This window comes from Pongo abelii, chromosome 3 (genome assembly GCF_028885655.2).
Source record: "Pongo abelii isolate AG06213 chromosome 3, NHGRI_mPonAbe1-v2.0_pri, whole genome shotgun sequence".
Lineage (NCBI taxonomy): Eukaryota > Metazoa > Chordata > Mammalia > Primates > Hominidae > Pongo > Pongo abelii.
In genome coordinates, this window is record NC_071988.2 from 212,222,993 (window position 1) to 212,356,920 (window position 133,928).

The 133,928-nt window shown below is 40.7% G+C and overlaps 2 long non-coding RNA genes across 3 annotated transcripts; one reads left to right on the forward strand and one right to left on the reverse strand.

Annotated features, from left to right (window-relative positions):
- Positions 1-4,315: 4,315 nt before the first annotated feature.
- On the reverse strand, positions 4,316-106,334 carry LOC129059213 (uncharacterized). Its single transcript, XR_008524938.1, has 3 exons — positions 105,804-106,334; positions 52,338-52,531; positions 4,316-5,118 (listed from the first exon to the last, which is right to left on the reverse strand). It is a non-coding gene; the product is annotated as an uncharacterized LOC129059213 (long non-coding RNA).
- Positions 68,984-81,821, forward strand: LOC112131618 (uncharacterized). 2 transcript variants are annotated; one of them, XR_008524937.2, is made up of 3 exons: positions 68,984-70,670; positions 73,412-73,545; positions 81,449-81,821. It is a non-coding gene; the product is annotated as an uncharacterized LOC112131618 (long non-coding RNA). The 2 variants fall into 2 exon arrangements; XR_008524936.2 differs by having other exon boundaries at positions 68,986-70,670; positions 81,410-81,818.
- Positions 106,335-133,928: the final 27,594 nt, after the last annotated feature.

Sequence of the window (133,928 nt, forward strand, 5' to 3'; positions counted from 1 at the left end):
ACTAGGTAGGGTTACAAGATCTAATAATGTTGTTGACATAGAGTCAGCCCTCAATAAATATTTGCTGAGGGCCAACTAAATAGCTGCTAAATAAATATTTGTTTATTCATACTGGCTATTTGAATAAACCAATTGATTGAGTAGAATTAGTTCAACCACACAAAAAAGAGTGTTACCATCCCCTCTGACATGGAAAATGTTCTGAGCTCCATTTTCATTCTGTTTATGTGAACTTTAAGTGTCTTACTGTGGGACTGCTGAAGTTCTGTGAAAAAAATACATCTTACAGATCATATTCAACTACAAAAGAAACTTGTCAGTTAGAGAATTTTATTCTTAAAATGCCAAAACACCTGTCTGTTTTGAAAGCTAACCTATAAACCTTTTCCTTTGTAGATTATATTTCATTATGCTGTTTTGATTAGAACTCTGTTTTACTACACCCCAGGGTGTCAGCATGAAGAGTGAGGCTGAAATAAAATTCTGATTCATGGACTAATGAAAGTCTTGATACTTCACTTCCAACATGACTTTTATCTTCACTCTGGAGCTCTCACTCAAAGAGCTAAAAGGTCTTTCTGGGCTCAGGCATTCTATATTGTCTCTTTCTTCCACAGTCTAGATGCCAACGTTTGTAATTGTGCAGCAGATGGATATCAAAAACATACAAATTAGATACAAATGGGGTCATCTTTGGCCTCTCCAACTTGGCCCATTCTTTTTTCATCAACAGCAAAGGTGCCCCGTTTCAGCACACACTTCCCATTTGTCAGTCACTGGCTTCTCTTGTTTTAGGTGTCCTCTTTGATAAGGGGGGACAAGCAATCAAATCCAACAAGAAAGGTTTTGGCCCTTATTTTCTCCTGATGAAATTTGCACAAATATTAAAAGAAATATTTTGGCTGTGTGGACACAGTACACAAATGCAGACTTCTTTTTTTTTTGAAGGACTGTATCTGGTCAAAGTCCACAGGATGGTTTTAACCTAGTCCTTGGATTAGAGAAATCCTAAAACTCATACAGGACTCTTAGGTGTTTACTTCATAGTATCATGTAAAGTCAGTAAGCATTAAGTCAGAAACAATGGGTGAGGTAAGGTATTATATTAAATTAAGTGGTAAAAACAGCACAGAATGTGGAATTCGAAGTTCTGTTCTCGATTTTCAAGCACTGTCCATCAGTTAAAATTAATTAGATGTGTGACTTTTTCAGAAATTTGACCTCTTCATCCTTAAAACTGAGAATATGTATTTATACCTAATAATATCAAGAACAACATAATTACTATATTTACTTCACAAGATTATTTAGAAACTCAAAGAAGATAACAGTTGTGCAATAATTTATGACCACAAAGTACTATTATTATGGCAGCACTAACTCATAAACAAGAAGCCATCACATTTGTTGACCCTACAAAAGCACTGTACCTTCCAATAATTCTAGATACCTGGGAATGTGGCATGATTTCAGTATCCATGCTGCAGGATCATACGCCAGGGAATGCACACGATCCAAGACAATCTCTTCAGTAGCAAATTCATCATGGTCAGAGGTAAAGGCACGGTTAGAAGCTAACGTAGTCATGTGTAACACCATAATTAGATTGCTTGAAATTGACCTATGTCCAGTGCCAATATTTCCTAGGTTCTTTTAGGATTGTCCATAGTTTATTGCAAATTTGAGAAAATGGAATGAAGATAATATGTACCGTACACAACTTATGGGAAATGTAAACCCACAACATGGTACATTTGCTGTGAAGTCGGTCTGGATCACTTTCAAGGACTCAGAGGTGGGTAAGCCTACACAAGACTATTCTACATAAGTGAAAACTAACTTCAAGGAGCACCTGGTGAAGTGAGGAAGGCCTAGGGCTTGGGAGTGTTTAAACAGAAACTAAATAACCCTTGGTAAGAAATGTTACAGGAGGGGCTTAATCTTTTGGTAGGACGTTGGGCCACCTTTGAGGGTTTTGAGTCAGTCTCTGTGACTCAGTGACGTTGCTTGTTTGATCAGTTTGTGTAACTAGACACTGCAACTAATGAAGTAAATAACACATACACATTAACTGAAAATTTTTCCAAGATTCAGATGTCAAATTTTATACCGTGTAACTTCTCTTAGACCACTTCTTTTGACATTTCTATAATCTAAAGACAGTATCTGCCTAAATCTTCCCCAAAAACAATAATTTTAAAGTTTGATATCCAAAATTTAAAAAGATACAGCAATTATTCTCACACACTCTTAATATTGGAGGGAAATTAGGAGGCTTGAAAAATGCTTATCCCTTTTTGGTTCGGTACCTCTGGTAATTCTTCTAGGAACTTATTCTAAAAATGGTCAAAACATACACAAAGTTTATATATAAAGATACTCAATTGGGAGTTATTTATACTGGTTAAAATGTTTTGTCCTGTTTTGAGATGGAGTTTCACTCTTGTTGCCCAGACTGGAGTGCAATGGCATGATCTTTTTTCACTGCAACCTCCACCTCTGCCTCCTGGGTTCAAGCTATTCTCCCGCCTCAGCCTCCCAAGTAGCTGGGATTACAGGCACCTGCCATCACACCTGGCTAATTTTTGTATTTTTAGTAGAGACGGAGTTTCACCATGTTAGTCAGGCTGGTCTCAAACTCCTGACCTCAGGTGATCCACCCACCTCGGCCTCCTAAAGTGCTGGGATTACAGGCAGGAGCCACTGCACCCAGCCTAAAATTTTAAAATAAACTTAATGACCAAAAATAAGGGATTAGTTAAATTATGCACATTTATATAATGAAATAATCTGCAGCCTATTAAAAGTCATGTTTTATAAAACTTTATTAAAAGAAATGCTCATGATATAATAAATTTTAAGAATATGTCTAAAAGCAATGTATATTGTGTGATCTCATTTTTATTTTATATTTGTATAAAAAATGACATTTCCTCTGGTTTTTTCTTTGTGCACACACACACATACACACAGATACACACACACACAGACACACACACACAGGCTAGAGAAAATATGCCAAAATATTAGTAGTAATTGCTATCTCTGAATGATAGAATTAGGCATGATTGTTCTTTTATTCCTCATGTTTTACAGAATTTTCCAACTTTCTACTATGAACAAATACTTTTGTAATAGGGAAAATCATAAATGTTATTTCCCTTTTAAAGTTCTTCAAATAAGTTCTTCTGAATTCTACGGCTACCATTTAATTCAATAAACACATTCTGAGGATTAAGTTGGGCCAGTGTTTCATCATTACTATCAAAATAAGAGAGAATGATGGAGACAAAAAACTTCATATGATACACTTTGATGTGTTACATAATACAATGTTTAAATATAATTATATTATTAAACATAATACTTAGAATAATTAAATATATAATTATTGCTGAGTTGCTCTGTTTTATTTATTTACTTATTATTTTTTTTGAGACAGGGTCTCACTCTGTTGCCCAGGCTGGAGTGCAGTGGCACAGTCATGGCTCACTGCAGCCTCAATCTCCAGGGTTCAAGTGATCCTCCTTCCTCAGCCTCCCAGGTAGCTGGGACTGCAGCCGTGAGCCACCATGCCTGGCTAATTTTTGTACATTTTGTAGAGACAGGGTTTTGCCATGTTGCCCAGGCTAGTCTTGAATTCCTGGGCTCAAGTGATCCACCTGCCTTGGCCTCCCAAAGTGCTGGGATTACAGGCATGAGCCATGACCCCGAGGGGCTCTGTTTAATTTATATTCACAATTTAAAGATTTATACTATATGACACGTAATAAGGTACTTGTATTGTTTCCCATCATATTCTATTCTTTGTACATAATCAACACTCAGTATTTCTTAAGGAAAGAACAAAGGAAGGGAAAGAGTAACGATTAAATATGTTCCTTATAAAAATGAGTATAGTTCCCTACTATGCTATTTCTATGAAAAACTTAAATTTGACATCACTATTTTAGCATTTGTCCTATTTTTTCAGAATATATTCCACAGAACGAGACCAAAAAAAAAATGGTGATTCTCCAAAGGCCACCAGTGAAGCAGGGACGGAAGTTTGTAGATATCACCCCAAACACACTTCGGCTCCAGGAGGCCACCTCAACAAATCCTGTGTTCAGTTTGGAGATGGAGACTTTCTTCACCATTTGACTCGCTCAGTGCGACCTTGGGAAAAGGGAAGGCTGCAGCTGAGCTGCTGGTCCTGAGGTCCCTCGCCTGCCTGGCCACTGCATTCCTCCCACTGCCTCCCTTGTCGCTGTGGACCTGTCAGACTGCTGCCTCTGCTGATTAGTTACGCAAGACCAACAGTGGTTCTGGAGAGACAAACTAACAATTACACAGATTTAGCACATAAGTGTGGAAAACAAAAAATTCAGGGCAGAGCTTGATTTAGGCAGCCTTTTGGTAAACAAATACAGTCAAATCTGTTTCGGATGATTATCTACAGAGTTGGACGCCATGGGAAAGTCAATCCTTTCATAAAAAACATGACTCAAAAGCTCATTAACTATTTTGGAAACGAAAGACTCAGTAAACTCATAAACTTTAATGAAAAAATTAACATATTAGGTTTTTTTAATTTAATAATATAATGTCCCTAAAGTTCCATGATATTTCTGAAGAAATTGCTTTGTATGAAGTCACACTGTTGGGGCTCAAGCTAAAAGCCATCAGCCAACCTCCATGGAAATCAAACACTGGTTTGAGTGGTGGCTTGGGAGAAATACACACCAACAATCAATATGTCCTGTCTCAGTATGATGTACCTGAGCGTCCTGTCTCAGTATGATGTACCTGAGCGTCCTGTCTCAGTATGATGTACCTGAGTGACCCGAATCTTTAAGAGGCAAGAAGCAACTTGGTATGTGGTTCATGTTTTTAAGGAGAAGGGATGGTTTCTCTCCAGGGCTGATAACAGTTAACAGGCTGAAGATAACACAGAAAATAGGAAAAGCTGCCCTTCTCCTAAATGTTCCATTAAAAGTGAAAAGCTTCGCTGCTATATGCAATTGGTTTTGAAATCTCCATGACTGGAAGTCAGAAATGTTAGAAGTTAATACACCATTCAGGGACCAAGTGGATTTCTGATGTTCAGAGAGGATGTTTTCAAGGTGAATCCAAAGCCTATAAACAAACAAAAAACACTCCATCAGCTATATCAGAAACCTTATCCATTATCAGAAAACTTACCCGTATAAATTCTTCATTGCTTAAAATGACAGACTGAAAGCAAAGCCACATGTTGCTTGCTTCATTGCCTGTTGTGGCAGCTTTTAAATCCCTGCCTTCCTAGGAACTGACCTCATAAGAAAATCTTATAAGACTGTCCTGTGGGGAAATCCTCATAACATTTGGGTTAATGCGCTTACACTGCAGGAGAGGTCACCAGGAACATCCAATCATCAGAAAGTCCTACAGGGACGTAATGTTAGCTGGGTCATGGAAGGATCTCTCTCAACACACATCTGGGGTGTTTTGTGGCATATTCTATAGCAGGCCATGTGGCTTAACAGTTAAAATATAGGGCTGAAAGTTACAAGGGTTGGGGGATCATATAGCAGCTGAGCTATTGCCTGACGCGCTGACCCTACACAACTCATGAGTTCGTGGTACTTCAGTCAGTTTAGCTGTAAAATTGGGCACAAAGGCCAGCTTTTACCAAAACCAGATGTTGGACTCCAGCTCTGTTCCTCAACTAATATCTTTTTTTAACGTGGCTGTCAAGTCTCAATGTGTGTGTGTGTGTGTGTGAGTGTGTGTGTGTAGCAATATATATAGAAAGGCAAAGGCAAACTGGAGCCTACTCTCCGAGTAAGACTGGGAGGGATGAGCAAGGTCCAAGAATGCTGGCCCTGACCCATTCCATATCCTAGCCTCTCCCACCTGGCCAGGCTCATGTCTGTCACAGAAGTTGCAGCAGCTTGTGCACATTCAGAGCCTACTGTTTGGAATAAGGTAATTATAACTAGAATCATTTTTACATATCCCTAAGAGAGGCCCTTAATGGGTATAAGTCATGGAAGAGCCACAAATCCCAGCATATAGATTCATACTGACCCTCCTTAGCCCACTACTTTTCTAGGTTGTGGGTCTCTACCACAGAAATAGTTGGTAGACATCAGTTTCCTCCTCTTGAGAACAGTAGAAACTCTTTTAGCTGACTTTCTCTGAAGTCAACTCCCCCAGTTAGCCAAGCTCCCACTTCCTCTGCAAAGCATGTTGAATAATGCTGTTTCTGGATCCCAAGCACCCCAGGATACGTGCTCCCCTCTCCCCTCCCAGTTGCTGTTTGGGTACCACGAGTCAGTTTACTGTACCATGTACCATGCGTCAGTTTACCAAGCCCATTTACGACAGTTGCCATCATAATTATCTAAAGAACTATTACTGAAACTCAAGTAAGAGTGCACAAAGAAATTTATTGTTTCCTATTCATTAAAAAACTGAAGTGATTATTTTGAAATAGCTCAGTAGGGGTGAGTTCCTATTAAAAACAGTTATAAAATTACATAAAACTCCATAAGGGTTTTGCCTTCAGGATGCTCTACAAGTATCTTTAAATTCTCACTCCATTTGAAAGAAATGGATAATGCATTAGAGTTGTGCTTTCTGGAAGGAAGACAATTAGGATTACAATCAGCCAACCCACCATGACAGAAAAGGCCTTGGATCCATGTGAAAAGTTAGCAACAATCTATTGTATGTTTCTAAAGAGCTGGAAGAGAGGACTTGAGATGTTCCCAACACATGGAAATGATAAATATTCAAGGTGGTGGACGCTCTAAATACCCAGACTTGACCATCGCACATTCCATGCATGTAGCAAAATGTCCCAGGTGCCCCATAAATACGTACAAATGTTACATATTAATTTAAAAGATTGACAAACCGATATATGTGTACACTTTTAAAGTTCAAATAATAGATGCGTATAATAGGTATTTACATGCATAAATAGGTATGCCTATATTTTTATATATATATACATACACACACTAGCACCTACACTTTACATATCAAGTGACTGTTGATTAATCAACAAATAATCCTAATCTTGTCAATCAAGATAACTTTTGTACTATTTCATTATTTTCCTAATTAGTATTCTCCAATTACTAGTGAAGAAGCAAGTCTATGGTTTCTGACTTTCTTTCTTTCAAGTGTCTCTAACCGTCATTGGCCCATGCAGATTTCACTTGAGCTGTGAACTGAGGTTTTCAGCCCTCACTGGAGCCAGATGGCAGAAAGATTGTTGGTGGGGCTCTAAGCCAGGCAGAAGGCACCCTGCTCTGGGGCACAGCTTTGTTTAATACAACAGCTCCCCTGTGCCCAACATTCATACTGCCCCAGGAAGTCATGCCAAAGCCCAATCCTGCCAACATTCATGATGCAGAGAAAGAAGCCACAGCCTAATCCAACTGGACCAAGCACCCATAGTCTCTCCTTCACTGACTACAGCAAAGCAAGGGCCAACTGGAACATTCAAAACCAGACGGTCGACAATCCTGTCAACTGGAACAGCATATTTTAATAGAAAATATAGTTGATTCCAAAATCCAAGAGCTACCCATCTGTACTCTCAACCAGAAATATAAATAAACAAAAGGATCATGCATTTTATTAATCTTTTTGAAAACTACTGACTCTTGGCTGATAGTAGGTAAGGACTCATATTTTGTCAGTAGTGGCCAAAAAATGACAATATTTTAATAGTAAAAAACTCAGCCTGAGATGTTGTTAGGGAAAGAAAAAGATTGTCTCCCAGTTCTAGTGATCTGTAGGAACCCAGATCTAGTGATCCTATAGGAACGTTTAAGACAGTGAAACATGAAGAGTTAATGGTCACTCATCATAAGAGGACACACAAGGAAGAAATTCTACAGACAACAGCAAAAAGAAATGCTCTTGTGGGGTGAAACTACACTGTCCATGGACTTTTACCACTGCTTTGTGGAGAATTGTTGTGAAAATATAGAATAAGTAGCTGCAGGAATTCTCTCATCAGACACTATTATGCCAGCTCCCAAGTGACATTAGTGTACAGTGCCAAATTTGGAACTAAGGGAAAAAAACCACTTATTTGAGAAAACATTGACATTTACAGGTAGTTACATTACATTTAGCAGCTTGTTGTGCCTTTGATCATCTATGAGCTGCCTTAAGCAGTTTGCTGCTGTATGGAAAAATCTAGACCCAGAGAACCAAAGATATTGTAACATGAGCCAGAATGACATTATCACTGAGAACGCAGCAACATGCGGTGAGAGGAGTCGGCCTGCCTGAGAAACTCAAGATCTCCTTGGAAATGCCTTCTTTTTCTTTAGACATAGTCACTGACTCTTTCTAGCTTGTCTCAAGGTGAGACTTCATCCCAGGTATTTCTTGTGAAGTAAGATTGTTTCACCAGAACCTGAAACATTTTTCCATCACACATTGCCTCACAGTATGTGACAATAAAATGGACTTCAGTCATGTTATTTACATGGAAGAACTGGGCTTGGCAAATTTGCTATGTTCTGTATGAAACCAAGTATACCTTTTAAACTGCCTAAGAGTTTGATCTATTACAAATATAACAGGACAAACTCTTTTGACCCATGGTTAAACAAAGTTCTCCAAGACTGGAATTTAAAAGGACACTGCATAAATTCTGTGGTGAGTTGAGACCTTTAGATATCAAGTCTCAGCAAAGTCAAGTCTCCTTCTCACTGTCTCCCAGGTGGAAATTCAAGAATGAACGTGTTGGCTGGGCACGGTGGCTCATGCCTGTAATCCCAGCACTCTGGGAGGCTGAGGCGGGTAGATGACCTGAGGTCAGGAGTTCCAGACCAGCCTGGTCAACATGGTGAAACCCCATCTCTACTAAAAATACAAAAATTCACTGAGTGTGGTGGGGGCACCTGTAATCCCAGCTACCCAGGAGGCTGAGTCAGGAGAATCACTTGAAACTGGGAGGTGGAGGTTGCAGTGAACCAAGATTGTGCCATTGCACTCCAGCCTGGGCAACAAGAGTGAAACTCTGTCTCAAAAAAAAAAAAAAAAAAAAAAAGAAAGAATGAGCATGTTGAGGTGACACATTCTAGCATGGACCTCCCATTATGGTAGATTATTCAATCCAGCTTAGCAACTCATTTTATCCCAGGAACAAGGGACTGAATTCTATGTGGGTCACATTTGTACAGCTAAAAACCCCCGTGATCACCAGATAATAATGCATCCTTATGTTCTGCACAGTCTAGTTGTATATAGTGGGGACACGTGATCACCTTCTCAGCCTTGGTTTTTTTTCTCTCTAGCCAATGGACTTCAGACTGTCAGAGAATCTTCACTTTAGACTGAATACAAATCACCTGCAGAGTTTCGTATACATACAGATGCAGTAGGTCTAGGATGGAGACCAGATCTCCTGTGTTAAAGAACCTTCCAGGTGGTTTGGACACCAATGGGGTGTAAACGACACTGCTGAACCAGAGAGAGACAATGACTTTGAACTCTGAAGGACCATCTCAGTTCTAAAGCATCTAGCACCAGAGTCAGCCCCCAGCAAATTGAGAAACTAGACTTTGGGCTCAGGAAATACCTCCCTGGGTCAAAGTAAACCAAGTTAAGGTGGCAAATTTCCCCCCAAAGTTCTTGTTATTGTCAGCAGCATCAATAGGAATAGGGTATTTGTTCAGCAGCCCTGTTACATTCCCAAAGGCAGATTGCAAAAGTCACATGGCTGTGTCATTTAAATTTCAGAAATACAAGAGACTTGGAGCCATTTATATTAGAGTCAGTTTTGTCAAAACAATTTATGGTACATCTCACACCCTGCATGTTTTATAAAATCCTTTCTATAGAAACGGAGATTATTGTGGACCAACCTACCACAGCATTGCCTACTACCAGTGACTGCATTTTGTGATATATTAAGTTATCCTGGTTGGAATTCTACTGTTGATTGTCTAGTGCTATATCCAGTAACAAATCACATGTATGTTATAGGACATCCAGACTGATGTGGGCTCAGAAGGCACCTGCATAAAGTTTTTCAAAGGAACAGTCATAAGTTTTACTAGATGTGACAAAACTTATAAAAGTTAAATAATGTCACGCTTTATAAGCATTTCATTTAATACAACTGAACACATGGAGGGCATTGAGGATAATATTTAATTTTTTCCATATGTGGATTTAATACCACAGAGAAGTTCTAGTCCCAGATTGCTAATTTTCCACCATGTGGTAGCCATTTAGTTGTATTTTTTAAAACACTTACCAAATTACAGAGTCGAGTTTCAGAGGCAGCAGCTATGAGGAGGTTTAGGGTGCATGGTATCCCTTTGGCTTAGCCCTGGGTCTCATGAGGAGGCAGTAAATCATGACAGTATTTTTATGACAGCACTCACTGCTTTTCATAAGAATGAATGTGAGTTTGCAAAGCCACATGCTAATGCACTTCTAAAAATAGATTTGATGAATGGGACTCCTTCGAATTCTGACCAGTTTTAGCCACCTATTGGAATGCAGACCAGCACAGAAGATTCAGCTTTTTCAGACATGTCTATGAATTATAAGGCTTTCAAAAAAATTTTTACTCTGGAAAAGTGAGCTGGATCCAGAGTTTTAATTGCTGATTCTTCAAAGTGAGACTCCAGATACGTCATTTAGCCTCTTCTTTGCTTGTGTATATTCATATCTTTAATTGGGACAATATTTTCCTTCATTTTCATAGCAAAGAAAAGAACAGTCTTAGATAGTCAGGTTAGAGGAACAACACCTCCCAATACCAGCTACAGTTTATCTTCTATGACCATAAACAGGGAATTGAATCTTCTAGACAAGAAAGACCAAACGTCTCTCTATTTATTCATTTTCTGTCTTATTCTAAAATAGCTTTGAGTAGCTGAATCAGTGTCTTGAAGAAATTCTTAGAAAGAGACAAAACCCTATTGGCAGGGTGTTTGGGTCGGCAGGTGAAGGCACATATTCACGCCCAGCACCACCATCTAATGTGATAAATTCACAAGAAGGTGCTGTGAAACTTTTAACGCTCCATCCAAATGTTAGTGATCATTATTAACCCAGTGAGACTGACCAGAAACCTGGAACCACTGGTCAGAGCCAACATCTGGATTCGATGGTCAGAAATAAGGATACCACGCTGTATACCTATTTGATGATTCATGTCTATCTGGTCCAGGATAAGAGATACCCTTTCAAAATCATCAACCCCTGGGCAGATATGTTTTATCTCCCTGAACCAATTACAGTTAATTCTCCCGGGTTCACATAGTTTGGGACCAAGTCTATTTCACACAAAACTGAATACTCCAGACAACGTACCTAGGAAAACTTAAAAATGCATACATGGGACTCTCCACGGAGCCTCGTAACACAGTGTGGGTGATGGGCACAACTGTCTGACTTTCAGGTTTGCAAAACTAGTGGGCGCAGCCATCAGAGCCCCAGAGTGGGAGACTGTCCAGTGAGAGAGACTGCCTGCCAGAATTCTGGAGTGATCTCTCGGCCAAAGAGTATTTAATGGAATCAAAAGTCATACACACTTTTACTCAGGCAAAGAAAAAGTGGCATCTCGTTTTCTATGACTAATTGACACTCTCACCCAGTCTCATGGGGCTGGCTACCAGAGGGAGTTGGAGTGAAACCCTTTCAACTTTCCATTTAATGGTGTCTCATTCTCTTACACTTCAAAAAGTCTCCTAGCAACTGACTGTGTCTCTTGGGGTAAAAATTCTGACTTTCAGGTATCCACAGCAGTGGCCCAGGCAACAGGCATATGCGATGTGAGGAAGAGGCTTTGAGTCTGCATGGGTCCTTTGAGTCTCCGCTAATTTCTGCTATAGAGCCACCAGCTGGCCACGTTTCCTGGGGCCTGGTAGATTCTGCTAAGGCATACCTGGTGAGGTTGTCTTTACTTTATTTTCTGGGACAGTGCCTTGTGCGGCTGTGGGCCCTTTCCCCATCACCTCACCCCAAATCTCTTCCGTGGCCATGTCTGTCTCCTGGAGGGCTGTTTGTGCTGTGACCTTTGCAGCAGGGTCACACCCATTTACCATGGTGGCCCCTGCAAGAAAGGCCTCAGCTCCCAGCAGAGCTGGTGACCGGGGACCTCCCCTGTGCCCTCACGGCCCCAGCAGGCTAACCAGGCTCCCTCTGCCCTGCCATAGCATGTTCCCTCTGTGATCACAGCCCTATCCCACCAAAGTTCAAAACAGCGAACAGGAGAACAGGCCTCCTGCCATGGGCTGTCCCTCAGCCTCGACTCCTCTGTGAGATTTCAGCCGGGAGTGGGACCCACGATGCTCATTCGCCGTCTACCTGCCTCTCTGTCCCTTACCCGGCTGCGATGCCTGGCTGCATCTACCTGCCTCTCTCTCCCTTACCTGCTGCGATGCCTGGCTGCATCTACCTGCCTCTCTCTCCTTTACCTGCTGCGATGCCTGGCTGCATCTACCTGCCTCTCTCTCCTTTACCTGCTGCGATGCCTGGCTGCATCTACCTGCCTCTCTCTCCCTTACCTGCTGCAATGCCTGGCCGAGTCTACCTGCTTCTCTCTCCTTTACCTGCTGCGATGCCTGGCTGCATCTACCTGCCTCTCTCTCCCTTACCTGCTGCGATGCCTGGCTGCATCTACCTGCCTCTCTCTCCTTTACCTGCTGCGATGCCTGGCCGTGTCTACCTGCCTCTCTCTCCTTTACCTGCTGCAATGCCTGGCTGCATCTACCTGCCTCTCTCCTTTACCTGCTGCGATGCCTGGCTGCATCTACCTGCCTCTCTCTCCTTTACCTGCTGCGATGCCTGGCCGTGTCTACCTGCCTCTCTCTCCTTTACCTGCTGCAATGCCTGGCTGCATCTACCTGCCTCTCTCCTTTACCTGCTGCAATGCCTGGCCGAGTCTACCTGCTTCTCTCTCCCTTACCTGCTGCGATGCCTGGCTGCATCTACCTGCCTCTCTCTCCCTTACCTGCTGCGATGCCTGGCTGCATCTACCTGCCTCTCTCTCCTTTACCTGCTGCGATGCCTGGCTGCATCTACCTGCCTCTCTGTCCTTTACCTGCTGCGATGCCTGGCTGCATCTACCTGCCTCTCTCTCCTTTACCTGCTGCGATGCCTGGCTGCATCTACCTGCCTCTCTCTCCTTTACCTGCTGCGATGCCTGGCCGTGTCTACCTGCCTCTCTCTCCTTTACCTGCTGTGATGCCTGGCTGCATCTACCTGCCTCTCTCCTTTACCTGCTGCAATGCCTGGCCGTGTCTACCTGCCTCTCTCTCCTTTACCTGCTGTGATGCCTGGCTGCATCTACCTGCCTCTCTGTCCTTTACCTGCTGCAATGCCTGGCTGCATCTACCTGCCTCTCTCTCCTTTACCTGCTGCGATGCCTGGCTGCATCTACCTGCCTCTTTCTCCTTTACCTGCTGCGATGCCTGGCTGCATCTACCTGCCTCTCTCCTTTACCTGCTGCAATGCCTGGCCGTGTCTACCTGCCTCTCTCTCCTTTACCTGCTGTGATGCCTGGCTGCATCTACCTGCCTCTCTGTCGTTTACCTGCTGCGATGCCTGGCTGCATCTACCTGCCTCTCTCTCCCTTACCTGCTGCGATGCTTGTCTGTGTCTACCTGCCTCTCTCTCCTTTACCTGCTGCGATGCTTGTCTGTGTCTACCTGCCTCTCTGTCCCTTACCTGCTGCAATGCCTGGCCGAGTCTACCTGCCTCTCTCTCCTTTACCTGCTGCGATGCCTGGCCGAGTCTACCTGCCTCTCTCCCTTACCTGCTGCAATGCCTGGCTGCATCTACCTGCCTCTCTCCTTTACCTGCTGCGATGCCTGGCTGCATCTACCTGCCTCTCTGTCCTTTACCTGCTGCGATGCCTGGCTGCGTCTACCTGCCTCTCTCTCCTTTACCTGCTGCGATGCCTGGCCGTGTCTACCTGCCTCTCTCTCCTTTACCTGCTGCAATGCCTGGCCGTGTCTACCTGCCTCTCTGTCCCTTACCTGCTGCGATGCCTGGCTGCATCTACCTGCGTCTCTCTCCCTTACCTGCTGCGATGCCTGGCCGTGTCTACCTGCCTCTCTCTCCCTTACCTGCTGCGATGCCTGGCTGCCTCTACCTGCCTCTCTCTCCCTTACCTGCTGCGATGCCTGGCTGCCTCTACCTGCCTCTCTCCTTTACCTGCTGCAATGCCTGGCCGTGTCTACCTGCCTCTCTCTCCCTTACCTGCTGCGATGCCTGGCTGCATCTACCTGCCTCTCTCTCCTTTACCTGCTGCGATGCCTGGCCGTGTCTACCTGCCTCTCTCTCCCTTACCTGCTGCGATGCCTGGCTGCATCTACCTGCGTCTCTCTCCCTTACCTGCTGCAATGCCTGGCCGTGTCTACCTGCCTCTCTCTCCCTTACCTGCTGCGATGCCTGGCTGCCTCTACCTGCCTCTCTCCTTTACCTGCTGCAATGCCTGGCTGCATCTACCTGCCTCTCTCTCCTTTACCTGCTGCGATGCCTGGCTGCATCTACCTGCCTCTCTCTCCCTTACCTGCTGCGATGCCTGGCCGTGTCTACCTGCCTCTCTCTCCCTTACCTGCTGCGATGCCTGGCTGCATCTACCTGCGTCTCTCTCCCTTACCTGCTGCAATGCCTGGCCGTGTCTACCTGCCTCTCTCCCTTACCTGCTGCGATGCCTGGCTGCCTCTACCTGCCTCTCTCCTTTACCTGCTGCAATGCCTGGCCGTGTCTACCTGCCTCTCTCTCCCTTACCTGCTGCGATGCCTGGCTGCATCTACCTGCCTCTCTCTCCTTTACCTGCTGCGATGCCTGGCCGTGTCTACCTGCCTCTCTCCCTTACCTGCTGCGATGCCTGGCTGCATCTACCTGCGTCTCTCTCCCTTACCTGCTGCAATGCCTGGCCGTGTCTACCTGCCTCTCTGTCCTTTACCTGCTGCGATGCCTGGCTGCATCTACCTGCCTCTCTCTCCTTTACCTGCTGCGATGCCTGGCTGCATCTACCTGCCTCTCTCCTTTACCTGCTGCGATGCCTGGCCGTGTCTACCTGCCTCTCTCTCCCTTACCTGCTGCGATGCCTGGCCGTGTCTACCTGCCTCTCTCTCCCTTACCTGCTGCAATGCCTGGCCGCGTCTACCTGCCTCTCTCTCCCTTACCTGCTGCAATGCCTGGCCGCGTCTACCTGCCTCTCTCTCCCTTACCTGCTGCGATGCCTGGCCGTGTCTACCTGCCTCTCTCCTTTACCTGCTGCGATGCCTGGCCGTGTCTACCTGCCTCTCTCTCCCTTACCTGCTGCGATGCCTGGCCGTGTCTACCTGCCTCTCTCTCCCTTACCTGCTGCAATGCCTGGCCGCGTCTACCTGCCTCTCTCTCCCTTACCTGCTGCAATGCCTGGCCGCGTCTACCTGCCTCTCTCTCCCTTACCTGCTGCGATGCCTGGCCGTGTCTACCTGCCTCTCTCCTTTACCTGCTGCAATGCCTGGCCGTGTCTACCTGCCTCTCTCTCCGTTACCTGCTGCGATGCCTGGCTGCATCTACCTGCCTCTCTCTCCCTTACCTGCTGCGATGCCTGGCCATGCTGTAAGGATTCTCCACCTCCTCTGCAGCAGGGAAAGGACTTCCCTAAGGTTGGACTCTGGTTCCCTCCATCCTATTGCTCACAATACACCTCTGTGATCCAGGCTGGTCACGGATATGCTAATAAAGTGAAAGAAATTTAGAAAACTCATTTCCACCTCTCTAGCCCCTGGCTTTTCAGCTTGAGGCAGACTCCACAGCAGGGGCATGTCACACAGACTCAGGAGGCAGCTGAGAGGTGCTCCTGTAGGCCCAATAGGGGAAAATTTGAACACCAAAATAATTAAGGACAGTAACAAATTACAGGCCATTTATAAGGTCTTGTTAATGAGTCCAAGCCAATAATCAATAGGTAAACAAATCAGTGCAGGGAAAAGAAGGATCTCACAGTAGAATGCTAAGCGTCGACTGGGAAACGTGAAGAAGCAACCGTCACTTCGCAGCCACCGCGGTAAACTTCAGTTCAGGCACCAACAGAGGCCAAATCTAGGGGGAGATTTTCATGTGATTTGCATAGTCTCCCAGAGATTAAAGTGATTCAAGTTACCATCAACATTGAAGAACAGATGAACATCGCGTGCCCCTAGAGAAAAACACACATCACTTCTGGCCCGGAATGAGGAACCAGAATCTAACCACGCAGAGCCGTCGGACAAACACAAACCACACGGAGCCGTCGGACAAACACAAGCCACGCGGAGCCGTCGGACAAACACAAGCCACGTGGAGAAACACAAGCCACGCGGAGCCGTCGGAGAAACACAAACCATGCGGAGCCGTCGGACAAACACAAACCACGCGGAGCCGTCGGACAAACACAAGCCATGCGGAGCCGTCGGACAAACACAAACCACGCGGAGCCATCAGACAAATTCAAAATGAGACACCATCTCTCCTTCTGAATCGGACTGTATTCTTCAAAATGTCCATGTCATAAAAGGCAAAAATAGGCTTCTGAAATGTTCCAGGAGGCTAGAAAAATGCATGACAATCTCTTCCTAGACTGGATCATGTACAGGAGGCAGAAAAAAGGCTGGGAAGGACTTTATGGGGTCAGTTGACAAAAATGGAACTCCGATGGTAGTTGGATAGGATCACTGTAGCAACATTAACTGTTCTAAAGAGATATCCTTATTCTTCAAAAATAGACACTGAAGTTTTAGGGCCATGATGAATGCAATTTACTCTGAAATAGTACAGGACAAAAATACCAAGAAAAAATTAAAATATGCATAAAACATACATAAGTAAAAATAGAGAGGGCAAAAGTAAAAAGAGAGAGAAAAAAAGCAAATAAGAGAGAAAAAGGAAAATAATGCTAAAAGTAGATTAATCTGGGTAATCAAGTGTCCTATGTACTATTCTTACTTTAGTAATTTTTCTGTAAATGTGAAACTATTTCCAAATCAAAGTTGTTGTTGTTGTTGTTAATTTCTGTCTTTCCCTTACATGTATTGTATAACTTGGTGGTTTTATTGCAACCTGTAATTTCTGAAAATATTAGACTGGTCGATGAATAAATAAAATAAGTTTTATGATGCTTTCAAATAATCTTTAACAAGAAAAAAGTATAGGTAAGGAGCAAAGTAAACATTTGAAAAATAAACTACAGATTTACATATAAAAGCATGATCACTGATTTGATCAGGAAAAAAGTTAAATAAAACTGTGAAAAATGCAAAATTTTTGTCAGTTTAAAAATATAAAGGAATATTTTCTTTAGCTAAAATTAGGTACCAAGTGAGATTATAAAACATATTTTCACATCATATTTTTTCAAAATTGTGTTTTTAATTCACAGATATTTCTAGACGGTCAAAATAGAACAAAATTTATTTCTATAGGGGATAAAGTTGTTAGTGTAAACACAATACATGATTTTTTTTTTTTAGGCAGTGGGAATGCTATTGTTTTCTCTGAATTCGTAGGCAAGTTATAATAACCTCCTCTTTTCGATTCTATGAAGTTTTAGAGTTTTGTTTCAGGAACTTAAAACTTCTTTTCAGATTTTTGGTGAACCTTTTATTTTCTCTCTTCAGATGCCTGGTATCTTTATGTATTTTCAAAAGAGAAGCTGAAGATGTACTGAATTTAATGTTTAAATAAAGAAAATGTCTTACTATTCTAAATCTTGTGTTCTAGCAGGATAAACACTTTAAAGAAATGCAATGGAACTCTTTCAACAGAATTTCCGGGTCCAAAAGGTAGGTGGTGATTATTTTGGGGAGAGGTTTTTTGCAACCGGAAATTATGCCAGGTAAAGCCTACTCCCAATTTCTTAAGGGCTATCCTGTGGTTATTGCCTGTAAGACAGCTGACAAATGAACTGGCTTAAAAGAAAAAAGCTAAAATAAAATATGTCAAAAAGCTAAAATATAACATAAACACATAAAATGTAAAACTAACACAAAGCACAAGTTTGTAAGTAGCCTTTGGACAAAGCCTGCATTTCTTTGCCACATGAAATAGAACATGAAAGCACGATAATTCCTGCTTAAACAAAGATCGAGGTTCCTTTAGATCTCTGTGACAAAATCTCACCCACTCTCACTTCCACAAGTAGCACCGTTTTCTGTGGAACTGAGGAGATGCCTCCATCTGAGCAACAACGTCTACCTTCTGACCTTCCCCACTTGAACCTCCCTGGCGCCATGTCTCCCTGAGCTGTCAACAGTACAACACACTCCCAGTCACCCACCGAAAATGCAAAAATCTCTTTTAAAGAAAAATAGGAAGGCACAAGCTCACTGTGAGCTGGTAAACTTTAGATACATAGAATCCTTATCTGGTGACATAACTTGTAACCTGATTCGCTTGAACACCGAGAGCCATGAACAGTCTACAAGGGCCCTTCAGGGAATGAGAAAAGGTTCTCTTTAGACAGAAGCAACCCTCCAGCACCTTCTCCAATTCTGTGGGTTTGCTCCGTGTGATAGCAACTGGAGCTGTGGTTGTCTGGGGTTCAACTGGGCTGAAATACGCGAAATGCTTCACTCATGTGATTGGCATTGGTGCTGGCCATCAGCTGTGAGCTCATCCAGGGCATCTAAGGGAGCATTTCCATTCCCTTCTACATGGCCTCTCCCCGCGTCTTGGACTTCTTACAGTATGGAGACAGGTTCCCAAGACTGAGGATCTCAAGAGCAAGCATTCCAAGAGAAATGAAGTGGCTGTCACTTAAGGCTTGGGCTTGGGAGTTCCAAATGCCATCTCTGTCACATTCCATCCTAAAGCAGTCACAAGGCCAGCTTGGATTCTAGTGACGGGAAATCTGTTCTTTTGACAGGATAGGCAGGAAGCATATGCGGAGAGAGGTGGAATGTTGTGGACCGTCTCAGGAGACCAGCTACGACACTGCACAGCTGACATCGGGCAGCCCTGCCCAAGCCCAGCGGCCTTGCTGATACCCATGTCCTCGGATGATCTGTTTTTGGTTTTGCTTTTGTTATTTTTGCTAGGTTCACAGTCAAATCAGGATAAGTCCGAACTCTCCCAAATCACCCGATCCTCAACCTCATTGTTCTGGCAATCTAAAAAGGAATCATGGTCTACCTACTCACATTTAAATACACATTTTAAAAATAATTCTTTCCTTAAAGCCGATCTTTAAATCAATCATCCTTCTGCATTTTAGCTGTCTGGATGCCAGTCTTATCTTTCCCCTATGGTCTTCTCATTTCCCAGTCATTATAAATTAGCGTGTCAAAAATTCACGTTGCTGTAGCACAACATCACATCCATAATGTAATTCGTGCCCTCAGTGAACGAGTTATGCTTCAAAGGCAGATGTCATTAGTAAGTAGTGGAATTTCACATGTGGTTAAAACTTCTTTTTGCCGGTAAAAATAAAACACTCACGAGTAATACTTTAGAGCCATTTTTAACCTCTTATAAAATACAAAAGGTAAGGCAGAAAAGGAGGAAACGATGTTTCTAATCTCTGTTTAATCTATTCCCACTGTGGGCAAATCAGTTTTCCTTAGATTTACAAGTTTTCCTATAAATGTGTGACACTGCCTCTGAGTAATTGCTACCTAATAAATAGCTCTAGCTTCCTCCATGTTTTATTACTGAGAGACAAAACCTTCACCAAATAGACTCATTTCTAGTTGGGAGTCATCCTCAGGGTGTCTGTGAGGACTTTGCTGGGTGCCAGGTCAGAAATGAATGAGCTTTGGCAGAGACTCTGCAGGTGGCCTAATCTAGTCCACATGATGCTCCAGGGAAAGACAAAACCCTCTTACAAAGCAACCTTCTCTTCCAGAAAGGGGGACTATCCCCCAGGGTGGCCATGCCAGACACCTAGTGGGCTCGGATGCTCAGAGAGTAATTGGATGTCAACTACCTGTTTAAGTACCATCTGCCTCTGACCACCAGATATGACAAGCTGTAATATATTATTTAAAAATTGTAGAGTTAAGAGGGTGATAAGTAGAGAAACAACTACAAAAGGAATATTCTTATAGATAGACCAAGTGCTAACAAGAGTTACATGGGAAAAAAAGACATGGTTGAAGTTAGAAGGTGTCAGTAGAAGTGTAATTAACACAGCCCTATAATAATTTTTAACATCAGAACTGGACTATATATGTTGTCATGTTCCTTGTCTTACATAATCCTCATATACTTCACTCTCTTTAAAATAAGTCTCAATTTTTGTATTAATTTCATTTTTAAAGCATTTTCATATTTTTTTCATGCAGCCTTGAGGAGACATGAGGACAGGAATTATTATTCCCATTTTACAATGAAGAAAGCTGAAACCAAAAGTCTTCTTAGATTCTGACCTTTAACATTAGCTCTCCAAACATTCCCTTAAAGGACCAAGTCTAAGCAATTTCAGCAAGAAAATGAGTTTGCACAGATACTAAATTTGCTTTTTTACTCTTTTATTATATACTCAAAACAGAATGGAAAAAGACATCTTGAAACAAATTAAAATACAGTCAGCCCTCCCTATGCATGGGTTTCTCTCATCCTTGGATAGAAACTCACAGATATGGAGGGTCAACTGTGCTATTTTCCATCTGGCTTCAACCACCTACAGATGGGGAGCCTGGGGACACAGAGAGCTGCCTGTATATTTGCCTCATGTGGACACTGGGAATCAGACCTCCTCCCATGTTGAAAGGAAATTATTCCATTTAAGAAGAAAACAGTGTCTTTTAAAATAAATGTAACTATGGAAAAGCACAAGGTGTCATAATTACCAGTAACATCCTTTTATGAGATAAAATATCTTAATAGGCATCAAGAAAGTAGATCAATGTCCACTTCTCAGTGACTGCAATTATATTCAGTGACAAGATTAAGTGAAGTAACTAATTATTTATTGTATTTAAAATGCTGGTATCACAACTTGGATAATGTATTTTTAAAGGGGGATAATGCACTTTTAAGTTCTAAATTAATATTTGCAAAGAACTTAGAGACCCCTGTGATCTGCAAGTTGGATTTATACAAATGATCTGAAGGACAACGCACACCCAGCCAAATGAGGGTAACCCTAGGGAAGGAAAGGGGTGCAAGATCATCCTATGATACATGGCACCGAACTGATTACTTTTGCTTGATTTTCAGGCAATCTGAATATACCAGCAGGATCCAAGCTGCTCTGAAATATGGTCTCCAAGGTGGAAATCAATTTATCAAGTCTGTGTTACAAGCAGCCACACAGTGTGAAAACAGCCAACACTTCTCCTGTTGACTGACATCACTTCACGGGTTTAACTTCTGTGCTTCCAAGCCCAACCTCTATATCCTCTCTCCAGGCATTTTACATTTTACTTGCCACTCTCTACTCTCTAAAAGCAGAGAAGCAGCTTTGCGAGAAGTAGTAAAATTATGAGAATAAGCTGGAAGAAATGTTTTGGATAAAGAGCTGGTAACATTTAAAGCAAATTGCTCTGGTATAAATTCAGTCCTGTACTAGCACCATCTCATAGATCACAGAGCAGCCGGTCATTGAAATTGATGGGATATTGATTCCAGCAGGAAAATAAAGGGCTATAAAACAAAAGATGATTAACATGAAATCATTGAGTAAAGCAAAGTCTTAATAGACTGGGAGTTGTTAAATGAAAGAGTGGGTGAGAGGACTGGGCTCTCAGATCACTTACAACTGAATTCTTTTCATTGTGTATTAAAATTCTCCTGTGTGTTTTTACTCTCATGTATATTACCAATCCATATTCCCCCAGTGAAAAACATCTGAAATTGCATGTGGGGAAAAGTAACCAAATCCAGGACACATCATCAATCAGAGACAAGGCAACTCAGAAAGCAATGGCAATCAGGGCCTTAAAAACCTATAAAAACTGTCAGAAAATGAATATTTTTTGATTACTTTCATGTCATAAAGTGCCACTAATGTTTCTCTACATACCATGTGCACCTCTTTTTTAATAAATGCTGCTGCAATGCACATTACAGGTTGATTTGTTGCTTAAAATATGCAGTACTCAATGAACAGATATACTTCTAAAATATTCTTGTAGCAAATTTCCAGAGCCAAGTAGTTTTTTGGTCAAAATTACTCTACAAAGGAAACGCACCCCTGATTCCCTCCACCCTGTATGAACACGCACACACACCACCACCACCACATCACCAATACCACTAGCACACACATCACCACCACCATCACATCACCACTGCACTAGTACACACACCACCATCATATCACCACTGCACTAGTACACACACCACCACCACATCACCACTGCACTAGTACACACACCACCATCACATCACCACTGCACTAGTACACACACCACCACCACATCACCACTGCACTAGTACACACACCACCATCACATCACCACTGCACTAGTACACACACCACCACCACATCACCACTGCACTAGTACACACACCACCATCACCACTGCACTAGTACACACACCACCACCACCATATCACCACTGCACTAGTACACACACCACCACAACCATCGCATCACCACTGCACTAGTACACACACCACCACCACCACCACCACTGCTGCTAGTACTGCCACAACCTCAGTTCCCACTAAATATTATTACTCCAGAATCTCCTCTGCCCAGGAAATCAGGCATTCTTCACTTCATGGTTTCATTACACAAGGAAAGAGGCAGCTTTTGTGAAATAGAGTCAGAGCTATTAGGGAAGTAACTACAGAGCTTACTGTGTCCAGTCAGCCACGCAGAACCGAGAGTTAAAGGGACAGCCTTAGGAGTCCCTGTGCCCGCGTTCCAGAGCAGAAACGCTCATCACACCTGAAAATTTCAAGTTCCTGCTGATGGAAGAACTTTTTACCAGAAGACCTCAAAGGCCCCGCAGTACACTCAGATAAAAATTAAACATTTGGAAATGTTAAAACAAGGTTTGCATTGAGTCTTATCTTGGGGGAGCTTCAGTGGAACTATTGATAAAGACAAAATAATCCTTGCGATTGTTCTAATCGTTACCATTCTACACAAAATATCAATGACTGAAAACACCGTTTGACACGGGCAAGATTTTATGAAAAGACTAATTATACAAAGCAAGTCGATTCAACTATTTACTTTCCCAATGTTTCTCTTCTCCCCATTTCACGGGAGTTTTCCCTTGACCTCAGCGGAATATCATGAAACGCCAAATCCAAGTTTCGTTCTTTGGACATACACTTCTCTAATTTAATGCAGGGCTGCCCGACACAGCAAATAAAATCATAGACACCTCATTAAATTCTAATTTCAAAAAACAATGAAAAATATTTCAGCGTAAGTATGTCCCATGCAGTATTTAGTAAATACTTACAACTTTTAAAATTATGTGTTGTTTACCTGAAAATCAATTTATCTGATGTTTTGGGTTTTACCTGGTAACTTTAATTTTACTCGCTGATGATTTACATTGTATTTTAGAACTTGCTCCATCATTAAAGAAAATAAAACAGCTGTCAGGGATACAACAGCTGGAGAAATCACAATTTGTGAATGAGAAAAAGTACATGAAGGCCCTTTATAGCTTTATATGTGTAATACCAGTAATTCCCAGTGGGTCATGGCAACAAAGAGGGAGGGGAGAATTAGAATCATTGAGGAACGTTTACCTGAGACTGAAACCACTGCACTGTACAAATATTATGCAGTTCTTTCCCGTTTTTATTTTCATCCTGGAGGGCAGTGGTTATAGGCGCAAGCTTTGGAGTGAGACCGACCTGTTGAAACATGGGTCTGCCTCTTCCTAGCTGTTCGATCCTAGACCAGGCATTTAACCTCCCTAAGCCTCCACTTTTTCATATTTAAGATGAAAGCACTGATACCTATCTCATGTGGTAAGCGAAAGCACTGATGGCGGTAGTCCTCTTTCTAAAGCACTGGAACATGACCCGGCTTAAGGTGAGCCCTCTCAAATCTAATGCTGTTATTCTTGTCATATTGTGCAAATGTTTTCACCATGCCCGTTAGCAACAGATAGAGCTCCCTGGCAATAATCTTCACCTAAAATGTTCCCCCTACTTTCTCCAGGAGTCAGCAAGTGAGAAGGGTAAGCAGCCACTTGTAACTTGCAGAATATCAGGCTCTACAGGAGCATTTATTCTGAAAAGTCAGGACTCCAGGGAAAGTCAAGCTCCATTCACAGCCATTTCTCCCCTCATTTGTCCTCGTGCTGACTCTCTTTAGAATCTCCCTGGATGGAATTCCTTCCCAACTCCAATGGACAGAAGCAGTGAGTCCGTCCAGTCTGTAAGTCGAACAGTCCTTCGATGATTCCACTCCAGGGTGTGCTCTGCGCGATCAGAACAAGTGCTTCAGCATAACACGTCTAGACATTCGAAAAGGTTTCGCACAGCCTTGTTCTGCTCTTAGACGCCAACACTCCCCACACCCAATCTACCACATAATAGAACAACAGAATCAGCCAAACCCCCTCTTCACGGAGGCAAAGGAGCTGCTGCAACTGACGGAGGGACCGTCCAATTGCTTGGAGGGTCCGTTCAGCCTGTGTGGGCAAAACCTCTCTAATCATTGACCCTGGAGGCTTACATTGCATTTTCAGGCATATTACCTTATTAGAGGAAACAGGGCAGCTGCTTCCCTGAAAGAAATGCTGGCAAAGCCCAATTTGTGAAATGTGTTTCATTTCAAAGGCTGTAGCTTACAGGCAACATGGATTTTGCAGGACCAACTTGTAATGCAGTTTCAAACCCACCCAAAATCTGGAGTTTCTCTTGCAGATTTTTACCTCTCTAACATACTTAAGGAAGTGAAGAATTACTCATAATATTCTTTGCTACCTACAGTGCCGGCAGGTGCCAGCACTGTTAAAACTGCTGTAGGTGGCGGGCGCTTTGCCCCCTGTGTCCTAACACCACACGAATATTTTCCACCTGATCACTTTTAAACTTTTAACAGACACCTAGAATTATGCCACTGAAGAGCAAATAGATAAGTACATAACCTCTTGAGGTTTCTTACAGAAAGAGAAAATGTTTTCCTAGGACTTAATAGTGAAAACACTTTTGCAAAAATTTTGACAATGAGAAAACTCTGACATTGAAACATTATGATGCGAAACAAATCTGACCTAATCAGGTCCATCTTGCCTCTAACCTCCAAGCTGCCCTTGCTCATCCTTGAGTGTAAGCCATGCTATGGGATCAAGTCCATCTTGCCTCTAGCCTCCAAGCTGCCCTTGCTCATCCTTGAATGTAAGCCACCCTAACTATGGGATCGAGTCCATCTTGCCTGTAGCCTCCAAGCTGCCCTTGCTCATCCTTGAGTGTAAGCCACGCTAACTTTGGGAGGAATTTAGGTAATAGTTTAACTTTGAAACAAAGATGATAACAGCCCTTCCCTGAAACAACCCCCTCCTTGCCTGGGGACCAGATGACCTTTGGAAAATTAACAAATTAGCCACAAGATTAGAAATTATGGCTCAGGAATCATGCAGCCAGAGGCCACAAAATCACTGGCCTCTCCAATTGTTCCTGTGGATAACATTACTATTGTAAACCTAAGATTGGTGTTCAAGGTATTTTTCTGACCCTGAATTTTGATGGACCAGCTGGCACCACGCAGAAGGGTAAACTGGCTCATCTTGTATTATGGCCTCCATCCAGGAACCAACTCAGCACAAGAGGGCAGCTTCAACTCCCTGTCATTTCATCTTCAACCCAGCCAATCAGCACTCCCCATTCCCTAGCCCCCACCCCACCAAACCAGCTTTCAAAAATCCTAGCCTCTGAATTTTCAGGGAAGTTGATTTGAGTCATAAGAAAGCTCCAGTCTCCCTTTTAGCTGGCTCTATGTGTATTAGACTCTTTCCCAGTTGCAATCCCCCAGTCTTGACAAATGGGCTCTATCTTGGCAGCAGGCAAAAAGAACCCCTTGGGTGGTTACAGTGGTCTGTTTATTTCAAAGTCACTCTCATTTCCAAACTCACTAGCAGAGAACACCCGCACATGGACAGAGGCACACCGTTTGTTTTCATGGCATTCCTAAGATGCTCTTTCAGAAACCATCCTTTCCCCTGGTGTTTATGCAGAGAAGGAGATGACTAGATGGTAGACATATTACACCTGCACCTCAGTGGTACCCATCCTTCCATCCTCCACATTCCCCTCCAAAGCTCTTCCTTCCTAGTCCTCTCACTAGCCCTATATTCAATAGAGAAACAGGGAGAACTAAGGGTGATGGCAATTCTTGTCCCGTGAATTCTGCCCTCTAGCCCTCTGTCAATGTATCCAGCAGCACTGCTCAGAATGTCTAGGGGATTAATCTATCACCCCTTCAAGTGCACAGGTTAGGAGGTGGATAATAATACTTGTATCCCTTAAAAATTATCAATAATTTTGATTATCTTCAAAATTTAAGGTCAAGAATGCTAAGATCAGAAGGATCTCCCAGGCCCACCACTAGGCAGTGGTGCAGGGCTTTAAATAACATGATCAAGATCCTTGCTCATGAGGCGCAGGAGCTCCATGTATAAAGTGTCTGAATTTTAGATTTTCAAGGTGTGTAAACATGTTAAACCACATACAAGTATTTTTTGGTGTGATGCAATTGAGACTGTAAAATGCCTAATATTTGCTGATTACTTCTTTATATTTAGTGTATCATGCCTTTTAGATCAATGCTGAAATTTAAAAGAATACTTTTGACCAGAGATGGGCAGTGGTGCATCTTAAGTAGCATAGAATATCCCTGAAGTTAGAAACAAGTAGAAGTGGCTGTAGCAAGGTCACGTTTTAAAAACAGTGAGGAGCAACAGTCCTTAACCTCTCTGATCAGAAATACAGGTCTTATGTGAAAAGAAAAAAGGAAAACAAAAGGTAAAATCTCCAGAAAGAAGGAAAACGCCGAGAGCATCTGGGACTACCTTGTTAAAACAGCCTTGGGAATGCTGTGATGCACTTTGTTGCAGGGATGGCACAGATATCTAATATATGTAACTATAATCACATAGCTACTGGTTCCTTGAGTTCTATAGTGGGTGATATTAAAAAGAAAAAACACTCTTCCAAGGAGGTCATTGACTACAAAGTAGATATTTTATATCCTCCTCAAAAATCAATTCTCCTTCAAAGCAAATTTTTCCTCCTAACCCTCTACTCAAGTAGTTGGCTGTCTTGGCAACCAGCCCCATTCTGAAGCTATCTAGGGACCCACCAAGGGTCATTACCATAAACTCAGGCACAGTTGTAAGTGGTTTATTATGAACAGCAAAAGATGGTCCTCTCACCCCATCTCACAGAAAATTACAAGGGCTGTGGGAACTCTGTGCAAAGAAGCTGGGACAAAGGTCAAATATATATTTCTTAGGATGTTGCAAATCACACCGCCGTTTAGCACTAAGCAACTCGAAGCAAGAAGTTTTCGTCTGAGTCTACTAGGAATGAACACACCTTGTCACGATATTGAGATTCAGGCACCATGTTTAGCCTACAGTGGGAAATGAGAAACTTGGGACCTAAAAGATTGAGTTTCTTTTTATCCCATCCTAACAACTTCCAATCACAGAGTCAGTATGCTGGGCACTGCGATGGCGTAACCTCAAACAAAACTCACCTGCTCAAGGACCCTGTTCTACTCTGTGGATCAACAATTGTGGTAAGGAGAAGTACAACAAATTGTAACTTTTTTTTTTTTTACATGGAGTCTCGTTCTTGTTGCCCAGGCTGGAGTGCAGCGGTGAAATCTCAGCTCACTGCAGCCTCTGCCTCCCCATTTCAATAGTGCTCCCACCTCAGCCTCTCGAGTAGCATACACGTCACCACACCTGGCTAATTTTTGTATTTTTAGTAGAGACAGGGTTTCACCATGTCGGCCAGGCTGGTCTCAAACTCCTGGCCTCAAGTGATCCGCCTACCTGAGCCTCCCAAAGTGCTGAGATTACAGGCATGAGCCACCGCACCCAGCCCAAATTTTCTTGATAGATCTAATCCGTCAGTCAGAAAAAGAATTGTTGAATGCTGAACCCACCTTAAACACTAGCAGGGTGGACGACTGTGAGATTCATGTGTTCATTGCTCACATACTCTGAAGTGTCTACTCTGTGTCGCCTACTAGGTGATGTGTTCTAAAGGGCGGCAACAAAGTCTCCCTGGCAGCCTGGCAACAGCTTGTAAATCCTATGCCCAGCCCCAGCTGCAGGAAGCTGTTAAATCCCAGGCCCAGCCACAGCTGCTGGAAGGTGTCTCACTGCATTTCCCAACATTTGGGCTGCGTCAGCCACCTCCAGCCACACACCCACCAGCACTCACATGTGCAAATCAGAGGGCAAATCAGAAAAATGTTCTCACTCCGTCCCTGAAACAATTTAAAACTGCATGACTTGTCTCCAGCATCGGCCATAATCAAACGGCTAAGCTGGCAGCGTGGTTGTACTCTGTCATGTTTTCTCTTGTCCTCCAGCCTGACCCCCTCCTACCCCACATCACTCCTCCCAAGCTGACCACCAGGGGCCCTGCCAGGTGCAGCTATGCCCCCGCCTTTTAATATTGTTTTTTGAGACAGGATCTCACTCTGTCGCTTGTGCTGACTTTACATTTTTTAAACCTCTTTCCCTGGCTCATTTCCCTTCTTGCCTCCACTGCATCTGAAACCTGCCCAAGGTAACAGCTAGTTAATTTTAGATGAGATTGAGGAATTCTGCTTGACTTCTTCAGGTCATATATTTGCATTTGCTGAATGCATTCTCAGCAAACAAACCTTATGCAGTTTGCTTTAGGTGGTGCCTGTTCCAGCACACACAAGCCATGAGAAGTTCAGAAAGCAAGTGGGGCGGAGGCGGCAAGGTCAGCAGTTCGGAACACCAGCTCCAGAAGCAGGTGATTTGGGTTGGAATCTGCCCCACAGCTTACTAGTTTAGCAATTTCCCCTCTCTGTGCTCAGTCTCTCATCTGCAATTGAGAGCCATAACACCTAACTCAGAGGATTGCTACAAATATTAGATGAACTGATACAGGCAATAAGCTTAAAACAGTTCCTGTTAAGAACCCAATCAATGTCACTTATTATGTTACTATCAGCAAGACGGACGACATAATTTGTGAGGCCCAGCACAAAATGAAAATGCAAGGCCCCTTGTTCAAACATCGTTAAGAATTTCAAGACCATAGCCACAAACCATTAAATCAGATACCGGGCCCTGCTAAGCACAGAGCACTTGTGAGCGCACGGCCACACATTCACAGCACCAATCCTGCATCCCAGCTTTAGCACAAAAACACGTTATTGCCCTAAAATCCAGGGACTCTTCTGGGTGATCACTGAGAAAAAAATCCTGGAAACCCATCTTTTGTTTGCCTCTGGGAGAGTGGGGACTGGCAGGAAAACATAGGTAGCACTTTCCAAAAATACAAATAAAATTGGCCCAGTGCGGTGGCTTAGGTCTGTAATCCCAGCACTTTGGGAGGCCAAGGTGGGTGGATCACCTGAGGTCAGGAGTTCAAGACCAGCCTGGCCAACATGGCGAAACCCCGTCTCTACTAAAAATACAAAAATTAGCCGGGTGTGGTGGTGGGTGCCTGTAATCCCAGCTACTCAGGAGGCTGAGGCAGGAGAATGGCATGAACCCGGGAGGCAGAGCTTGCAGTGAGCCGAGATCACACCACTGCACTCCAGCCTGGGCAGCAGAGCAAGACTCCATCTCAAAATTAATTAATTAATTAATTAAATCAAATGTAATACCCCCACCCCCCAAAAAATCCTAAAGCAGGTTCTGCAAGTGGCCATCTCTTGCACAGCTTTTTGATAGAAGATCAGGAACAAAAATCACTTTGCATATTTCACTAAAGCTGCTCTTCAGTGACAAAATCTTACAAGAAATCCATGTTGGTCATTCACCATAAGCTCCTGCAAACAAAAGCTTTTACTACATAAAAGGAATGTTGGGACAAGAAAGTAGATTTGTAATAAGTTTGCATTCCATCTGAGATTTAAAAAAAAAGATGGCTCTTTAGATTAATTTATTGTTAAAGGCATATCCTTTACTGTTTAATGTTGTGTTTCAATTGCCTGTCAAACCATAAGAAAATAGAGCCTGAGTCCAGAGCTACATAAACCAGTTTTACTTTCACCAGCAATTATAGTTTTTTAATCTTTTTTACCAGTTCATTTTCAACCTCTTTTTATTTTATCAGTTGCAATCGAATCTCAGCAATTTACTCTACAAACGTGATCAAATCCCTTCCATTCATCTTAAGATCTAAACTCTGATGAAATAAGACTATGTGATCAATACAAATAGCATCCTGTATTCAGTCCCAGATCCTTGGTTGTAAATCATGATAGGACAGTGTCTATCCAGAGGCTGAATCACCGGAACCAGTTCACATTGCTTAGTACCAGATCACAAAATCTTCATGAGTCATATTACTGATAGGACAGTACCTACTTAGAGGCTGAATCACGGGAACCAGTTCACGTTGCTTAGTACCAGATCACAAAATCTTCATAAGTCATATTACTTTTTCCTTTTTTCTTCACTTCACATCTTAGTAAAAACACATTCATTTTCCAAACTCATCATTTCCAGCAGCATTCATTTCAACCATAATTTCCTGGTCAATCTATTCATTCAGGTCCCTTTTCTGGAGTTTGTATTTGAATACGCTGCACTACAGCCTGTCATTTTTTTAGAACTGTTCTCATCTGCTACATAACCCCTGACAAAAGGTTAATATATCCCCTTAAACATTCTTAAGTTCCAAATCTCTCCTACTCCATGAGCTTAAAACCATACCATGTAATTTCAGATCACTTGAACTATGGTTCCGGGCTGTGTCCCTCAGCTCTCTCCTGTTCTCCATGCTGCGTCCCTCAGTTCTCTCCTATGCTCCGTGCTGCGTCCCTCAGTTCTCTCCTATTCTCCGTGCTGTGTCCCTCAGTTCTCTCCTATTCTCCGTGCTGTGTCCCTCAGTTCTCTCCTATTCTCCGTGCTGTGTCCCTCAGTTCTCTCCTATTCTCCGTGCTGTGTCCCTCAGTTCTCTCCTATTCTCCGTGCTGTGTCCCTCAGTTCTCTCCTATTCTCCGTGCTGTGTCCCTCAGTTCTCTCCTATTCTCCATGCTCTGTCCCTCAGTTCTCTCCTATTCTCCGTGCCGTGTCCCTCAGCTCTCTCCTATTTTCATATTCTCCATTCTGTGTCCCTCAGCTCTCTCATATTTTCCATGCTGTGTCCCTCAGCTCTCTCCTATTTTGGTTGACAAGAATAGCATTAGATTAATTTTCAGCTTTCAAAAAAAAAAGAGAAACTTAAAATTTTTAATATACCTTTTATAATTCTCAAAAACTACATTTTCTTAAAAAACTGCCTCTAGAATCAAATGATTTAAAAGTCTAACTTTTACACTTTTAGTAAATAAAACTAGTACAGAAATGTACTGTTCTATGGTCTTTGAAAATCCTCTTAGCAAGCTATTTTTATAAATAGGCTGTCCTGACTAATGATTCTTGGGCTATAAGGTGACATGCCCACCCACCTCCCTTTCAATTCTTGGGCACTTTGTCTCTGACAATAAGACAAATAATAATTAGGAGATGATTTTTAAGTTCACCCAAGTGCACTGCAATTCCTCTGGTTTCTTTACATAACTGTGAATGATGGTGACCCTGAGACAGGACCCTGGGGTTCATTAGGAGAAGTGACACCTGCCATATAGTCACACATTCCTGCCCTACCCCAGTTTCATGCAGTGCTATCACAGTGGCTGTGAGAGGGTGTATATCCTTAATTCCAGACCACAACTACTAGCAAAGTGAATGGGGGTCCACAGTCATGCAGGGGAAAGCACAGCACTTGGAGAAGTGGTGGCCAAATGACTAACTCAAGGCTGGTGGCCCACAAATCTCTCTTCGAATCTATGACAGGGACCCTTAAGGGGAAGAGAAAAGACAATTGTCGATGAGAGTTGTATGCATATCCCCCAGCACCCTGTGGACTTGCTGAGAACAAGGGCCTTGTTTTCCTCACCCTTTGTGCCTGACACAGTGCTGGACACAATGGTTGCAGCCTATAACTTAGGGTGATTCAATCAATGATCTTGTCTAGAGTGGGAGATAGCTAGGAGCAGTGGTGAAATAAGACCCTGAAAAGGAAGGTTTTGTCAGCAGAGAAAGGTATGGAAGACAGGCCTTAATGGGAATAACAACAGGAGACTGCTGATATCCGAGGGATTGATGGGAGTGACAAGAAAAAAGGAGTAAACAAGCAGAGTCATGGGAAAGGCACCAAGGACAGGTTGCTTAAAAAGAGCTCTGATTGTTCACCAGTAGCAACAAAATGGTGGCATATTAAAAGTTGAGACAGTTTCAACCATGGGGATGTTTAATCATCATATATAGGAAGTGCTAGAATAGTTTCTGGTGGGGAATCTATTTTTTAGTTCAAAATTGACCTTGACCTCTGAACATCTAGTCCCAATCAACAACCCTTGAAGCTTCAGCAGACACTATGTCAAAGGCTGCTCAGAGAAGACACCCAACAGACACTATGTCAGAGGCTTCTCAGAGAAGGGACCCAGCAGACACTATGTCAAAGGCTGCTCAGAGAAGACACCAAGCAGACACTATGTCAAAGGCTGCTCAGAGGAGACACCCAGCAGACACTATGTCAGAGGCTGCTCAGACAAGACACCCAGCAGACACTATGTCAGAGGCTGCTCAGAGAAGGGACCCAGCAGACACTATGTCAGAGGCTGCTTAGAGAAGAGACCCAGCAGACACTATGTCAGAGGCTGCTTAGAGAAGAGACCCAGAAGACACTATATCAGAGGCTGCTCAGAGAAGACACCCAGCAGACACTATGTCAGAGGCTGCTTAGAGAAGAGACCCAGAAGACACTATGTCAGAGTCTCCTCAGAGAAGACACCCAGAAGACGCTATGTCAGAGGCTGCTCAGAGAAGACACCTAGAAGACACTATGTCAGAGGCTGCTCAGAGTAGACACCCAGCAGACACTATGTCAGAGGCTGCTCAGAGAAGGGACCCAGCAGACACTATGTCAGAGGCTGCTCAGAGTAGACACCCAGCAGACACTATGTCAGAGGCTGCTCAGAGAAGGGACCCAGCAGACACTATGTCAGAGGCTGCTCAGAGAAGGGACCCAGCAGACACTATGTCAGAGGCTGCTCAGAGTAGACACCCAGCAGACGCTATGTCAGAGGCTGCTCAGAGAAGGGACCCAGCAGACACTATGTCAGAGGCTGCTCAGAAAAGGGACCCAGCAGACACTATGTCAGAGGCTGCTCAGAGAAGACACCCAACAGACACTATGTCAGAGGCTGCTCAGAGTAGACACCCAGCAGACACTATGTCAGAGGCTGCTCAGAGAAGGGACCCAGCAGACACTATGTCAGAGGCTGCTCAGAGAAGGGACCCAGCAGACACTATGTCAGAGGCTGCTCAGAGTAGACACCCAGCAGACGCTATGTCAGAGGCTGCTCAGAGAAGGGACCCAGCAGACACTATGTCAGAGGACCCTCAGAGGAGACAACGAGCAGACGCTATGTCAGCGGCTGCTCAGAAAAGGGACCCAGCAGACACTATGTCAGAGGCTGCTCAGAGAAGGGACCCAGCAGACACTATGTCAGAGGCTGCTCAGAGAAGGGACCCAGCAGACACTATGTCAGAGGCTGCTCAGAGAAGACACCCAGCAGACACTATGTCAGAGGCTGCTCAGACAAGACACCCAGCAGACACTATGTCAGAGGTTGCTCAGAGAAGACACCCAGCAGATGCTATGTCAGAGGCTGTTCAGAGAAGGGACCCAGCAGACACTATGTCAGAGGCTGCTCACAGAGGACACCCAGAGGACACTATGTCAGAGGCTGCTCAGAGAAGGGACCCAGCAGACACTATGTCAGAGGCTACTCAGAGAAGACACCCAGCAGACACTATGTCAGAGGCTGCTCAGAGAAGACACCCAGCAGACACTATGTCAGAGGCTGCTCAGAGAAGACACCCAGCAGGAAGGGTTTGGTTATTGAAAAGATAAAATGGCCAAGCTGTATTTTTAGGATGCATTGTATGAAATCACCTTCCTTAGAAGTGTTTGATAAAATATGCCATCTTTTATGCTGAGCAAAAGATATCAGACACAAATGAATACATATTGTGTCATTCTACTTATATGAAGTTTGAAAACCAGCAAAACCAATCTATAGGGACACAAAGCAACTGTTGATTTTCTGGGACTGAAAAATTACTGAGGAAGACTGACTGACAAGGGGCAAGAGGGAACTTCTAGAGTTACACAAATGTTCTACACCTTGGGTACACCAGCACATACATTTGTGAAAACACACTAAACTTGATCTTTAAAATGTAGGCCTTTTATTGTATATAAATTATATACCTCTTAAGTTGATTTAAAAAGAAGCTGTCTTTACTTAAATTTAGACTTTGAAACCCTTCAGAAAGTCCTAAAAATTCTGTACAATTAGTATTGAACACTAGGATACACATGGGCAACCAATCCTACACAGCTCAGCACAGGACAAACAGAAAGGTCATCCTGCAACATGCAATCTAGATGACGAAGAAAGAGAACTCAAATGAGACACCTCAGAGACTTCTCTTCTCCAGTTCTGGCTCTGATTTTCATGAATTACAAAGTAAGGAAGATTCAGAGTTAATACCATAGCCACAATGTAAAATATATTTAGTTTGTTGAATATTAACGTTTTACTATAACTATAATGTACATTTAGTTTTTTTTTTGTTTTTTTTTCTTTTTCTTTTTTTTATTATTATTATACTTTAAGTTTTAAGGTACATGTGCACAATGTGCAGGTTAGTTACATATGTATACATGTGCGATGCTGGTGTGCTGCACCCATTAACTCGTCATTTACATTAGGTATATCTCCTAATGCTATCCCTCCCCGCTCCCCTCACCCCACAACAGTCCCCAGAGTGTGATGTTCCCCTTCCTGTGTCCATGTGTTCTCATTGTTCAATTCCCACCTATGAGTGAGAACACGCGGTGTTTGGTTTTTTGTCCTTGCGATAGTTTACTGAGAATGATGATTTCCAATTTCATGCATGTCCCCACGAAGGACATGAACTCATCATTTTTTATGGCTGCATAGTATTCCATGGTGTATATGTGCCACATTTTCTTAATCCAGTCTATCATTGTTGGAAATTTGGGTTGGTTCCAAGTCTTTGCTATTGTGAATAGTTTGTTGATCATTAATGTTTGTTTCCTGTATGAAAAAAATGTACGCATATATAATTCTCGTTCTACATCTAGGTTCATTCATTCTGTCTACTAATCCTTTTATTGCCTTTTAAAATCTGATGAAGGAATTTATAAGATGACTGTCTAGACCAGAGGAACTCAACTGACAATGGAAGTGATGATTCTGGCAGCTAAGCTAGGTAGATCTTACCCTCTACAGACTGGTGTTTCAAAAGGTCTTGCTCCTGTTGACGGGTGAGTTATTTCACCTCTAGTACAAGCCCAAGGTATCCTAAACCAAACAGCACTAACAGGGCCCACCTGTCTCTGGGCAGCAAAATGTTTTTGTTTGTTGGTGCTGCTATTTTTGTTTATAAATGTGTCGATTTTGTCTAATCTATAGACCATTCTTTACTGAACATCAGGAACAAGGCATCTTTCAGATGTAGCAGAGTTCAGTGCAAAAGCACTGAGCTGACTAATAACTTGGAGACTTGGGTTCCAATACTGGTTCATCATTAACCAGAGGCATTGCTTCAGGCAAGTCAAGGGACCTCTTTAGATCTCATCTATAAACTAGGGGAAAAAGAATAAATGAAATATAAGAAAAGATTCCTTCCACTATAAAAGCTTATGATTCTATATGTCAAAACCACCAGAAAATCTTAGACCTCACTTGGAACTTTAAAGACCAGACTTCCCTACAAAGGGATTCAGGACCCTTTAGGACACATATAAACTCACAACAATGGACCTCATATGCCTGGAGGCTTAACTGACCCATGTTGTTGCAAATGACCAAGCTTCTTTCTCTTATAAGCTGAAGAGTATTTCATTGTATGTGTATAGACCAGGTTTTATTTATCCAATCATCTGCTGATGGTCACTTAAGTTGATACCGTAACTTGGCTATTGTGAATAGAGCTGCAATGAACACGGGAGTGCAGACATCTCTTTGGCGTAGATATGGGTTTTGTGTCAATACACAGAAGCAGGATTGCCAGGTCATACAGTAATTCTACTTTTAGTTTTTTGAGGAACCTCCATACAGTTTTCCATAAAAGTTGTACTAATTTACATGCCCACGAACAGAGTACAAAAGTTCTCTTTTCTCCACATTCTCACCAAAATTTTTTAATCCCTTCTTTTTTTAAATAGCCATGTTGAGAGGTATGAGGTGCCGTCTTATTGTGGTTTTTTTTTTGTTTGTTTTTTTTTGTGGTTTTAACTTGCATTTCCCTAATGATTAGTGATATTGAGTTTTTTTTCTTTTTACATATATTTGTAGGATATTTGTATATCTTCTCCTGAAAAATGTTTATTCAGGTCCTATGCCCATTTTTTAAATTAGTGTTATTTGTTTTCTAGAGTTGCTTGAGTTCCGTATGCATTTTGGATATTAGCTTCTTATCAGATATATGGCTTGCAAATATTTTCTTCTAATTTGTATGTTGTTTCTGTTGTTCCCTTTGTTACACAGAAGCTTTTATATTTCATGAAATCCCATTCATCTCTTTTTGCTTTTGTTGCCTGTGGTTGTGGAGTAAAATTGAAAACATAATTGCCCAAACCAATGTCATGTAGTTTTCTCCCTATGTTTTTTTCTAGTAGTTTTACAGTTTCAGATTTTATGCTTAAGTCTTCGACCCATTTTGAGTTAATTTTTTCACATGATACAAGAAAAGGGTTCAATTTAATTCTTCTATATATAGATATCCAATTTTCTCAAAAACATTAAAGATATTATCCATTTTATATTGTGTATTCTTGGCACACTTACGATCTTTTGTATTTATTTAGTTTTATAATTGATCCTTTGGAACCTGGAGAGGTGCTTGTGGTTTTGACTTGGCTGATTGCGTATTTAGAGTACAATTCAGTATGTTCTTCCAAACTCTGCTTCTGCTGCAAATTGTTAACTGAATCCAGAGGTTTATTTGACAAGACTATACCTGGTAGTGTGTTCTCCCATCAGGAATCACATACTATCTGGTTGACCCTCTATCTCTTTCATGTTGGCAGTCTTTAATGCTCAATGCCTAGATCAGGGGTCAGTAAACTCCAGCCACTGGCCAAATTCTGACAAGCATCTGTTTTATTTGGCCTATGAATGCAGCCAGACTCATTTATTTAATAATTATCTATGGATGCCTTATTGAAAATCAATTGATCATACATGTGTTGGTTCCTTTCTTGGCTCTCTATCCTAATCCATTCATTGATATGTCTATTTTTCTTTTTTTGTTTGTTTTTTGATGTGTTTATTTTTATGGCAGTACTAAGCTGATGTGGTAGTATAGTTTGAAATGAGTAGTGTGATGCTTACAGCTTTGCTCTTTTTGCTCATGATTGCCTTGGCTATTCAAGGTTTTTTGCAATTCCATGTGAATTTTAGTTGTCTTTTTATTTCTGTGAATATGGCACTGAAATTTTGACAGGGATTGTATTGAATTTGCGTGTTGCTTTTGGTAGTATGTACATTTTAGCAATATTAATTCTTCCAATTCACAAGCATGGGATATCTTTTTCCATCTCTTCACTTTTAGTCTATATGTGTTTATATATATATATATATATATATATATATACTTTAAGTTCTAGAGTACATGTGCACAACGTGCAGGTTTGTTACATATGTCTATATGTGTTTTTAAAAGTAAGATGAGTATCTTGTAAGTAGCATGTAACTGGGTCTTGTTTTTAATCCATTCAGCCACTCTGTCTTTTTATTGCAGCATTTAATACATTTACATTCAAGGTAATTAAGAATGTTAAGGACTTACTACTTCCATTTTGTGAATCGGTTTCTGATTGTTTTGTAGATACTTTGTTTCCTCTTCCTTTCTTTCTGTCTTCTTTTGTGGCTTGATGATTTTCTTTAGTGGTATACTTTGAATTCTTTCTATTTTTGTTTTGTGTGTCTACTGTAGATTTTTGCTTTGTGATTAGTATGAAGCTTACATAAAACATTTTACAAGTGTAACAGTCTATTTTGACAGTTCATATAATTGTTATGCTATAACAGTTGTACATAGTCAAAGTCACACAACTCTCCACTTTTATCTCCCTGATATTTTATGTTTTTGATGTACGAATTTACATTTTATAATATCTATCCCTTGAAAATGTATTTTAGCTAAGTTTTATTAATAATTTTATCTTTTAACCCCCATACTAGGAATAAAGTTGCTTTACACATCATCATTACAGTCCTAGAGCATTCCACGTATGATTCTTTATTATGCCATTGAGTTTTGTACATTTGTACATTTTCTGTTAATAATTACTGGCCTTTTATTTCAGCTTAAGAAACTCCCTTTAGCAATTCCTGTAAGGCAGGCCCAGTGGTGATGACCTCCTTTGGCTTTGGTTTGTCTGGGAAAATTTTTATTTCTCCCTCATTTCAGAAAGACAGATTTTCTGAGTAAAATATTCTTGGTTGGCTATTTTTATTTTCCTTCAACATTTTGAATCTATCATCCCATTATCTCCTGGCCTTCAGGGTTTCCACTGAGAAATCTGGTGAGAGTCTATTGAGACTATTCTAGGTGCTGTGTTGCTTTTTATCTCTTGCCACTCTCAGAATTTTTTCTTTGTCTTTTATTTGTGATAGTTTATTATGTGTCTTGGTAAACTCCTCTTTGGGTTGAATTTGACTGGAGACCTCTGTGCTTGCTATACTTTGATATTGGGATATATCCTCATATTAGGAAAACTCTCAGCCATTATTTCTTTAAATATGCTTTCTTACCCTTTTGTGTCTTTCTTCTCTTTCTGGAATTTATATTATGTGTATATTCAGTCTCTTGAGGGTGGCACATATTTCTGCAGGCTTTCTTCATTCTTTATTTTTTTGGCTGCAAAAATGTCTTCTTTTGAGAAGTGTCTGTTCATATCCCTTGCCCACTTGTTGATGGGGTTGTTTGTTTTTTTCTTGTAAATTTGTTTGAGTTCATTGTAGATTCTGGATATTAGCCCTTTGTCAGATGAGTAGGTTGCGAAAATTTTCTCCCATTTTGTAGGTTGCCTGTTCACTCTGATGGTAGTTTCTTTTGCTGTGCAGAAGCTCTTTAGTTTAATTAAATCCCATTTGTCAATTTTGGCTTTTGTTGCCATTGCTTTTGGTGTTTTAGACATGAAGTCCTTGCCCATGCCTATGTCCTGAATGGTAATGCCTAGGTTTTCTTCTAGGGTTTTTATGGTTTTAGGTCTAACATTTAAGTCTTTAATGCATCTTGAATTAATTTTTGTATAAGGTGTAAGGAAGGGATCCAGTTTCAGCTTTCTACATATGGCTAGCCAGTTTTCCCAGCACCATTTATTAAATAGGGAATCTTTTCCCCATTTCTTGTTTTTCTCAGGTTTGTCAAAGATCAGATGGTTGTAGATATGCAGCGTTATTTCTGAGGGCTCTGTTCTGTTCCATTGATCTATATCTCTGTTTTGGTACCAGTACCATGCTGTTTTTGTTACTGTAGCCTTGTAGTATAGTTTGAAGTCAGGTAGGGTGATGCCTCCAGCTTTGTTCTTTTGGCTTAGGATTGACTTGGCGATGCGGGCTCTTTTTTGGTGCCATATGAACTTTAAAGTAGTTTTTTCCAATTCTGTGAAGAAAGTCATTGGTAGCTTGATGGGGATGGCATTGAATCTATAAATTACCTTGGGCAGTATGGCCATTTTCACGATATTGATTCTTCCTACCCATGAGCATGGAATGTTCTTCCATTTCTTTGTATCCTCTTTTATTTCATTGAGCTGTGGTTTGTAGTTCTCCTTGAAGAGGTCCTTCACATCCCTAGTAAGTTGGATTCCTAGGTATTTTATTCTCTTTGAAGCAATTGTGAATGGGAGTTCACTCATGATTTGGCTCTCTGTCTGTTATTGGTGTATAAGAATGCTTGTGATTTTTGTACATTGATTTTGTATCCTGAGACTTTGCTGAAGTTGCTTATCAGCTTAAGGAGATTTTGGGCTGAGACAATGGGGTTTTCTAGATATACAATCATGTCATCTGCAAACAGGGACAATTTGACTTCCTCTTTTCCTAATCTAATAGTCTTTATTTCCTTCTCCTGCCTAATTGGCCTGGCCAGAACTTCCAACACTATGTTGAATAGGAGTGGTGAGAGAGGGCATGCCTGTCTTGTGCCAGTTTTCAAAGGGAATGCTTCCAGTTTTTGCCCATTCAGTATGATATTGGCTGTGGGTTTGTCATAGATAGCTCTTATTATTTTGAGATACATCCCATCAATACCTAATTTATTGAGAGTTTTTAGCATGAAGGGTTGTTGAATTTTGTCAAAGGCCTTTTCTGCATCTATTGAGATAATCATGTGGTGTTTGTCTTTGGTTCTGTTTATATGCTGGATTACATTTATTGATTTGCATATATTGAACCAGCCTTGCATCTCAGGGATGAAGCCCACTTGATCATGGTGGATAAGCTTTTTGATGTGCTGCTGGATTTGGTTTGCCAGTATTTTATTGAGGATTTTTGCATCAATGTTCATCAAGGATATTGGTCTAAAATTCTCTTTTTTTGTTGTGTCTCTGCCCGGCTTTGGTATCAGGATGATGCTGGCCTCATAACATGAGTTAGGGAGGATTCCCTCTTTTTCTATTGATTGGAATAGTTTCAGAAGGAATGGTACCACTTCCTCCTTTTACCTCTGGTAGAATTCAGCTGTGAATCCATCTGGTCCTAGACATTTATGCAGCCAAAAAACACATGAAAAAATGCTCACCATCACTTGCTATCAGAGAAATGCAAACAAAACCACAATGAGATACCATCTCACATCAGTTAGAATGGCAATCATTAAAAAGTCAGGAAACAACAGGTGCTGGAGAGGATGTGGAGAAACAGGAACACTTTTACACTGTTGGTGGGACTGTAAACTAGTTCAACCATTGTGGAAGTCAGTGTGGCGATTCCTCAGGGATCTAGAACTAGAAATACCATTTGACCCAGCCATCCCATTACTGGATATATACCCAAAGGACTATAAATCATGCTGCTATAAAGACACATGCACACGTATGTTTATTGCGGCACTATTCACAATAGCAAAGACTTGGAACCAACCCAAATGTCCAACAATGATAGACTGGATTAAGAAAATGTGGCACATATACACCATGGAATACTATGCAGCCATAAAAAATGATGAGTTCATGTCCTTTGTAGGGACATGGATGAAATTGGAAATCATCATTCTCAGTAAACTATCGTAAGAACAAAAAACCAAACACTGCATATTCTCACTCATAGGTGGGAATTGAACAATGAGAACACATGGACACAGGAAGGGGAACATCACACTCTGGGGACTGTTGTGGGGTGGGGGGAGTGGGGAGGGATAGCATTAGAAGATATACCTAATGCTAAATGATGAGTTAATGGGTGCAGCACACCAGCATGGCACATGTATACATATGTAACTAACCTGCACATTGTGTACATGTACCCTAAAACTTAAAGTATAATAATAATAAAAAAAAAATTATTTTTTTAAATTTTTGCTACTCTGATTGGATAATATCAAATGTTCTCTCTTCCATCTCACTGATTCTTCTTTTAGCTTGATCAAACCTGCTGTGGGAGCTTTCAGTTGCATCTTTTCAGTTCAGTCATTGTATTCTTCAACTCTTGAATTTCTGTTGGTTTTCAAGAATTATTTCTATTTCATTGAAGTTCTCATTTTGTTCATGTATTGTTTTCCAAATTTCATTTAATTTTCTGTCCCTATATTATTGTAGTTCATGATCTTCTTTAAGAGGATTTTTCTAAACTCATTGTCTGTCATTTTATAAATTGTCCTTTCCTTGGGGTTCATTGTTAAATCTATTTTAGTCGATTTTTCTTTTTAGAGGTGTCATGATTTCCTGAGTCTTTGTTATCCTTGTAAGGATGTTATCCTTCTATCCTTATATTAGTGTCTGCATATTTGAGGTGACAGCCACCTTTTCCAGTTTTTGCAGGTATTCTTTGGTAGGAATAATCTTCACAGTTTAGTGTAGCCTGTGGTTCTGAATGGGTCCGCTCATAACAACCCTGAATATGCAGAGCTTATTTGGGGGTTCTTTCATTGGTGGCATGCTGCCTTTTCTGTGAGTTTGAGTGGTGCAGCTGGCTGGGATCCAAGCTCAGCAAGACCACTAAGCTGAACTGCAGTGAGGATGGACTGCTGGATGGGCACTGCAATTTGCCTCTGATTAGACTGGGCCATGAAGTGTAGTATTCTCTGGCCAGTTGGTACCTCAATTTAAAGTCAGCAGTTAAACACGGTTGCAGAAAGCACTCTGAGGTTAGGTGGAGTCACTGACTAGGATGGATGGGACCAGCTACTATGCTCGGTAGAAATGCACAGTTGAGGTTTGCCTACCTGCTTAAGTGAGGTCTTGGGGTGGGCTTTGAGACTAGGCTGAGCATTATTTAAACTCCTGGGTGTGCTAGGTCAAGTCCCAGCTCTTTGCTGAAATTTGCTGCGGTGGTTGTCCCCTTCCTTGGGTGGGATATGGGTGTGGAATTTGAGGCCATGCAAAGTACTATTTAAACACTCCTCGGTGTGGCCAGGCATGGCGGCTCACCCCTATAATCCCAGTACTTTGGAAAGCTGGGACAGCAAGATTGCTTGAGCCCAAGAGTTAAAGACCAGCCTGGGCAACATAGTGGGACCCCGTGTTTACAAAAAGTTAAAAAATTAGCTAGGTGTGGTGGCATGCACCTGTAGTCCAAGCTGCTTGGGAGGCTGAGGCTGGAGGATCACTTGAGCCCAGGAAGTCAAAGCTACAGTGAGCTGTGATCACACCACTGCACTCCAGCTGAGGTGACAGAGTGAGACCCTATCTCAAATGAAAGTGATAATAGTAATAAACTCCTGAGTGTGACAACACTAGCCCTGGGTCTTTGCCAAAATTTGCTGTAGTTGTTATCTCCCTCCCTGGACATGTTCTCAGGGTAGGGTCTAAGGCTGGTCCTCTAAGGATTCAAGCCAGGTAGAACCTCCCACCACTTCTGAGGGTGACCAGCTCAGATTTGCAGGTGGGTATGGTGTTAGCTGGTACTACTGATTGGGTGCTACTGCTGGCAGGTGCGCAGAGCTACAGCCAGAATCTGTCTGCTTGTCACTGTGGACTCTGCCTCCTCGCTTTGCTTCTATCTCTCCCAAGGTGGTCTAGCCGTGCCGTTTCCCCTCTGCTCCCCCTGAGGTGAGACCAGAGTGGGCTTCCTGGGAAGCATCTCAGAATGCTAGGGAAGCTTCATGTCTGCCTCTGATTCTCCTTTTGCTCTGTAGGAACCATAGTTTCTGGGGAATTCCATCTGCGAGGTGCTGTGCTGACTTAGGGGAGGAGGAGGAGTGACATGGTCAACATGGGATTGTTTTTCTTACCCTTTAATGTAATGTTTATTCCTTTCTGAAACACACAGCTGACTCTGGCTTATTCCCACATGTTAGGGTTTTCACCAAGGTATTCTTGTCTGTGGGTGATTGCTAGCTGAACTTTCTGTGTGTGGCAGGGGGCAGGAGATGGTAGTGAAGCCCGGGTCCTCTTATTCTGCCATCTTGCTGACGTCACTCCAAATCACAATTTTCAATTTTGCTGAATGCAAGTTACAACTGTAAAAACATTTCCAGAATTTTGAGAGCATGAAACATTATTAGACCATAAGTCTCTAACAGATTTAAGGACCATCCACAGTATTCCATAAGGAGTAGATCAAAATGTCATTTTAGCAAAGTGGCATTTCCACGTGGGGTTGCCTATGTGTTTTCTTACTTTCTTCAACACTGTTGCAAAGTTTACCTACTAAATGAGGTTAGCTAGAATGAGTTCTTTTTTTAATGGAGTGGCAAACATAGTAGCTGTTTCTTCCATTATATTCTCTCATAACTCTTTGGGCCCTGGGGCCACAATTATTTGTGACATATTTGGATTTATAGAATTGTACTCTTCATAATTTAACTGTCTCAGGGCACAAGTACAGAGAACACAGTCAGGAAATAAACATAGTCTAAAAGATGAATTTGCGATCTGCTCTGAGGGTCAGTAAGCTAGCCCTCTGCCAAACCAAAGCAGGTAGAGAATTCCGTGATGAGGCCTGAAGAACCACATACTAGAAGAAATTGTGTACATTGTTACATAGAAGATCCCAAATGACCCTAAATATTGCCTGTAATTCAGCACAAAATGACAAGTTTATGCTAATTTTTTAAAGAAAGCACATGCTTTAGAATACGTTTAGTGAATGTTTCTGCTCTCTTGGTATAAACAGAGTACTGAGTTTGAACATTGAACCAACCTAGTCATTAAGTATTTCAGCAGTACCTGCTATAAGTAATTGGTGAAATAATACTGATTGCACTAACATATGACACTTCAAATGTGTTTCAAGGTGTGACTCTGTTTGAATGAAGGGTGGTTGCTCTTTTAATACTGTGGCATTTATCATTAACCATCAGAACAGCTCCTTAAATAAGAATGATTGGAGCAGCATGTCTAACACTCCAGTCTTAATATAAAAACAACTTGAAAATAGGCATTTCTCTTTTTGTATCCATCCTTCTAATTACAAGCCTAAAAAGGTGTTTCCGTTTTTCAAAAATATTTATTGCATACCCACCTCTGTGCTGGTAGTTGGGAAACAGAGAAGAGCAAAACAGGCACCTCACTAACTAATGGGGTTATAGTCTGGCAGAGAAGACAGACATTTCAAAATCATCTTACAAACAAGTCATAATCTGTGATAAATGCTATGAAGGCAAAGAAAGTGCAGAAACAAAAATAAGGGGCGTAATTTAGAGACGGATGGGGGAAACTGTTATGAAAGAGATCTTCGAGGAAGTGAGATCTGGTAAGCAGTAGTTATTCAAGCAAAACTCAGGTGAGTCTCTTAGGCAGAGGGATCAGCATATACAATACTCCTGGGTCAGACAAGAGCTTGTTCAAGAAATTGAAAAAAGGCCAGTGAAAGCAATGACAGCAACCTGAAGCTCGAAAGTAAAAAGTGGAAAGATGAAACAGACACCACCGGCAATGCTAATGATCTTTTACTTTATACTAATTATAAGGGGAGGTGTATTTGCTCTGCAACGTCAATCGTCTCGCTTCCAGGCCTCCCTATGAAAGCACTTGCGTTTCCGTTCCCTCTGGTCTGCTGTACTAGTTTTCTTCACTAGCTCATTCATTTACCAGTGGGCAACCATAGCAAAACTATCACAAACTGGGTGACTTAAACAACGGGAATTCATTCTGTCTCGGTTCTGGACGTCAGAAGTCTGGAAGCAAGATGACAGCATGGTCGATTCCTACTTGGAGACTCAGGGAGAGGAGCCGTCTCATGCTTTCCTCCCAGCTTCTGGTGGTTGCCATCAGTCCCTGGCGTCCACTGGCTTGTGGCATTGTCAATCCAACCTCTGCCTTCACGGTCGCATGGCTTCTCCTGGAATGCCTCTGTCTCTGTGTACACATTTCCCTCATGGAATACCGCTGTGGGCTAGGGCTCACCCTAAGCCAGTATGAGCTCATGTTACCTTGATGATATCTGCAAAAATCCTATTTCCAAACAACGCCATAGTCAAGGTACCAGGGGTTAGGATTTAAACAAGTCTTGTTGAGGGATGCAATTTAATCAATAACAGAAAGCTATTGAAGGATTTTTACCAAGGGAGTGATATTGAGGCAGGAAAACAGGGTCTGGAACTTAAGGCCAATTTGTGCTGAATCGAGGAAAAACACCAGGGTCTGGGGGCCAATTGGTGCTGATTTCTCAATGCTGGATCAAAAGGAGGACACCTGGGTCTGGGGGCAGGGACCCTAAGGCCAATTAACACGAACTTCCTAAAGCTAAACCAGAAGGGGAAATCCCATCTCCCCACGCTGAGCAGCAAAGGATCAAATCTCCCCACAGCCCTCCCGCTTCCAGCACATCTCAGATGGAAAGAGACAGGGCCTTGATTGGCCAAGCACAGGCCACCCCTTCCTCTGCATAGGGCACCAATTCACCTCAGCCTTTAATTAGCCAGGGACCAAACCCTTCATCCAGACAAGAGGTAACTGATAGGAGCCTCAAAAGGGTGCTTAAAACCCAGAAAACTGGCTCCAGCCCCCACCCGTGGAGTGCTGTCTTGCTTCAGTGAATCCAGCTTTCACACCTTGTGGAGGGCCGTCTTGCTTCAGTGAATTCAGCTTTCGCTGCTTTGTTCTTGTGTCCCGTTCCTTTGTTGCTTTGTGGGTTTTGTCCAATTCTCTGTTCAAAACACCAAAGAACCTGGACAACTGACACTCAAGGCCCTCCTTCCAGTAACAATATGATCCTATTTTCACTTAACATCACTTTGGCTACTTGACGGAAAATGGATCAGAAAGAGTCAAACAAGAAGGGTGAGATGGATTGAGAGACTATTTTGGATTCCATTTTGGTAGAAGTGTTCTGAAAAATTTTCATCATATTTATAAATATTATATAAATAAATGTTTCTAAATATTTAAAACATTTAGCTAGGCAAGAAATAATATAATTAACTTTAAAGGGCATAAAAATATTCACAGGCCAAAAAATAAAAAGACGACTTAAATTCCGAAGGGTGAGCTATTACTGCAGCTGTGGAGTGATCAGGCAGCAGCCTCTGGGCCTGAAGGCTTGCATTTCGCATGATACACAGGACAGGAGGAGAGGCATGATCTCAGCCCAAAGAGGAAGTTACAAATAAGGTCTCCAAATAAAGCCAGCACCCACAACATTGACGTAGATGTTTATATACTTTATATAGATTATATGGAAAGACATAAAAATATATCTCTATATATAGCCATCCACTGGTTTAAAAAGATGACAAAAGGTGACCAAAAAATGTCATCCTTAGTTTGGACTCAAAGTGACAAAAATAGATGTTTTTCATGACAACATCTATACAGTTGTTATACTCTGGAGTTGGGTTTAAAATCATACTACCCAGTAATTCCAGGAAAGTTCAAACCGAGAAACTATTTTACACAAACTTAAGTCAGGAATGCCCAAGAAACAAGAACACAAACTCTCTGTAGAAGGTGCACCCTCAACATAAACCTTGATAGATTCTTGAACATAAAGTCCAAACACTTAAATGTCAGCTTAATCCAAAATATGTTTTTAAAAAAGCAAAATACAAGAGTTAACAGAAACAACCGACAGCAGAAAAAACCACCAAGGACTTTCAAGTATAAAAATATAGGATACAAATTATAAAATAAGTATTTTTAAATTATTCAAAAAAGAAATTGAAATTATGAACTAGAAACAAAATGCTATACCAAGGAAAACAGGCTATTTGAAAAAAGAACCAAAAAGAACCTCTCAAACAGAAAATGTAATCACTCAAATTAAAAATTCAGTAGGTAAGATAAACAAAAGATTAATGTAGCTAAGAAAATAATGACTTACAGAGAAACTACTAGAATGAAGCTCAGAGACATAATGGAGATAATGAAATGCAAAATATGAAAGAAGGTTAAGATACAAAAAGATCAGCCCTCAAAGACACAACAGGTTCTGAAGAGTGGCCAGAAGGTGAGGATTGGCCAGGCGTGGTGGCTCGCACCTGTAATTCCAGCACTTTGGGAGGCCAAGGCAGGTGGATTGCTTGAGCCCAGGAGTTCAAGACCAGCTCAGGCAACATAGCAAAACCCCATCTCTATAAAATTAAAAATGAAAAATTAAAAAAATAGGAGGTGAAGATAGAGAAATAAGAGAAACCAAACATTTCTAAGCAGATTAGATGAAAAGAAACCCACATCTGGGCACAAACTTCAACTTCAGGCCACCAAAATTAGAAAAAAAAAAGACCTCAAAAATAGCCAGAGTAAAAAGTTTACCTTCAATGAAATAACAGTTATATGAAAAACAATTTTTTCCAACAGTATCAGTGGATCCAGAACAAAGCACTAGCCTAAAATTCTGACAGAAGATAGCATCCATCTCAAGATGTTTGTTCAGCAAACTATTGTGTCATAATTAGGACAAAACAAACGCATTTTAGGCAAACAGAATCTATGTTTAATATAATCAGACTCTTGCTAAAAGAATTGCTAAAGGAAGGCCGGGAGCGGTGGCTCACGCCTGTAATCCCAGCACTTTGGGAGGCCGAGGTGGGAGGATCATGAGGTCAGGAGATGGAGACCATCCTGGCTAACACGGTGAAACCACGTCTCTACCAAAAATACAAAAAATTAGCCGGGCGTGGTGGCGGGTGTCTGTAGTCCCAGCTACTCGGGAGGCTGAGGCGGGAGAATGGCGGGAACCCGGGAGGCGGAGCTTGCAGTGAGCTGAGATCGCGCCACCGCACTCCAGCCTGGGCGACAGAGAGACTCCGTCTCAAAAAAAAAAAAAAAAAAAAAAAAATTGCTAATGGAAATACTTCAGATAGAGTAAAATGATTCCATAAAAAGGGTCTGGGATGAAAAAACGAACAATAAACCAAGAAACTGGTATAAATGAAATAATAAAAACACTGTAAATATGTGGAGGCGGAATCTAAATAACACACAAAAATACAATGTAAAGCAGGGGCAATTGATGAGAATTAAGATACAGCATTGCTAGGAAGGAGAACAGATTCATTTTGGATTTTATTAAGATTAAGAGCAACCATAGAATGATTTAAAAAAGGGTTTATGGCTTCCAAACCAGTAGAGAGGGTAAAAATAATTTTAAAATCAAAATTCAGTCAAAAAGGAGAGAAAGAAAGAGAGAGAGAGAGAGAAAGAAAGAAGGAAGGAAGGAAGGAAGGAAAGAAGGCAGGCAGGCAGGAAGGAAGGGAGAGAAACAGGGAGAAAGAAGGAAGGAGGGAGAGGGAGGAGAGAAAGAAAGAGGGAAAGAGAAAGAAAAAAGGAAAGAAAAGGACAACATAGTAACAGGAGGAAAATGTAAAGCACAAAACTAGATGATGAGAATAAATCCGACTCTAAAAGAAATCACACAAAATATGTGGATCAAAATCATCAATTTAAAAACAAAATTTTAGACCTAGTCTTTAATTCAGTAGTAAATTATTTATAAGTGACATATTTGAAACACACAAGCTCCCTCTCTCCTCCAAAAAAACTAGATTAGATGATAAAAGGCAGGAAAGAGAATGAACCTTTGCTTATAACCTACTGTAATGTACCCTCTCGTAATTTAAATTATGTCTCAGAGTTAGATTTTATTATTTCCATATTACAGACAGGGGATTTGGGGTGCAGTGCTTAACGGCTATACCCAGTCACACCTGGTAGTAATTTGCAGAGCAAAGATCTGCCAAGACTGGCTCTTGCTGACATCAACACACTGCCATGTGAAACAAAGTGGCTTTCAGACCAGGACGGTGGTACTGAGATAGTCTTATGAAGACCCAGTAACAGGTAAAAAGGAAACAGAGCTAATCTCTGCTGATTGTCCCATTAAGGGGTTCTCAATGTTTTCCGTTTTCATTTCTTTGGGGCAGTGAACACACAGACCACTGAATTCAGAAATCTTTATATTGTAAACCACTTTGTTCATTCTCTACTAAATTCACCTGGTCTGTATAATTTGAAAAGCTGCATATTTTATTCGTTTTGATCAATTGTTTTTATTCAAAATGTTTTTTATTCTTTTTGATCAATTGTTTTTATTCGAAATGTTTTACGTAAGGAGTTCAACGTTTTCGTAAGAATGGGCTACCCATGCAGGCATCTACCTGCTCACTGGTGGGACAGTAAACATAAATATTGTCCAGGAAAATTGAGAAGAAGGCAGCTGACATGTTTCTGCTAAGAAGCCATCTCTTTCTTTCCATCTCTCTCTCCCTAAGAAAGGCAGATCAGGCCTAAAGCCCTAGCAGCTTAGCCGTGTTTCTTCTAGAAGTCAGGCCTGCGATGGAGCGGTAGAAGCCAAAGGCAAGAGGAAAGAACTGGAACAGAGCTGGGCGCAGGGTGGCTCAGTCCACAACGTAAAAAGCTGAGGTCGCGTGATGTTTTTATTTCAATAGCTGACACCCTGCATTTTAAATAAGGCTTAACTTTTTAGGTACAAATTGTTAACCTAATACATTTTAATCTTTTTAAGATGATGCATAGTTTGATCTTGTACATATAAAATTTCACTTTTTGCCTGTCTGTAGCTGGCTGACTAGCGGTCCTTCACCCTCTCCATACGTGTATGTCCGCGCACCTGTCTGTGAGTAGATACACGGAGAGAAACAATAAGATGTTTGACATGACCTTCACCTCATTTCATAATGAGAATTTCTAAGTAGTAGATTTTAGATAGTATCTGTTTTCACTTTCACTTTGTTTTTTTATTTTGATACGGAGTCTCGCTGTCGCCCAGGCTGGAGTGCGGTGGCGCGATCTCGGCTCCCTGCAAGCTCCGCCTCCCGGGTTCGCGCCATTCTCCTGCCTCAGCCTCCCGAGCAGCTGGGACTACAGGCGCCCCCCACTGCCCCGGGCTAATTTTTTGTATTTTTAGTAGAGACGGGGTTTCACCGTGTTAGCCAGGATGGTCTCGATCTCCTGACCTTGTGATCCGCCCACCTCGGCCTCCCAAAGTGCTGGGATTACAGGCGTGAGCCACTGCGCCCAAATGAGAATGCACCTTAATAAAATTTTTATAAATAATTCATGCTTATTGTAGAACACTTAGAAAATATAAAAAAGTATAAAAGAGCAAAATAAGTATCACGGCTAATTCTATCACCGTTAACATTTTAGTGAGTTTTCATTACAATCAACTTGCATGTTCAATTTGGACTTCTACTTTTTTTACATAATGTGCTTTTCTGTGTCATTAATTATTTGGAAGCATGGAGAATGGGACTATATTCCAGGAGTCCGGAGAGTGAGGAATGATGGTGATCTGGACTCTGGTTGTGGGAGTAGAAATGAAAGTAAATGAAGAAACCTGAGCAATATTTAGAGATAAGATTGACAGAACACAGTGATGTGTATTTGGAAACAACTTTACGTGTTTCATTTCCACAAATGTAAAGGTCTCATCATTTTGTCATAAATCACGCACAAAGAACGCAAGGGCAACAATATCTTCCTTGGAGATGCATGCAAATTTCTTACAAACTCAGAGTTTTAAATTGTGAATTCATGTGCCAGCATATTTACTTAAAGGGTATAAAGAATCATGTTATGGGTATTATATTTTCTAATAATTTTACTCAACGCTCTGAATGTACATAGTCTATCCTAAAGATCAGGTAGAAATGATGGGATCTGAAATGATACAGGAGAAAAAGTCTTGGCTCTTAACCAGAGACTTCTATGGCATATTTCTGTCTTCACTACATAACAGTGACATAACAGTGAAGTCTATTAAAAATCCAAAACTGAAGCAAATTCAGCTTTTTATACTGCTTCAATAGTTGTGTTTTGAGGGTCTTTGCTACTTACTTGAAATATATTATATTTTCAAAGCTATCTGACTGATTTATGAAGAAACACACGTGTTTTGTGCTTCACAAAAGCACATTTGGATATTATTAAACAGAAAAGATAAAATATTACATAGGTCCTGAAGAATTAATTTTAAAATGTTTCTTTAAGATAAACGGTGTATCAACTATATCTTAAATGTCATCGCTTTGGATGACCAACTAAGCAGATTTACAGACAACCACATGGCTAAATAGGAATTATTTTGGTCTCTTTGTCATAAACTATTATGTCCAAAGACAGCACCGGCATCTCCATCGACCCTGCAGTCGGAAATCTGACCTGTCACAGTGGAATCTCCACGGGCAACAAGGGAAAGAATATACTTCACACTATGCATAATTCCTCAAAAATTTTCTCATTTTGAGATTGGCTCAAAAACGATCTGATAAATAGAATTCCAGCAATCACAGTTAAGGAAGAAGGAACTGTCAGCATTCCATCCTTCGGGCTGTAATTCAGAGCTGCTGTACAAGTCACATGCTGTTCTTATCAGAAATCTGCTTTCTTAGCTTTTCTTTACACATTCCAACCTATCTTCACATATGCTGAGATTTCTGTGAGGAAGTGAGCACTCTAACATATAATTATTGGTTGCTATTTTATGACTTGCCAGGTCTATGGCATTCAGAATTAAATCATGTAGGAATGCATGCTGTGTGTCTTACCTGGCCAAGGCCCAAGTCAGCCAGCCCTGTGTCCCTGGGAATGGCCCCTCTGCTGATTGGCATTTGTCTTCAGGACGGATGCAGCCACCCCAAGACCTTCTGAATTCTCAAGTTTCCTTGAAGAACTGCAGGGAACTTTGCTTCTTTGATTACTGAAACTGGAAGATGCAGCAAACTCTTCCCAGGACAAAGAGCTGGAATAGAAAGGCAACCATGAAACTCCCTGGCAACACTGTCTCCCCATGTGAAGGTCATTGGAGGTCAAGCTCCAGTAAACCCATCCAATAAACCTATTTCATGGAGGATTCATTCATTCATTCCATAAATATTTCCTGAGGGTCTACTGTGTGCCAAGCACTATTCCCCACATCAGGACAGAATAGCCAACAAAAGAGGCAAAAACACCTTCGCTCGGAGCCTACATTTCACATTTTGGAAGGCTTCTTAGGCCAAAAGAACCCAGAGAGAAGGACTCCATCCCTTCTCCTGCAGCACCAGAGAAGGCTCTGCCTCACTCCCCAGTGGACAGGTCCAGGAAAGAAAAGTCGAGCTCCTGGTTACAAATGATAACTAACAACAAAGACTACAACAACTGAGATGTTATGTTCCTTCTGCGAAGCTGAATTTCTCTAGTCTTAGTAAACATAAAGCTGTGCTTTTCTTAGAAAAGCCAAGAGGAAATCAGAGGACGAATAATCGGAACCCTTGGAGTGAAGTGTAAGCTATCTGATATTCGGCTTATGCTTCACTGTCTGTTTCTTACGAGGAGTTACCTTGTGTTCATTACCTTACAGAAAATAAAGACAGAAAAAGAAAACTGTGTCACAGATGCTTGGAAAGTAAGTACTTGTATTAGTAACAGAAAACCACAGTAACATGAGGAGTCACTCTCAGAAAGACTTTAAATCCTCTCTCACTCTCCAGCACATGGGAGGCCTAGGGATCTTTAGAGAAATTGGGGAGAAGGATAGATAATATCTCAGCACCATGACTCTCCCAGGAACACAAGATAGAAGTGTGAGGCAGAGGCCCTATCTTTCAGCAGTTTCTACTCATTTGCAAGAAAACAAGGCTTGCTTTCTTATTTAAAGAACAAATCCTGTATCTACCATCGGAATTATTCTTGGCATCTGATGAGGGATGGAGACTACAGAGGCAAATTTGAAAGAAGAAATATTTTATTTTACAAGCTTGATTTGAATATAAGCCTTAAATTTATGTTGACTAAATCCAAGAATAATATTATACAACCAAAACATAGCAAGGGGCGGGGGAAGTTTTGAGTTTTTTTCTTATTTACAAACCCTACTAGGAGACTAATAACGGGGAAAACTTTCTCATGGAGCTGAATCCTGCAAAACCTAGTGATAAAGAAACAAGAAAATAAGAATTGCAGTTTATTTCCATTCTCTTTTTCTTTCATTATTTTATCTTTCTTAACCTATAATATATATGATTTTGCTTGCTCTAAAAGTGAGCTCACTAAAAGTGAGCCTTCCTTTTGTGACAATTGTAACCCAGTATATCTATTAGGAAATTTTTTATATGAATGCAGTGTCTATATCTATATAATATTCATTTTTGTAGTCTGTAGATCTGAATAGGTGATTAAATTAATTTTATGAACAGCTCACTTGAAACAACAAAGAGACCATTCCTTAATATATAAGCACAAAAATTAAAATCAATTTGCAATCTTGATCAAAGATATCAATACTCACAAACAAGGCTGATTAAGAAAGCAACGTGAACATTCTGTAACTTGATCACAACCCATAATGAGTGTTGTCCAGAGGAGAGCCTTTTAGCAGTTCACAAGGCCCTGAGTGCCTAACAGTTAATTCCTGCTTACCCAGAGTGTACAGATTCATTCTCAGGCACAACATATAAAATGCTGGGAAATGCCCTGATTTTTCACTGTGCTGCAGAACTGCAGTTGAGCCATGAGGAGGACAGCCTCAGAAGAGACATAGGAGAGCACAGCTTTCCCATGAGGAAGACGGCCTCAGAAGAGACATAGGAGAGCACAGCTCTCCCATGAGGAAGACGGCCTCGGAGGAGACATAGGAGAGCACAGCTCTCCCATGAGGAAGACGGCCTCGGAGGAGACATAGGAGAGCACAGCTCTCCCATGAGGAAGACGGCCTCGGAGGAGACATAGGAGAGCACAGCTCTCCCATGAGGAAGACGGCCTCGGAAGAGACATAGGAGGGCACAGCTCTCCCATGAGGAAGACGGCCTCGGAAGAGACATAGGAGGGCACAGCTTTCCCATGAGGAGGACGGCCTCAGAGGAGACATAGGAGGGCACAGCTTTCCCATGAGGAAGACGGCCTCAGAAGAGACATAGGAGAGCACAGCTGTCCCATGAGGAAGACGGCCTCGGAGGAGACATAGGAGAGCACAGCTCTCCCATGAAGAAGACAGCCTCAGAAGAGACATAGGAGAGCACAGCTTTCCCATGAGGAAGACAGCCTCGGAGGAGACATAGGAGGGCACAGCTTTCCCATGAGGAAGACGGCCTCAGAGGAGACATAGGAGGGAACAGCTTTCCCATGAGGAAGACGGCCTCGGAGGAGACATAGGAGAGTACAGCTTTCCCATGAGGAAGACGGCCTCGGAGGAGACATAGGAGGGCACAGCTTTCCCATGAGGAAGACGGCCTCAGAGGAGACATAGGAGGGCACAGCTTTCCCATGAGGAAGACGGCCTCAGAGGAGACATAGGAGAGCACAGCTTTCCCATGGCAAAGGGCTCGAGAAGACCTGGACTCTGCTGTGAAGAAGGAAATTGTCCCAGAAAGTCCAGAGCAAGAGTCCTCCCAAATTCTTTATCAGCTCATCCTAAAAGCTCACTGGATGGCTTCTGCGGGGGGTCATTAATCCTTCTCCTCACTCAGGAGCTCTAGTCCATAAGTATCCAGTTTCACACACAGCTGCAAGACACTCCATTCTAGGGCCACAGTCCAGGATGCAGTCTTCACAGATTTTTTGATGAAATGAATCAAGAGTAGAGGGTCTGTCCATGAATAATAAAACATAGGGAGGAAATAAGACACATGGAATGGAATTCTTTCTTTGGGTTGAGAATGTATATACCCAATAATTCTTTTTTTATTCCTTTGTAGGGGAAGAAAGGTTTCTTTTCCTCACCCATCACTAGGACTATGGCCAACGCCCCTGTAACAAAATACAGATTAATGAGAGAAAAGTGTACACATTTATTTAAAAAGCTTTATGTGGCACAGGAGTCTTCATAAGAAAATGACCCAAAGAAACAGGAAACCTTGTGTATCATAGTGCTTAGTTAGGTTGGATGAACAGTGGACGCCAGGTATTGGTACAACTGGACAGAGTGAGTATGCTCTCGTGGAGATAAACTGGGGGAACTTAGCAAGGCCTGTGTCTTCAAATTCTACTCTGTGTCCTTGTGTCTTCAGAGATAAGGACGTTTCTTTCTTCTGAGTATAAGGACTGTTTGTCTCAAATGAGGTTTTATGATCTGCTCCTGGGGGGGCAGAGAGTGTCCTGCCTGCTTCTGCTTCTTCTCAAATGCCACTTGTGATGCCCTTCCTGGGAGACAAAGCCATCTTTGAGTATTTCAGGATTCCAAAATAGACTCCATTCCTTGGATTTACCAAAAGCACCAGCCTAAAGGGCCTGTCAGGAAGTTCACCAGAAAAAGAAACCTATTTCCCTGTAAGGGAAGTGGCTGGATGGTCCAGCCCCAGATTCTCTGATGTGGACCTCAAGTGGGATGCAACCCTGGTACAGCTCCTCCATCTCAGTCATTAGAAGTAAGTTAAACAAAAATGGTCTTCTGATACAGTCATTGCTTAATTGCAATTTCAACTAATTATACCCCTCAGAATCTCCTTGAATTCTAACAACTAAGTAACTAAATGTCTACTAAGTACCTGTAATTGTGCTGTCAAGAGTAATAAGTGATGCCAGGCACGGTGGCTCTCACCTGTAATCCTGGCACTCTGGGAGGCCAAGGCGGGTGGATCACTTGAGGTCAGGAGTTTGAGACCAGCCTGGCCAACATGGTGAAACCCTGTCTCCACTAAAATTACAAAAATTAGCTGGGCGTGGTGGAGGGCACCTGTAGTCCCAGCTACTTGGGAGGCTGAGGCAGGAGAATCACTTGCACTCAGGAGGCGGAGGTTGCAGTGAGCCAAGATCACGCCATTGCACTCCAGCCTGGGTGACAGAGTGAGACTCTGTGTCATTAAAAAAAAAAAAGAGAGTAATAAGTGAATAATATGCAACATTATTCTTTCTACAGCTTCATGTGTTGCATTTACACATGTTCTTATGTTTTTTATCAGAATTATATAGTGTGCAATGTGTATTTTCAACAGTGAGACTAAAAACTTCTCATGTGTCTTTCTTCTTTGGCCTTAAAAATTATTTTTTATGCTAACTAAATCATCTACATTATTACTCTGTGCTAACTAACATAAATAAATTAGTACACTATTCTCATTTACCCCACTTTTTTATACTGTTCCTACTAACAGTTCCAAATATAAGCTGCATTCATCATCAGTTAGTTCTAAAGAGTTTAGGCCCTCCCCCAATGTGCTCCTACAGCACCCTGAACTTCCTGTGTATGAGCTTTGATCATCTTGTATTGAAATGAGAAAATCCTGCATTTCCACTTTCTGCTAACCCCAGCATAACACGTCTGCAGAGTAGGGACTGTGTGTATCTTACTCATCCTTGCAGTCGCGGTGCCTGGGACCCCAGCATAACACATCTGCAGACTACGGACTGTGTGTATCTTACTCATCCTTACAGTCATGGTGCCTGGGATAGGTGCTCAGTTGCTGAATGGCCACAGCCCGTGTGTTCTTTCTGTAGTGTGTGTCTCATTCAGAGGCTCAGCTGCAGACACAGGCTGAACTTCGACACAAACTTCTTTCCCACCAGTCTGTTTCAAAGGAGCTCAGCCATGCCCCAACACACTTTGACCCTTTTCAGTATCGATTTTCAACTGCTGTTTTCTACTCCTTGAAAACATAACAAATAAAAAACTTTTCTTTTTCAGTAAATTCTGAAACATAATTACCTTACCAGTCATGTCGGGTGAATCTCATTAAGCTCTTTTGATTAAGGTAATGCTAATTCATAAAAGAAAGTATACAAAATTCTGGCTTTAACAAACAGGAAAGATTAGGGACTTGTCTAATTCAACTCACAAAATTGAGCCACGTTTCTTTTACCATGAGCATGGTGAAAGGGATTCAACTAACTAAATAAAAGAAAACAAAAGGTAAGGTTAAGTAATAGCATGTTACATTTGGGGATGAGGGAGAGTTTCTAATGCTGTAACAGAGGGATTACTTTTGAACTTATTTTCCCCATCTTTATTACTGACTTTGAAGAGGAGTAAATTGCATATTTTTTTTTCTTTTTTTGAGACAGTCTCATTCTGTTGCCCAGGCTGGAGTTCAGTGGCATGATCTCAGCTTACTGTAGCCTCCGCCTCCTGGGTTCAAGGGATTTTCCTGCCTCAGCCTCCTGAGTAGCTGGGACTATAGGCATGCACCACCACACCTGGCTAATTTTTGTATTTTCAGTAGAGACAGTGTGTCACCATCTTGGCCAGGCTGGTCTCAAACTCCTGGCCTCAAGCAATCCACCTGTCTCAGCCTCCCAAAGCACTGAGATTACAGGGGAAGCTGAGATAGCAAATTTGATAAGGCTTTTGGAGCTGTTGTTGGATTCTGAAGGATTAATGTCACAAGGGGTGCCCATGTGGAAGGAGCCCCTTTACTCACAGCATTTATCATGACCTGGGTAACAGGCCTATTCAGCTGGGGAATATCCTAGTCATCATAAAGTCAGCCCCACATGGTTCACATACAAAGCATATCAGCTGGGTCATCTGGGGTGCTCCGACATACAAAGCATATCAGCTGGGTCATCTGGGGTGCTCCGCTTGGCATTTATAGGTGGAGTTGGATGGTCCGCTTATCACGGAAAACAGACCTTCCCATGGCTTTTCTCTAGTCCACTCGGTTGCCTGTTCCCGCAGGAATAACCTCCTGTATGTCTGGATCACATATACCCATCTGTGGTTGTTCAATAGTGAGTGTGGGTCCTGCACAAGCCCAAACAACTCTTCCACTCTGCAGCATTTAAAACCAGAGAAGCTGCTCCTAAATTAGTCACTCTCAATCTGTTTTAGTAAAAGTTCCTCGAGAAGTTGATGATATCAATGTTCAAAATGGAGCAGTTCCTTCACAGGACACCCTCTGATTTCAATAGTAGTTGGTTTTTCCCTTCTCCCACATTCACTGCCTTCTTGGTAACCAAAGTTCTGAAGGTACTTTCTGGTGCTCAGGCTTAACGTTCCCCTTTCTGGGTGGCTTTGAGGCTAGTGGCCTGAGTTGAGACAGACCCACATCTGAGTTTAGTCCAGCCTCAAGGCCTGACCCAGCACCCTCTTTAAATTTCATTTTAGCCATTATAGATAACAATAACCAAGGGACTGAATATTTTGCTTTTTTCTTGTTAGTTTGCCTTTCCTTATGCATCCAGTGAACCAGTTCCTGGGAAGTTGGATCCATCTCTAAATTCGGCTGATAACTTTTACCTTTAGTAACTGCTCTCAACATAGCTGCAGCTTCATACCATGGGTGACCACGTGGCCACCTGGGAATCGAAGATTCTTCATCCTGCCACCCTTTAATCCTTTCTCTTTTCAAAGCACATGCTTCCATCAGTCAGGGCCATTCAAGCAAATCCCACTTCAATGACAATTATGTAGGGAAAAACTCAAACATCATTTTTTTTCTCTACTCTCACACCACAAAAATCATCAGCACAGAAGAAGACTTCTATGACCAAATGTATGAGGGTCTTTTACCCATGAATCAAGTGCAGACACGAGTTGGGTGTCCTCGAATTCAGTTCTGACACTGTCTACCCTGAGATAGCATCAGGTCCCATAGGTTGGGGGCTCAATACCCAAGATTCTCCCCAGACTCCCAGACACAAGTTGCAAGTCTGGGCCTCCAGAACATCTGACTGACTGGCTTCAAGTTGAAGTTCCCATGATCCCCTCATTGAGTTTGATTAATTTGCTGGAGCAGCTCATACAACTGAGAGAAACACTTATGTTTACCAGCTTATCATAAAAGATGCTACAACAGACACAGATGAAGAAACACATAAGGCAAGGTGTGGGAGAAGTGGCATGGCACTTCCTCACCTCCCTAGACACTACCATCCTCTACGAACCTCCACGTGTTCAGCTAACCAGAAGCTTTGGTGTCATTTTCAAATGCCATGGGCTCACTTTGTGTCTGTGTCACATTTTGGTAATTCTAGCAATATTTCAAAATGTATTAGTATACTTGTTATGGTGCCCCGTGATCAGTGACCTTTGACATTACTGCTATGTTCTGGGGCACCATGAGCTGCAACCATGTATGATGGCATACTTAATTGATACATACTGTATGGACTCTGACTGCCTCACCAACTGGCTGTTTTCCCATCTCTCTTCCTCTCCTTGGGCCTCCCTATTTTCTGAGACTCAACAATATGAAAATTAGGCCAATTAATAATCCTACAAGCCAAATAATAATCCTACAATGGCCTATAACTGTTCGTGTAAAAAGAAGAGTCTCATGCATTTCTCATTTAAAATCTAACGCTAGAAATGATTAAGCTTAGTGAGGAAGGCATGTCAAAAGATGAGACGGGCTGAAAGCTAGGCCTCTTGGACAAAAATTGTGAACGCAAAGGCAAAGTTCTTGAAGAACATTAATCCAGTGAGCACACCATGCTAAGAAAGTGAAACAGCATTATTGTTGGTATGGAGAGTTTAATGGTCTGGATAGAAGGCCCAACCAGCCAGAACATTCCTTTATGCCAAATCCTAATTCAGAGGAAGGCCCTGACTCTCTTCAGTTCCATAAAGGCTGAGAGAAGTGTGGACACTGCAGAAGAAAAGTTTGAAGCTAGCAGAGATTGGTTCATGAGGTTTAAGGAAAGAAATGCTCTTCATAGCATAACAGTGCAAGGTGAAGCACGAAGTGTGATGGAGAAGCTGCAGCAAGTTACCCAGAAGATCTAGCTCAGATCACTGATGAAGGTAGCCACACTACACAATAGACTTTCAGGGTAGATGAAACAGCCTTCTCTACTGGAGGTACATGTCATCTAGGACTTTCATGGTTAGAGAGAAGAAGTCAATGCCTGGCTTCAAAATTTCAAAGGACAGGCTGAGTCTCATGACGGGTTAATGCATCTGGAGACTTTCGGTTAAAGCCAATGTGCCCTTACTGTTCTGAAAATTCCAGGGCCCTTAAAACTTATGCTAAACCTACTCTGCCTGTGCTCTACAAATGGAACAACAAAGCCTGAATGACAGCACGTCTATTTCTACTATGGTTTACTCAATATTTTAAGCTCACTGTTGATACCTACTGCTCAGAGAAAAAGTTTCCTTTCAAAATATTAGTACTCCATGACACCTAAGAGCTCTGATGGGGATATACAAGGAAATCAACTTCGTTGCCATGCCTGCCAATACAAGATCATTCTGAAGCCCAGGGATGAAGGAGTAATTTCAACTTCCAAGTCTTATTCTTTAAGAAATACATTTCATAGGGTTATCACTGTCATATAATTCCTCTGATGGATTTGGGCAAAGTAAACTAAAAACCTTATGGAAGGAATTCACCATTCTAGATGCCATTGAGAACATTCATGATTCATGGGAGGGGGGCAAAATATCACCATTAACAGGAGTTTGTAAGAAGTTGATTAAAATTGTCATGGATAACTTTAAGGAATTCAAGACTTCAGTGGAAGAAATAACTGCAGATGTGTAGAATGTGTAGAAAGAGCAAGAGCAAAAGAACTAGAACTGGAAGTGGAGCCTGAAGATGTGACTGAATTGCTGCATCTCATGATCAAACTTGGTGAAATGAGGACTTGCTTTTTATGGATGAGCAAAAAAAAGTGGTTTTTTTTGGGGGGGAGGGATGAAATCTCCTCCTGGTGAAGATACTGTGAACATTGTTTAAACAATAATAAAGGATTTGGAATGTTCAATAAACTTAGTTGATCAAGAAGCAGCAGGCTTTGAGAGGATGGACTCTAGTTTTGAAAGAAGTTTTACTGTGGGTAAAATGCTATCAAACAGCATCACATGCCACAGAGAAATTTTTCATGAAAGGAAGGGTCAATTGATGCAGCAAACTTCACTGTCGTCTTATTTTAAGAAATTGCTGGCCAGGCGCCTTGTCTCATGCCTGTAATTCCACAACTTTGGGAGGCTGAAGCTGGTGGATCACCTGAGGTCAGGAGTTTGAGACCAACCTGGCTGACATGGTGAAACCCCGTCTCTACTAAAAATACAAAAATTAGCCAGGCATGGTGTTGGGTGCCTATAATCCCAGCTACTTGGGAGGCTGAGGCAGGAGAAATCACCTGAACCCTGGTGGTTTCAGTGAGCCGAGATTCTGCCACTGCACTCCAGCCTGGGAAACAGACTGAGACTCCATCTCAAAAAAAAAAAAAAAAAAGATATTGCCACAGGCACTCCAACCTTCAGTACCCACCACCCTGATCTGTTGACAGCAATCAACATAGAGGCAGGACCCCCATCATCAAAAAGATTACCACTTGCTGAAGGCTCAGATGATCATTAGCATTTTTATCGATAAATTATTTTAAATTAAGGCATGTACATTGGTATTTTCAGACATATTGAAATTGTACTCTTAATAGACTACAATATAGTGTTAACATGACTTTCATACATTGCAAAACCAAAAAATTTGTGTGACTGACTTTATTGCAATGTTTGCTTTATTTCAGTAGTCTGGAACTGAACTCACAATATTTCCAAGGTGTGCCTGTAAATAGGACAGAGATACAGTGAGTCATTAATGGTCAAGAAACCAAGAAATCTGATGATAGTAAACTAGCCTCAAGACTGAGGGAAAACTTTCCAGAAGAATTTGGGCCCATTATTGTCCTCATTCATGCATGCAGTACTAACCTGCATGAGATGCAGCAATGAACAAAACAGTCTCTGCTCTCATGGAGCTTGCATAGGGCAGAGTGGAAGCAACCAGTGAAGAAATTTGAGAGTGTGTATACAAGATAGGTCAGATGGTAAGAAGTACTTTAAAGAAGAATAAAGTAAAGTAAGAGAATAGAGAGTGAGAAGGTGCCATTTTAAGTGAAATGGTCAAAAAGATTCTTCTTATGACAGAGTTAATAATTAATAATTAAGCAAAGGCCTGGATAAGAGAGGAAGTAAGCCATGCTGATTCCTGATGAGAAAGCATTCCAGGCAAAGGGGACCACACATGCAAAGGCCCTGAGGCAGAAGCACATCTGCCTGGTGTCTTTGAAGATTGCAATAATAGAGGGGAGACTGATTGGACTAGAGATCAGAGAAGTGTCAGGGGACAAGATGGTTTAAGACATTCCTTGCCATGGAAGGTTTTAAGCAGATGAAAACATTATTTGCCTTATGCTTTAAAAAGACTTACTCTGGATCACCTGAGTTCAGGAGCTCGAGACCAGCCTGGCCAACATGGCAAAACCCCATCTCTATTAAAAATACAAAAATTAGCCAGGCTTGGTGATGCACCAAGCTACTTGGTCCCAGCTACTTGGGAGGCTGAGGCAGGAGAATCGCTTGAACCCAGGAGGTAGAGGTTGTAGTGAGCCCAGATTGCACCACTGCACTCCAGCCTGGGCGACAGAGGAGACTCTGTCTCAGAAAAAAAAAATAAAGACTTACTCTGGTTGCTCAGTGAAGAACAAAGTGCAGGGAGAAAAAAAAAGTGGGAGAGGAGTTAGGAGGCTATTTTGATAATCCATGAAAGCAATGACATAAAGTGAAGCAGGGTGTACACAGTGGGTGTGGCAAGGGAAGCTCAGATTCTGAATGTAGTTCAACAGTGTATGCTGATATGAGGTGTAAGAAACAAAGAGGGGTCAGGGCAAGTTTTCTGGCCTAACGGCTGGTATGCTGGAGGTGCTATTTACTGTGACAGAGAAGACTGAGGAGTGTTGGGCCCAGGGGTTGAAGGTGGAGGATCAAGAATTCCCTTATTGATGTGTGATAGTTGAGTTGTCTATTAGTCTTCCAAGTGGTGATAATTGGCAGATAATTAGATATGAGTCTAAATTTTAGAGGAGAGGTAGGAGCTGGAAATATGCATTCATGGACTGTGCACACATATGTGGAATTTAATGCCACTGGGCTTCATGAGATCACAGAGGCATGAGTGCACCTAGAAAAACAGTTGAGAACTGAGACCCGGGATACTCCCTTGTTAAAAGGTAAATGTTCCTTTTACCTTTTGAATTTATAGAAATAATGACACAGTAGCCAGTTGCTGAAACTCTACTCAGTTCAGAGTAAAGCAAAATTCCTATTTTATAGAATCACTGAATGCCATTTAAAATTCAGAATACTTGCAGAGATCCCAAATATCTTAATAAAGATGAAAGCCTAAGTTCAGATTGGTGGCCTAGACTCTGCCTTCCCTGATCGTCTATTTAAAAATAACAATAATGATAATAATAAGAAGAAAATATTTATGGATCACTAAATATGTTGAAATACACTCAAAGGTAGATTCATTTCTTTCGTACTATACCCCTGTAACTATCAGTCCATAAAATAGTTTTATTAGAAAGGCACAGTCACCCTCAAGCCAATAGCAGCTTATAAATATGGGGCAAGGAGCCTGGCGTGGGGAGGCTGAGAAATAATTGAGAGAACCAGTAGATATGAAGCTAACAAATAACACTGTCGACCAGAATTAGGCAGATAAGCCAGAGCCTGCACAAGTGGCAGGTCAAGACAGGTAGAAAGACAGAAGCCAGGAGTGAGAGGCGGAAGGTCCAAAGTGCAAAAAACACTCAAGCACCAGTCAATCCATGGGAGCTTACAGCAGGAGGGGCGGCTGAAGGGAGGAGCATCCAGGTAGAGGGGAAGGAATGGAGGTGTGAACAGGAAGCCAAAGGGCACAAGCTATTTGATATGTTTGGAGAGTGAGGTGCTTTTTTGGGCTGAGAAAATAACTGCAAGCCAGAATCTGGAGGACTGGGTAGACCATGTTAAACAGCAAGCACTTGATTTTGCACGTGTTGGAAGCCAGTGCAGGGCTTCTAAGCAAGGCAGTGACATGATCACATCACATTTTAGGAAGGGTATAAATGAGGCATGGCCACAGGCAGGAAGACCTGAGGGATCTCTTACAGTCAGGGATAAGAGTCTAAGTGACAAGGTGGCCATGAACATTCAAAGAAAGAAGACTGAAGAGACTTTAGAAGGCAGGCTCCACGGGACCTGAGTGAAGGGGTTTGGGAGACTCACAGCTTTCTGCTGTGAAGTCAAGGATATCACAAACTATCAGAATAAAAGAAACAGTCCTAGGGCTGGGGGTAGGTGGATGAATACGGTTCCATTTTGAACAGGAGGAGAAAATTCAGGTAATTCATTTTGATTGATCAAGCAAAATAATTTGAAGCTGAACATTATAGAAGCAACAACAATTCTTATGATGTTGGGGTATAGGAAACAGGCCCAAGAAAGCACAGTATTTCCTGTTTCTCTTCTGATTCAATAAATAATAAGAATATTTTCTGTTAAGGTTTTTGACAACCTGTTGTTTTAATTAATCAAAAGGAGACAAGATAAATTTGAACTTAAAAGCATAAGAAAATCAGTTGTCTTTTTAGAAAGGGTGAGTCAGCATGGGTAGGAAGAATCAATATTGTGAAAATGGCCATACTGCCCAAGGTAATTTATAGATTCAATGCCATCCCCATCAAGCTACCAATGACTTTCTTCACAGAATTGGAAAAAACTACTTTAAAGTTCACATGGAACCAAAAAAGAGCCCGCATCACCACGTCAATCCTAAGCCAAAAGAACAAAGCTAGAGGCATCACGCTACCTGACTTCAAACTATACTACAAGGCTACAGTAACAAAAACAGCATGGTACTGGTACCAAAACAGAGATATAGACCAATGGAACAGAACAGGGCCCTCAGAAATAATGCCACATATCTACAACCATCTGATCTTTGACAAACCTGACAAAAACAAGCAATGAGGAAAGGATTCCCTATTTAATAAATAGTGCTGGGAAAAATGGCTAGCCATATGTAGAAAGCTGAAGCTGGATCCCTTCCTTACACTTTATACAAAAATTAATTCAAGATGGATTAAAGACTTAAATGTTAGACCTAAAACCATAAAAACCCTAGAAGAAAACCTAGGCATTACCATTCAGGACAACAGACATGGGCAAGGACTTCATGTCTAAAATACCAAAAGCAATGGCAACAAAAGCCAAAATTGACAAATGGGATCTAATTAAACTAAAGAGCTTCTGCACTGCAAAAGAAACCACCATCAGAGTAAACAGGCAACCTACAGAATGGGAGAAAATTTTTGCAACCTACTCATCTGACAAAGGGCTAATATCCAGAATCTACAATGAACTCAAATAAATTTACACGAAAAAAACAAACAACCCCATCAAAAAGTGGGTGAAGGATATGAACAGACACTTCTCAAAAGAAGACATTTATGCAGCCAAAAGACGCATGAAAAAATGCTCATCATCACTGGCCATCAGAGAAATACAAATCAAAACCACAATGAGATACCATCTCACACCAGTTAGAATGGCGATCATTAAAAAGTCAGGAAACAACAGGTGCTGGAGAGGATGTGGAGAAAAAGGAACACTTTTACACTGTTAGTGGGACTGTAAACTAGTTCAACCATTGTGGAATTCAGTGTGGTGATTCCTCAGGGATCTAGAACTAGAAATACCATTTGACCCAGCCATCCCATTACTGGGTATATACCCAAAGGATTATAAATCATGCTGCTATAAAGACACATGCACATGTATGTTTATTACAGCACTATTCACAATAGCAAAGACTTGGAACCAACCCAAATGTCCAACAATGATAGACTGGATTAAGAAAATGTGGCACATATACACCATGGAATACTATGCAGCCATAAAAAATGATGAGTTCATGTCCTTTGTAGGGACATGGATGAATCTGGAAACTATCATTCTCAGCAAACTATCACAAGGACAAAAAACCAAATGCCGCATGTTCTCACTTATAGGTGGGAATCCAACAATGAGAACACATGGACACAGGAAGGGGAACATTACACACCAGGGACTGTTGTAGGGTGGGGGGAGCGGAGAGGGATAGCATTAGGAGATATACCTAATGCTAAATGACGAGTTAATGGGTGCAGCACACCAACATGGCACATGTATACATATGTAACAAACCTGCACGTTGTGCACATGTACCCTAAAACTTAAAGTATAATAATAATAATAATAAAAAGAAAAGAATAAGACTAAAGTCAAACTGTTCATTAGCATTTATATAATTCAATTTTGAGATTTTCTTAGTATATAATTTACATACATGACATACATGTGGATATTTGGAGGTATATCCACATACATTCACCCATTTATTCTTTTATTTATTAATTTGTTTATTTGCTCATTAAAAAAAATACTAAATGATTACTCCAGGCATCAGGGGTCTAAATATGTATAAGGCTTGGGGCCTCTTCTTAAACTCAAAATCCACTGAGGCAAAGATGGGCAAATAAATGACTATAATGTATCCTGAAAAAAAAAAAAAAAGAAAAGGAGAGTCAATATTTCCTATGGTCTTAAATCATCCTTCAAGTAATGGGCTGTGAAACAAATGAGATCCTACTTATCTAGCCTTTTCCTTGATAGATTAAAAACTATACCAAAATCCTACTATATTGCAAAGACACTAATTCACTCAATTGAGAATCCACAGCATACAAACATATAAATCAAGGGAATTTTAAAAACAATCATTGTGTTCAAAATGGGAAGATTATTCCAAATTTTTCTACATATTTTAGAATAATTTCACAGTTAAAAACCCTGTACTTTATAAAATCATTATCCAGTATTTAATAAAGTATATTTATAACAATATCAACACTGGAATTTAACAGTTTACAAAGCACTTTTGATACATCACATATAAATGAAGGCGGCAACGAGTTCAGTACATTCATGCAGATTAGAAAACAGTAGTTTTTGAAGATTGCATTTGTTCATGTAAGTCAGAAGGTTTGAACTATTTCCTACCCCTGCTATACGTTTAAGCCTAAGAATTCTTATTCATTATGATTTGGTCTTTAAATAAATCACCAAGGTAGAGGGTAGAGCACACCCCTTCAATGCACTGAGGTGCCGTAAGGCCCCAAAGCCAGAGGTCGAGGGTTGGAATTTAGTTCAATCATGCATTTGTTATGAGAACTCTGACAAGCTTCAGCTCTAAAGTAAGCTTGGAAACACAAAGAAACTCTGTGAAAAATACTAAAACACACATACACACACACACACACACACACACACACACTCTCACTCCTCTCTTTTTAGCCTGGCATAGAAGATGTAAGTGTACCAACAAGCAACCTCCAAAGAGCAAATGAAACAGAAAATTCAAACGAGTGCCTGGTAGGAGTTGTAACTTCAACAAAATGCCTGTCATATCTGCCTCATAAACCCGTACTCATTTTTCACAACTAACTCACATAGCACCTCCTCAGTGACACCATTCCTGTTCTGCCCACCAGATATACCTGCGGGCCGAGTGTATCCTCTCGCCCAGAACACAGGGCACCTTATACAGGGGGCTCTATCTACAGGGGGCTCTATGCTTTGACACCAGATATACCTGAGGGCCAAGTGTATCCTCTCGCCCAGAACACAGGGCATCTTATACAGGGGCTCTATCTACAGGGGGCTCTATCTACAGGGGGCTCTATGCTTTGACAGGAACTGCGGACCTATGGGCAGCGGTTTTTCAACTCATGTTTGTGGCTCTCATTACAATTGTCCTGCCTCAGGCACCCAGCAAGCGGTAGTAAATGCTGGTTGAACACTAAAACCTTGGAATGCTACATCATTGTTCTAAAGGATAGTCATTTTTAAAAACATTTTGGAAGTTCTTTTGAAACTGACTTTTTAGATTATGAAAATATCTCAGTGATAGGTTTTGGTTTTCCAAGTTAGACCGTATTTTATTTTAGAAACTGTCAAAAGTTATACAAAACCAAGCATGTATCTCTGTGCATTTTGTTTTCTCTCCTCCCCTAATGCTAAGGAAGGGTTTCTTCTCTTTTCTAGGCCAAATGCTCCACAAATGAATGTGTTAACAAATGAACAAATTAATAAATGACATGAATGGGAGCTCAAACTGCATAAAAGTATATTTACTCAAAAATGAGAGGTGACGATTGCTAACATGTCATAACCAGACTCTGTCATGACTTCGACAAGCCACAACTTTGACAATGAAGAGGAAAGAGGATCAAGTCCCTAAATACCGCAGGTGCACTAAGACCTTCCCATGTGCCCGAAGAAGATACACTTGCAGAGGAGAAATGATGATGCAGAGGCCTGCTCCAGATGCAGGAGGAAGTTTAATTGCCTGTGAATTTGACTGGGACGGAAGGGATGAAACGAGGTTTGAAAGGAAATAGAGATTGTTAAACTCCTGACTAGGTGATAACTGCCGTCCTTCTCTTCTATCTTCCCCCATGACTAGGCGATAACTGCCGTCCTTCTATCTGCCCCCGTGACTAGGCGATAACTGCCGTCCTTCTCTAATATCTGCCCCCGTGACTAGGCAATAACTGTCATCCTTCTCTTCTATCTGCCCCCGTGACTAGGCGATAACTGCCGTCCTTCTCTTCTATCTGCCCCCGTGACTAGGTGATAACTGCCGTCCTTCTCTTCTATCTGCCCCCGTGACTAGGTGATAACTGTCATCCTTCTCTTCTATCTGCCCCTGTGACTAGGCGATAACTGCCGTCCTTCTCTTCTATCTGCCCTCATGACTAGGCGATAACTGCCGTCCTTCTATCTGCCCCCGTGACTAGGCGATAACTGCCGTCCTTCTCTTCTATCTGCCCCCGTGACTAGGCAATAACTGTCATCCTTCTCTTCTATCTGCCCCTGTGACTAGGCGATAACTGCCGTCCTTCTATCTGCCCCCATGACTAGGCGATAACTGCCGTCCTTCTCTTCTATCTGCCCCCGTGACTAGGCGATAACTGCCGTCCTTCTCTAATATCTGTCCCCGTGACTAGGTGATAACTGCCGTCCTTCTCTTCTATCTGCCCGTGACTAGGTGATAACTGTCATCCTTCTCTAATATCTGCCCGTGACTAGGTGATAACTGTCATTCTTCTCTAATATCTGCCCCCGTGACTAGGCGATAACTGCCGTCCTTCTATCTGCCCCCGTGACTAGGCGATAACTGCCGTCCTTCTATCTGCCCCTGTGACCAGGCAATAACTGCCATCCTTCTCTTCTATCTGCCCCCGTGACTAGGCGATAACTGCCATCCTTCTCTTCTATCTGCCCCCGTGACTAGGCGATAACTGCCGTCCTTCTCTTCTATCTGCCCCCGTGACTAGGTGATAACTGTCATCCTTCTCTTCTATCTGCCCCCGTGACTAGGCGATAACTGCCGTCCTTCTCTAATATCTGCCCCTGTGACTAGGCGATAACTGCCATCCTTCTCTTCTATCTGCCCTTGTGACTAGGCGATAACTGCTGTCCTTCTCTTCTATCTGCCCCCATGACTAGGCAATAACTGCCGTCCTTCTCTAATATCTGCCCCTGTGACTAGGTGATAACTGCCGTCCTTCTCTAATATCTGCCCCCGTGACTAGGCGATAATTGTCATCCTTCTCTAATATCTGCCCCTGTGACTAGGCAATAACTGTCATCCTTCTCTTCTATCTGCCCCTGTCACTAGGTGATAACTGCCGTCCTTCTCTTCTATCTGCCCCCGTGACTAGGCGATAACTGCCATCCTTCTCTTCTATCTGCCCCTGTGACTAGGCGATAACTGCCATCCTTCTCTTCTGTCTGCCCCTACCTTGGGCCCCAAATGGCTCAGCACTAAAGTGCCTTGAGCAGGCTCCAGCCCAAAGGTGGCCTCCATGGGCACCACTTCCCGCTCTGCTGCCCTGCCTCGCTTTCCTCCTCGGCCTTCCCAGATGGATAACAGATGTCATTCCCAGGTTCCCTAACGCTCAAGTCTAGCCCCTCAGTTTCTGGCAAGCATCAAGCTTCACCATGTGTCTAGCCTCTCATACTCTGAGTCAGACCTCAGAAGTACAGCTTGGTGGAAATTCAGAGGCAGGGAAGAAAAAAGGAAGGAAAGAAAACCCTGAGCTGGATTCGTACACATCATCGCAATTCATCTACACCACAGTCCCATAAGGTATGTGCCATTGTACTCAGAAAACTGAGGCTCAAAGAGATTGAGCAACTTATCTAAGACCTTGCAGGTCCTTAGAGCAGAGCCTGGATTTCAAACACCTGGGAGACTCTGAAATCCGTGTTAGCTCTTCTATACATGAGCCCAAAATGCAGCTGTACACCAAGACTGACTTCCTCTTGCAGCTTATCCTAGCTCTGAATACAAGAATCCTCAAAATGCTTTATAAGCAATAGTAGCATCATGGGAATAAGTTGACAAGTTCCCAGCATTACTGCTTTAGATGTACTTGAAATTTTTCTCCATGTATAGAGTCAAGAATAAGGAAAAAGGATCTAAAGGAGAAGGAGAGAAGTAAAATGGGACTGAGCCTTGTACTTCCTTGTACTTCTTGACCAGAACAGATAATGTTGGGATTTTCCTTACTTTTTTCCAGACAAATCCAATAAAGACATCTGTTTCTGTTACCTAAAACCAACTTGAAAAGTTTGCTCCCTCCCACCTTAAGTGTCTTTGAATAGAGCCCATAGTTGAACATTGGTTCCTATGGCAAAGATTCATTTCAAAGTGTTTATAGTATTATTCAAAGCACGTTTGATTTCAGCCTTGGCAACCATGGGCAGAATGTCAGCAATGCTCCCCGTATTAGCTATTGGAGAGAAAACACTGTGAAACTCAGAGACCTTGGTTATTGGGCCAGTGAAACATTTATGCCCTGATCAGATGGAGCAAAGCTTCGGCAGGGTTAGTGAGCCACCTTCCGAGTGTACCAATGAAGCTCTCGCCTGCTGTTTCAGATAAATGACTTTCATTTCACTGTTGGCTTGTGCTTGAGAAGGTTATTCGATTGATTCCAGTTGTTTGCAATGCCTTGAAGGCAAGTAATGTTGTAGCATCCACTGTCCTCATAATACACTGTTTCTTTTCTAAGGAAAGTTCTTGTCATAATACCCTAGATATCAACAGAAAATATTCCTCTTCTTATCATATATTAATTTTGCTCTGGAATAAGTAAATGTAACTACCAGAATGCTAATGAGGATGTTACGCTGATGTTTATTTGCGTGCTCTAATCTGTAGATAAACAGCAAGGTCTCTTTTAATTCATGATTCCAAGTCTCAGGCCACAGCAAGACAAGTATCAAAACATCTATTCTCAATTCAGAGTTGAGATTTCTAACAAGAATTCTATTTTCTCCATAATCATAAAATAGCACCAGGAAAACTCAATATCTTAAAATACAGATCATTGAAAAGTAGATCTTTCTACCCTTAACATAAACAAACTGTAAAATCTGAAGTTAAAATTATTCCTTGTACCAGCCTCCTAATTTACCCAGAGTTAACAGAAAAGTTATAGCAGTGCATGAAGCTCTGAGGCTTTGATGGGTGTAGATATAGACATCCAAACCTATCATTTCACACTAGTCAGAATACCAGTCATAGAAATCCCACGGGGAAAAATCTGAAGGTATCTGGTCTTATGGATTATATAATTAAACTTTCTTATCATTGTACCTAAACCGAAATATGCTTCCTATACAAAGAAGGTTTCTTTCAAGAGTTAAGACCGCCTCCCACCATCCTCCTTAACACACACACACACACAGAGAGAGAGAGAGAGAGAGAGAGAGAATTGACAGCATTAGTCCTTTTCTCCCTTAGACTGATTTTTTCTTACTGTTATTTTCAGCCACTTTGTTAACGGTGGGGTTAAAGGGCAGGATAGATGTAACACCCATTTCACATACATGTTGCAACATCAGAGATGCTGGTTTTCATTAAAAACACCAGATCTAAATTCCTTCTACAATATATTTTAAAAAATCAGTACACTTGGCACCTTGGAAATGCTGAAATGTTATCATGAATGCTCGTTATTTGTTATGAGTCAATTGAATATTATCTTTAATATAAACTATAATTTATTGGTCGGATAGCTCTTCCTATCTTACCTGTATATACTCAAAGGGAGCGATTTCTCATGTTTAGCAAATTGTTCTTTAGGTAATTTGTTCTTTATGTTTTTTGTACAAAAGTACAAAATAGTTATCACAGCAAACTTTCCAGCATTTGTTATTTTGAAGCTATATGGTTTTTTTTTTGCCATGTCAGGCTTGAGCAGGATAGCAGATATATAAATTGAGCTCTCTAATTATAATCTCAATATATGAATTCTTGCTAATTAAAATACTTTGCACCAGCAAAAACAATTTTCATGTATGTGTTTAGGAGGTAGTTAAGTAACCCTATATAAAAATAAGTGCACTTTCCTCTCCTTTCTTCAGTGACTAGAAAAATTCCATATTTTTAAAATAATCAAATAATAATTTTAGAGAGAAACAGCCCTCAACTCTTTGCTGGTGCTTATCACACTGCCTTTCTTCACTCCATTCTTAGCTCTGCTAGTTTCTTCTTGTCTGTAATGATAGTAAGGGAATGTGGGTGGGTCAGCACTTCTGTGTAGGTCCCCTTTCCAAATTTGCCTTCCAAAAAGCCAACCAAATAAACAACCAAAAAATAGTGCAACAAAACACAAATAGCATTCCAATAGCAAGTGATGCATTCACCTGAGATTGAGTGGTTTTAGGTGGTCAGTAACAAAATGCTGCTTTGCTGTCATAGTAGAAAGGCAACAAATTCTTCAAAGAAACCAAGAAGGTTACAACCTTGACAAAGTCTCTCATTACCTTCCTCCTCTTATGTCTTTTTTCTCCACATTATCTGTTGCGTATCTACTACAGAAGGCTGCAAAACATACAGCAGAAAGGATGGCTTGAAGGCAATTGATGTTTGTAAATAAATCCACAACAGGATCCAAGTTGAAGAAGTGAACACGTCAGCCTGGTGGGACAATTCTCAGCATGTGCAAACATAGGTAAATTCTAGCCTATGTTACATTAAAAACAATGTCGGTGCATTTTTTCATGTTAAAGTTTTTTTCAAAGCTAAAGTGTGTTCCTTGCTGTGCTGACCACAAACGAGTTTTAAGAGTTTTGAAAGTCTGGCAAAAATAGAAAAAAAAAAAAAAAGCTGAAGCAACATTGAACTGCTCAATGTAAGCGTTGGGCATGCACAAATTTTCAAAACAAAGGAAGGAAATCATCCCTCTCTACAACGTGGTTAGGCTGATCTTTAAGAAATAACATGTAAGAAATCAGAAAAGCAGATGTTTGGTACCTACATATCCAATATCTGGCACCGTGCAGAGTAAAAGAGTGAAAGAAATAATGAAGAACAAAGTGGTTACTTTGCTTCAGGAGTTCATGATCTATAGTTAGAAACCAATATAAACATTGTGAGTATATTTCAAAGAAAGAGCAAAAGCAGGCTGGGTGTGGTAGCTTGCACCTGTAGTAATAACGCTTTGGGAGGCCGAGGTGGGAAAATTGCTCGAGCTCATGAGTTTGTTACCAGCCTGAGAAATATAGTAAAACCTCATGTCTATAAAAAAATTAATTAAAAAAAAGGCAGAGCAAAAACAAATATGAAAGAAAACGTTAGAAATCAGAGCTTGGGCAAAGAGTTCAATGTGAGCAAAGCATCTCTGCCTTGGGGGGCCTCTGGAGCATCCCGGCTTCCTGTAGAGGCCCCACCACATAGCCCTTTCCCATCACTGGGAATCGTCTTCTGTATCATGCCAGGATTTTCCCCCAAACTTCTCAATCTAATTTATTCAGCCAAAACATATATATTTCTTGAATCCTTACTAAGAGCAAGGCACTGTTCAACATAATGAAAATATGGCAATGATATAAAACAAAAATGTTTACCCTCATGCAAATTACATTCCAGTGAGAAAAGACAGATCATTAATAAAATAAATATATAATATGCCAGAAGGTAATAAGTGGCACAGAGAAAAATGAAGCGTGGAAGGGAGCTCAGGAATGCTGAGAGTGGGTAGATGTGAAGGTAGTTGGAATGCTCAAGGAGGGAGTAATAGGCAGAAGAATGGCCTTTCTACATGTCCATATCCCTATATGGCAAAAAGGACTTGTGGATGTGATGAAGTTATGGATCATGAGATGAGATTATTCTGGATTACCCAGTTTGGCCCAATGTCATCACAAGAGTACTTAAAACAAAAGAGGGTGGCAGGAGAGTCCAAGGCAAGAGGCGTGACAGCTAAGGTCAGAATGATGTGGTTGCTGCCTGGAAGGGGGCCAGGGGCCAAGGGATGCAGGCATCCTTTCAAAGCTGGAGAAGGTAAGAAAGTGTTCTCTCTCCCCTAGAGAGAGTGTGTGTTCTCTTAGCCTACTAGAGGTGTGCTAATTTATTCCAGCAGTCACAGAAGACTTACATAGAAGGTCTCACTGAGAAGACAACATTTGAACAAAGATTCCAAGGAGGCGAGGGCACCAGCTATGCAGATATCTGGGGAAGAGCACTCCAGGAAGAAAAGGCAAGCAAACAGCAGGGTGCACACCTAGCCCAGATGCATGAAGTAGAGAACACTGGGAGTCAGAAGGCTAACAGGAGACAGGTCAGAGAGAGGGATTGGGGTGGGTCAACTCACACTCAGCCTCACTGGCTATTGTAAGAACTTTGAGTTATTCTGAAACACTGAGTATAGGAGAGTCTATGAATATTTATAGAAATTCTGAATGTTTACAAGATGAATAAAAGTGGTATGCTAGTAAACTTATTGGTTGGGTGGGGAGAAGCCCAGATTTGTAGCATTTGCTGACTTCCATTGTGTAAGTATTTCTACTGATGGTTTGACAAACACTTCATAAAATTCTTGGGTACTTAATTATCAGCTCCAGTAGAGCACTGCATGTATGACATCCCATTTGCCAATTCCACACTAAATTCTACTGGGGACAAGCTGTATGAGAGTCAACTAGCAACAGAAATAAGGAAGTCCTCAATAAAAATCAGCATTTACTTTTGACAGATGTGAGATTCTGGAATGTATTTCTCTTTACTTGCTCTGTCTGGTGATTAAATTATGATTTTAAAAGAAATAGTTTTAATTCCTTATCAGAATGCTGCCACCAAAAAAATAAAATACGTACTTTAACTACATGCAATCTTATCTATATTATACTGTTGTCAACAGAAACATTATCAGGGGTCAGCTTCATGAAAGGAGATATGTGATAGAAGCTGGAGTTGTTGGAATGAAAAAAAAAGTCAAATTTTACTTTGGATTAATCAGAGGGAAGAAAACAGATAGGAAAGGAAAGGCAGGCTTAGCCAAGTTGAAGAGGCTGAACTCAGGAGGCAGTGGGAGAATAGGATCATAGTTTGAAGAGAGCTGCAAGGCTGTTTAGTCCAGGTGAGGATCATAATCCCAGAAGACCCAGTCACAAACACCATAACTCTGAAAGTTGAAATCCTGAAAGATCAAAATTCCTAAAGTCTAAATTCTTTTTTTTTTAATAGAGATGGAGTGAATTAGTTCATTCTCGTGCTCCCAATAAAGACATACATGAGCCTGGGTAATTTATAAAAGAAAGAGGTTTAATTGACTCACAGTTCAGCATGGCTGGGAAGGCTTCAGAAAACTTACAATCATGGTGAATGCAAACAAGAAGCAAAGCACCTTCTTCACAAGGCAGCAGGAGGTGCTGAGCAAAAGGGGAAAAGCCCCTTATAAAACCTTCAGGTATCACTCACTGTCATGAGAGCAGCATGGGGGTAACCACCCCCCTGATTCAATTACCTCCAACTGGGTTCCTCCCACAACATGTCGGGATTATGGAAACTAAAATTGAAGGTGAGACTTGGTTGGGGACACAGCCAAACCATATCATTCTGCCCCCGGCCCCTTCCAAATCTCATGTCCTTACATTTAAAAACATGAACATGCCTTTCTAACAGTCCCCCAAAGTCTTAGCTCATTCCAGCATTAACCCAAATGTCCAAGTCCAACATCTTATCTTAGACAAGGCAAGGCCCTTCTGCCTATGAGCCTGTAAAATCAAAATCAAGTTAGTTACTTCATAGATACAATGAGGGTATAGGCATTGGGTAAATATGCCTGTTCCAAATGGGAGAAATTGGCCAAAATGAAGGGACTGCAGGCCCCATGCAAGTCCAAAATTCAATGGGTGAGTCAAATCTTGAAGCTCTGAAATGATTTCCTTTGACTTCATGTCTCACATCCAGGTCACGCCGAAGCAAGAGGTGGGCTCTCATGGCCTTGGGCAGCTCCACCCCTGTTGATTTGCAGGGTACAGCCCTTCTCCTGGCTGCTTTCGCAGGCTGGTGCTGAGTGTCTGTGGCTTTTCCAGGCATACGGTGCAGCTGTCAGTGGATCTACCATTCTGGAGTCTGGAGGATGGTGGCCCTCTTCTCTCAGCTCCACTAGGCAGTGCCCCAGTGGGGACTGTGTGGGGGCTCTGATCCCACATTTCCCTTCTGCACGCATTGCCCTAGCAGAGGTTCCCCATGAGGGCTCTGTCTCCGTCACAAATTTGTGCCTGAACACCCAGGCATTTCCATGCATCCTCTGAAATTTAGGCATAGATTCTCAAACCTCAATTCTTGACTTCTGTGCACCCACAGGCCCAATACCTCGTGTAAGCTGCCAAGGCTTGGGGCTTGTACTCTCTGAATTCATGGCCTGAGTTGTACATTGGCCCTTTAGCCATGATTGGGACACACGGCACCAAGTCCTGAGACTGTACAGAGCAGCAAGGCCCTGCACCGGGCCCGTGAAACCATTTTTTCCTCCTAGGCCTCCTGTCCTGTGATGGCTTGAGCTACTGCGAAGGTCTCTGACATGCTCTGAAGACATTTTCCCATTGTCTTGGTGATTAACATTCAGCTCCTCGTTACTTACACAAATTTCTGCAGCTGGCTTGAATTTCTCTCCAGAAAATGGGTTTTCCTTTTCTATCTCATCATCAAGCTGCAAAATTTTTAAAACTTTTATGCTCTGCTTCCTCTTGAACACTTTGCTACTTAGGAATTTCTTCTGCCAGATACCCTAAATCGTCTATCTCAAGTTCAAAGTTCCACAGACTTCTAGGGCAGGGGTAAAATGCCATCAGTCTGTTTGCATAGTAAGAGTCACCTTTACTCCAGTTCCCAAAGAGTTCTTCATCTCCATATGAGACCACCTCAGCCTGGACTTCATTGTCCATGTCACTATCAGCATTTTCCTCAAAACCGTTCTGCAAGTCTCTAGGAAGTTCCAAACTTCCTCACATTTTTCTGTCTTCTTCTGAACCCTCCAAACTGTTCAACCTCTGCCTGTTACCTAGTTCCAAATTCACTTCCACATTTTTAGGTATCCTTATAGCAACACCCCACTACCTCAGTACCAATTTACTGTATCAGTCCATTCTCATGCTGCTAATAAAGACATACCCAAGCTTGGGTAATTTATAAAGGAAAGAGGTTTAACTGACTCACACTTCATCATGGCTGGGGAGGCCTCAGGAAACTTACAAGCATGGCAGAATGCAAAGGAGAAGCAAGTTACCTTCTTCACAAGGTGGCAGGAAGGAGAAGTGCAAGCAAATGGGGAAAAGCTCCTCATAAAACCATCAGATCTTGTGAGAACTCACTCACTATCATGAGAACAGCATGGGGGTAACTGCCTCCATGATTCAATTACCTCCCACTGGGTCCCCATCATGATATGTGAGGATTATGGGAACTACAATTCAAGATGAGATTTGGCTGGGGACACAGCCAAACCATATCATGGGGTCTCACTTTATTGCCCTGGCTGATTTCAAACTCCTGGGCTCAAGTGATCCTCCTGACTTGGCCTCCCAAAGTGTTGGGAATACAGGCATGAGCCACCATGCCCAGTCCTAAAGTCTAAATTCTTAACATCTAAAATCCAGAAAATCACAATCACAGGAGAGTTGTACCATGTTAGTTGCATCGTGTTAGGTACAACTGTTGCTTTGTTTTATTCTTATTTGGAAATTATATATGGTTGAAGGGGGTCCATATGGGTGCCAAATCTACAAGGGGTGGACTTGCGGACTTAATTTCAGATGTCAACTTGACTGGATTAAGGAATCCCTGGAAAGCTGGGAAAGCATTATTTTGAGTATGTCTGTGATGGTTTTCTCAGAAGAGATCAGTGTGTGGGTCTGAGCGGACTAGGTGGGGAAGATCTGCTGTCAACGTTTTGAATGTCTTGAATATCACAGAAGTGAAAATGAAAGTAAAAAATGCACAAAATCTTGTCTGCCATATTATGTAATCATGTACCAAGCACCTCTACACGTAGCACCATGCTTGTCTTCACAAAATGCCTTTTGTCAGATAATAAAAAGAGTTCAACAAATTCAGTGGCCTTCTGAACCAGACACCTCCTGGCACAGAGCTTCCTCCAGTGCTACAAGACATATCAAATCATGAACTATTCTTGATTAGGGATTTGATTGTCAAAAAATATAAACATATTTATTTACCACTAAGTCTAACATAACAAAACTGGTGCATGTTTCACTTTGGCTGATGAATGGCACTTTCAAAACTGTCCCCAGTGGGTTTTTATAATCAACTTTATACAGTTTATGCCCCCATTGGATTACAAAACTCTATAATTTAATCTTCATGTTTATGGTTTAATAACTGGAAAAAGTGAAGTACTTTATAAAAGCTTATTTGAAGATTTGGAGGGCTTTGCAGAAGAAAATAGATTTCAATCAGATCCCCAAATTATAATGACAAGTTTTTAATTAGGTGTGATCAAGGCTTCTAAAAGTGAATTGCAAGTTGTTACCAGTAAAGTTTGTATCTTCCATTCAGCCCAGTTCATTTGCCAGAAAATTCAAGTGAGTGGGTTGGCCAGGCCATATGGCAATGATGAAAATTTTAGTTCAAAAATGTGTCATTTTTCTGTATTGGCATTCCTTCCACCTGATAAAATTCCAGGAGCTTTTGATAAATTAAAACCACAATTGCCTGAAGAAGCCAGAAAAATTACATACTAGTTTGAAAATAATGATGTAGAAGGTAGGATAAGAAGTCATTTAGGCAACGGTGCTGCTGTTCAATCAAGAGTATTGTTTCTGCCAAATGAGTGGCCTCTATATGAGGGCCTGCAAAATGGATTTCCACATACTCAAAACAACAGACAAGAATGGCATAGAAGATTGGAAAATGTAATAGGAAATGCTCATGTCAGTGTGTATCAAATTATAGAAGCATTTCAAAAAGAGCAGTGCCACGTAGAAAATGAATGTGAATGTATTTTATGAGGAAAGTCAAATCCTAAAAACAAAAAAGGCAACTATTCATCATGATGAAAGACTTCAAAATATAGTTAATGATCATGAGAGTCAGCCAGCTATTATGAACTCTGCAATTGCCCATAATCTATCCATGTAATATACTTTTTATATGTCAATTTTCTTTTTAGTTGTTTCTTTTTCCATTTTTTCCACTATTTTAAATTGTCAGCATTATTTTTTACAACTTGGTATGCTATGTATTTCATCTTATTATCATTTCCAATACTGGAGGTATAAATTTTGCAAAGACTTTTAGAGAGTTCTAATTTGTTTTATGCTTTTTTTTTTTTGCAAATTTGACTCCACAAGAGTGCGTTATCACAACACTGACTTTGTGTGTAAGCATTGTACATGTACATAAAAACATAAAAGCTTCCTCAATAAATGAGAAGATATCCTTTTTGCACGTTTGTATTTAGGAAACAGAAAATTTCTCAAGATCTCAGCTCTTTGACTGCATATTAGATGGTGAGCCATCCCAGCTTTTGATGAATCTGGTCAAAAGACTTAGGTTGTCTGTCACAGTATTCCAGATGACCTAAGTTATAAAGCTGAGTGTACCCAGTTACCAACCATGCTTTTATACATTTTGCTTTTTGACCCATTTCTTTACGAGTACAACTCATCTGCTCATTACCGTTATACCCGTAAGACTCTCGTTAGCATACCTGAGTTTTATGCTTGCAAATATATGTATGTTATTATTGCCTATTGATTGTGTAAAGTGGCCTAGGAAGCGTTCTGTTGTGTTTTTATACGTTTCTCAAATAAATTCCATCTTAAAAATATAAATAAATGCTTTTTTGTTGTTGTTTTTAGACAGAGTCTCACTCTGTCGCCCAGGCTGGAGTGCAGTGGTGTGATCTCGGCTCACTGTAACCTCCACCTCCTGGGTTCAAGCGATTCTCCTGCCTCAGCCTCCCAAGTAGCTGGGACTAAAGGCGCCCGTCACGATGCCTGGCTAATTTTTTGTATTTTTAGTAAAGATGGGGTTTCACCGTGTTAGCCAGGATGGTCTCGATCTCCTGACTTTGTGATCCACCCGCCTCGGCCTCCAAAGGTGCTGGGATTAAAGGCGTGAGCCACCGCACCCTGCCCAATAAATGCTTTTTAAAGAATGTGTTACTAATTTTTTTCCAGAATTGTATTTTCAGAATTTTGTTTTTTGAGGATTGTAATTTTCAGGATTTTAGACTGTACAGATTTAGATCTTTTGGGACTTCAACATTTGGGATTATGACGTTCAGGATTGTGTCTTCCTAGGCTGTGGCCCAAACCCATGTGGTCCAACACTATTTCACATGAGAGGAAAGCAAACCACATGCACAGATGCAACGAAGGCTTAAATAGGTGTCATGTATAGATTATATCCCAGGAAAACGTGATTAAGATGACACATAGCGACTTTTTTTTCCCGCAGTGAAAAAGATCCACATTGTTTTTCTTGTGTGGAACTAAACACAATTTCTGAATCAATGTAAGTGAATGCAAATCACCATGTTCACTTAGCTGATGCTCTTTTATTAACAGGGATAGAAGGGAGGTGATTCAATGCTCCTTTATCAACAGGGATAGAACAGAGGTGATTCGAAGAGATGATGGCGCGGGACTCAGGACCTGAGGAAGCTGCAGTGGGTGAAGGGGAGAAACAGAGGAGCAGGGGCTGGAGAAAGAGTGGGGAGTCATCAACGACCCTCCTTGCTCCCAGCGTCTGGTGTTTGGAGCCCAGAGGTCGTCTCTAGGGCCTCGGAGAAGCTTCCAAGTCTGTTCATTTCTCTTTCCCCACCCCTGCTTGTATCACAAATAAAGAAATTATTGACAACTGAGTTCCTGACTAGGTGGCAGGATTTTAGGGACCCTTCACCTCGTCTGAACCTCATGAAGGTAGTGGGAGTCCCATGGGTTAGTTAGCAATAGTCCTTGAGATTATTTGGTCATATAAATAATCACAATACTCATAGTCATCTTGCTTTTCTCATAATGCCCAGTTGGAGGACGGTGGGGGCAGAGAGGACTGGAGTGAGAAGAGATAGAACCAGAGCTGGCTTTCATGTATGGGGCTCTCCAGAGCAATCAGGCCTAAGTACAATCAAGAGGGGTCTTGAAGCAGTTCTGGCGAGGGCAGCCTGGGCTTAGGCCCCAGCTCACACCAAGCACATCACCTGTCCAACTGGGAAGCCTAAGCAATGTGTTTCTGTTTTTGTTTTCTGGTAAAGAATTGAATGTCATTAGCTACATTCACAATGCTGTGCAATCATCACCACTATCCATTTCCGGAACATTCTATCATCCCAGACAGGAACTCTGTGCCCATTAGACACTAACCCCCGCCCATTTCCACCTCCTGCCAGCCCTGAAAACCTCTATTCTACTTTCTGTCTCTGTTAATTTGCTTGTTCCAGGTTCTTCATATAGATGGAATCACCTAGTCTGTGTCTGACGTCTCACTTAGCATAATGTTTTTAAGTTTTATCTATGTGGTAGCAGGTATCAGAATTCCCTCCCTTTTCAAAGATCACTAATATTCCATTTTGTCTATACCACATTTTGTTTATCCATCTATCCCTCAATAGACTTTTAGGTTGTTTCCACCTTGTGGTTGCTGTAATTAAGGCTGCTGTGATGCTGCAATGAACACAGGTGTAGCAGCCAGGTGTGGTGGCATGCGCCTGTAGTTTCTGCTACTCAGGCATCTGAGGCAGGAAGATCGCTTGAGCCCAGGAGTTCTGGGCTGCAATATGCTGTGTTGATTAGATGTCTGCACGAAATTAGACATTAGTACAGTGATCTCCCGGGATAGGGGACTACCAGGTTGCCTAAGGGGTGGCGAACCGGCCCCGGTTGCCTGGATTGAAGACAAAGCAGGGCACAACTCCCAGTTTGACCAGCCGGGGGATCACGCCCGTGGACAGCCCCGCAGCAGGGGGGTCGCGCCCGTGGACAGCCCCGCAGCAGGGGGTTCGTGCCGGTGGACAGCCCCGCAGCAGGGGGTTGCGCCCGTGGACAGCCCCGCAGCAGGGGGGTCGTGCCCGTGGACAGCCCCGCAGCAGGGGATCATGCCTATAAACAGCCCCTGCACTCCGGCCTAGGAAACATAGTGAGACCCCACCTATTAAAAAAAAAAGGGTGGGGAGAGAACACAGGTATACAAATATCTATTTGAGTAACTGCTTTCCATTCTTTTGAAGATAGGTATAGATAGATATAGATACAGATACAGAGATTTATAAAGATGAGTGGGATTACTGAATCATATGGTAATTCTATGTCTAAATTTTTGAGGAACTGTATGTTTTCCACAGCTGATGTACTATTTTTCATACCCACCCTCAATGCACAAGAGTTACAATTTTTCCACATTCTTGTCAGCACTTGTTATTTTCTGGGTGTTTTTGCTTTGTTTTGAGGCCGAATCTCCTTCTGTCTCCAGGCTGGAGTGCAGTGGCATGATCTCGGCTCACTGCAACATCCGCCTCCCAGGTTCAAGCAATTCTCGTGCCTCAGCCTCTCAATTAGCTGGGATCACACATGTGTGCCACCATGCCCGACTAATCATGTGTGTGTGTGTTTTGTTTTTTTGTTTTTTTTGTTTTTTGTTTTTTGGTACAGATGAGGTTTCACCATGTTGGCCAGGTTGCTGTCAAACTCCCGATCTCAGATGATCCACCTGCCTAGGCCTCCCAAAGGGCTGGAATTACAGGTGTGAACCAGCGTGCCCAGCCCCCTGATTTTTTTGTTTTTTCTTTTTTGATAGCAGCCATCCTAATGGGTGTGCAGTGTGTGTGTGTGTGTGTGTGTGTGGTTTTTTTTAATGTCACATTGGTGATTCTAATGTATAACCAGCAAAGAAAAGCATGGATTCTGGGTATCAATTTTTCATCTAGGTAAGCCAGGGCAAATAAAACCTATTGAAGAGCCCTCCTGATGATTGAATGACTTCCCCCATAGAAGGCAAAATCTACGAATGTTGGTTCCTCTCTTATTCCCTTGGAATTCTACTAAACTTCCTGCCTCAACACACAGAGAAAGTCCCTGAAGCCTAAAACTATGCAGATTTGACACAGGGCTGATTTTAACTTCTGTTTTGCTTTTACCATGTAGCTAGCTGCAGATGTCACATGTGTCCTCCATGACATCTAAATAGCACTACACCTGCACCAGCTTTCCTCTCAAATTAACTACTCATCAGTTCTATTATTAAACAAACAGGGAGCAGCTGTAATACTCAAGGAGTGAGTGAGATTGTGCTTTAAAATTACATCTCTGCCAACACTTTTAGTTTGCTTGTTGAATAACTGTAAGTTTTCCAGTTAAATTAATAGAATACATTATACCCATAAAATCCTGACATACTTGGCAATACACACAACAAAATATTTTACAAGTAGAGAATATAATAAATGTATGACACTTTAGAAATGCATTGAGATAAGTTTAAACAGTGTTTACTTTTAATTGGTGTGCTTTCTTTCATCTCACAGTCATAAGCTGCGGTTTAGTTTATTGGCTGAATACTCACTATGCAGTCCTTTGTAAAATTTTGGAGGTCTGCAGTAATGTGATTATTGAGCTTCAACAGAATACACAGAAGATCCCAGGAACCACAAACCAATCCATCCACTATGCAGTATCTAAAGTGTTTGCAAAAATAAAAACAAACAACAACAAAAAAACACCTGAACAATTGACTCATAGCAAAGCTATCAGGTTAGTGCAAAAGTAATTGTGGTTTTGCCATTGAAAGTAATGAAAGTAATTGAAAGAATAGGTGTTCTAGCTGGACATTCTACAATGCATGCCACAACCATGGATCAATGATGTATTGAAAACCCAAACCAACTGAGGATCACTGCTATGCATTATTCCCATCGTGTCATAATGTGGCAAACTAAGCACCTGTAACAAGGGATTTTCAGAGGGAAAGCAAACATATCAGTTAAAGCAAAGAAAACTGGCAATTTTCAATTTGCTCAAATCAAACTATTCACTACTTTGTAAGCTTCTCTACAAAATCCAGAACTTTTGATAGGATCACCCTTAGGTAAAACTCTAAAGTGAGCAGCTTCTGATCAATAGACCTCAACTCCTTTTCCCTTCTGTATCACAGACCGTGTGGGTGAATCCATCACATGACTTAATAAGATTTGGCCAATTGGGAAAGGTCTCTTTAAAGAACTAACACTCAGGCTGGGATCTAGAGCAAAGCACCGTAAACTTGAATGTGCATATGAACCACCTGGGGACCTTGTCAACATGCAGATTCTGATTCATTGGATCTAGGGTGGTGCCTGAGCTCTAGCAAGCTCCCAGGGATGCCTATGTGACTGCCTTGGACATCAGTTACAGTAGCAAGAATATAAGCAGATACCAGCCAACAAAGCAGGAGTGAACGCATCACGGCCCAGGCAGCCCTGGACCAGGCCAGCTCAGGGATCTGAGAAAAGAGTAACTGGACTGAGGTCTATGAGTGCTTCCATGAGAGATGAGGCTGAGAAGGTGGACAAGATCTAGGTCAATGTGTTAAGTTCCTACTAAATGCAAGGCTAGGCTCTGCATAAACAGAAACAAATAAGGCAAACCTAGTCCTTGCATCTTTAGAGCTTACAGTCTAGCAGAATTACTTCATGGGTAGAAAATCATTAAAGATTTTTAAATGAAGGAGAGACATGATCTAATTGAAATTTTTGATGAACCTCTCTGGGTGTGCCATAGAGAAGGTATTGGAGAGGCAAAAAGTTGGAAAGAGGAGTATATGTTTGCAGACCAGGTGAAAGATGCAGATGACAGAAGTGGATAATTTTAGCACATATTTTGAAGGTGAAATAACAGGACTTGGTTGCAAGTTGTGATGGTAGGGGGGTGGCAGGAAGAAGAAAGCATCAAGGATGATGATGCTTTCTGGAAGAAGCAAATGGGTAAATGGAGATAATTTTTATGAAGAATGGTAAGGCTGAAGAAGAAATAAACTAACAAAAGGGAAATGATTGAGGAAGTGGAATAGGTTTGGGGGCAGAACTCAAGAGTTTTGAATTCTGATTTTAGGAATGCCTGTGAAAATCCCAGTGGAGATTTCAAGATGGCAGGTGCACATAATGTTTTGGAGCTTGGGAGGAGACCTCTGTAGGAGCCATATGCATATAAATGGTATCTAAAGCCATAGGAATTAATAAAACCTTGTCTAGAGTCTGTGTAGGCAGGGGTGTCCAATCTTTTGGCTTCCCTGGGCTGCATTGGAAGAAAAATTGTCTTGGGCCACACATAAAATATACTAACATTAACAATAGCTGATGAGCTAAAAAAAATCATAAAAAAATCTATAATGCTTGACGAATGTTTGCAAATTTGTGTTGGGCTGCATTCAAAGCTGTCCTGGGCCACAGGTGGCCCACAGGCCACAGGTTGGACAAGCTTAGTATGGAATAAGAACAGAAGAGGACCCAGGATTTAGGAACTTCAACATTTAAAGTTTGGGAAAAGAGGGAGGAGCTGATAAGAAAATAGTTCAAGCTAGAGGAAGAGATCAGGGGTCTACTCTACTGAATGTTCCTGAGACCCCACTGGACTTATATATTACATAATATGTACAATATATGTTACTTGGGTGATGGATACCCTAATAGCTTTGAACTGACCACTATGCATGGAACAAAATTGTACCTGTATCCCATAAATTTTATATAAACAAAAGTAAATAAATAGAAGGCAGGAAGGGAGAAAGAGAAGGAAGGAAGGAAGGATGGAAGGAAGGAAAGAAGGAAGGAAGGAAGGAAAGAAGGAAGGGAGAGCGAGGAAAGGAAAGGAAAGGAAAGGGAAGGAAAGGAAAGGGAAGGAAAGGAAAGAAGGAAGGGAGAGTGAGGAAAGGAAAGAAGGAAGGGAGAGTGAGGAAAGGAAAGGAAGGAAAGGAAAGGGAGGGAAAGAAGGAAGGAAGAAAGGAAGGAAGGAAGGGGAAAGAAAGAGAGAGAGAAAGAAAGAGAAAGAAAGAAACAAAGAAAGAAAGAGGAATAGTGTTCATGATGTTTATGAATCACCAATTCTGGGGGTGCTGAATTGTGTCCCCCAAGATTCCTATGTTGAAGAGCTGATCCCCACTGCCTCAGAGGGGACTGTTTTAGAGAAGGCCTTCAAAGAGGTAAGTGAGGTCAAATGAAGCCATATGGGTGGACCCTAAACCAATATGGCAGGTGTCCATCTAAAAAGAGATTGAGACACAGGCAACACAGCCTGAGGACACAGCAGGAAGGGAGCCATCTGCAAGGCAGCAGTTCTCAGAAGAAGGCAAACCTGCTGACATTCCATCCTGGATTTCCAGTCTTCAGAGCTGTGAGAAGATAAACCATTCAATCTATGGCAGCTTGTGATGGAAGCCCCTAGCACTCTTATATGGTGACCTTAGCACAAGCAGTTTAATAGGCTTGGTGAAAGTGAAAGCCAAACTGACCTGAATAAAGAGTGAAAGGAAAAGGAGCAAAAGGAGACAGTAAGTGTGGAAAATCCTTGAGGAAAATTTGCCAAGAAAGGAGGAGATGGCTTGATAGCTAGAAAGACACACAGAGTCAAAGGTAAGGTTTCTTCAAGATAGAAGATTTTTTTAATGAAAAATTTATATTTAAATGCTGACAGAAGGCATCAAGAAGGAGAGAGATTGAAGATGCAGATGACAAATGGAAAAGCAATGAACAGAATCCCTGAAAAGTCAGGAAAAGAAGGGAGATTATTAGAGGGATGTCCTTTTACAGTAAGAGGAATACTTCCTCCACCGCCCCAGGATTTAAAAAGCTTATAAATGACAGGTAACATTCTACCTAATTATAGAGCTTTACACTTTTCAATAAATTTTATTGTACGTGATACAGTCACTCTGTGAATTCAGTGAGACAGACAGTTGTCCACATTTTACATAAAAAGAAAGAAAAGGCAGAAAAGAAGTGATTTGCTTGAAGTGACACAGAAACGGCTGGTAGAACCATGCACTGTGTAGATGGCAGGGCTCCTGACTTCTCATTTCACACCAGAAATGTAGACAGAATTAGATATAATGACAGTTATTATATTTTTAAACCTTTCAAATAAGAATATCCTTAGATTTTCACTCATTAACAAAGCACAAAGCACGTGATTAGCATCTGAAAATGTTTTATTATATGATGACTAGACACCAAAAGAGGTTTCCATTTTCCTGTGTATTTGAAAGAGTTCAACAGCCCCAAGTCACAAAGTTGGAGGAAACTCAAACAAGGGAAGGTTCGTTTGAAGTGACGAAATTAGCATGATGAAGTTTACAATACAAAGATTTTTGTTTCAAGACTCTGAGGTTTGGTAGGGAGGAAGGGGAAAGGCAGATGACACCAAATAAGACTGGTTGGAGAGGGGATGAGAAGCATCAATTAGAAAGCTCTTCAAATTCAAACGGACCATTCAAACCATCCTAGGACTAGACTCCAATCGGGAAAGACTCTGAAGGAAATGATCTCCTACTCCCATGAGATGGCTAACGTGATTTAGGTAAAAAGCTTTTAGTTTTATGGCTGGGGAGGTAGCAATAAAGAAAATGAACTTCCTGCCAGTGATTCTTTTTCAAGCCCTGCCAATTCCTGTGTCTGGGGAAGCTATAAAGAATGTCCAGCCTCATGTCAAAAGAATTGCCACAGATCTCCAGCTCGCCTGCATTCAAGCATCGAAACATCCCTAAGCCTGTTCCCAGGCCAGCCTGAAACTGAGAATCCAGGAGAGTCTTTTCTGTTCTGCTGCTGCAGCTACACTATCTGCTTGTTAGCATAACCAGGGCCACCAGCAATAGATGCTAAAGAAATACACAGAGCAAAAATCAACAGCTGATGAAAAGCAGAATCTTTTCTTTTTGGCAGCAATACCAATAGCATGAAGCACGTCCCTTTTGGAGCTTTCCAAATCACTTCAAAAGCGAGTTTTCTGGTGTGGATCAAGAAAGCTAGGCAAATTGCCCCTGAGGGCATAGCCACTGGCCAAGATATTGATGACTGTAGGCAGCGCAGGACCCATCCTCGGCCCCAGTGCTGTCTTTCTCAGAGTTCTGTTTAATTCCATCTGGCACGGGCAGCGTTTGGAGAAAGCTGTGTTGATTTTTGTGATCTTCAGCCAGCACAGAGGTGGCCAGTTCCCTAGCCTCCTAGCACCGTCCTCCTCCTGCCCTGCCCCTTCATGGCCTGCCTGGGCTCACTGGACACAGACTTGCCTTTCACCGCTTTCAAAACCTCACAGTCCTGTGTGTCTGTTTCCCTTTGAACTACACAAACTAACTAATTTGGTGAACCTATTAAGTGAACTTCTTTATACTCACGGTCTAGAGTGCATTGAACGCTAAAGGGTTTGCTAGAGATTGTCAAAATCAATTCTATGTTCTTCCAACTGGACCAAGGTTTCTTTGAGTTAACAAAACTCTGAGAAATCTGAGTTGATTTTTCGTAGTATCTCTTTGTATTCTTTTGGGGTTTTTTTGTTTTTTACTTATCATGGAGATTTTCCTTAATTTAACCCAAAAGATATACCAATATGACATTTGAACTAATATGAAGGAGGTAGTAGGACAAAGAATTTGAAGACAGCCTTTCAGAGCCCCACAAAGTACTTGAAATTTATCAATAAACCCCTCCCGGTGCTTCCCAGCATGTTCCACATTCCATCTCCATTTTAAGCCATGAAGCTTCAAGTGGCATCTCCTCCTGTGAAACCTACAGTTTAGAGATAAATTATTGATGACTAATGACTTAGAAGAACCAAAGAAAGGATCCTCTAGTGGAGACACAGCATAGAAATGGTGGTCCAGGGTGAGACGGAACTGCTTCCAATCCCAGTGCCGCCTGTGTGGTTCCAGCTGTGTGCTTCTCTTCCTCTAATCTTGTTTACTCGTCTCTAATACGGGACTAATAACATATACATCAGACTATTGTGAGGGTTGAATGTAACAATATTCCAAATTGTTGCATGTGTCCAGTACTTAACACAGTGCCAAGAACAAAGCATGTATCAATAAGTATGAATAGCCTTCCCAGTGCACACCTCCAAACAGTGGATTCTGGCCGGTGACAGGCAATGGTTCCCCGCGGTCCTACAGGCCATGGTTTAACTTACCACTAGCCAATCAGTAAGTTTGCCTCAGACCACATCACAATTCTTTTGCAAGCCTGGAGGTTGGTGAAAAACAAGGGGGAAAATAATCAATGTCCCTAAGGCAGATGCTGAAAGATTAACCTCATAACATAATTCTCTCACCAGACTTGTTTCCTGAATGTCCATTTACATTTTAATTCTGCAAATAAAATAAAGTTGGTAATAATGAAAGTGATTAAGATGGTATTTGTCCAGGGAACGAATCTCCCCACAACACACCTAAGAAAGAGATATATGTGCAGAAAACGAAGCACAGTAAAATACCACTTCATTACTATCTGGAGATTTTCCCCAAACACAGAGAAAGCTCTACAAAGCTGAGCTTAAGGCAGAAGAACTCTGTTATTTACTTGGTCTAATGCCAAAACAGGCCAGAGACCCCTTTCACTTACTTCTTTTTAATCCCAAACCCATGTCTCAATTTGATCTAAGAAAGAGCCAAACACCCAAGAGGCGCCAGGGTAGAGAAAAGCAGCCAGCCAGAGAGTAGCCTCCGTGCCAGGGGAGTGTGTCTGAGCTTTGTTTTATTTTTCTTATTTGTCTGTAGTTGTGTGATTGGTAGAAAAGAGTAGATATGAAGTCTACTGACACAGGATTGGTCTTCAGACATGTCTTACCAAGCATTTGGGGGAACAGAGGGGTTCCACAAATAAGAGAGCAATGATCAGACTTTCTTCTAAAAGGAGCAGCCACAAGCTACCTTAACCCTCCAACTTGCCCGTAAATCTTCACCTAGAGTTAGGAAGATTTCACCATTAGCTGTGGCCCATAAAAGATCCTTAAGCTTGACCAACCACAGTGTTCCATCTCCTTGAGGAGGAAGTGAAAGGGGTATGGACAGAAGCTGTGAGCTTTCTGTCTTCCGCAGGCCCCCAGCTGTGTCTTCTACTTCTTGTAAAAGATAGTCTTCAAATGATGTTTTCTGGCTGACAATACCACAGAACTGATCCTTATCTCACTATGGAAATGAAAGATTTCAAAGAATTTGTTGCCTGAAATATGGTGCCCTAATCACATATTAATAAAGCTGCTATCCAGAAAGAAGGCAGATTTCAAAAGAAAGGTTGTTAGCATTCTCAGGGACCTAAAAAGTACATATTGTAGAAAAATGGTAAATAGATCTTGGAATCAGGTAGACTTTAATTCAAACCCCAGCTATGCCACTTATTAACTTATGTGACATTGGGAAAGTCTCTCAAATTTAGTTTTGCAAAATCAGAATAATATAGGTAGCCAACAAATAGGGTTTAATGGAGGTAATAATGAAGGTGATTAAGATGATAAAATTAAATAATGAATATAAAGTACTTAGCATGTAATAAGTTTTATTGTATGATTTCAAAGCACATGCTTTTACCTACAGTGCTATAAAGCTGCTTGCAATAGTCAAAGCTAATAGAAGTTCTAGTCAGAGCTAATAGAAGCCTTGTGTATGTAATTATTTAAGAATTCTGTAAATATACATAATAGGGTAGGAATGAGAAAATCTTTAGAGGAAATATTCAAGTATGCTTGGTTTCTAGCAAATCCAGATAGACAGTTTTGGCAACAACCAAGTCATAATTTTAAGTCTTGTTATAGGAGCTAGAATTTTATTCAAGGGGCAACTGATTTGATTAGATAAGATGTTGTGCACTGCATGTTTGCATCAACAAACACACATGTTGAAACTCTAACAATAGAATGGCATTAGAAGGAGGACCTTTGGGAAGTAATTTGGTTTCGATGAGGATGGAGTTCCCACGATGGGGTTAGCATCCTAATAAGCAGAGAAGGAGACTAGAGCCCTCTTCTCTCAGCCATGTGAAGATACAACAAGAACACCTGCAAACCAGTAAGAGGGCCTTTACCAGACACTGGCTCTGCTGGCCCAGATTTTAATCTTTAATTCCCACAACTGTGAGAAACAAGTATGTGCTGTTTAAGCCACTCAGTCTACAGTTGTTTGTAGCAGCAGCCTGAGCAGACAAAGACATAGGGTTCCTGTTTATTTTCAGAATTCGGTTTAGCTGTAATCACCTACCATCCTGAGATGCTGTTTCCTCCCTCCTCCCTTGAAATATAAGCTCTGGGACTACAGCTTCATGGACATATTCTGAAGAATTTGTCTCTGCTCCTGTGGGATGCTAACCTAACCAATCAAGGAATGTTTTCTCAATGGAATGAAACATCTTAATGCAGCTTGCCAGCCAATATCTGCAGAGCACACCTCATGGGTTCTGGCTGGCTTGGATTTCTGAGACTACTTCATCCTACCCATCAGACTGTGGACTCAGATTCAGCCAGAAGGCCCAGATTCTAGCGTCAGTTTTGCCCTTGGGATACAAATGTACGTCCTGCTTCACTGAACATGAAACCCTGAATATTTGGCCATTACTCTGGCAATTGCCCTCCCTCCCTGTGCCAATTGCCAGTCAACCCAACTCCCAGGCAGCCTTGGCAATTATGTCTGCTCGGCCTGCTGTAGCAGCCAATGACTTAGTAAAAGTCAGAACATAGATCTGCTAGCTCCCAGTCCAGGATTTCCCCTTAACTCATCCATGTATATATTAAACAACTAGGCTTGCTTTTAAAATTCTTTTTCATTTAGCCTCTTCTTAGAACTTATCATTTTGAGAATCCTGACCTGCCAATATTCCATAAACTTTCTGAAAGTGACACAGCAAATACAATGCATGCACAGTGCTAACTGCAGCTGATTTCATTTTTCCATCATCTATAAAGCACATAAGATAATTTCTAAACCAGCAGTAAAATCTATTTATAAAGAATGCTGATTTGTTTTCTGCACTTTCCAACACAGAGCTTCAATTTATTTCCTTACCATAAAGAAAACATTACTTTTTAAAACAATCATAGTTAGTATATTTTATAAATGTTTTAATTTTTGTAAAGTCCAACTTGCAAATTGGAGTGTAAATAGCTTTCTTAAAATGGAAGGAAGCGTGTTAGACCCAGTATGCTGACTGATGATTTCACTGTGCTTCAAAGCAGATGATTTCACAGTCATTGGGTATATAATGTAATGAGTTTTTATAAAGCAATTGATATCACTAAAAATATAATTATAATAAATAAAATTGTAGGAAAAAGGAAATCTTCATTCAGACAATGCCAAATTTTTTAACTAACTCATTGCTAAAACATTATGTTTGTACATGAAAAATTTTACACATTCTTTCTATGAGATAAACCTGATAACACCTTGAAAACTTAATAGTTATGGAAAAGTAACTACTGTGATTTTTTTTAGAGAATGTCATGTTCTTGATGTTCTTGAGTGAGCTGTCTCATGTTATTAGAAGGGAAACAGCAACACCTTGTGGCTAAACAAAGAAAGTGAATGAATTTTTAGGGCCCGGTGCAGTGGCTCAGGCCTGTAATCCCAGCACTTTGGGAGACCTGGGAGGAGGGTAACTTGAGCCCAAGAGTTCAAGACCAGCCTGGGCAACACAGTGACACGCCCATCTTTACCAAAAATTTGAAAAATTCGCTGGCCGTCGTGGCTGATACCTCATGTCCCAGCTACTTGGAAGGCTGAGGTGGGAGGATCGCTTAAGCCCAGCAGGTCAAGGCTGCAGTGAGTGTGATAATACCACTGCATTCCAGCCTGGGTGACACAGCAAGACCCTATCTCAAAAAAATTATGTTTATGTAGCACTTTCTACAAGGAATATAGTATCATGTTTGTATTTAAATGACATCGGGACCAGCATGGTGGCTTACAGCTGTAATGTCAGCTCTTCAGAAGGCAGAAGGCAGGAGGATCACTTGAGGCCAGGAGTTGGAAGACCAGCCTGGGCAGCATAATGAAATAATAATAATACTAATAAAAAGCTAGGCATGCTGGCACACACCTGCAGACCTAGCTACTGTGGAGGCTGAGTGGCAGGATCGCTTTGAGCCCAGGAGTTTGATTGTATTGCGTATTGTGAGCTACGATTGAGCCACTCCACTCCAGACAACACGGCAAGACCCAGTCTCTAAACAAAATAAAGGGACGTCAGAGCATTGCTTACAGAGATTTATAAATGATCCCAAAATGTCTTCAGGGAGATAAATCATCTAAATATAGCTATATGGACTCTTCCTAAATTCCAAATTTGGGTGGGAAAAATAAATGAGATAGAAGACTTCTTGAAATGTATCAAGACTCAGAAAGACAAACCAAAAACTTTCATTAGGCAGCATAAAGAATGTTTATTAATGCCATTTCTAATTTATGATATGATCATCTAAACAGGAAATCCCAGCCACAAGAAGCCAAAGGAAAGGGAAAAGAAATGACAATAATGACCATACTTTCTACACTTCCAACCTCTTCTCTACCACCACTCAGCAAGACCTCCCACAGCCAATCACTGCCTTCTCTTGTGGACTTACCCTCTACTCTGTGAACACATGAGCCAGAGAACCCTGAGAAGTCCCTGGGTCCCTTCCAGGGGCTCTGCAAGGTCAAAACTCTTTTCATAAAAATACACAGGTTTTGTTGACCTTTTCCACTTTCATTCTCTCACAAGTATAACTGGAGTCTCCCAGAGGCTAACTGACGTGGGATGTCACAAGAAATTAAATGTAGAAGCAGAAAGGAGAATGAAGTTTTCTTCTATTAAATCAGACATTAAAGACATACCTAAAAATATAAAACAATGTCACTGTTCTCACCAACTTTACTGTTTAAAAATGATAACTTTAAATAAAAATGTGATTTATGTAAACATATAAGTATATTATTTTATTTTTTTAATCTCTCAGTTTTAATGTTTAATATGATAAATATAGATAGATATAATCCAAATAAATAAAAGCTCTTTGGGGTCCTCAATAACTTTTCAATGTAAAGTGTTCCTGAAACCAAAAAGTTTGAGGACCGATGCTCTAAGCTCATACTCTCTGATATAGTTTCCACCCAGGTCATTTCTTAAATTCTTGATCAGTCATTTCCCATGTCCCTCACCCTATCCTTGTTGCAAAATTCCATTTTCCTACTCCAGCCCTCCCTGTCATGAGAAAGTTCCCAGGTTGTAGACATTATTTACTAAATCTTTCTTAACAGCTTTATGATGATAACATGACATATACAAATTGTATAAATTTAAGGTAACAATGTTTTGATATTTCTATGCTTTTTGAAATGATCACCACAATCAAGCAAATTAGCATATTTATTATCTCTACATATTTACCATTGTGTGTGTGTTGACAGTAATTAATTTATGATCTAGTCCTTTAGCAGAACACAAGAATATGATACAGTGTTGTTCCATGTTGTATATCTCCAGAAATTATTATAACTTGAACTTTGTACAATTTAACCAATATCACCCTGTTTCCCCTTCCTGAGCCCCTGGCAACCACTGTCCTATTCTCTGTTTCTACGAATTTGACTGTTGTAGATTCCACATGTAAGTGAGATCATGAAGTATTTGTCTCTGTGTCTTGCATTTTTGCTTGGCACAATATCTTCCAGCTCCATCCATGTTTTCACAAATAGAAGGATTTCCTTCTTTTTTAAGGTTGAATAATATTTCATTTTATATATACATGCCACGTTTTCTTTACCCATTCATCTGTTCCTCTGCCAAAGGACATTTAGGTTATTATCATATTTTGGTCATTGTGTGTCATGCTGCAATGAACAGGGGAGTACAGACACCTCTCTAAGACTCTTATGTCAATTTCACTGGACATACATCCAGAAGTGAAATTATTGGATTATGTGGTAGTTCTTTTTTTTATTTTTGAAATGGGGTCTCAGTCTGTCATCCAGGGTAAAGTCCAGTGGCAAGATCATAGCTCGCTGCAGCCTTGAACTCCAGGGCTCAAGCGATCCTCCTACCTCAGCCTCCCGAGTAGCTGGGACTACAGGTGTACAACAACATGTCTGGCTAATTTTAAATTTTGTTCAGAGATGGGGTCTTGCTATGTTACCCAGGCTGGTCTGGAGCTCCTGGACTCCTGCCTTAGCTTCCCCAAATCCTGGGATTACAGGCCAGGCCAGTGCTATTTTCAATTTTCTTTGGAGGAACCTCAATACTGTTTTCTGTGTTTTACTAATTTGCATTCCCATCAATAGTGTATAAGGGTTTCCTTTTCTCCACATTCTCACCAACACTTACCTTTTGTCTTTTTGATAATAGCCATTTTAACAGGTGTGACCTGATATCTCATTGTGGCTTTGATTTGCATTTCTCTGAAGTTTAGAGATGTTGAGCACATTTTCATATACCTGCTGTTAGCCATTTGAATTTCTTCTTTTGAGATATGTTTATTTAGATTCTTTGCCTTAAAATAAAATTAGGTTATTTGTAATTTTGGAATTGATGTGTATGTGTCCTTCTTAGTTTTTTGAACTCCTTATAAGAGATATGGTTTACAAACTTCTTCCCCATTTCCTAGGTTACCTTATCATTTCATTAGTTGTTTTCTTTGCTGTGCGAAGCTTTTTAGTTTGATGTAATTCATTTACCTATTTTGCCTTTGTTGCCTGTGCTTTTGGCATCATATCTAAACAAATTATTGCCAAGACCAATGTCAAGAATGTTTTCTCCTGTCTTCTTCTAGGAGTTTTATGGTTTCAGGTATCACATTTAAATGTTTAATCCATTTTGAGTTAATTTTTATGTATGATATGAGCTAGGGATCTGATTTCATTCTTTTGCATGTGGACATCCAGCTTTCCTAACACCATTTGTTCAAGAGCATATCCTCTCCCTATTGTGTCTCCTTGCACCCTCCAGGGTGATCCATTGCTGCAAATGTGTGGGTTATACCTAGGTTCTCTATTTTGTTCCACTGGTTTATGTGTCTGTTTTTATGCCAGTACCACAGTGTTTTCCTTTCTACAGCTTTGTAATTTAATTTGAAGTCAGGAAGTGTGATACCTGTAACTTTGTTCTTGCTCAAAATTGCTTTGGCTACTCAGGGTTTTTTGTGATTCTATATGAATTTTAGGATTATTTTTTCTATTTCTGTGAGAGACACCATTGAGATTTTGATATGGATTACATTAAATGTGTAGATTGCTTTGAGTAATATGGACACTTTAATAATACAGTACTCACTCTTTCAATCCATGGGTTGTCTTTCAATTTACTTCGGTTTAAATTTCTGTCATCAATCTTTTGTAATTTGTAGTGTTTAAGTCTTTCACTTCTTTGGTTAGTTAATTCCAAAGTAGTTTATTTGATATTGTTTTTTAAATTTCCCTTTCAGACAATTCATGTTAGTGTTTAGAAATGGCAATGATTTTTGTATGTCGATTGTGTATCCTACAACTTTAATAAATTTATTATATAGTCAGTCCTTCATATTCATGGGTTCTGCAACCATGAACTCAACCAACCATGAACCAAACTTGTACATATTTTCCATCTGTGGTGGTTTGAATCCACAGATGTGGACCCATGGATACACAGGGCCAACTGTACATGATTTTATGTGAGGGAGTTGATCATCACAGATTCTGTTATCTTAGGGGGTCCTGAAACAAATCCCTGGCAGATATGAAAGACTGACTGTATTATTTCTAACCATTTTCTGTGGAGTCTTTAGAGTTTTCAGTGTATAATAATCATGTCTTCTCTTAACAGAGATAACTACATCTTTCCTTTCAATTTTGATGCCTTTTATTTCTCTTGCCTGATTTCTCTGGCTAGGATTTCCAGTACTGTGTTGAATAGGAGTGGTGAGAGTAGGCATCCTTGTCTTGTTCCAGATATTAAAGAAAAAGCTTTCAGTTTTTCCCCATTGATTATAATATTAGATACAGGTTTTTCATATACAGCCTTTATAGTGTTGAGGTAAGTTTCTTCTATACTTATTTTGTTGAGAGTTTTATCATGAAAGTATGTTGAATTTTGTCAAATGTGTTTTCTGCATCTATTGGAATGTTATTTTTGTCTTTCATTCTGTTAATGTGGTATAACACATTATTAATTTTTACACATTGAACCATCCTTGCATCCCATAGATAAATTCCAATTGGTCATGGTGTATGACCTTTTCAATGTGCTTTTGAATTCAGTTTGCTAGTTAGTAGTTTATTGAGAATTTTTTCATCTATATTCATTAAGGATACTGGTTTGTAATTATTTTTCCTTGTGTTGTTTTCATCTAGCTTTTAAGTCATGGTAACATCGGCCTCATGAAATGAGTTTGGGAGTATTCTCTCTTCTATTTTTTCTAAAGAGCTTAAGAAGTTTTGGTGTTAGTTCTCCTTTGACTGTTTGGTAGAAGTTGCCCATGAAAGCATCTGCACCTGGGCTTTTCTTTGTTGGGAAATTTTTGATTATTGATTGAATCTCTTTGCTTGCTTTTGGTCTGTTCTATTTCTTTTTTGTTCCATCTTGGTAGATTGCATCTTTCTAAGAATTTATCCATTTCTTCTAGGTTATCCAATTTATTGGCATATAATTGCTTAATTGTCCTTTGTAATCATTTGTATTCCTGTACATTTGCTATAATGTCTCCATTTTCATTTCTGATTATATTTACTTGAGTCTCTCTTTTTTTCTTAATGTAAGCTAAGGGTTTGTTATTTTTGTTTGTATTTCCAAAAATTCAACTCTAGCTTTGTTGATTTTTATATAGTTTTTTATTTTAAAGTTATTTTATTTATATTCTAATATTTATTATTTACTTCATTATGCTAACTTTGGGTTTAGTTAGTTCTTCTTTTTCTAATTGTTTATTTGTAAAGTTAGGTTGTTCGATTGAGATCTTTCTTATTTTTTAATATAGGTGTTTATCACTATAACATTTCCCCCTTAGCACTTCTTTTGCTGCATCCTGTAAGTTTTGTTGAGTTGTATGTTCATTTTTGTTTGTCTCAAGATATTTTTAAAATTCCCTTTTGATTTCTTCTTTTACCCAATGGTTGTTCAAGAGTGTGTTGTTTAGTTTCTGCATTTTTGTAAATGTTTCTGTTTTCTTTGTTATTGATTTCTAATTTTATTCCATTGTGGTCTGAGAAGATACTTGGCATTATATCAAACTTCTTAAATTTGTAGGATGCCTTGTGACCTAAGATTTGATCTATCTCAGAGAATGTTCTGTGTGCACTTGAGAAGAATGTATATTCTGATGCTGTTGGATGGAAAGTTCTGTATATGTCAGTGTTTAATCTACCATGTTGTTCAACTCAGCTGTTTCCTCTTTTTTTCTTTTTTTTTCCTGCCTAGATGTTCTATCCATTATTGCATTTGGGGTACTGAAGTTGGCTACTATTATTTTATTGTTACTGATTTCTCCCCTTAGCTTTGTTGATATTAACTTTATATATTTAGGTGTTCTAATGTTGGGTGGATATATAATCTTCCTGTTGAAGTGAACTTTTATCATTATATAATGACCTTCTTAGTCTCTAGTGACAGTTTTTGATTTCAAGTCTATTTTTTCTGATCTAAGTATAGATACCCTTGCTCTTTTTTGGTTACCATTTGCGTAGAGTATCTGTTCCCTTCCCTTCACTTTGAGCCTCTATGTATCTTTATATCTAAAGTGACTCCCTTATAAATACGTACTGATGAGTATCTTTTATGCATTGTGCCACTCTATGTCTTTTAATTAGATAGTTTAATCCTTTCACATTTAAAGTCATTGTTGATAGGTAAGGAGTAACTTGCATTTTGTTAATTGTTTTCTATATGTTTTGCAGTTCTTTTTTTTCTTCTCTTGCTGTCTTCTTATGTTTGGTTATTTCTTGTAGTGGTTTGGTTTCTTTTATTTGTCTTCACATTTTGTGTATCTCCTATAAGTTTTTAATTTGTGGTTGCAAATTAACATCTTTCATAAAAAGTTGTCTTAATGTTATCAGCTTTTTTTGGAATCATTTTCTTTCTCTTCCCTCTTCAGACATATTTGCAAATACTCTGTTTTTCAAGACACGAGTAAACAGGGCTCTGGTTAGAAATTTATCAATATGAAAAAAAAGATCCTCTGAGTCTTTTGATAAGTTAGAAAATAATGATAGACTGTGGTAGAATGTCATGTATTTCAAGTTCTGTCATCTATGTTACTTTGCAATATATTTTTTGTGTGTATTTGTCAATGTTATATATTTATAAGGTAAATCCATAAAGCATACATTCTAGAATGTCCTAACTCAGGTCCTTAAGAGATATGCTCCTTATAGCCTTCTTGGCACTCCTGAAGTGTTAAATATTTCCATTGAAGAAGGTTGCATATGGTTTCTGAGATGAAGTCTAGATAGGTTACAATTATTTTTTGTTCCTTTTGCCTACACAGCACCCACTGTCCCCTCCCTTTGTTATTAGCCATTATCTGATACCCTTGATGAAGCCACCTTCTGTCCTTCAGTTTTGGCATGCGGGCTGATTTCACCCCCAGTTTCAGGAATAAGCACAGGACAGCTACTAACACGTATGTTGTTCACTCAAGGAAGAAACCCAGGTAAGGGAGAAAGGGGGGCTGAAATCCAGCCTGCATGCTCTTCTCCAAGCCACATGCCCCGATACAGGGCTGCATCTAACTGGAGAAAGGGGAGCCATTTTCTAATACTTGCAAAGGCACTGTGTGGACAGCGCAAACTCTGTATGAGCTCGTGACACAGGCCTGGCCAATAAATATACTTCTAATCCTGGCGCAGATCAGACTAGAGATGGACATGAAATCCAAGCCTCACACCGAAAGTCAACCTCTAGTCTCTTATTGAAACTATTAGAAGTGTTTCTGTGTTTGCTTTATTCTGGGGCTGTTGAACTAAGGAAGTGTAAACTGGAGGAGTGATGATGGCCACATTGCAGCACAAAGGGAAAACTTGTCTGAGAATAAAGTCAATGGGGAAGAAAAAAGCAAGGAAGCTGAGAAGAGCCAAGTCCTGAGTCCCTACGTTCAGCCATTCTGAAGCTACACCCTGGATTTTTCCATTATACGAGTCCATAAATTAATACTTTTTTTTGGCTTAGACCAATTTGAGTTTGAATTCTATTATTTATAACCAAAGGAGTCCTACCATATTATCTTAGCCGGATTTTCATAAACACGGTATATGTTGATCAACAAACTTCCTAGATGTTTCAAGTTCACTCCGAAGAGGGGAAAAAGGAAAGAAGAGGAAGAAAATGGTTACTTATCATCCACAGTAGTCAAGGAAGCTACAGAAGCATCAAGCAAAAGCAGCGGAAGTTAGCTTTGTACTCCCACAAACCCTGCTCTGAAGTACTCCGCCTAGTGACCCACAGCAGAAGCTGCATTTCTAAAATCTTTAAAAAGATAGAACAGGAATCACCACTTAGCCTGGGAACCCTAACAGGTGAGCAGACCACATGGGAATATGTCCCAGTGGTTTGAGGTAGGTAAGTCCATTTTCAAAGCTGTAGTAATTCCGGAAACAAGAACATATTTATTTTACTTTGATCACACAATGCCTAGTTATATTAAAAGTAAAGAGACATTCAATAAATACCTTTTATGGAAATAAAAACAGACAATTTAGGAGAGAATTAACCATCGATGGATTATTTTCAAAGGTAAAGAAAAAAATTATTCTGAATACACAAAACTATTTTATCAAATATCATGGTAAATTATCATTATATACTAGGTCACTTAATAAATTTCCAGAGATGATTGTAAACAGTTTCCACAATAGATTTTGTTTCACCCCAGGAAGTTTCACAAAAAGTTAGTTACTTATCTCCATTGTTACTAGTGCCAACTAATCCTATCATTCTGAGTCAAATTAAAAATAACGTCCACACTTTTCCCCAGTGAGATCACAGGAGATGCCTAAGTGGAGTGTGTTTTAATGTGAGGGGATAATTGGTTTATATTTTTCACTGACAACAACAAATAAATTCTAGATAACTTAAGCAAAATAAGAATTCAATGAAAGGATACTGAATAGTTCACAAAATCATTGAAGATGCTGGAGAAGCAAGGTAAGAGCCGAGGGAAACTTGGCACAGCCAAGTTCATCCTACGGAAGCAGATCTTGGGATGCCACCACTAGGATGTTGCCATTTGACACTCGTCACCATGTAGCTGGGCTCTGCTGAACCTAGGCACTTGCTGCCACATTCCAGGACCTGCATCTCTGCTCAATTTCTCAGAATCATTTCTGATTCTTTCAGGTCTTTTGCATCCTTTCATCGGGTTCCAAGTTCTAATAAAGAGACATCCGTTGGCTGGGCCTAGATATGTGCCCACACTTGAGTGGCCAAGAAACTGGAAAAAGGATCATGCACTCCCTTTCAGTTTTTGTAATGGAAGGTGGGGCCTGTCCTCATACTTTGCTTGGGGTTCAAAAAACTAGGAAGGGTGTTTTGTTGAAATGAAACCCAAAACTATAGCTATCCATTTATAGCACCTTATTAGTACAGGAAAAAACCATGAGACAAAATGTATAAAAGTGCATGGGAGGTATAAACATATGAGGGGGTTTCTGAGGAGTGGAAGATCATACTTGATTGGTGCTGTGGTTTCACTGTGCCTCCTCCGAGATTCAGCATTGACAATGTGATAGTGTTGAGGTGGAGCCTACAGGAAGTGATTAGGCCATCAGGACTCCTACCTCAGGAATGGGTTTAGGAGCCCTCATGAAACGGCTCCATGGAGGGAGTTCATTCCTCTTGCCCTCCCACCTTCCACCATGTGAGGACACAGTGTTCCTTGATTCTGGAGGATGCAGCATAAAGACACCATCTTGAAAGGAGAGAACAGCCCTTACTAGACATCAGACCTGCCAGCGCCTTGATCTTGGACTTCCTAGTCTCCAGAACTGTGAGAGATAAATGTCTGGTTTTCATAAATTGCCTAGTCTGTGTTATTTCCTTGTAAGAGCATAAATTGACTAAGACAACTGGGGATTAGAAAAAGTTATATGAAGTGGCATTTGAGAAGGGCTTGATAGATAAGATCTCTACAAATAGAAATAGAGAAATTGTTTCACATCACCCAGGTGAAGGGAATAACATAGCCATGTTCAGTCTGAATGCAAAATGGAGATGGTAAAAAAAAGTACATAGGATTCCACTACCAGTGGGAGGACAGAATTGCAATGTGGCAGCAATCTGTAAATATATTTATCACTCATTTCCATTTATTTAGAGTCTAATGTCTTCTAGGCTCTGAAATTAAGCAAAGAAAATCTAGATATGAGTAAGCTCAAGACTTTGCCTTTGTGACAGTCAAAATAATGACCCCATAAAGATGTTCTAGTCCCTGGAATCTGTGACCATATTACTTTACATGGGGCAAAAGGGATTTTGTAGGGTGATTAACCCTTGAGTTAGGGGGATTATCCTTGATTATCTTGGGGGCCAATCTAATTGCATGTGTCTATAAAATCAGAGAATCTTTCCTAGCTGCAGTCAGAAGGTGACATGACCACAGAACAATGGTCACAGATATCCCACACTACTGGCTTTGAAGATGGAGGGATGGTCCCATGATCCAAGGAATGGGGACAGCATCTAAAAGTTGGAAAAGGAAATGGATTCTCTCTAGAGCCTCCAGAAAGCAATACATCCCTGACAACACCTTGACTTAAGCCCAGTAAGATCACGGTCAGAGGTTTGCCCTACAGAACTATAGGGTCGTAAGTCTGTGATTTAAGCCACAAAGTTGTGGTAATTTGTTATGGCAGCAATAGAAAATTAATTTTAAGGAGTTTATTATTTGGAAGATAGGCAGACCAGAAAATCCAAATTATAATATAATTCGATTAAAACCTCTGGAGATTTGGGCTAGGTGTTTTAGAAAAGAACTGAGTATTAACAAGACTAACAGAAGAAATGTTCTAAAATTTACATCACATTTTTCTAATGATCACGTTGATAGAGCAACTTAGAATCCATGGTTTCAACAAACCAACAGGCTTATATACATATACATATATCATTTTATATATATAATATATAATATATGGAATAGCCCCATGGGCATGGGCAGCCCTGGGCCACAGGACAGCACTGTACTAGCAGCCCACACCCCACCTCACCTTCCTACCCTGAGCTGACTTGTCTGCTAAATGCTAAATAAACCTGTCAACCTGTTGGGTTTAACTCAGAAGGGCCTGGATACAACAAGCCTGAGGGCTGTGACTGGGGGAGGAGAGAGCACAGACGGAGCTCCTCCTCCTTCCACCACTGCCCACCAGCTGAAAACCACCAACTGAAGTTTGCCTAGATTCTCAGCCTACACCTTGTTCCCAACAAAACTCATGCAATACTTTGGCCCCCACTACAATCTCTTGAATAAAATATTCTACAGATCTGCTTTTTGAGCTGCAACTTATCTTACTAAATTCCAAGATGCTTATGTAAGAGAAAACCACCACATAATACAAGATTTTCAATGTGATCATCATTGCTACTTTTAACTAGAAATTATCCAGTAAATGTATTGTGAACTGCTTTGTGACTATGGTGATTTATTTAGTCTTTCTGATCCTTGGTTTGATTAACTCAAATATATGAGTATCACCAATTTTATAAAGTTGCTCTAAAAATTAAATGAGAGAAAAATAATTCTCCTTCTCCATATACTGAACACTTACAAAGTTATAGGCATTGCGTCCAGGTTTTTACATACTTACCTGATAGAAGTCTCCTAACAACCCTCTCTTTTAAATTACAAGCATTTTGCCATGATTTTTACACATGTATGTTATGGAAGCCTCGTAACAATCACATCTTTTATAGGTGAGCAACCTGAGGCTCAGATGAATTAAAAACACATTCACCATCAAATCATAATGAGGGACAGAACTGGGATTCAAATCCAGTTCTCTCTGATGCCAAAAATGGTTCAATTTAACAAGGACCAAGTTACACCCAGAACATGGAGGGATCCAAACATGTGGATTCCCTTTTCTGCCCCCTCGTGGGAATTTCAATAGCTTTCACTGCCTCAGAGCAATCCTAAACTCCCTCCCAGGTTGCCTTGCAATGGCCCCCTTATTCGTGGGGGTGATTAGGAATCTGCATTTTTGGACCACAAGCATCCATAAACAGTTGTGTTGATCAAGAAATAAAATTTTCTAGGCCATAGGTTACTGTGAATTTTCTAGCTTCTCTGCAAAAAAATAAAGGGGCTATTCCATGTAAAAAAATCACAGGATCCACTGAATTTGTGCAGAAAGACTTAGAACTATACTGCAGGAGGATCCTACTGACAGCTGTGCCTGAAGACCAGCCCAACCACACAAAGCAAGAGCACCTCCAATGGCCAGGTGTGGTGGTTCTTGCCCTCATCCCACCAGTGTGGGAGGCCAAGGTGGGTGAATCACTTGAGGCCAGGGGTTTGAGACTAGCTTGGGCAACACAGTGACACCTTGTCCCAACAAAAAAATCAGTTTTTATTATTAGAATCAAGAAAAGTACCTCTAACCCCCTGCCGTTGCTTTAGGGTAGAGAGCTCTGGTCTAGAACTGAAGATATGAAATTGTGAGTCCCAGTGTAGCTACTTAAGCTTAAATACAAGAGCTGCCAGACATTTCCTCTACAGCAACGAAATCTGTAGCATCCATTTTGTATTTTGAAAACTTAGTTTTTGGCCGGCCTCTGGGAAGAAGAGGGCCCAGAACTGGGCATTTGGGTAGGGAGGGGAAAAGAAACCGGCTGGATGCAACAGGGGAAGACGAAGGGATGGGGACGCCAGGCAGAGCCAGTCCTCATGCTTGAGGCCTGGGCCTAGGAAAGCGAACTGGGTGAAGAAGAGAGGAGCCCCAGGCTGTGGATGTCTCTGGGGGAACCTTGGTTCAGCAATGGCCAGAGGAGTTCCTGAGATCAAGCGGTATCTGTCGCCTCCCTACCTTTGGGCGTCTTCTGGTCGCCAATGTGCTGAGGTCATGGCTCCGGAATCAAACTGGGCTCAAACTGGGCAAACTCCAACACAGTGGAGCCTGGCGCTACTCCCACCTCCACCTCGTGGATCTCAGAGCTGCAGGATGACTCTGCCCACTGCACCCTGAGCGGGCCCCGCTTGGGGCTGGCATTGGGGGACAGTGTGTTCTGGGCGTCTCTGCCCCTCTTTGCTGGTGCCTGTGCCTCTGCTGGCCGCCCACTCATGGATGTCAGAGCCACAGGACAGCCCCGCAGAATCCCTGTGCCTGCCCTGCGGGGGGCTGACTTTGGTGCACATGCGACCCGTCATCGTGGTCCCCACGGGGCACCTCTGCTCTTCTCGAGGCAGCTTGGGCCTTCGCTTGCCCCCAAGTCTGCAGAGCTGAGCACCTGCCGCCTCTCCCCAGGAAAGGCAACCAAATGCCACCAACTTAAGGCACCCACTGAAGGCACTAACTGAAGGCCACCAGCGGAAGGCCGGTTGCCCTGCCAGCCAGATCGCGTCCTGCTTAGGAAGAACCAATCAGGCCTTGAGTTCCCTCCACGCGCTGCCCTTCCATTTGTGATGTGGGAGTCCAGGCACTGGCTCACTAAGCCGCGCCCCCCAGCGACCCCGCCCCACCTTTCATTTATTGGTAGCTGGTAGCAACTTTCAGGTTTCCTCACTGTGAATTATGAATATGAATTATGATTAAATTACTGTATCCTAATGTACCTCATGTACTATCTGACAGTCAAAGTCCCCTCTTTCCCCATGGCCTCTGAGTTTTTTGGAAACTAGAAAGAAGACACATTTCTGCAGGTGCTTTCAGAAAAAAACATTCCTACAACGTAAGGTTACTTTGTGATGTCAAGTCATATTTCATATGTCATACATATTCATATTCATATTCATAATTCAAAATGCACATATTCAATCAAATTAACAGGACTAACAAAGGAAATTTTCTAAAACTTATACACTAAGTACATTATATTTTTCTAATGATCACTTTGATAGAGCAACTTAGAATCTATGGTTTCAACAAATGAAAAGGCTTATGTAAGAGAAAACCACCACCTAACACAAGATTTTCAATGTGATCATCATTGCTACTTTTCACTAGCAATTATGAAGTTACTGTATTGTGAACTGCTTTGTGACTATGGTGATTTATTTAAACTTACTGATCCTTTGATTATCTCAAAAATATGAATAATATCAATTTTATAAACCTGTTCTAAAAATTAAATGAGAGAAAAATAATCCTCCTTCTCTATATATTGAAAACCTACAAAATTAATAACATTGTGTCCAGATTCTTACACACTTACCTTATTGAAGCCTCATCACAACCCTGTCTATTAAATTACAGGCATTATTCCCAGATTTTTATACACTTACCTATGCAAGCCTCATAACCATCCCATCTTTATAGATGAGCAAACTAAGGCTCAGATGAGTTAAAAACACATTGACCATCAAATCATAGTGAGTGATGGAACTGGGATTCAAATCCAGTTCTCTCTGACACAAAAGGTGGTGCAATGTAATGAAGACCAAGTTATATCCAGCACATGGAGGGACCAAAACATGTGGATTCCCTTTCTCTACCCTCTTACATGTGAATTTCAATGGCTTTCACTGCCTCAGAACAATCCCAAACTCCCTCCCAGGTTGCCTTGCAGAGGATCCCTTCTTCTTGGGGATGATTAGGAATCTGCATTTTTGGACCACAGGCATCTATAAAGAGTTGTGTTGATCAAGAAATAAAATTGTGTAGGCCATAAGTTACTGTGAATTGTCTAGCTTCTCTGTAATAAATAAAGGGGCTATTCTCTTTACTTTTTATTATTCCACTATTCACAATAGCCTAGAATCAACCTAAGTGTCCAAGAAGACTTGGTTTAACCCTGGGGATTACTAATGTTTTCACTGTGGTCAATGTGGTAGATTATATTACCATTCTCCCATTATCTGGTCTTCCTACTGCAGTGGCCCTATCTCCTAGAAGATTATACACTTCTGTCCTATTGAATGAAGGGTAAGATTTAGACAGGTGACCTGTTTGGCCAGTGCAATGTAGGTAGAAGTGGCATGTGTATCTTGTAAGCAGAAAATTTCCTTTTTCAAGGATCTGGGAGCCATTCCTTTCAAATGTAATCCTCCAGAAAGATAATACCTTATTTCCTAGTTTCTATGAGAGAGTAAGAGCCTAATCTTGCTCCAAGTTGTAAAAATTACCTTATATCATAAAGATAAAAGAAAGTTTATTTTTCCTTTGAGAAAAGACAATTAGCAAAGACAGGTGGCCTATGATCACCCCCTTACCCTCGCTTTCAAAAACTCCACCGCCCTTTGTATCAGGGGAGCTGAGTTCAGACTAGGTTCTGGCCTCTCTCCCCTATTGAATAATATCTTCCTTACTTACTTAACTTTTTCCAGTGCAATTTTTTCTTTGACTCTTTCCTCCCTCTCTGAAACTTGCATTGAAATTTTAGTAGGATACAAGGCAGCCAATCTCGACCCTTGAATATATAAAAGAACTCTTTAGGATTAAAAAAACCATGTTCTCTTCCATAAGTTATTTCTTCAGACTATTGCCTTATTAAAAGTTTCTAGTTCTTATTTTTGCATTGAAAAGGAGAATGATGATTTTTAAATAAGTTCCTACTCACTTTTAATTTCTACTATCACAGTTTTATTGCTTTTCATGGCAATAGATTCCTCTGGTTCAACAAGAAGGCCAGAACAAGGAAGTACAGAAACATCTCAATATATCTTAAAAAGTTATTTAACATGGACAGTGTCATTTAATATCTTTAATATCCCTATCAAGTGGATGCTATTATTATCCCCCTTTTATAGGATATTAAAACTTACATACTGTAAATAACCAGCTGAAAGTCATATAGCATGGAAGATACAATAAGCATACAAAGAAGCAATGGCATTAGAAGTGGAGGAGGTTGAAGGATTAAAAGGCTAAACTTAGTTTGGTTAAGAAAAAAGAAAACTAGGAGGTGGCAAACTCTTGTTGGAAAGGGGAAGGATTTGGGCAGAGCAAGGTAGTGGAGTAGATCTCTCCAGTATTCATACCCCTACGGACACATCTATATGAACAACTATCCACATATGAAATTACCTTTACAAGAGCTAATGAACCCTGAATACATGAGTGAGTCTATGAAGCCCCCTTGGACTGCAAAGATGAGTAAAACCATGCTTGGACAGTAAGGGAACCAGTACTCTGTGACTGTGATACTCCTCCCCCAGGCCATTATGGTATTATATGCAGAAAGTCCTCCTGAACTCACAGTTTTTACACTGAATAAAGTGAGCAGAAGTTGAACATTTTTTTCCACCATACTGAGTCCCTTCACAGTAGACTCACTCTTGCATCAGCCCACAAGCAGCACCATGGGTGTCAACAGAGCTGAACCACCCGAGGCATGCTAGGGACATAGAGAAGGGGTTGTGTTAGCAATACTCATTATATGAAACTTAGCGGTGGTTAGCCATTCCTACCAGAGGAAACATTACACCAGAGAGGTTGTTTATGGGCACCACACTGTGGGAAACATGATACACAGACTGTCCATATTTGACAGCCTGACTTGTTCTCCCCGACAGCCAGGAGCCTTTCTGTGGATCACCCATGAGCCCATTCAGTTACGTTGCATCAGTGGTGAAGCCCCATTGCAAGACTTATGTCTAACCTTTGCTTTGGCCACCTCCTAATGCTAAAATGGAATATAATGGAAATCTACACAGAATTTCTAAACAAGCCCACTGAGAAACAGTCAAAAACAAACCCAGACTGAGAAGACTGAAATAAATATTTAATTCATCAATGTGTAGACAGAGATGTACATCTACAAAAAATATGAATAGCCTAGGAAAAACTGCCTCACCAAATGGAGAAAACAATGTGTCAGCAACTGAACCTAAAGACATGCGAATGAATGATGTGGCAGACAAAAAAAATCCAAATAGCTGTTTTTTTAAAAAAATTTGTGAACTTCAACAAAGTACAGATAAACAATATGGAAATTTATGAGAAATTCAACAAAGAATTTAAAATAATGGGAAAAAATCAAATGGAAATCCTGGAGGTGGAAAGTTCAGTAAACAAATTGAAAAATGCACTAGAGGGCATCAAGAGCAGAACTGATCAAGTAGAAGAAAAAAACAGTGAGCTCAAAGACAGGCTGTTTGAAAATACACTGTCAGAGTAGAAAAGAGAAAAAAAATAAGAAGAAACAAAGAAAAGTTATGAGATTCATGGGACACCATCAAAAAAAAAATCTGCAGTATTAAAGTGGAACTATGAATGAAAAAGAGAAGATTATTCAGAGAAATAACAGAAAACTTTTTAAACTTAGAGAAAGATTAAGATGTTTAGGATGGCCAAAGTGTACTAATCTGATTTAATCTGAATAAGACAACCACAAGACATATTATAATTAAACTTTCAAAGGTCAAAAACAAAGAGTATGTCCTGAAAGCACTAAGAAAAAGGAAGCATATAACACATAAGAGAATTCCAATGTGCCTGGCAGCAGACTTCTCAGCAGAAACAATACGAGCCAGGAGAGAGTAGGATAATAGAATCAAGTGCTGAAGAAAAAAACTGTCAACCATGAATACAGTATCCAGCACAGCTCTCATTTAGAAATGAAGGAGAGATTAAAACATTCTAAGACAAACAAAAGATGAAGGAATTCATTGTAATCATATCTGCCTTAAAAAAAAATGTTAAAGAACAGTCTTCAAATTGAAAGAAAAGGGCACTAATATGTAATACAAAAAATTGGAAGGTATAAATCCACAGGTAAAAATAAATATTCAGACAAATTCAGGATGCTCTAATAGAGTAAGAATTGAATGTAAACCACTTACATATTTTTAGTAAGAACGTTAAAATACAAAACAAAAATAATAACAACTACAATAATTTGTTAAGGGATAAGTGATATAAAAGATGTAAATTAAGACATCAAAAATGCAAAATGTGGGGGAGTAATTGAGTTAAAGAGCAGAGTGATTGCTTGTCCCCATTTCTTATTATCAAAGTAAGTTGTTATCCATTCAAAATTACCTATTGAAACCATAAAATGTTCTTCGCATGCCTCATAGTAACCAAAAGACAAAAATTTTTAATAGATACACTAAAAATAAAAGAATAAGAAACAAAAACACACAGAAAAAAATCACTTAACTACAAAGGAAGACAATAAAGGAACAAAAAGGTATAAAAATTCTAAAGGACAACAAGAAAACCATGTATGGCAGTACAAGTCCTTATCTATCAATAATTACCTTGAATGTAAATAGATTAAATTATCCAGTTAAGAAGACAGAGAATGGGTAAATGGATTAAAAACAAGATGTAACTATATTCTTTCTACAAGAGACACCCATCACCTGTAAATATACACATAAATTGAAAGTGATCAGATGGAAAAATATATTTTATGACAATGGAAATCAAAAGAATGCAGGAGTAGGTATATTTATATCAAACAAAATAGACTTCAAGTAAAAAAAACTATAAACACAGACAAACAAGGCCATTATGTAATACTAAAGGGGTCAATACAACAATAGAATACAATAATTGTAAATATATAATGCACTCAACATTGGAGAACCTAAATATATGAAGCAAACATTAATATATCTAAAAGGAGAGACAAAAAGCTGTGCAATAATAGTAAGAAACCTCGACATCCCATTTTCAGTAATGAACAGATCATTGAGAGAGAATGTCAACAAGGAAACATTTAAACTGCACTCTAGATCAAAAGAATATAATAGTTATTTACATAACATTTCATCCAACAATTGAATAATTCACAGTCTTTTCACCTGCACATGGAATATTGTCCATGATAGATATGTTAGACCATAAAACAAGTCTTAGCTAATCAAAAAATCAAATCATATCACATGTTTTTTCTGACCATATGGAATAAAGCTAGAAATAAACAACAAGAGGAACTTCAGAAATTGTGCAAATACATACCAATTAAACAACATATCCCTAAACAACCAATGGGTCAATGAAAAAAAATTTAATTTTAAAAATGTCTTAAGACAAATAAAAATGAAATCAGAACATATGAAAACTTATGAAATACAGCAAAACAGACCTTAGAGGGAAGTTTATAGCAATACGTTTCTACATCAATAAAGAAGAAAGATAATGAATAAACCATCTAACGATGTATTTCAAGGAACTATAAAATCAAGAACAAACTAAGACCCAAATCAGCAAACGAATATAAAGATCAGAGCACAAATATACAAAATCAGGACAAAAAATACAAATGATTAATTAAATGAAACAATCTTTTTTGAAAAGGTAAAATTGACAAATATTTTGTCAGACTAAGAAAAAAAGAAAATTCACATAAAATCAGAAATGAAAAAGGATATACTATGATGGACACTACAGAAATACAAGGAATCATGAGTAAGTACTACAAACAATTATACACCAATAAATTGAAAAACTTAGAAGAAATACGTATGCTCTGGACACATATAACCTGTCAAAATTGAAGAAAGAAGAAATAGAAAATGTGAACACACCAATGACAAATAATGAGATGGAAGGAGCGATTTAGTCTTTCAGTCAAGGAAAATCCAAAAGACTTCACACAGTAGCTCACACCTGTAATCTCACATTTTAGGAGCCCAAGGCAGGAGAATCACTAGAGGCCAGGAGTTCAAGATTAGCCTGGGCAACACAACGAGACTCCATCTCTAAAAATAAAAATAAAAATTCCCCAGGTATAGTGGTGTGTACTTGTACTCAGGAGGCTGAGGCAGGAGGATCACTTAAGACCAGGAGTTTGAGGCTGCAGTCAGCTATGACTGCACCGCTGCATGCCAGCCTCAGTGATAGAGTGAGACTCTGTCTCTAAAAAAAAGAAGAAAGAAAAGTTCATGACTTGATGGTTTTCACTGACAAATTCTACAAAACATTTAAAAAACTTATACAGATTATTTACAAACTATTTCAAAAAAAATGAAAAGGAGGGAACTCTTGCAAACTCATTCTATGAAGACAGCATTACCTAATTCCAAAATGAGACAAGAACAGCAAATAAAAGAAAACTCCAGGCCAATATCATTGATAAACATAGATGCAAACATTCAAAACCAGTGGTTCTAGCAATGATAATTCAAAAGCACATTAAAAAGATTATTCACCATAATCAAGTGGTATTTACCTGGGGAGGTAAGGATGGTCTAACACATGTAAATCAATAAATGTGATACATCACATTAAACAATGAAGGATAAAAAACATATTTCAATAGTTGCAGAAAAAGCATTTGACAAAATTAGACATCCCTTTACGATCAAATCTTTTGACAAATTAGTTATAAAAGAACATAATAAAATAAAGACCATATGTGATAACCCACAGGAAACATTATACTGCATGGTGAAAAGTTGAAAGCTTTGCCTCTAGGATCTGGAACAAGACAAGGATGTTCACTTTAATCACTTTTTTCAACACAGTACTGGAAGTCCTAGTCAGAACAATTAGGTTAGAGAAAGAAATAAAAGGCATGCAAATTGGAAAAAAAAAGTCTAATTGTCCCTCTTTGCAGATGACATGATCATATATGTAAAAAACTCTAAATACGCCACTGAGAATCAGAAATAGTAAATGAATACAATAAGGTTTCAAGATACAAATGCAATATAAAAAATCAGTAACATCTCTATACACCAATAGCAGACTATCTGAAAAAGGAATCAAGAAAGCAATCCCATTTAAAATAGCTATTAAAAAAACAAAATACCTACAAGTAAGGTAAGCCACAGAAAGATGAAAATTATTAAATATTGATAAAAGCAATTAAAAAAATTAAAATAAATAGAAAGATATCCCATATTCATGGACTAGAAGAATTAATATTGTTGAAATGACCATACTACTGAAATCAATCTATAGATCCAATACAATCTCTATCAAATTTCCAATTTCATTCTTCACAGATATTAAAAAAGATCTTAAAATCCATGTGAAATTACAAAACACCCCAAATAGCCAAATAAATCTTAAGCAAAAAGAGCAATGCTAGAGGTATTACACTATCTAATTTCAAAATATATTACAAAGCTATCCTAACTAAAAGAGCATGGTATTGGCATAAAAACAGGCACATACAAAAATAGAGAGCCCAGGCATAAATCCACACATTTACATGCAACTTATTTTTGACAAAGATGCAAACATTCAATGGAGAAAAGACAGTATTTTCAACAAATGGTGCTGGGAAAAGTGGATATCCACATACAAAAGAATGAAAGTAGACCCCTATCTCTCATCATATACAAAAATCAACTCAAAATAAATTAAATATTTAAATGTAAGACCCCAAACTATGAAACTAGTAGAAGAAAACATAGGTGAAATGTTATATGTCATTGGTCTGGGCAAGAACTTTTTAGAAAAGACACCAAAAGACATGCACAACAAAAGCAAAAATAAGCAAATGGGATTACACCAAATAAAAACTTCTGCACTGCATAGGAAACAATCACGAGAGTGAACAGACAACCTACAAAATGGGAGAAAATATCTGCAAACTATTCACTTGATATCCTAAATTCATAGAAAACTCAAACAACTCAATAGCAAAAATACAAATAATTGGATTAGAAAATAGTCAAGAGATCTGAATAGACATTTCTCCAAATAAGACATAAAAATCAACAGGTATATGAAAAAAATGCTCACCATCACTAATAATCAGAGAAATGCAAGTCAAACTTGTCAGGCCTCTGGGCCCAAGCTAAGCCATCCTATCCCCTGTGACCTGCACATACACATCCAGATGGCCGGTTCCTGCCTTAACTGATGACATTCCACCATAAAAGAAGTGAAAATATCCTGTTCCTACCTTAACTGATGACATTATCTTGTGAAATTCCTTCTCCTGGCTCATCCTGTCTCAAAAGCTCCCCTACTGAGCACCTTGTGACCCCCACTCCTGCCCACAAGAGAACAACACCCCTTTTTCCTTTACCTACCCAAATCCTATAAAATGGCCCCACCCCTATCTTCCTTCACTGACTCTCTTTTGGGACTCAGCCCACTTGCACCCAAGTGAAATAAACAGCTTTATTGGTCACACAAAGCCTGTCTGGTGGTCTCTTCACATGGATGCAAGTGAAATTTGGTGCTGTTACTCAGATCTGGGGACCTCTCTTAGGAGATCAATCCCCTGTCCTCCTGCTCTTTGCTTCATGAGAAAGATGCACCTATAACCTCAGGTCCTCAGACCGACCAGCCCAAGAAACGTCTTACCAATTTCAAATCCAGTAAGCGGCCTCTTTTTACTCTCTTCTCCAACCTCCCTCACTATCCCTCAACCTCTTTCTCCTTTCAATCTTGGCGCCACACTTTAATCTCTCTTTTCTCTTAATTTCAATTTATTTCATTTTCTGGTAGAGACAAAGGAGACACGTTTTATCCACGGACCCAAAACTCTGGTGCCGGTCACAGACTAGGAAAGGCAGCCTTCCCTTGATGTTTAATCATTGCAGGGACACCTCCCTGATTATTCACCCGGGTTTCAGAGGTGTCAGACCACACAGGGACACCTGCCTTGGTCCTTCACCCTTAGTGGCAAGTCCTGCTTTTCTGGGGGAGGGGCAAGAACCCAACCCCTTCTCTCCGTGTCTCTACCCCTTCTCCACTTTTCTGGGGGGAGGGGCAAGAACCCCTCAACCCCTTCTTCTTCACCCTTAGTGGCAAGTCCTGCTTTTCTGGAGGAGGGGCAGGAACCCCAACCTCTTATCTCTGTGCCCCAATCCCTTATTTCCACACCCCAACCTCTTATCTCTGTGCCCCAGCCCCTTATTTCCATGCCCCAACCACTTCTCTGCTTTTCTGGAGGGCAAGAACCCCCCACCCCTTCTCCGTGTCTGTACTCTCTTTTCTCTAGGCTTGCCTCCTTCACTATGGGCAAGCTTCCACCTTCCATTCCTCCTTCTTCTCCCTTAGCCTGTGTTCTTAAGAACTGAAAACCTCTTCAACTCTCACCTGACCTAAAATCTAAATGTCTTGTATCTTATTTTCTTCTGCAATGTCGCTTGACCCCAATACAAACTCAACAGTAGTTCCAAATAGCCGGAAAATGGCACTTTCAATTTTTCCATCCTACAAGATATAAATAATTCTTGTTGTAAAATAGGCAAACGGTCTGAGATGCCTGATGTCCAGACATTCTTTTACACATCAGTCCCTCCCTAGTCTCTGTTCCCAATGCAACTCGTCCCAAATCTTCCTTCTCTCCCTCCCACCTGTCCCCTCAGTCCCAACCCCAAGTGTTGCTGAGTCTTTCTAATCTTCCTTTTCTACAGACCAATCTGACCTTTCCTCTCCTCGCCAGGCCAAGCTAGGTCCCAATTCTTCCTCAACCTCTGCTCCTCCACCCGATAATCCTTTTATCACCTCCCCTCCTCACACCCGGTCTGGCTTTCTGTTTCGTTCTGTGACTAGCCCTCCCCCACCTGCCCAGCAATTTACTCTTAAAAAGGTGGCTGGAGCTAAAGGCATAGTCAAGGTTAATGCTCCTTTTTCTTTATCCCAATCAGATAGCTTTTAGGCTCTTTTTCATCAAATATAAAAATCCAGCCCAGTTCATGGCTCATTTGGCAGCACCCTGAGATGCTTTACAGCCCTAGACCCTAAAAGGTCAAACGGCCATCTTATTCTCAATATACATTTTATTACCCAATCTGCTCCCGACATTAAATAAAACTCCTAAAATTAAATTCCAGCCCTGAAACCCCACAACAGGACTTAATTAACTTCACCTTCAAGGTGTAAAATAATAGAGTAGAGGCAGCCAAGTAGCAACATATTTCTGAGTTGCAATTCCTTGCCTCCACTGTGAGACAAACCCCAGCCACATCTCCAGCACACAAGAACTTCCAAACACCTAAACTGCAGTGGCCATGCATTCCTCCCGAACTGCCTCCCCTAGGAGCTTGCTACAAGTGCCAGAAATCTGGCCACCAGGCCAAGGAATGCCCGCAGCCCAGGATTCCTCCTAAGCCATGTCCCATCTGTGCAGGAACCCACTGGAAATTGGACTGTCCAACTCACCTGGCAGCCACTCCCAGAGCCCCTGGAACTCTGACTCAAGGCTCTCTGACTGACTCCTTCCCAGATCTTCTCAGCTTAGCAGCTGAAGACTGACGCTGCCTGATCACCTTGGAAGCCCCATAGACCATCACAGATGCCGAGCTTTAGGTAACTCTCACAATGGAAGGTAAGTCCATCCCCTTCTTAATCAATATGGAGGCTACCCACTCCACATTACCTTCTTTTCAAGGGCCTGTTTCCCTTGCCTCCATAACTGTTGTAAGTATTGACAGCCAGGCTTCTAAACCTCTTAAAACTCCCCAACTTTGGTGCCAACTTAGACAATACTCTTTTAAGCACTCATTTTTAGTTATCCCCACCTGCCCAGTTCCCTTATTAGGCTGAGACACTTTAACTAAATTATCTGCTTCCCTGACTATTCCTGGACTACAGCTACATCTCATTGCCACCCTTCTTCCCAATCCAAAGCCTCCTTTGCGTCCTCCTCTTGTATCCCCCCACCTTAACCCACAAGTATAAGATACCTCTACTCCCTCCTTGGCAACCGATCATACACCCCTTACCATCTCATTAAAACCTAATCACCCTCACCCCACTCAATGCCAATATCCCATCCTACAGCATGCTTTGAAAGGATTAAAGCCTGTTATCACTCGCCTGCTACAGCATGGCCTTTTAAAGCCTATAAACTCTCCTTACAATTCCCCCATTTTACCTGTCCTAAAACCAGACAAGCCTTACAAGTTAGTTCAGGAGCTATGCCTTATCAACCAAATTGTTTTGCCTATCCACCCCATGGTGCCAAACCCATATACTCTCCTATCCTCAGTACCTCCCTCCACAATCCATTATTCTGTTCTGGATCTCAAACATGCTTTCTTTACTATTCCTTTTCACCCTTCATCCCAGCCTCTCTTCGCTTTCACTTGGACTGACCCTGACACCCATCAGGCTCAGCAAATTACCTAGGCTGTACTGCCGCAAAGCTTCACAGACAGCCTCCATTACTTCAGTCAAGCCCAAATTTCTTCCTTATCCATTACCCATCTCAGCATAATTATAAAAACACACGTGCTCTCCCTGCTGATCCTGTCTGACCAATCTCTCAAACCCCAAACCCTTCTGCCAAACAACAACTCCTTTCCTTCCCGGGCATGGTTAGATACTTTTGCCTTTAGATACCTGGTTTTGCCATCCTAACAAAACCATTATATAAACTCACAAAAGGAAACCTAGATGACCCCATAGATCCTAAATCCTTTCCCCACTCCTCTTTCAGTTCCTTGAAGACAGCTTTAGAGACTGCCCCCACCCTAGCTCTCCCTGACTCATCCCAACTCTTTTCATTACACACAGCTGAAGTGCAGGGCTGTGCAGGCAGAATTCTTACACAAGGACCGGATCGCGTCCTGTAGCCTTTTTGTCCAAACAACTTGACCTTACTGTTTTAGGCTGGCCATCATGTCTCCATGCAGCAGCTGCTGCCACCCTAATACTTTTAGAGGCCCTTACAATCACAAACTATGCTCAACTCACTCTCTACAGCTCTCATAATTTCCAAAATCTATTTTCTTCCTCACACCTGAGGCATATACTTTCTGCTTCCCAGCTCCTTCAGCTGTACTCACTCTTTGTTGAGTCTCCCACAATTACCATTGTTCCTGGCCTGACTTCAATCCAGCCTCCCACATTATTCCTGATACCACACCTGACCCTCATGACTGCATCTCTCTGATCCACCTGACGTTCACCCCATTTCCCCACATTTCCTTCTTCCCTGTTTCTCGCCCTGATCACACTTGGTTTATTGATGGCAGTTCCAGCAGGCCTAATTGCCACACACCAGCAAAGGCAGGCTATGCTATAGTACAAGCCACTAGGCCGCCTCTTAGAACCTCCCATTTCCTTTCCATCGTGGAAATCTATCCTCAAGGAAATAACTTCTCAGTATTCCATCTGCTATTCTACTATTGCTCAGGGATTATTCAGGCCCCTTCCCTTCCCTACACATCAAGCTGAAGGATTTGCCCCAGCCCAGGACTGGCAAATTAGCTTTACTCAACATGCCCCGAGTCAGGAAACTAAAATACCTCTTGGTCTAGGTAGACACTTTCACTAGATAGGTAGAGGCCTTTTACACAGGGTCTAAGAAGGCCACCACGGTCATTTCTTCCCTTCCGTCAGGCATAATTCCTCGGTTTGGCCTTCCTACCTCTATACAGTCTGATAGCAGATTGGCCTTTATTAGTCAAATCAGCCAAGCATTTTTTCAGGCTCTTAGTATTCAGTGAAACCTTTATATCCCTTACAGTCTTCAGTCTTTAGGAAAAGTAGAACAGACTAACAGTCTTTTAAAAACACACCTCACCAAGCTCAGCCACCAACTTAAAAAGGACTGGACAATACTTTTACCACTTTCCCTTCTCAGAATTCAGGCCTGTCCTCAGAATGCTACAAGGTACAGCCCATTTGAGCTCCTGTATAGACGCTCCTTTTTATTAGGCCCCAGTCTCATTCCAGACACCAGACCAACTTGGACTGTGCCCCAAAAAACTTGTCATCCCTACTATCTTCTGTCTAGTCATACTCTTATTCACCATTCTCAACTACTCATACATGCCCTGCTCTTGTTAACACTGCCAGTTTACACTGTTTCTCCAAGCCATCACAGCTGATACCTCCTGGTGCTATCCTCAAACCGCCACTCTTAACTCTTAAAGTAAATAAATAATCTTTGCTGGCAAAACTATGTTGAACCTCCTTAGGCACTCTCTAATTATATGTCCTAGGTCTTCCCAATTCTTAGTCCTTTAATACCTGTTTTTCTCCTTCTCTTATTCCGTTTAGTTTTTCAATTCATACAAAACTGTATCCAGGCCATCATCAATAATTTTAAATGACAAATGTTTCTTCTAACAACCCCACTATATCACCCCTTACCACAAAATCTTCCTTCAGCTTAATCTCTCCCACTCTTAAGTTCCCACACCGCCCCTAATCCCGCCTGAAGCAGCCCTGAGAAACATCGCCCATTATCTCTCCATACCACCCCCAAAAAATTTTCACTGTCCCAACACTTTACCACTAATTCATTTTATTTTTCTTATTAATATAAGAAGACAGGAATGTCAGGCCTCTGAGCCCAAGCTAAGCCATCATATCCCCTGTGACCTGCACATACACATCCAGATGGCCTGTTCCTAACTTAACTGATGACATTATCTTGTGAAATTCCTTCTCCTGCCTCATCCTGTCTCAAAAGCTCCCCTACTGAGCAACTTGTGACCCCCACTCCTGCCCACCAGAGAATAACCCCCCTTTTTTCTTTACCTACCCAAATCCTATAAAATGGCCCCACCCTTATCTCCCTTCACTGACTCTCTTTTCGGACTCAGCCCACCTGCACCCAGGTGAAATAAACAGCTTTATTGCTCACACAAATCCTGTTTGGTGGTCTCTTCACACAGATGCAAGTGAAAAAACCCATAGGGAGATATCATCTCACCCTGCTTAGAATGCCTTTTAGGAAAAAGTCAAAAAACAACAAATGCTGGCAAGGATGTGAAGAAAGGGGAATGTTCATACACTGTTGGTGGAAATGTAAGTTAGAGCAATTGTTATGGAAAGCAATATAACTTCCAAAAACATTAAAAATAGACTTACCACATAATCCAGCAATCCCACTACTGGGTGTATATTCAAAGAAAATTAAATCAGTATGTCAAAGAGATTTCTGCACTCTCATGTTTATTACAGCACTATTCACAATAGCCTAGAATCAACCTAAGTGTCCATCAATGAATGAATGGATAAAGAAAATGTGGCATATATGCTGTATTTGGCCATTCTTGCATTGCTATAAAGAAATACCTGAGATTGGATAATTTATAAGAAAAGAGACTTAATTGGCTCCTGGTTCTGTGGGCTGTACAGGAAGCATAGTGCCAACATCTGCTTCTGGGGCCTCAGGAAGCTTGAGAAATTGTTCACTATCATGAGGACAGCACCAAGCCATGAGGGATCCACCTCCATGACCCAAACACCTCCTACCAGGCCGCATCTCTAACAGTGGGGATTACAATATAACATGAGATATGGGTCAGGACAAATATCCAAACTATATCATATGCACATTTGGCCATAAAAAAAGGATAAAATCCTGTCATTTGTGACAACATATACGAGCATAGGGGACATTGTGGTAAGTGAAATAAGCTAACCACAGAAAGACAAATATCACATGATCTCATTCATATGTGAAATCTAAAAACACTGATTTAATAGAGAGTAAAAGAGTGGTTATCAGACTGGGAAAGATAGGGAGGAGAGGTTTTAACAATATGTCATGTATCAAAATACCATATTGTACCCCATCAACATGTGAAATTATCATGTGTCCACTTAATAAAAAAAAAGAAAATGGAAGAGTCAAGATACTGGGGCACTTGAAGAGATAGAAGAGAAGGTGAATTGGCAGTAAGGAAGAGAGAGTCTGAAAGAGCAGGTCACAGAATGGAACATTAAAGTTTATAACATTAGAAATCAATTTTTAAGTTATTGAAAAGTTAAGTTTATAGCCATGAAAATGAGTAGCTCAATTGAAGTGAAAGTAAAAGTCAATGAAAGATTAAATTAGAAAATATATTGCTTGGCATTTAGTAGTTACTTCAGAAATATTAATAAATCTTAAGAAAATTAAGAACACCAAAGCATTCATAGTGGGCCATTATCATAATACGAATTTATGTGGTAATATTTTATTCTTTCTAGTGAAGGGAGTAATTCAACAGTCTTTATTATAGGTTAGGAAATGATTTCTCCAGGTGTGACCCACTGACCACATTCATTGTATTTGAATTGCTTGAGCAACTTGTTTCAAGAGAAAATGGAAAGATTTTTAGATGGACCAAAGAAATTACCACTGAGTGTCTTCAAGAAATCTCAGCCTTGTCTAGAATAACCTGGGTTATCTGTTTCTATGGGGTCTCTTTGCCTTTTGTTTTCTTTGTTATTTGCAATCCTGTTAGTCGTAGATTACTGATAGTAATGCAAATATTCTTGTCTATAGACATGCAAATGATAGATTTTGCTGGAAGTGTAATTAATTTTCCTTTTTCCACCTTCCATCAAGAAGTCAGTTTTGAACCTATCAAGCAAATTTATTTCAGTGTTCCTTAGTGCCTAGATATGTGTGGCTCTTTTAATTTTCCATAAAACTCATTATAACATCTTACTGACTCCCTCATTAAATAAATGAGTTAAACAAAAATCTTAGATAAATGTTCATTTTATATTTGTAAGTCATAATTTACCCTACTTGAAGCAATTTTCCTTTAACATTCCTAAAAATACAGATTTCTATGCCCCATGCTAGACCTATTTAATCAAAATCTCAGGCCTAAGGCACAAGAATTTGCATTGTTCATAAGATTTTCAAGTGATTTTTAGGCATACTATATTGTATTAACGATTACCATTCTAATTCTTTAAACTTGAATTATTGTGTTTATAATTCCAACTTCACCAAAGTAAACTTTTGGTTAGCAAAAACGGTAGAAACCCCCTTATTCAATAAGATTGGGACCAGTAATAAATAGATTAATGACAAATTTAAGTTAGATGGAGGAATCATAAGAAGTATTAGATGTAAGTCCTTAAAACTTAACTTTAATTTAAAAGACGTGTAAATAAATTTGCCAGTATTTTGATGACAAGGTCAAAGCCTTGCACAGATTCACTGAGTGGAGTTTCTTGTGGAAACTATGCCAATGATATGTTGTCATTCATTTCTTGTTCACTTTTTGTGAAGACAACTGGGGTAAAGCAATCTGAAATCCTAGATTATACAATTTTTCCCATTTGTTTCTAGTTGTCTTGCCAACAGTTAAGCTGGCAACAACTGTTTGAGTGTCTCATTTTCCCAACACATTTAGTTTATTTCTCAGAGAAACAACAATACTAGTCTTGTTATACTCATTTTCTCAGTTTACATAATTTTTTTTTATTTATTATTTTATTTATTTTTTTTGAGACGGAGTCTCGCTCTGTCGCCCAGGCTGGAGTGCAGTGGTGCGATCTCTGCTCACTGCAAGCTCCGCCTCCCAGGTTCACCTCATTCTCCTGCCTCAGCCTCCCAAGTAGCTGGGAGCACAGGCTCCCGCCACCACGCCCTGCTAATTTTTTTGTATTTTCAGTAGGGACGGGGTTTCACCATGTTAGCCAGGATGGTCTCCATCTCTTGACCTAGTTATCCACGCACCTCGGCCTCACAATATAATATTTAATTAAATTGCATAACCACAAGAGCAAGAACAAATGGTGTAAACATATTTAGGAATGAACACAGCTTCCTCTTAGAAACTATACAATTTCTGTGATGGAAGGAGAAATGTACAGGCATTAAAAGTAGCTCAAAGGCTTTCAGTTTGCAGTGGACTTCAGTCAATAAGTTGTACAGGGGTACCAGAAAGTGCTGATTGCAAATCAGTTAAGTGGAGGTCCGTTAAGGCAGCATCCACTATATCTTAATTTGTAAAGTGAATGTTCTAAAACTGGGTCCACTTTTGCTATAAAGGACAAGATGATAAATATTTTAGGCTTTGCAAACCATACAGTCTCTATAGCAATCATTCAACTCTACCATTGTAGCAGGAAAGTAGCAACCATTCAACTCTACCATTGTAGCAGGAAAGCACCAGAGATCCATGGATGTGCTCCAATAAAACTTTATTTATTAAAACAGGCAACTGGTCTGAGGGCCATGTATATATCTTGCTGTTTTCATACAATTTTCTAAGTTAGTAGGTCCCTGCCTTTTTAACCATCAAGGATTACTTTTAATCCTCTCCTCTGATTTTTTGTTTCAAAAGCCTTAAGAAAAACCCATAAAATATATTTACTTTGTAAATTTGGGGGAGTTCTTATTTTATTAATAATTAATCAATGATATGTAAAGGCTACCCATTAGGTCAATATGAAATAGTCAACATTACTAACTCTAATGACTTAGGTCTGGATAGAAATAAAATGTATTCAACTATATATATAACTTTAAACCTGTATAGCTTTTTCTGGTGTAAATATATAACTTTTCAAGATTTTTCTTTCTTTTTTTTTTTCGGTCTCAAACAGTTTAGCTCTTTTTTTTATTATTATTATACTTTAAGTTTTAGGGTACATGTACGCAATGTGCAGGTTAGTTACATATGTATACATGTGCCATGCTGGTGTGCTGCACCCATTAACTCGTCATTTAACCTTAGGTATATCTCCTAAAGCTATCCCACCCTCCTCCCCCCACTTCACAACAGTCCCCAGAGTGTGATGTTCCCCTTCCTGTGTCCATGCGTTCTCATTGTTCAATTCCCATCTATGAGTGAGAATATGCAGTTTTTGGTTTTTTGTTCTTGCAATAGTTGACTGAGAATGATGATTTGCAATTTCATCCATGTCCCTACAAAGGACATGAATTCATCATTTTTTATGGCTGCATAGTATTCCATGGTGTATATGTGCCACATTTTCTTAATCCAGTCTATCATTGTTGGACATTTGGGTTGGTTCCAAATCTTTGCTGTTGTGAATACTGCCACAATAAACATATGTGTGAATGTGTTTTTATAGCAGCATGATTTATAGTCCTTTGGGTATATACCCAGTAATGGGATGGCTGGGTCAAATGGTATTTCTAGTTCTAGATCCCTGAGGAATCGCCACACTGACTTCCACAATGGTTGAACTACTTTACAGTCCCACCAACAGTGTAAAAGTGTTCCTATTTCTCCACATCCTCTCCAGCACCTGTTGTTTCCTGACTTTTTAATGATCGCCACTCTAACTGGTGTGAGATGGTATCTCATTGTGGTTTTGATTTGCATTTCTCTGATGGCCAGTGATGGTGAGCATTTTTTCATGTGTTTTTTGGCTGCATAAATGTCTTCTTTTGAGAAGTGTCTGTTCATGTCCTTCACCCACTTTTTGATGGGGTTGTTTGTTTTTTTCTTGTAAATTTGTTTGAGTTCATTGTAGATTCTGGATATTAGCCTTTTGTCAGATGAGTAGTTTGCAAAAATTTTCTCCCATTTTGTAGGTTGCCTGTTCACTCTGATGGTAGCTTCTTTTGCTGTGCAGAAGCTCTTTAGTTTAATTAGATCCCATTTGTCAATTTTGGCTTTTGTTGCCATTGCTTTTGGTGTTTTAGACATGAAGTCCTTCCCCATGCCTATGTCCTGAATGGTAATGCCTAGGTTTTCTTCTAGGGTTTTTATGGTTTTAGGCATAACATTTAAGTCTTTAATCCATCTTGAATTAATTTTTGTATAAGGTGAAAGGAAGGGATCCAGTTTCAGCTTTCTACATATGGCTAGCCAGTTTTCCCAGCACCATTTATTAAATAGGGAATCTTTTCCCCATTGCTTGTTTTTCTCAGGTTTGTCAAAGATCCAGATAGTTGTAGATATGTGGCATTATTTCTGAGGGCTCTGTTCTGTTCCATTGATCTATATCTCTGTTTTGGTACCAGTACCATGCTGTTTTGGTTACTGTACCCTTGTAGTATAGTTTGAAGTCAGGTAGTGTGATGCTTCCAGCTTTGTTCTTTTGGCTTAGGATTGGCTTGGCGATGCAGGCTCTTTTTTGGTTCCATATGAACTTTAAAGTAGTTTTTTCCAATTCTGTGAAGAAAGTCATTGGTAGCTTGATGGGGATGGCATTGAATCTATAAATTACCTTGGGCAGTATGGCCATTTTCACGATATTGATTCTTCCTACGCATGAACATGCAATTTTCTTCCATTTCTTTGTATCCTCTTTTATTTCATTGAGCAGTGGTTTGTAGTTCTCCTTGAGAAGGTCCTTCACGTCCCTTGTAAGTTGGATTCCTACATATTTTATTCTCTTTGAAGCAATTGTGAATGGGAGTTCACTCATGATTTGGCTCTCTGTTGGTCTGTTATTGGTGTATAAGAATGCTTATGATTTTTGTACATTGATTTTATATCCTGAGACTTTGCTGAAGTTGCTTATCAGTTTAAGGAGATTTTGGGCTGAGACAATGGGGTTTTCTAGATATACAATCATGTCGTCTGCAAACAGGGACAATTTGACTTCCTCTTTTCCTAAGTGAATACCCATTATTTCCTTCTCCTGCCTAATTGGCCTGGCCAGAGCTTCCAACACTATGTTGAATAGGAGTGGTGAGAGAGGGCATCCCTGTCTTGTGCCAGTTTTCAAAGGGAATGCTTCCAGTTTTTGCCCATTCAGTATGATATTGGCTGTGGGTTTCCAAGATGGCCGAATAGGAAGAGCTCCAGTCTACAGCTCCCAGCGACAGCGACACAGAGGATGGGTGATTTCTGCATTTCCATCTGAGGTACCGGGTTCATCTCACTAGGGGGTGCCAGACAGTGGGCACAGGACAGTGGGTGCAGCGCACCGTGCGCGAGCCAAAGAAGGGGAGGCATTGCCTCACTCGGGAAGTGCAAGGGGTCAGGGAGTTCCCTTTCCTAGTCAAAGAAAGGGGTGACAGACGGCACCTGGAAAATCGGGTCACTCCCACCCCAATACTGCACTTTTCCGACGGGCTTTAAAAACAGCTCACCAAGAAATTATATCCCGCACCTGGCTCAGAGTGTCCTACGCCCACGGAGTCTCGCTGATTTCTAGCACAGCAGTCTGAGATCAAACTGCAAGGCGGCAGCAAGGCTGGGGGAGGCGCGCCCGACATTGCCCAGGCTTGCTTAGGTAAACAAAGCAGCCTGGAAGCTCGAACTGGGTGGAGCCCACCACAGCTCAAGGAGGCCTGCCTGCCTCTGTAGGCTCCACCTCTGGGGGCAGGACACAGACAAACAAAAAGACAGCAGTAACCTCTGCAGACTTAAATGTACCTGTCTGACAGCTTTGAAGAGAGCAGTGGTTCTCCCAGCATGCAGCTGGAGATCTGAGAACGGACAGACTGCCTCCTCAAGTGGGTCCCTGACCTCTGACCCCCGAGAAGCCTAACTGGGAGGCACCCCCCAGTAGGGGCAGACTGACATCTCACACAGCCGGGTACTCCTCTGAGACAAAACTTCCAGAGGAACTATCAGAGAGCAGCATTCGCGGTTCATGAAAATCCACTGTTCTGCAGCCACCGCTGCTAGTACCCAGGCAAACAGGTTTGGAGTGGACCTCTAGCAAACTCCAATAGACCTGCAGCTGAGGGTCCTGTCTGTTAGAAGGAGGACTAACAAACAGAAAGGTCATCCACACCAAAAACCCATCTGTACATCACCATCATCAAAGACCAAAAGTAGATAAAACCACAAAGATGAGGAAAAAACAGAGCAGAAAAACTAGAAACTCTAAAAAGCAGAGTGCCTCTCCTCCTCCAAAGGAACGCAGCTCCTCACCAGCAACGGAACAAAGCTGGACGGAGAATAACTTTGACGAGTTGACAGAAGAAGACTACAGACGATCAAACTACGCTGAGCAACAGGAGGAAATTCAAACCAAAGGAAACGAAGTTGAAAACTTTGAAAAAAATTTAGACAAATGTATAACTAGAATAACCAATACAGAGAAGTCCTTAAAGGAGCTGATGGAGCTGAAAGCCAAGGCTCGAGAACTACATGAAGAATGCAGAAGCCTCAGGAGCTGATGCGATCAACTGGAAGAAAGGGTATCAGCGATGGAAGATGAAATGAATGAAATGAAGGGAGAAGGGAAGTTTAGAGAAAAAAGAATAAAGAGAAACAAACAAAGCCTCCAAGAAATATGGAACTATGTGAAAAGACCAAATCTACGTCTGATTGGTGTACCTGAAAGTGACGGGGAGAATGGAACCGAGTTGGAAAACACCCTGCAGGATATTATCCAGGAGAACTTCCCCAATCTAGCAAGGCAGGCCAACATTCAGATTCAAGAAATACAGAGAACACCACAAAGATACTCTTTGAGAAGAGCAACTCCAAGACACATAATTGTCAGATTCACCAAAGTTGAAATGAAGGAAAAAATGTTAAGGGCAGCCAGAGAGAAAGGTTGGGTTACCCACAAAGCGAAACCCATCAGACTAACAGGAGATCTCTCGGCAGAAACTCTACAAGCCAGAAGAGTGTGGGGGCCAATATTTAACATTCTTAAAGGAAAGAATTTTCAACCCAGAATTTCATATCCTGCCAAACTAAGCTTCATAAGTGAAGGAGAAATAAAATACTTTACAGACAAGCAAATGCTGAGAGATTTTGTCAGCACCAGGCCTGCCCTAACAGAGCTCCTGAAGGAAGCACTAAACATGGAAAGGAACAACCGGCCACTGCAAAATCATGCCAAATTGTAAAGACCATCGAGGCTAGAAAGAAACGGCATCAACTAATGAGCAAAATAACCAGCTAACGTCATAATGGCAGGATCAAATTCACACATAACAATATTAACTTTAAATGGAAATGGACTAAATGCTCCAATTAAAAGACATAGACTGGCAAATTGGATAGCGTCAAGTCCCATCAGTGTGCTGTATCCAGGAAACCCATCTCACGTGCAGAGACACACATAGGCTCAAAATAAAAGGATGGAGGAAGATCTACCAAGCAAATGGAAAACAAAAAAGGCAGGGATTGCCATCCTAGTCTCTGATAAAACAGACTTTAAACGAACGAAGATCAAAAGAGACAAAGAAGGCCATTACATAATGGTAAAGGGATCAATTCAACAAGAAGAGCTAACTATCCTAAATATATATGCACCCAATGCAGGAGCACCCAGATTCATAAAGCATGTCCTGAGTGACCTACAAAGAGACTTAGACTCCCACACAATAATAATGGGAGACTTTAACACCCCACTGTCAACATTAGACAGATCAATGAGACAGAAAGTTAATAAGGATACCCAGGAATTGAACTCAGCTCTGCACCAAGCAGACCTAACAGACATCTACAGAACTATCCACCCCAAATCAACAGAATATACATTTTTTTCAGCACCACACCACACCTATTCCAAAATTGACCACATGGTGGGAAGTAAAACTCTCCTCAGCAAATGTAAGAGATCAGAAATTATAACAAACTGTCTCTCAGACCACAGTGCAATCAAACTAGAACCCAGGATTAAGAAACTCACTCAAAACCGCTCAACTACATGGAAACCAGACAACTTGCTCCTGAATGACTACTGGGTACATAACAAAATGAAGGCAGAAATAAAGGTGTTCTTTGAAACCAACGAGAACAAAGACACAACATACCAGAATCTCTGGGACACATTCAGAGCAATGTGTAGATGGAAATTTATAGCACTAAATGCCCACAAGAGAAAGCAGGAAAGATCCAAAATTGACACCCTAACATCACAATTAAAAGAACTAGAAAAGCAAGAGCAAACACATTCAAAAGCTAACAGAAGGCAAGAAGTAACTAAAATCAGAGCAGAACTGAAGGAAATAGAGACACAAAAAACCCTTCAAAAAATTAATGAATCCAGGAGCTGGTTTTTTGAAAGGATCAACAAAATTGATAGACCGCTAGCAAGACTAATAAAGAAGAAAAGAGAGAAGAATCAAATAGACACAATAAAAAATGATAAAGGGGATATCACCACCGATCCCACAGAAATACAAACTACCTCAGAGAATACTACAAACACCTCTACGCAAATAAACTAGAAAATCTAGAAGAAATGGATAAATTCCTTGACACATATACCCTCCCAAGACTAAACCACCAAGTTGACTCTCTGAATAGACCAATAACAGGCTCTGAAATTGTGGCAATAATCAATAGCTTACCAACCAAAAAGAGTCCAGGACCAGATGGATTCACAGCTGAATTCTACCAGAGGTACAAGGAGGAACTGGTTCCATTCCTTCTGAAACTATTCCAATTAATAGAAAAAGAGGGAATCCTCCCTAACTCATTTTATGAGGCCAGCATCATCTTGATACCAAAGCCGGGCAGAGACACAACCAAAAAAGATAATTTTAGACCAATATCCTTGATGAACATTGATGCAAAAATCCTCAATAAAATACTGGCAAACCGAATCCAGCAGCACATCAAAAAGCTTATCCACCATGATCAAGTGGGCTTCATCCCTGGGATGCAAGGCGGGTTCAATATATGCAAATCAATAAATGTAATCCAGCATATAAAGAGAACCAAAGACAAAAACCACATGATTATCTCAATAGATGCAGAAAAGGCCTTTGACAAAATCCAACAACCCTTCATGCTAAAAACTCTCAATAAATTAGGTATTGATGAGATGTATCTCAAAATAGTAAGAGCTTTCTATGACAAACCCACAGCCAATATCATACTGAATGGGCAAAAACTGGAAGATTTTTCAAGTATTAAATACAACATTTGGGAATCCCCACACCTGGCTCCCTAGATGACATTCAAGAATTCCTTTGGATTCTGGGAATCTTAGAATGAAAGTCACTGCTCTGTAGGAATGAATGAATCAATGAATGAATGGAAAAGAAAGGGAAGAAGAGCATGTCTACTAATTGTAAGTTAATCATCAATGAACGTTTATTTTATTAATAAATTTGTCAACTTTGAGTTGTCAAATCTAACAAGATACCAACATGGCATTCATGGTGATCACACATCTAGTCAAATTTTATTTTAGTTTATTGACTATACTATTAATATCACCCTGAAATACTCAAAACTTCTGTCTTAATTCTGTGAATAATTCACTTATTAATCACCCTATACACTACTTAATGAATCGAATGGTGCTTGGAATAAAGATAATTACAGAGCTAAAACGTTTTTCTCTGAAGGCAGGGCATAGGATTTTGTTGTATGACTGGAATAAAACAAAATTAATCAATATTTTCTGTAACCAGTGGCTTTTGACTTAGTCGTCTATTAATATCTATCAATCACTAACCTCAGTCCTATTTCCTCCATTCTTGTTTTTGCTATCATAAAACTTGTCCATTTTTTTCATTAGATCTATGTTTCTCCTCTTTTCTTTTCATCCAAACCGCACATCAACTTAGTACAGATAGTGCAATTGATCTGAACCCTACAGAACTCACTGTTTCCATTTACATAACTTACATAACTGTCAAGCTGAAATCACTCTCAAATTTTTTTAATTCAAAATTTTAATTTAATTTAATCACATTTATTTATTCATTTATTAATTTATTTTGAAAATAATTTTAACTTGTATTTTATATTCAGGGGTACATGTGCCAGTTTGTTACATGGGTATATCTCATAATGCTGAGTTTTGGGGTATGAATGATCCCATCATCCAGATGCTGATTTGATATGGTTTGACTCTGTGTCCCCACCCAAATCTCGTGTTGAATTGTAATTCCCAATGTAGGGGGAATGACCTGGTGGGAGGTGATTAGCTCATGAGGGCAGATTTCCACCTTGCTGTTCTTCGATGGTGAGTTCTCATGAGATCTGATGGTTTAAACATACGACATCCTCCTTGGCTCACTTGCTGTCCTGCCGCCATGGTAGAACGTGCCTTGCTTCCTCCTTCACCTTCTGCCATGACTATAAGTTTCCTGAAGCCTCCCAGCCATGCTTCCTGTACAGCCTGTGGAACTGTGAGTCAGTTAAACCTCTTTTCTTTATAAATTACCCAGTCTCAGGTAGTTCTATATAGCAGTGTGAGAACAGATTAATACATGAGCATAGTACCCAATAGTTTGTCAAACCTTGCCTTCCTCCTTCTACCCTCTAGTAGTCCCAGTGTCTATTCTTTCCATCTTTATGTCCATGAGTACCCAGCGTTTAGCTCCCACTTATAAGTCAGATCATGTGGTATTTCGTTTTATGTTCCTGCATTAATTCACTTAGGATAATGGCCTCCAGCTGCATCCATGTTGCTTCAAAGGACATGATTTTGTTATTTTTATGGCTGCACTGTATTCCATGGTGTATGAAATGGCTTGGAAGGTGGCCCCCATAAATCTCACGGTGAAATGCAATACTCAGTATTGGAGGTGAGGCCTGGTAGGAGGTGTTTGGGTCATGGGGGTGGATGTCTCGTGGCCTGATGCCGCCCTTGTGACAGTTAATTCTTTCAAGATCCGGTTGTGTTAAGGGTGTGTGGTACTTACCGCTACTCGCATTTTCTCTTGCTCCTGCTCTGACCATGTGATGTGCCTACTCCCGCTTTGCCTTCCATCATGAGTAAAAACTCCCTGGAGCCTCCACAGGCACCATGCAGATGCCATCACCATGCTTCCTGTACAGCCTGCAGAGCTGTGAGCCAATTAAATCTCTTTTCCTTATAAATTACCCAGCCTCAGGTATTTCTTCATAGCAATGCAAGAATGGCCTAATAATACAGTGTAAATGTACCACATTTTATTGATCCAATCCACTGTTGATGGGCACCTAGGCTGACTCCATGTCTTTGCTATTGTGAATAGTGCTGCGATTAACATGCAAGTGCATGTGTCTTTTTGGTAGAATAACTGATTTTCTTTGGGTTATATACTAGTAATGGAATTGTTGGCTTGAACGGTAATTCTATTTTAAATTCTTTGAGAAATTTCCAACAGCTTTCAACAGTGGCTGAACTAATTTACATTTGCACCAATTATGTGTAAATGTTCCTTTTTCTCCACAGCCTCCCAAGATCTGTTGTTTTTTGATTTTTTAATAGTAGCTATTCTGACTGGTGTAAGATGGTATCTCGTTTTGGTTTTCATTTGCATTTCTCTGATGATTAGTGATGTTAAGCCTCATCTTTGCCACAATAAAACTGGGAAAATACAGTGTTACTTGTCAAAATAAATTGTTTTACTTTGCTTTAAAAATAATCGAGTAGTATATTTCTTCCAGCACAATTAAGAAGTAAACATTTTGAAATGTACAGTACCTTGCTGTTAAGTCTTTGCACAAATATACCAATCGAACATAAAGACCACCTTAAACTTTCATTTGAAATGAAAGAAAATTTTTAAGAGGTTAAGGGCTAGTAAATTGTTAGTCCTGAAGTTAAATTAGCTCAAGTAAATGGAAAGACTTTCCTTTAATTAAAGCCTTTTAAATGAACACTTTAAAGCATAGTTGGTTTCTCCCTCAAATCTTGTCCAAACCAACTGTCTACAACTCAGTGTATCAAAGAAGGTTTCAGACATGATTATGAAGCTCCCTCAACTTACAATGTGCTATTTGCAACCTTAGATGGCTATCATTCTGGCTTTTCTACCTTTTAGCAACAATAAGCACACCCCTCCCATTTCTCCCACACCCTGACTTACCCCTTTTTTCATTTAACATATAATTTTTCTCAGAGTGTTCTTAAGCATCTTTAACTGTAAATATGACAAAAGCACACAGTATAGTACATGTGTCACATGTATAAATATTGTATCTAGCCATACAATTTTTTTTAAAAAGAAATATTTTATTTTCAAAAAGCAAAGACTCTAGGAACCTTTTCTAGCTGCCAGTCATAAAAACATAAATTCCTGGTTAGTTTCCCAAATTTGCCTGACCATAAGAACAACTTGTGATACTTGTCAAACACATGTATTGTGAGTCCCATACATGATCTCCTGAATCAGAATCTCCAGGTGAGAGGCCTGGGAATACACATTTTAAACAAACATCCACAGTGATTATTATGATTAGTAAAACTTGAAAAAAAATTTCACTAGGATCTTTATGACTGAATAACCTCACAAACATAGGAAAGTTACTGCAAAAAAATATGAGCAGAATTTCAGAATTCTGCCTTTGCTGAAAGTATTTGTTCCCTCCTCTTCTATTCATCAAAACCTGACTACTTATGTAACTCCCCAAAACCACCAACACCTGGAAGGGGTTGAAAATGATTTTAATGAAGAAGAAAAGCTGATGTTTAATTTCAAAACTGACAGTGAGAATAGAAGGGAGAGGCATGAATTTATCTTGATTCTAACACAAAGCATTGTATTTGAGTCTACAAACGAAATTGGTTTCTTCTTTATTTTTTGTAAGTTTTTGCCAAACTCTGTGCATA